At 41.7% G+C, this 117,058-nt stretch overlaps 7 protein-coding genes across 7 annotated transcripts in view; 6 read left to right on the top strand and 1 right to left on the bottom strand.

Annotated features, from left to right (window-relative positions):
• Nucleotides 1-6,911: 6,911 nt before the first annotated feature.
• LOC134655258 (enhancer of mRNA-decapping protein 3) lies at nucleotides 6,912-15,227 on the bottom strand. Its single transcript, XM_063510706.1, has 7 exons — nucleotides 14,944-15,227; nucleotides 14,045-14,271; nucleotides 13,418-13,572; nucleotides 12,055-12,383; nucleotides 11,017-11,153; nucleotides 8,692-8,833; nucleotides 6,912-7,241 (listed from the first exon to the last, which is right to left on the bottom strand). Exons 1-7 carry the CDS (start codon nucleotides 15,096-15,098, stop codon nucleotides 6,965-6,967), a joined length of 1,422 nt encoding a protein of 473 aa, XP_063366776.1. The 5' UTR covers nucleotides 15,099-15,227; the 3' UTR covers nucleotides 6,912-6,964.
• A 6,700-nt stretch (nucleotides 15,228-21,927) lies between these two features.
• On the top strand, nucleotides 21,928-74,270 carry LOC134655483 (uncharacterized). Its single transcript, XM_063510947.1, has 21 exons — nucleotides 21,928-22,156; nucleotides 22,899-23,046; nucleotides 23,688-23,822; nucleotides 35,981-36,108; nucleotides 40,148-40,279; nucleotides 45,427-45,547; nucleotides 47,628-47,747; nucleotides 53,292-53,477; nucleotides 55,076-55,252; nucleotides 59,203-59,356; nucleotides 61,413-61,615; nucleotides 61,663-61,835; nucleotides 61,887-62,048; nucleotides 62,100-62,261; nucleotides 62,313-62,474; nucleotides 62,526-62,687; nucleotides 66,556-66,722; nucleotides 68,303-68,430; nucleotides 69,957-70,171; nucleotides 71,764-71,934; nucleotides 74,091-74,270. Exons 1-21 carry the CDS (start codon nucleotides 21,944-21,946, stop codon nucleotides 74,268-74,270), a joined length of 3,399 nt encoding a protein of 1,132 aa, XP_063367017.1. The 5' UTR covers nucleotides 21,928-21,943.
• On the top strand, nucleotides 31,095-35,546 carry LOC134655310 (uncharacterized). The gene is made up of 3 exons (XM_063510761.1): nucleotides 31,095-32,185; nucleotides 33,377-33,663; nucleotides 35,038-35,546. Exons 1-3 carry the CDS (start codon nucleotides 31,200-31,202, stop codon nucleotides 35,544-35,546), a joined length of 1,782 nt encoding a protein of 593 aa, XP_063366831.1. The 5' UTR covers nucleotides 31,095-31,199.
• A 3,668-nt stretch (nucleotides 74,271-77,938) lies between the features above and the next one.
• LOC134655044 (protein canopy homolog 4) lies at nucleotides 77,939-78,862 on the top strand. Its single transcript, XM_063510501.1, has one exon. It carries the CDS (start codon nucleotides 78,167-78,169, stop codon nucleotides 78,812-78,814), a length of 648 nt encoding a protein of 215 aa, XP_063366571.1. The 5' UTR covers nucleotides 77,939-78,166; the 3' UTR covers nucleotides 78,815-78,862.
• A 3,692-nt stretch (nucleotides 78,863-82,554) lies between these two features.
• Nucleotides 82,555-88,147, top strand: LOC134655482 (guanine nucleotide-binding protein subunit beta-5). Its single transcript, XM_063510946.1, is given in 5 exon segments — nucleotides 82,555-82,988; nucleotides 83,708-83,844; nucleotides 84,292-84,410; nucleotides 84,734-84,941; nucleotides 87,791-88,147. Coding segments are annotated over 5 exon segments (972 nt in total). The 5' UTR covers nucleotides 82,555-82,837.
• A 5,500-nt stretch (nucleotides 88,148-93,647) lies between these two features.
• LOC134655481 (WD repeat-containing protein 38-like) lies at nucleotides 93,648-95,988 on the top strand. Its single transcript, XM_063510945.1, has 10 exons — nucleotides 93,648-93,755; nucleotides 94,211-94,491; nucleotides 94,568-94,669; nucleotides 94,747-94,848; nucleotides 94,926-95,027; nucleotides 95,105-95,206; nucleotides 95,284-95,385; nucleotides 95,463-95,564; nucleotides 95,642-95,743; nucleotides 95,821-95,988. The coding sequence occupies exons 1-10, from the start codon at nucleotides 93,662-93,664 to the stop codon at nucleotides 95,986-95,988; spliced, it is 1,257 nt and encodes a 418-aa protein (XP_063367015.1). The 5' UTR covers nucleotides 93,648-93,661.
• Nucleotides 95,989-104,489: 8,501 nt separating this feature from the next.
• Nucleotides 104,490-117,058, top strand: part of LOC134655480 (obscurin) — a 23,512-nt gene continuing 10,943 nt past the window's right edge. The window contains exons 1-5 of the mRNA XM_063510943.1: nucleotides 104,490-104,745; nucleotides 108,845-109,208; nucleotides 112,912-113,131; nucleotides 113,190-113,353; nucleotides 116,920-117,058. The exon at nucleotides 116,920-117,058 is cut by the window's right edge and continues 195 nt beyond it. Of these exons, the coding sequence (XP_063367013.1) occupies nucleotides 104,682-104,745; nucleotides 108,845-109,208; nucleotides 112,912-113,131; nucleotides 113,190-113,353; nucleotides 116,920-117,058 (951 nt within the window). The 5' untranslated portion in view covers nucleotides 104,490-104,681. The remainder of the gene's footprint in view (nucleotides 104,746-108,844; nucleotides 109,209-112,911; nucleotides 113,132-113,189; nucleotides 113,354-116,919) is intronic.

The following is a 117,058-nucleotide window of genomic DNA, read 5'->3' as shown; positions in this document are numbered from 1 at the left end:
GTACATTGCTGCTTTTTGTTCGTCTCCTAGGGATACTATACTTTAGTTTGCGTTACATTGCTACTGACATATCCAGCTTGACAGACTATACATTTTAGTACTTACTTACCCCAGTACTATGCGGTGTCTAATGATATGTATTGTGTATTACCAATAAAACATGGTAATTAATGTTACCTGTTTACTATTGATTCAAATTTGAAATCATGAATTTATTTTGCAATGGATTTAAAGTAGAAATATTCGTTGAACAAAACACGTTGATGGGTGGGCAAAGTTGGTCGTGAGCGGGCAAAGTTGTATTTTTACTATAATACTGGCGTTTAATAACATGCCAACTTAGTGATCATAATCTTTTCCAGGCATAGTACGATTTATCGACTACATACAAGCCAATAGAATTTCAAATTTAGTATTCCGATTTAAGGTTTAATTTAATTGGATCTTCTGGAAATGTGGCTTGTCTTCAAATGTGTCGTCAATGGATTAATTGGAATATATTTGGATTTTTTGGGAAAACCTTGTAGATTGGGAAAGGGGTTAAACCATTTGGAGGCTTAACTTTTTTGTATAATGCCATTACTGTATACATATCATTAAACGACCGTGCAACCGGAAACGATGCAATAGTAGACGTTATGTTAAGTATTATTAGGTAGGAAATCGCTCGGCACGGGCCGTGCGAAGGCGTCGGTGCTGTTGCGTGCTAACTACAGTCAGCAGCAGAAGTATAGTCAAAGACAAAGTAAAGGTGCGGGTAAAGTTGCCAAATATTAATGTCGCGACTTTGTTCAATATTTTGACATATCTAAAAGTACCTCCACTAAGGGTTTTACAAATTTGAAATGGACCTTATTCTTAAGGCAATAGAGTCGTGACTTGTTCCGCACATCACTTATGTTGCTGATGCTGACTGTATGATTGTTGTACGAATTCTGTTTAAGGCTATTTCTTATGTTATTTGTACTTGTTTTGCTTATCCGTGATGTGTAGGTCTCGCGCCGTGGAATCTTGTTACTTTGCTCCAAATGATTTTAGAAACCTGGGAACAAACTTCAGGGCATTTATCAAATAATTACTAATGAGTACATAATAATAAGTACAATCGTAAAAATTGCCAAATAAAGTTGATATTTTTTTATTTATATAAATCATGTTAATGAAAAGTAATCTGATTTATACCTGTTTCTATAGCCTTTTGCATAATTTTAGAATGATTTAATAGTGCAATAATATCTGATCATTCTAAGCGGGCATTAAATATATGACAATGGATTTGATTACCAATGAAATGAAATGAAAATAAGCAATGTTACCCCTTTGGGTAAAGTAAGCTGGGTAACAGTGGGCAAAGTTGCAAGTTTCCCGGCATCAGCGCCGACGCCGGTGTGTGTGCATGTGGCGTGTTGTGTCGTGATCGGTGTTACCCGTGTGACGTGTCGTAGCCGTTTACGGCTGCCGTTCTCTAGTGACTAGAGTCTAGTCTACACCAACGAAGTTACTGATTGCAATATTATCCCGTTTTGTGTTTTGTATGACATTGACTGGTCGGACCAAGTTAACTCTGTACTGACTATGCAATAAATAACACAGGTCATAGTCACCATAAACGTCAAATTACTATGAAAATATTACGTTTATAGTGACACTGTCACATTTTATCGCGTCAAGTCTGTGCAGAGTAAACTTAGCTAGCTAGACTTTATAAATGTCTTCGCAATAGAAGTGGGCAAAGTTGTATTCTAACTCTTTATTCTCGCCTTTTTCTGCTCTTTTCAATTGATTGTTTTTATTATATGAATACTCTTTTATAAGTACAATTATTTATTCAAATACTTTAGGTATTATTTATTGGTAGTACTATTGCTATCGATTATAATTTAAATGTCATACAAAACACCAACAGGAAACTGTTGGGAGTCTTTATAAAAATACTCTTCGTTTCTTTATATCTTTGCTAAAGGCAACAGTAACAAAGTAAAACGGCGGCCCATTTCAAGCGTAACATATTTTGTAAAACGTTTTTAAACTATTTTCTACAAAAGTTTACCCACATAGTGTAGATACACATATATCATGTGCAGTTACTGCGAAAATGTTGGATAATGCTGCCATAATGTAACCGAAAATGTATGAATATTTCTATAGTTCATGACATTTCATACACGGCATCGGCAGCTGACTTTAGGCGTCCAAAGGGCAAATCACCAGGTATTTTCCAACGTTTTCGTGGGTTGACTGTACTATCTGCCGCCATATTGAATGTCTGCACCAAAGACCTTTTTATAACCAATTATATCGAACCGTTTTAAATATGTATTCTACGACGTTTTTTCAAATTATTAAAAAATCATGTAAATAACGATTGATATGTTTGAATCTTATTTAAATTTTAGACGTAGGGCTTGACAGTCGAACGGCATTCCTATTTGAGAACACGAGTAATTGTATGCCTCGCGAGGCATTTTTAAACTCATAAAGCTCACATTTGTTAAGTCGCCTTGAGAACTTGTACCTCGCGAGGCAAACGATGTTCAGCTGCTATGAATTTGTATGCCTCTTTGATACATAATTTACTTCGTGAGGCATACTCAGCATACAAGTTCAAATATGGGTATGTTTGACCGCCTGCAAAGAAAGGCTAAGTCCCTATGTATTAGCACTAATTTAAGATTCTATGTTTTAATAGCGCTATTGGTTGTTGTTGTATTTTAAGTACATATTATATCAGTTAAATTAGTTTGCCATGGCGCGGCGAGGCCGATTGATGCTACAAGTTTTTATTCTGGCAAATTGGCGCCCTAACAACTACCTACGCTTTTTTGAACTTTGCTATACGTGATAAATATTGTGTATAATTATAATTACTCAATGTTCTTCAATGACTCGAAATTAATTTAGTCGTAATCGGATCAGTGGAAGGCAGGTCGGTACTGTAGATAAATATTTAAGTCTGCATCGCAGTACCGACCCATTATCCATATTTTTGCCCACTGTAATACTATGTGTAAAGTTGAGTTAATTCGCGACCAGTTTAGCAAAGTGGGCAAAGTTATGTTACAATATTAAATCAGACTAGAATTACTGATATTGTCAACTGTGGGCAAAGTTAAATTTGCGAGCGAAATTGCACTTAAGAATCATCAATGTTGCCAGAATACAAACGTTTAATACCGCCGCGCCTTGCTTCCTACGCCAACCAGTCTTCCGACCGCCGGCCCCGCGCCGGCGCGCACAACTTTAAGTTATATTATATAAGTGTAAGTGGTAGGCTGACAGAATACGCCCGCTGATATTGTGAAAAGCAGATGTAATAAAAAAAATAGTTTAATTGTATTTTGAAATTGTTTTTATTTATTGTTTTTTGTCATGTTTTTGTACCTTGAATAATTTTACGGTTTAGACTCACTTGTTTTAAGTCACTCGCCACACTCACTGTTTGTTGTTAAAACAAGTGAGTCTAAACCGTAAAATTATTCAATGTTAGCATGTCTCACAACAGTTTAAATTCGATTGTTTTTGTACCTTATATGTATATGAATAAAATCATCAAAAAAAAATTATGTCATAATTAATGTATGACATAATATATAATTGGCAGTTCAACTTTATGGTTGGAATAAACTTCAGTTCTTTCACACGTCAGTTCTTTATTAAGACGCACGTTAAACATATATTTGCATAATTGGGCAAAGTTACCTTCACAGGCAAAGTTAGCCGGTGTTATTTTTGTTGCCCTATTTGTTCTTGAAAGCTATTTAGCTTACCTTAAACAATGTTTTAATATGCACTACATAAATACTCGTAACTATACTACATACTATGGCCTAGGGGTTTTTTAAATTTCAAAATTGTCACGTCAATGTGGTTAATTCCGTCACAGGGACTATTCCGTTCACGAGCGTATATTTCTTTGATTTTCAATGGTAGGAAAAAAAACATCTGCTTTTGATTGCTGAAACTAAAAGCAATCGCTAATACTTTGTCGATCATTTTTGTTCGTTGTTCTAGAAAAACGCTAGTTAAGTAGACGGAATAGCCCTGCGACGGAATTAACCAAATTGACCTTTGCATCCTTTGTGATATTATTACATCTGCTTTTTTCCGTATTTCCTGTTATGCCGGATATGTCGCTAAATTGTGTACCTATTTGTGTAAGTAAAACAGTAAATTAGCGGGCGGCATGCGCCATACGGCTGAAATGGCACTTAGATTCATAGTGGCAATGGGGATATTACGCAAAACTCTTGAGTAGGGGGCGCCACTAGCACAAACGTCGTTATCTGCGCTGGAATACACAAGAGTGATAGAGAGACAGATAACGAACTTTCTGTTTTCGTGTTTCGCGGTAGGCCCTCTGTAAACCAATCGCCTTGATGCATCAATTTCATATTTATTCGTAACGAATTATCTGTGAAAACTTGTCAAAAAACTGTAGCGCATAGCGTGTATAAGTTACTATATGGTTTACGATAAGTGCTAGTGCTGCACTCTGGCGGCAGAACATTGCAGTAATACCCCCTATTGAAGAAAAATATCGTTCAGCCGAGGCGTGGGCGTCGCTATTCAATACGCTTTATACTCGTGTACTTTATTTCGAAAATAAAATTGATGGACTGGTGTATGATGTTTCTTTTCTACTCATTTAACTTCCAAAGACATCCACAGACGCGTTGTTTTAAAATGAACCTTCACGCATTCTATTAAGGCTTACTTTGGCGGGTTATATAAAATAGTTCTGGCGTTCAAAAGGCTAAATAGCAAGATAGTTCCCAATGAGTTGATTTACGGTAATTGCCGGCCTTTTTACAAGCTTTTACTTAACTTGCATTGTATGTATGTATGTAACGTAACTATGTATGTTTGTACAAATCTTGCAAGTTAAATTTGACCCACTTCCCGGTTTACAATGAAGCTGAACATTTGCATACGTGTGTAAGTCGGGTGACAATGCAATATTATGGTACCATCGAGCTGATCTGACGATGGAGACAGATGGCCATAGGACTCTGTGATAAAAACAACTCGGTGAGTATTAGTTGTCTGTGGAAAGAAAAGTACAGTCAGCGATAAAAGCTTGTACCAAAAATGACATTTTTGCATAAAACTTATCTAATACCTTTAAACGAGCAATTCTTGTTTATTTATTTATTTATATAAAAAAAAATTAAACTGTTTATTTATATACATATTATATATATATATATATAATTTGTTTATATACTGTTTGTTTATATATATATATTTCGGGGATCTCGGAAACCGCTCTAACGATTTCGATGAAATTTGGTATAAAGGGGTTTTCGGGGGCGAAAAATCCATCTAGCTAGGTCTTATCTCTGGGAAAACGCGCATTTCCGAGTTATTATATGTTTTCCGAGCGAAGCTCGGTCACCCAGATATTTAGACTTATAGATAGATTTTATGTTTACTCATAACTAGCTAGGGTAATATTAAAACATCATATCAGAGTCAAAATGTATTTAAAAAACAATATGGATGCGAGTTATACAAATAATACTAGTTTTAACAAATTACACATTATTTAGTCATACTATTATGCAATATAAATGCAGTCATAAACAGACAAGTATAGTTCGAAAGTTTTAGTGAAACAGAAGGTAGAAATTAAACGTAACGACAGTAAAATACAAGATATAAACAAAAAAGTAGGAAATAATTCATTCTTACTTTACTTTTTATAATCTCACTCAAAAGAGTTGTGTATTTGAACGTAGCACAAGAAAAGTCCAGATTTGTATTGTAACTAAAGTCTATTTTTTTATTCGGTAGACTGAAATGACATTTCATAGTATGAACATCATGTGTCATTTCATACTATGAAATGTCATTTTAGTCTACCGAATAAAAAAATAGACTTTAACCTTTTGCATGCCATATTATTAAAACATTTCACTCGCACGCCAACATTATGGGCGCTAGCGAGCCAATATAAACCTTATATGAAAGTGAGAAGGTTATATTGACAATGTACGTACACTTATTAAATCCGTCTAAGTTAACTGTGCACCGATTTTGACCGAAGTCTGAAAGTGCCATGTGATATGTATTTTCATAGGAATTAATGGGCCACACTCTGTCACGTCCTAAGTTGGTAGGTATATTGTCAGTTTGATCATTCTCTCGATTATTCGACTAACTACATTATGTCGACTCAATTCAAAACGACTTTAGGCATTTTTGGCATCAAAAGGGTTAATGATAGAATGTTTTCTACAACTATAGTTTTAAATTCGTACAGTAATGTTAAGGTAATTTGATGCACAACTCTTTTGAGAACACATTTGCGTTGTGGGAAAATAGAAATCTCTAGATTGAAAAAAACTTGGGTTCTCCTGTATTATTATGTATTATCACAATTTAAATTGTATTTAGTCAAGTTTTCTTTTCTATATGACGTTTATTTCAGTTTATAGTTTATATAGTAGGTAGTATTTCTACTTGAAATAAAACAAATTAAATAATTTCCATAAAAATAATTTAATCTGTTTTCTATCAGTGCATATAATGACCTAGTCAATGTCCCGTTCAGCCATAAGTCTGCCTTTTTATTGGGGGATCTATTGCACAGTAAAAGTACACTTTACCTATAGGTATTCGAGAGCAATTAAAATAGGTCACTTTGTATGAAAAATCTACACAAAACTACGCTTTCATGGATTTTACTTGTATTATAATTTCAAGGGCATTAATGTCAACTTTAAATACGACAGCGACCCGTTTTCGGTATTTTTTACTTTATAGTTTAAAGAATTGCTTTTTTAGGCGTATTCTATACTAAATGCCCCTTCGATATTAAACTTTCGTGAGACATATTTTAAACGACCTAAACTGACTAAAAATTCAAGTGAGTGAAACCGTTGTCGTATAAACAGTTTAAATGCCTCTTTCATTGCTAAAGAGTGTATTTCAAGACATCTTTCAGTATGTGTAGTTAAGTAGATCAATCATCATCATCAGCCAAATGCAGCGCAAGCACCGACGCAGCGCCAAAAGGCGATCTATAGGCCACGCCCACCGCGCCAAACAGCTGCGCAGGCGGCGCCACATTAGCCAATAGCAGCCGCGGCGCCACGGCAGAGAGGGACGGCGGCAGCAGTGCGACAAGGACGGCGCGAGCGGAGAGTAGCACGGAGTCCCAGAGGCCGGAATCGTGGCCGGGCTCCAGGATGACCAGGGCGCCGCGGGAGGTGGAGGCCCACTCGAGGATCTGGGGAGTACTGAAAAAAAAAAATGTCATATAGTGCAAAAATATTTTTCACCTCAGCAGCTCGAACAAGGGTACTTTGCTACTTCAAAAACAGTGAGCAAAATCGCATTTTTCTCACTGAGTGAGCAAAATTGCATTTTGCTCATTTTGTCTCAGTGAGCAAAATGCGATTTTGCTCACTGTTTTTAAGTAGCAAAGTACCCTTGTTCGAGCTGCTGAGGTGAAAATTTAATTGTTGGTATATCTTAAGAAAACATGAGTAAGTGATGAAGAAGGAATACATTTTTCGGGTTCTCTAATATGTTCTCACTGCTGAAGTGAAAAGTTTTGTGAACTACACGAGATCAAAGTTATTTACATCTCGTGCGCTTTTGAGTCCCTTACTACGCTCAAGATTCTAAATTATTCTAGTATAGAATCTTTCGCTTGCACGGGACTCAAAATAAGCACTCGAAGAAATATCAAACTTTAATCTCTTGTTGTACAAATAACTATATACGAGTATTATACCTATCCAATATTTTATTTGCCAGAAAAAAGACAGACGTATCAAACTATAAATAAATTCATATTATCATACAAAAAATACAAGAGTTTTTGTAATTTTAAACTTTGGAACGGTACAGATTTTTGTACATATTCTACAATCTATTTTGAACTTTGGTTGAATAACAAGGAGTTCCAAATCCAAAAACAAAACAACTGATTCTGGGTCTCAGGAGGATACAATACTAAGAGTAAGTAATAATAATAAAAGACGTTTATTCAAAAAGTTTGAACATAGGTACATAATAAAAGTACACAACACATAAAAGAAGGGTACATAATAGAAGGGATCCCGCAATGCCGGCTTCTGAATCCGTTAATATTCAGCAGTGTTGGCCGAAAGTTAATGCAAATTGAAAATGCTGGCCATTAACCATTATAAATTGAATCGTAAACTATAATCGTCCGATACGGTTTAAGGTTCAATTTATAATGGTTAATGGCCAACATTTTCAATTCGCATTAACTTTCGGCCAACACTGATATTCAGCCCCGCAAGTACAAAAATCAGTCCGCGAAAGTTAAAATCTATATGGGATTTTTTTTGAGCATACAAAGCATGTTTTTTATTTAGAATTTGTCTGTGACCCCACGATCAGGTCAATTAAAATATTATAAATTATAAATACCGTATCAAATCAACCACGGTCGTTGTAAAAATCCTTGGAGTCGTCTTCGGGTAATAGGTACTATTAATAATCCTATTAAATTAGTGAACCTAACTTTAACTTTTATACTAATTCTTAGTTATTTAAATGTCGGTAATATTTTCTGTAAATTTTTCTAATGTCAATTGCATTCTAGGAGTCCAAGTCACAGGCATAGCCTAGTTTGGGATCCACCTGTGTCCATGTGTCTGTAAGATCGTCTTCTTTTGTCAATAAAAAAATATTCTATTCTATTCTAATCCGTACCTCGGGTGCTGTACTGACGTCTCCGGGTCGTGTAGGGCTAGGAGGAGAAGATCCCCCGCGGGGCGGGGCTCCGTGGGCCCGAGCACGCGGCCCCCGCACAGGCGGTAGGCGGACAGCGCGCTTGCCAGTAATGGGCATGTGTCTGTGAATAGAAAAAAACCGGCCAAGTGCGAGTCGGACTCGCGCACGGAGGGTTCCGCACCATCAACAAAAAACAAGCAATAAGACGGTCACCCATCCAAGTACTGACCCCGCCCGACGTTGCTTAACTTCGGTCAAAAATTACGTTTGTTGTATGGGAGCCCCACTTAAATCTTTATTTTATTCTGTTTTTAGTATTTGTTGTTATAGCGGCAACAGAAATACATCATCTGTGAAAATTTCAACTGTCTAGCTATCACGGTTCGTGAGATACAGCTTGGTGACAGACGGACGGACGGACGGACGGACAGACGGACAGACGGACGGACGGACGGACAGCGGAGTCTTAGTAATAGGGTCCCGTTTTTACCCTTTGGGTACGGAACCCTAATACTGCAGTTAGAACAATACTATGGCAACTGCGGAATGTAGCAGTGGTATATGTATAACTCAACAGCTCACGGCTGCTTTGAACCATAGTTACCTAAGGCAGTTTGCACTGCAAAAATTATTTACTAAAGTCTAGCAATGTAAAGTAAACTAAAGCATGGTATCCCTAGGAAACGAACAAAAAGCAGCAATGTACATCGAACAACAATGAAATGTTAACAATACATACACAGATATGATATAAATGACATGCGATTTTCGAACAATTCAAACGTAGTGTTGCTAACCCGGGATTTTTCAAATTTGCCGCCTTTTTCTACTGACAAGATTTGCTTGACCAAGTATAGTTAAAAACAGTTTGGTTAGGCAGTGACAATTTTTTTGTAGTGGCTATTGTAGACGTCTATTCCGGGACTGAAGTTCGAGCCTGCCCCGGCACGGTCGCCATGTGACGCGACATACAAGTAGATGCTTTTATGTTTTTTTACTAACACCATATATTTCGGTTGGATAAACGATTCTGATATTGTTAACGGTAAAGTGTCATTCTATGAACTTGCTAACTATGTAAATAAACCGCCATATTGAAATTTAAAAAAAATATGAATTTACTAGTGAACATAGTTAGCAAGTTCGATAGAATGACACTTTAACTATACTGGGTCAAACAAATCTTGTCAGTAAATAGGAACAAAAAAAACTATACTCATCCTTTTCTTTTGGGTGCTAGTACTAGTGTTAGACAATGATAGTATGATTCTCTCTGTCTATGTTTGAAATCAAACATACCTTTGACACACTATATGTCGGCAGCAGCCGGCATCGTGGACTTTTACCCCTAATACTACAATGATTTATAACTCAAGATAGGTTATAGGCGTTCCAAAATTGAAGCGCTTACCTTGTGACAGATTGGACAAGTTGCCTTTAGTCGCGGCTGGACAAGCGTGAAATGTGCACGTGCTAACGAGCTCCCGCACACCGAAAGAGACAGAAGCGACCTTATGTTTAACAACGAGTGTGACAAAGATGGATGGAATGAGAAAATTAAACAAAAATAACAGATTTTTCGTAGGCACAGAAATAAATATGGAAGTATTTTTGATGCTCCTCAAGTATGAGTATAACCTATCTATGGTTATATAATATCATCGAACGAGCGAGCGAAGCGAAGTGAAGTTATTACATTCAACTTGGAGCACACGGCTGGCTAGGGGCACGTCCCGGCATTTCGATGTTTTTAAGCTGAACTATCAGAGGATAGTTTGATACACAATAACTTAAGTAAATTTGTTCTAATTTAAATTAAATTGGGTAAACGTGTAGTTGAGGACATTATATTTTAGTCATTAAATTATGAGCAGGCTCGATCAAGGGGTTATTGAGCTAGAAGAGCTTAGAAGGCTAAAAAGCTATTTGTGAGGGGTCTTGCTATTCTGGTCATCTTTTCTGCAAGAAAGTATGGTCGAATTTGGTATCAAATGAAAGTGCTCGGCTTACACATTTATAATAGGTACCTATAGTTTTTAAATTTACAATTTTAAAATAATGATCTAACATTTTATCGAACCGCGAGTTCTCAGTTCGGGGCGAACTACTAGTTGTAATACAAATAGATAGATAGATAAAAACTTTATTAGAAAACCATATCGTGACAAAAAAAATTGAACTTATGATAAGAATAAAACTAAAACTTATGTCTAAGTACTATACTAAACTAATTACTAACTAACTACATACTAGGTTTGTTGTATGCCGTACAAATGCCGAATTCCTCTACAGTATGGTACTCACCGTCGAGCGGCACCACGTATGTGTCGACGCCGTGCGCGCGCAGCAGGCGCGCCGCGCACACGGCCGCCGCGCCCGCCGCGCCGCCGCGCGCCACCAGCCCGGCCAGCGGCCGCTGGTGCGCGTTGCGCGGGTCCAGTCTGTGTCAAGCTTTATCTCAACATGCGCTCACAATCAGACCAAGTTAACTGTGCGTGGCATTGCAATGATGAAGTGTGGTAATGTAGTAGTAGTAGTAGTAGTAATCACTTTATTGTACACAACACGGGTTTACATAATGTTTACAGAAATAAAGGTACAAAGGCGAACTTATCCCTGTAAGGGATCTCTTCCAGCTAACCTTCGAGTAGATGAGGGGAGAATTCAAATTAGATAGACAAACTTACGGAATGTACAGTAACACTTTAAAAGTAAACTAACCTAAATGTCCAAAAGTAAATAAAATACATAAATATTATTATCAAAATAAAATACATGCTACATACATAAATACTAAACATATATTACATATAATATATTTAATGTCATAATTAATGACAAATATCTATACAAATTTGACTTTTTTTTTTTTATTAAAAATGGGCTTATTCATGGCCACAGACTGGCCGAGGCGAAGACGTGGCCTACGATGGAGCGAGTCTGCCCAGAAGGTGCCTGTTCACCCTTGATTTGAAGGTTGCCGGGTTATATGAGCTCGGAAATATAGACGCCGGCAAGGAATTCCATTCCTTGGCAGTGCGCATAAGGAAAGGAAGCAAAGCGCTTCGTGCGGATTCGTGGAATATCTACCAAGTAAGGATGGAAACCCGACTCCCCGTCGGTTTTGGAGGACTTTTCCCGGAGTCTGAGATGTAATTTCTAGCACCTTGTAAAACCGTACGGTGGTAAACCCGATATCGTACTTGTAGCTTCACGGGGCATTCTAGTCCCTTAAACAATGGGACACGCCCTGAGTCGGGATGGCCGAGTCGGCACACACTCGGCCATTCTGACTCAGTGCATGTCCCTGTCTTAATGTTACTTTAAAAAATGAGTTCTTACCTGCGAGTCCCGCCGACAAGTTTCAACGCCACATCAGCGGTCGCCCGCGCGAACAGCGCCCTCGCTGTATGCTGCGTCTCATCATCCGTCCTTCTCAATCCTGCCCACAATCTTCCTCTTAAAGCCGCCGACACACTGGGCAACCTCGTCCCGGAATCGGTGACGTAGTCCCTAGCGCCCCTTAACGCTGGTGGTACGGTGACCGGGGCGGTGTCCGGCGCGGTTGCTCGCAGCACGTTCTGGTCGTGTCGCAGTTTGCCGCCGGCGGCCATTTCGTCGCGGGCGGCAGCTACGCGAACGACGTCGGGGCGCATTTGTTGCCAGAGCGCCTAAAAAGGATAAAATTCAATAAAAATAAATAAATAAATATTGGGGGATATCTTACACAGATCAACCTAGCCCCAAACTAAGCAAAACTTGTACTATGGGTACTAGGCGACGATATACATACTTATATAGAAAAATACATACTTATATACATAGAAAACATCCATGACTCCGGAACAAATATTAGTGTTCATCACACAAATAAATGCCCTTACCGGGATTCGAACCCAGGACCATCGGCTTAGCAGGCAGGGTCACTACCCACTAGGCCAGACCGGTCGTCAACAGGTCGTCAATGTAGGTATGTTAACGCATTCACTGCCAGCAACCCGCCAGGCGGGTGCTCAGTCCGTAGTCGCTTTTCGCTACATACGGTTTTTCCCATGCTATCGGCAACGCTCGTAGCGCGTGGCATTGAATGTGTTAATGTCACTTTTGTCGTCTTAAGTGTCCAATTTTCGATATTGTAAGTCTCTCTGAGGTAGGACACGACGACCTGTTGTAAATTAGAATAACATATCTGTAACTCCTGACTAGCAATACATATTTTGAATTTTCTTATGGACTTGACCAAGCTTACTTTATGGCTTTTTATATTTCTATTTGTGAGAAAATTATTTTTAATTTAAATGTAAAATATTCTGTATATTTATGTCTGTCTTCATGTATTATTTGTGTTTCCATGTACATTTATTCTGAGGTTGTGCAATAAAGAGGATTAGTATTGTATTGTATTGTAATATTGATTCCCTTGAATGTACCTTTAGAAGTTAAATAAAAAGGGACACTTACCTCAGAAATTGGCTGGTAACAGATAAAAAGATAGTTTATTCAAGTAGGCTTAATTACAATGCGCTTATGAACGTCAAATAAACCTAACCGGCTCCAATCCAGTAGCAAGACTTAAGTCCAGTTTTTCTTCGCATTATAAGAATACGATACAAGAAACATGGAAACAGAAAAGTTTCCTTGTGTTCCTTCTGAACAATGTGTTTTTAAAATCAACCTAAGAAACCTCATTTGACATAAAAATTACCTCTTTATCAAAAAGTGCTAAGTTTCCCTCAAAGTCAAAATCATTGTCGACGGCCTCCAAGGCAGCAGAGCCGAAGCACGCTTCGTTTCTACGACGCGCCTTGTCTCCGCCTGCAACCCGAGTCTTCGGCGTTGAACCAGAGGCACCATAGCTCCCTGCAAACCCGATAAACCCATTTCATGATTATAATATTCCATCCCTTCAACACTGCGTTTATCGCAAAAACAAACGTGTGCTTTGTGGCTTCAGTGTTATCTCATTGATTGAACAAAAAACCGGCCAAGTGCGAGTCCGACTCACGTTCCAAGGTTTCCGTATATTAAGTCCAACTCACGTTTGACTGTACATCATTTATTTATTTATTTAATATAGTACCCCCCAAAAGTGGGCCATGTTTAAAATGCAACATTACATGTCCATCTTTGGGTCACCAATTTACATATGTGTACCAAATTTCAACTTAATTGGTCAAGTAGCTTCCGAAAAAATAGGCTGTGACAGACAGACAGACGCACAAGTGATCCTATAAGGGTTAAATTGTTTTCCTTTTATGGTACGGAACCCTAAAAAAGAATTCATTCCTACAAAAACTCTCCAATCATACAGAAAAGCTAAATTTTTACATACCAGCATGAGTATTGTTCCTATTCTTAGCCTGTATATCAATAGGCTTGCTCTTTGCCGGCTTCCCCTTATTAACAACCGGCGGTGGCGGCGCCGGAGCCTGTTCTTGTAAGCTCTCTCCAACCGTAGCACGTGGCACTCGCTTCTTGCCTACGACAGGGACTGTGCTGTGCGCTGTACCACCTGACGTCTTGCCGGAGATAATCTCTAGGGATTTGATGTCTGATGCTCTGTAAAGTTTAAATTTAATTAAAGTGTAAGACATTTTATAACAGCTTGAGGATTTTTGAATTATGATGATGATGATGTTTTATTTTTAGAGCAGTGAGCTCTAAAAATAAAACATCTTATATTAAACTTCATTGAACCTACCCTAGCTGCCTGAACCAACAGGCAGCTAGGGTAGGTGCGTTAGTTTTCGTCCTGCTCTAGTTTTCGTCCACTTGACGAAAGTTCAATATTTGGACTTATTGCAATCCTTAATGTCTAAACAATATATCTATCTACACAAAAATGATATTTTGCAAGTAGCAAATTCAATATCAAATATATTATTTGCTAATCTGTCAAGTGGACGAAAACTAGACCATGGACGGAAACTGGCGCAATAACCGGAGAATGAATCATGAGTATAGACTATAGATGATGTAATATAGTTATGCAAAACAAATACATTCTCCCAATGTATTATTTGTCATTTTAGTACAAAGTTGACAGAAAAACAGGATGACTGGGAAGGAAATAGCCAATCGGATTGTCATTTTAGTATCTAGGACATAAAAATACAGCTCTGTGTGTGTACCGCTGAAAAATCTCATTCTGTTCGACTGGGCAGTAGTAGCCACTAGCCATTTTATAAGTGAAGAATCCACCAAGCTTACAAGACTAGCTGAAGGACTTACTTTAGCGTAACCTGAGCCTTGGGATAAGGGAATCCGTTCCGAAACGGTTTGGTGAGCGTGATGGACGCTCCATCCGCCGCGAGGATCGTGCCCTGGTAGCAGCCTAGCGGCGACCCGCAGCGCACTGAGACGCTAAAACCTTCCCACTGAGCCATGTTAGTGATGTTTAGTCTACTAAACCATACAAGACACGATCACATAAACCGTTAATTACAAACAATATTATGGATCATAGCGTGAAAGGAATAAGTGACACACATCGCATAATGACATGCAGGCAATTTCCATGGCAAGTGACAACAATGCGTGATCAGGGGCAGGTTACAAAATGATAATTTTTTGATAACTCTAGTATCACGCGATGATGAAAATGGTAGTCGCTTATCCATGCTGATAAAAATTATTTGAAAAATTGTTTCATCATAAACAAATACTTATTTTAAGATATTATTCATTGAATATATGTAGTTATTTCAGGAAATTATTTTAAATGAAATTCATATGTTTTTGAACATACCTCTAATTCAACGCTGCGGTCAAGTTAACCTGATAAAATACAGCATTTTCGGTCGTTTTATTATGTAGCTGAAACGGCTTTGAATTACATAAGTAGTGACATGGTAGTGACAGCTGTCATTAATGTCAAATCTTCATTTATTTTGATTTTTATTCATTTGTTCTTCAGTCAGTCTGTGGTTGCCGTGCGATCCTATTGGACTGTGAAGTTTTGTGATTTATGCGGCAAAAAATAATGTGAGAAAAAGCTCCGTTAAATGCTAATATAACTGAAGCGAAAACTAAGAATTCCTGGGACGCAATCGCCACACGTTTGTGAGCTACGGGCACTGCAATACAGTTAAGGTAATGTAATGATTTGCACTGCGGCCTACTCTTAATAAGAATAGTTTTTATCACTTGCATCTTACATACATGTATGTAATATGTATATCTCTGAAATAATCATAGTTTAATACTGACACGAACTATTGACATCACAAGTTGCTCAGACGTATTAATTTATTTCATATATCATTTGTTTAGCTGTTCAATAGGTAAGGTGCAATAATAATACCTACTTTATTTTAGAAATATTCATTATTTCAACAACTTCTAGTTAATTAGAGAAAACTTTAGCACCTAAAGTACAACTTTTTATACAACATTTTTTTACAATGCCGTGTAAAAAAATGCAAGATAACCAAAAAAGAATTTGTTGTTTTAAAATATTTTGCTTAGCGCACTCAAGTTCGAATGATTACATACCTATGCAAATGACACAGGTACATACTCACATGGTGGCAGTAAAACTAGTTTTAGTTTTTTATAACTTTGTTGTCAACACTGTTTCAGTTTCAGTTTCTTTATTCATAACATATGTTACATCTTATGTCTAAAACAAGTTTTTGTCGATAATTCAATTTATGGTACAGTCGTGTGTAAAAATATGGATGTTGACTTACTCAAAAATATGTCCCATAGTTCTTAATTAGCTGACATAAGAGGTATGGGACATATTTTTGAGTATGATGTTTTTTTCGTCAATGTCTTTTTCTAAATAGAAATTAAAATAATAATATTTTATTGTTTCTTATAAATTATAATGAGATAAGACTGCATGTTGTTGCCTTCTACTCGTAATCATTTTCTACACATTGTGTTCTGTATTTATCGATATACATATGTCTAATAGGAAGTCGATAAACGAGAAGTCCCTATGACAGCTCAAAAATGCTACGAGAATTCCGGTTTTTGCTAATTACAGAGTACAATGAATACAGTCAAACAAATACCGCAATGTAACTAAAATCGCATGCAAATTCTGGAACCGTCCAAATGGGACTTAATGATTTGTTAGACCAGGGGGCCGATTTTCGACCGCTTGATTTCGTGTATTTCTTTCAGTAATATCTCCACTACTAGGCATGTAAATTCTACTAATAGAATGGAAAACGAGTGGTCAATACCAATAGATTCCCAATTTCTATCGCTCGTATTTCAAAAATCTGCATTTCGCCGTTTTCCACCGATTTTCGAGTGCCGAAATCGAGCGATCGAAATTCAAAAATCGGCCCCCTGTACCCCTCTATCTCTAAATCTAGTGACATCTTTTTCATTCAAGGTGAAATGCGATTCGGTGAATTACTACAACAATTTTATGCTTTTGGGGTACAGGTCTAACAAATCCTTAATTTTGCTGTTGTAGTTGTACAGTCATGCTCCGTGATTGTTACATCATTTAGGGTCCTAGCTAAATTGGTTGTTCTTACTTACGCTATGAATTGTCCAATTTAGCTAGAAACCCAAACGGCTCCACAATCACGGAGCGTGACTTTAATAACAACAACAACTTCACAGACCTTATCTTCATGAAATGAGATTTACAAATGTTCAGCTAACTATAAGATCCTCACAACTTTAAAAGTGCATACTCACTTTCATTCATGTATTGGGTATGTTCTCGATGTACAGTCACCACACGGGATTAAATTGTTACCTACGCCATTTAGGTTCCTAGCTAATTTGGTTGTTCCATACTTACACTATGGAATGTACAATTTAGCTAGAACCCTAAATGGCGTAACAATCACGGAGCGTGACTGTACGTCCTGCCTTATGGTATTAAGCCACACGTTACCATAGCCAATAGCCAGCCGCTGGATTTCTTTAGTTATACATAGATTAGGTACAAAGCATTATATCGTATGGGCGACGTTTTTTAATTATGTTCTCTATTTTGTTGGTGGTAAGTTAGAAAATTAAGTACCTACATTAAAACCATAAGTTTGAAACGGCTGCTACTCTCTCTCTCTCTTTCTCTTTCTTTGACCCTTTTCTACCTTTCGGGTTTGGGCCTCCTTCATTTTACGCCACTCGTCACGGTTCTATGCAACCTGGAGCCACTTCATCCCCGCAGTCATTTTGATGTCGTCGTCCCAACGCATATTGGGTCTACTTTAAGGACGTTCTTCCCCCCATGATCGCCACTCGAGTAGTCGTTTACTCCACGAAGCAGTCTTTCGTTCTATATGACCAGCCAGCAGATAAGTGGGATTCCACTTCAAACTGGCTACGCGCTTTACAACATCCGTGACCTTGCTCAGCTGTCTCAGCCACTCATTCGTTTTACGGTCTCTCAGTGTGATCCCCACCAGTTTTCTCTCTAGCCTGCGACTACAACTCAAAATGTGTATCGCGATAAAATATATAACTTATAACACGCTAATACGCTATACATAAATACTATCTGATCGTTCAATCTATTCATGTCATGACCGGACGTCACTCACGCAACGCTAGTGGTAGTGGAACTTTCAGTTTCATTCACGTTTGAATCGATATGTAGGTGGGGTCCTGCGGGTATTCCCTGTGGAGACCACCCCATAACCTAACCTTACGATACGCATAAACAACATGCCATTTTATAAAGCGTTTGCCACTTACCCGAGATACAAAATGAGTCGTATCAGTAGGCCTAGCACATGATTGGCGCGACAGTATCTCGCGGCGAGAGATGGCCGTCTTGTTCTATGTTAGTAAAAGAGGGACGGGTAGTCTGTCTCGCCGCGAGATATACTGTCGCACCAATCATGTGCTAGCCCGGCTGGATTCCCGGTGAAATCCAAGGAAATTTTCACATAATAGACGCACACTAAGTGAATTGCATTTTTATATTATTAACTCTTGTAGATCGTGTATCCTCTTTCATGAAGAGCATTATTTGGCGAATCGGAAGAGCTATTTACGCGTGATGCGTGTTGATTATTTTATATACAAGACCATAGAATGATTAAGGGAACTCCCTAATGCATCGGTTCCCCGAGTTGACTGGGTGCCGAAACCTGACAAGTCACCTGACAAAAACTGCCATTTTTGGGGCCCAACTCTTGGCCTTCTTAAAAGAGGACATGAAATGAAATATCACGCTCACGTTCAGATTTTCTACTTGTAGCAGTTTTAGGGCCCACTCTATATTCGCTTGGGACCCACCAATGGTTCGCGACCCATAGTTTGGGAAATGCTGCCCTAATGAAATATATCTAGGCTTTTTGTAATTATTTCGATAGTACCATCGCCCACACTGTTAACTGTCTATCGGTAAACCTTATTACAAAAGGCATAAGGTCCACCAATGGATAGTTAAGTGTTGCTGTTTGTACTTCAAACGGTTCTTAATCAGTTTTTTATGTGTGTTCTATAAATCATTATGAATCTAACGCAGCGTACTACGTAGGCGAATAACACGCGAACGCGAAGCGAAGCGATGCGGCGCGGGGTGAATCAATCCTTTGATACCTATAGAAGTGTCCGGGGGCGATCTCGTTGCGAACGCGGACGCCGTGGGCCCGCCGCGCCGCGCCGCTTCGCATCGCGTTCGCGAGTTGTTCGCTTAATGACTTAATGATGCAAATGGGACTTAATGATTTGTTAGACCAGGGGGCCGATTTTCGACCGCTTGATTTCGTGTATTTCTTTCAGTAATATCTCCACTACTAGGCATGTAAATTCTACTAATAGAATGGAAAACGAGTGGTCAATACCAATAGATTCCCAATTTCTATCGCTCGTATTTCAAAAATCTGCATTTCGCCGTTTTCCACCGATTTTCGAGTGCCGAAATCGAGCGATCGAAATTCAAAAATCGGCCCCCTGTACCCCTCTATCTCTAAATCTAGTGACATCTTTTTCATTCAAGGTGAAATGCGATTCGGTGAATTACTACAACAATTTTATGCTTTTGGGGTACAGGTCTAACAAATCCTTAATTTTGCTGTTGTAGTTGTACAGTCATGCTCCGTGATTGTTACATCATTTAGGGTCCTAGCTAAATTGGTTGTTCTTACTTACGCTATGAATTGTCCAATTTAGCTAGAAACCCAAACGGCTCCACAATCACGGAGCGTGACTTTAATAACAACAACAACTTCACAGACCTTATCTTCATGAAATGAGATTTACAAATGTTCAGCTAACTATAAGATCCTCACAACTTTAAAAGTGCATACTCACTTTCATTCATGTATTGGGTATGTTCTCGATGTACAGTCACCACACGGGATTAAATTGTTACCTACGCCATTTAGGTTCCTAGCTAATTTGGTTGTTCCATACTTACACTATGGAATGTACAATTTAGCTAGAACCCTAAATGGCGTAACAATCACGGAGCGTGACTGTACGTCCTGCCTTATGGTATTAAGCCACACGTTACCATAGCCAATAGCCAGCCGCTGGATTTCTTTAGTTATACATAGATTAGGTACAAAGCATTATATCGTATGGGCGACGTTTTTTAATTATGTTCTCTATTTTGTTGGTGGTAAGTTAGAAAATTAAGTACCTACATTAAAACCATAAGTTTGAAACGGCTGCTACTCTCTCTCTCTCTTTCTCTTTCTTTGACCCTTTTCTACCTTTCGGGTTTGGGCCTCCTTCATTTTACGCCACTCGTCACGGTTCTATGCAACCTGGAGCCACTTCATCCCCGCAGTCATTTTGATGTCGTCGTCCCAACGCATATTGGGTCTACTTTAAGGACGTTCTTCCCCCCATGATCGCCACTCGAGTAGTCGTTTACTCCACGAAGCAGTCTTTCGTTCTATATGACCAGCCAGCAGATAAGTGGGATTCCACTTCAAACTGGCTACGCGCTTTACAACATCCGTGACCTTGCTCAGCTGTCTCAGCCACTCATTCGTTTTACGGTCTCTCAGTGTGATCCCCACCAGTTTTCTCTCTAGCCTGCGACTACAACTCAAAATGTGTATCGCGATAAAATATATAACTTATAACACGCTAATACGCTATACATAAATACTATCTGATCGTTCAATCTATTCATGTCATGACCGGACGTCACTCACGCAACGCTAGTGGTAGTGGAACTTTCAGTTTCATTCACGTTTGAATCGATATGTAGGTGGGGTCCTGCGGGTATTCCCTGTGGAGACCACCCCATAACCTAACCTTACGATACGCATAAACAACATGCCATTTTATAAAGCGTTTGCCACTTACCCGAGATACAAAATGAGTCGTATCAGTAGGCCTAGCACATGATTGGCGCGACAGTATCTCGCGGCGAGAGATGGCCGTCTTGTTCTATGTTAGTAAAAGAGGGACGGGTAGTCTGTCTCGCCGCGAGATATACTGTCGCACCAATCATGTGCTAGCCCGGCTGGATTCCCGGTGAAATCCAAGGAAATTTTCACATAATAGACGCACACTAAGTGAATTGCATTTTTATATTATTAACTCTTGTAGATCGTGTATCCTCTTTCATGAAGAGCATTATTTGGCGAATCGGAAGAGCTATTTACGCGTGATGCGTGTTGATTATTTTATATACAAGACCATAGAATGATTAAGGGAACTCCCTAATGCATCGGTTCCCCGAGTTGACTGGGTGCCGAAACCTGACAAGTCACCTGACAAAAACTGCCATTTTTGGGGCCCAACTCTTGGCCTTCTTAAAAGAGGACATGAAATGAAATATCACGCTCACGTTCAGATTTTCTACTTGTAGCAGTTTTAGGGCCCACTCTATATTCGCTTGGGACCCACCAATGGTTCGCGACCCATAGTTTGGGAAATGCTGCCCTAATGAAATATATCTAGGCTTTTTGTAATTATTTCGATAGTACCATCGCCCACACTGTTAACTGTCTATCGGTAAACCTTATTACAAAAGGCATAAGGTCCACCAATGGATAGTTAAGTGTTGCTGTTTGTACTTCAAACGGTTCTTAATCAGTTTTTTATGTGTGTTCTATAAATCATTATGAATCTAACGCAGCGTACTACGTAGGCGAACAACACGCGAACGCGAAGCGAAGCGATGCGGCGCGGGGTGAATCAATCCTTTGATACCTATAGAAGTGTCCGGGGGCGATCTCGTTGCGAACGCGGACGCCGTGGGCCCGCCGCGCCGCGCCGCTTCGCATCGCGTTCGCGAGTTGTTCGCTTACGTAAGACGCAGCGTAAGTAACTTTATCTTCAACAGATGGAGAGAGTAAAAGAAAACATCCTGATACGCGAGCCCCTCTCGCTCCGCTGGCTCGTGCTGGGCGCGCTGAGCTGTGCACTAGCAGCGTTGGCTCTGCTGGCAGCGGGGGACCTACTGCCGGAACCACTCACGCGAGCCGCCGAACCCACCAGGTTTATTGCGGAGAACGCGCATGGACACCTTGTTAACCTAACTTCTATTGGCCCTAGGGTGAGTATAGGTGGTTCGGTATGGGGTGAGCTACATCCTAGTATTCCTATTCAGTCAAATTCTATTGGTCCTAGAGTATGCATGTATTAAAAGCTATACATCTTACCCTTGTCACTATAAGTACAGTGGAACCTCGATAGCACGAATTTCAAGGGAAACGCCCAAAACTTCGTGTTAACGAGGTTTCGGCTTAAAGAGGGCATCGACTTAGTGAGGTTTTTGTTCGTATTAAAGAGGTTTCGAGTTACAGAGGTAAAATGAATGAACATTCGTGTTAGAGAGGTAATAATACGAACGTTAGAGAGGTAATGGCATTTTATTTCGTGTTAACGAGGATTTCGCCTTGTCGAGGTTCCACTGTATTTTATTTTATTACTAGCGACCCGCCCCGGCTTCGCACGGGTTAACAAATTATACATAAACCTTCCTCTTGAATCACTCTATTAAAAAAACGCATCAAAATCCGTTGCGTAGTTTTAAGGATTTAAGCATACATACAGACAGACAGACAGCGGGAAGCGACTTTGTTTTATACTAAAGCTGGTCAACCAAATCTTGTCAGTAAAAAAAGGCGCGAAATTCAAATTTTCTATGGGACGATGTCCCTTCGCACCTACATTTTTCAAATTTGCCGCCTTTTTCTACTGACAAGATCTGGTTGACCAAGTATACCTATGTAGTGATATTGATATGTGAGTCTGAAACTGGGTCGACAGATTGTTCATAATATGCGCTTGCGCAGGTCGCGGGCAGCTACGGGAACGAAGTGCTAGCGGTGGGTGTGCTAGTGGGCGCACTGCGTGAGATCGCGGCCGGCGCTGCAGCGCATCACATCCTAGAGATAGACGTGCATACAGCTAGCGGCGCGTTTTCACTGTCCTTTCTGGATGGTTAGTAATTATCAAATTATCACAGCTGTCACTCGTATGAAACTAAAAGGTGTGGTTATGTGTGTATAACAGATTACATGTTGATATGTGTGTAATAGCAACATGTAATCTGTTGCTATAATTTGGATCTAATACTCGTACATTGAATTTTGAGGAAGAAACCGTGAAAATTTAGTATCAGTCAGAACCTACCGACTGCGCCATATAATACCTTGGATAAAACCTCGTAGTAGTAGTAAAACACTATATTGTATAAAAAGAAACATAAAACATGAAAAAAACACATCATTTGTACAAAGGCGAACTTATCCCTTTCAGGGATCTCTTCAAGTTAACCTCGTCTTTATCGTTTGTCTCGTCTCGTTACATAATATGAAGAGAGCTGAAGCAACCGCCGTACCCAAAAACTATCTAAAGATAAGATTCCAGTCTGGCCTCAAGCACATTGTACAGTCAAGTGTAAAAATTGGATACACTCATCATACTCAAAAATATTTCCTATAGCTCTTATGTCAGCGAGTTAAGAACTATGGGACATAATAAGTTGTATGCACCCATATTTTTACACTTGACTATACCCTATTTCTTGAGTATGATATATGATATCTATTTCAGCCTATAAAGATTGAACTGTTATGCAGGCATGAACAACGTCTACCGTGACGTCCAAAGCGTAGTGGCGCGACTGTCGGCGCGCGGAGGCCGCCCGCCGCCCGCGAGCCGAAGAAACGCACTTCTCATCAACTGTCACTTTGACACCGTGCCTGACAGTCCTGGTAAGTCTAGTGTTGCTATTGTTGTAGATGTGGACAAGACAGGATAGTTGTAGGTATGAACAATATACAGTGACGTGCAAAGCGTAGTGGCGCGACTGACGGCGCGCGGAGGCCGCCCGCCGCCTGCGAGCCGTAGAAACGCACAGCTCATCAACTGCCACTTTGACACCGTGCCTGACAGTCCTGGTAAGTCTAATGTTGCTATTGTTGTAGGTGTGAACAAGACAGGATAATTGTAGGTATGAACAATACACCGTGACTTCCAAAGTGTAGTGGCGCGACTGTCGGCGCGCGGAGGCCGACGGTCGCTTGCGAGCCGCAGAAACGCACTGGTCATCAACTGCCACTTTGACACCGTGCCTGACAGTCCTGGTAACTCTAATGTTGCTATTGTTGTAGATGTGGACAAGACAGGATAGTTGTAGGTATGAACAATACACCGTGACTTCCAAAGCGTAGTGGCGCGACTGTCGGCGCGCGGAGGCCGACGGTCGCTTGTGGGCGTAAGAAACGCACTTCTCTTCAACTGTCACTGACACCGTGCCTGATAACCCTGGTGACGGATGAGAGTTAATCTAATACCTTTAAACGAGCAATTCTTGTATATTTATTTATTTATATATTTCGGAGATCTCGGAAACGGCTCTAACGATTTCGATGAAATTTGCTATATGGGGGTTATCGTGGGCGAAAAATCGATCTCGCTAGGTCTTATCTCTGGGAAAACGCGCATTTTCGAGTTTTTATGTGTTTACCGAGCAAAGCTCGGTCACCCAGATATTAATACTAAATGAGTTTTTATGTTATAATAATACTGTATTGTTAATAAAGACTGACATGTTGTGTTCAATTCATTTTGACCAGCACCGCGCCCGCTTAGCAACATCTGCAGGTTGTACTTAATTAGCACACAGTGTGAATAATTCCCTAGAGAACCGTACTCTTCAATGCAGCTGCTTTTCCAATGCAATTTATTGATCGCTATATTGCTCGTCGTCCACAACATTTCGTCATCCTTATTGCATGATATACCCCGCAACGGAGCTAGCAAAATCGTAGCATATGACAGTTTTGTGTCAGGGTTGGCGATTATGATGAACCATTTTGCTTTAACTTTATTGTATGTAAGATTAATAAAATTGATCGTTGTTGACCCTCTTCCGATATAACCCGGTTTAATTTACTGTCAAGTAATATAAATTAACAGGTCAATGTCTATATTAGATGCGTTTCAATGTATCTGTTATTTTGTTTATAAAATCACGTTTTTTTCGCATTTCTTTCAAATATTAACATGGAATTTTCATTGCTTGAAAATATTGGTGTATTTGAAAACAAAGAATAGTTATTTTCGATACAAGTGCGAAAAAGAGGAAATTCGAAACGAGTGGCGATAAATTCGACACGAGTTGCGAATTACCTATTCGCACGTGTATCGAACAACGTTTTACAGTACATATGGCACAAGTTTCGACATCCGCACGAAAAGTGCTATTTTACGCACTAGTGCGAAAAAGTAGCCCCATATGTAGTGTAAAATATTTTTCGTACTTTAGTTTATGCGTAGTAGTGATAACCCTGACGTACAACTGCTACAGATTTGCTAGCTCGGTTGCGAGGTATGTGCATGATAAACATTTTTCACCACACCTGCTCGTAAAGGCTCTCTGTATGCTTCAAAAACTGATGTGAAAGTTGCATTTAAGTAATCACCTCACTGCGTTCGGGATTCTATTGTAGAATCCATCGCTTCATTCAGGATTCAATGTACGCCCTTGACGGAAAGATATCATTTTGATCCCTTGTAACACAAACTACTATTACTCCTCGTACCTAGAAGCCCTCGCAACGCTCAATGTTCCACTTTTCCAAACACTCGCTCGTTATACCTATAGAATATATCGTTTCACTTTGTTTTTTTTTCTTCATTTTGTGAGCCTCCGCGACTACATATATTGGGGCGAAACCTACAGGCTAAACACTGATATAGGTACTTAGTACTTAATGTAAAATAGAGATGAAATTTTAATATCATCATAACATACGTAACACACGTCGTATCGCCTAGCAACCATCGTGACCCTGTATCGATTGATAAATTCGTGCAATACCCTTAATAGATGAGCATATCGTTGATTATCGTATTGTCATAGACGGCCTACTTCACTTCATATTTAACGCATGTCGTTTTTTAAATCAATTCAATTTAATTTTGAAATTGGTCTAGGTCCAATAACCTTTTTAGTCAAAAAGTTATGTATGTACATACAGCAACACTCGTTACTGTACATCGGTGGACCTTATTTACAAAGAGCATAATAAGTTAAGGCTCACCGATGTACAGTTAACAGTGCGGGCGATGGTACATACGAGTACACTTAGATTTATGTTATAATTTTGAGCAGGAATCGATTTTCTTATTCGGAATCGTATTCTTATCGCCTATAACTAAAACCTACAGTCGAGTTCATAAATATGTATACATTTCTTCACCTTAATCCATTGCAATAAGGTGAAAAAATGTATACATATTTACCAATACGAACGAGTTCACAGTCTAACTAGTGTCATTATCCTCGTAAAGTCCGAAGTACAAAAACGTGCCTATAACCGTACGTTGACTTGACCTTATACAATTATACATTTATATTTTAATACTTATTTTTTAAAAGCGTTTTTCAATAAAAAGACACGTCAAGGTTGTTTACCGTTTTTAATGTAAAATAAGTTTTTGTCAAAAATTTCATTTTTGGTACAAGCCTTTATCGCTGACTGTACTTTTCTTATGACAGACAACTAATACTCATCGAGACAATTCTAAAAACCCCTAACACAATTAGGTTGCGTTGTTTCATCACAGAGTTCCTATGACCACCTCCTGTCTCCATCATCAGATCAGCTCGATGGTACCATAATATTGCAGTGTCACCCGACTTACATGTATATGCAAAATTTCAGCTCAATCGGAAACCGGGAAGTGGATCAAATTTAACATGCAAGATTCCATTACATGTTAGTTACATACAGGTCGACCTAATAAAAGCTTGTTAAGAGCCAACAGGAGTGGTCATATCTCCATACAAACGTACTCGACTGTTTCCTCCGTGGGTTTTGAAGCTAGAGCAATGATTTTTTCAACACAGATTAATATTGTCAATATCTGTGTCGGACCTTTTTGCTTTTTTTGATATTTTTGTTTTTTAAGGCGCTAGAGCCCTTCAAAAATGGCCAAAATGGCCTAATTGACTATGCCGCAATGAGAGGTGTGCTATTCAAAACTGACATCAATTAGTCAAAAAAGCAAAACGGTCCGACACAGATAATGTCATAATCATTTAGATTTCCAAATTTGGTTACGATTGGTTAAGTTTTGGAGGAGGAAACAGTCGAGTACGAAACCTCGATTTTTGATATTTTTACGCAGGATTTTTCGCCTTGTCCTTATCGCACTAGTTTTAGGAGCCGCTTCCGTTAGCGAGACGGGTATATTTACCTAAAATATTTAAATCTTAGCTCCTGTTGGCTCTTAAAAAACGAACTAAGTAAACGAGTAAGATCTGTAATAGTTTCAAGTTTGTGCCTATTGTTGATAATTACTTCTCATTTTTCCTCTAAAGAACCTTTAACGAAGACATTATTTTTTAATTGACATTTTTTTCTCGCAGTGCAGACGCGAAAATTGCGTAAGACCAAGGGCCTTATGAACGTAGGACCTTTTCATTTTATGGTAGAGAAAATACAGGTTATTTACTTCGGGTCGCGGTAACCGGTTGCTGGGTACCTTTTAAGACATGTATGACTGTGTTGTGTTACTTATATAATATCTGGGAGACCGAGCTTTGCCCGGAAAACATATAAAAACTCAAAAATGCATGTTTTCCCAGAGATAAGACCTCTTAGCTAGATCGATTTATCGCCCCCGAAAACCCCCATATAGCAAATTTCATCGCAATCGTTAGAGCCGTTTCCGAGATCCCCGAAAATATATATATAAATAAATAAATATACATATAAATAAATAAACAAGAATTGCTCGTTTAAAGGTATTAAATAGATTAGATAGATAGATTACTAGCGATCCGCAAGGATTCGCACGGGTAGTTCAACCAATTTACACAAAACCTTTACAAGTTATACACCTAAACCTTCCTCAAGAATCACTCTATTGATAGGTAAAAACCGCATGAAAATCCGTTCAGTAGTTTTTGACTTTATCGCGAACATACAGACAGACATACAGACGCGGCAAGGGACTTTGTTTTATAAGGTGTAGGATAGACAATCGTCCATACTGTACTGAGAAACACGAACCCGCGCCATTTTAAAACATGTTTAAAAATTATATGAAACTTGACATGAACATTAAATTTATGTAACATAATATACAAAGAAAATAGAACAAGTAGAAGTTTTGAATGTAAAACTTCTACAAATCTACATGCTTTAATTCCTTTGAAAATATTACAATTTCTAGCAACGAAAAGTAGTAGGTACAAATAGCAACACTCCTAACTGTACATCGGTGGACCCTATTACGAAAGGCATAAGGTCCACACATGTACAGTTAACAGTATGAGCGATGGTACCAGATTACCAGACATACATACATACATACTTGAATGTAATGTAACTTGCTTGTATGGCGGCCGCTAGGTTCGTATTATTCTAGGGTATTCTAGGAAATTATCCTTCATATGTTTCTTTCATCAGAGAAGGGTCCTTGTAAACATATATGCAGCATAAGGACCCTTTAGGCATGGAACGCCACATACTCGTATAATCGTTAAAATATCATTCGAAAGTATGAAGACACAGATTAGTCATATTCACACTTTTACTATCAGATACAAAAGTAAATAAACATATATTGGACTTCGACCTAGTTCTGATTAATTCTGATATAGATAAAAAATGTTTTTACCTCACTACGATAAAGCTAAAATAATAATAATGAAGTTTATGAGTACCAAATACCTAAGCAATGTATTCTGAGATGTCATACATAATGAATCTACTTCCTTTTAATGAGTTTTTGATAACTGAAACCGCAAAAAACGTGATTGCTCTTGTTTTTTCAGTGTATCTTTCTAAATTGGATTTCATTATCGCTGTGAAACAATTTGCATTTATGTATAGGTTATTCGAAATGATTATTTTACAGTACATATGGGGCTACTTTTCCGCACTAGTGCGTAAAATAGCACTTTTCGTGCGTATGTCGAAACATTAAAGTGCCATATGTACTGTAAAACGTTGTTCGATACACGTGCGAATAGGTAATTCGCAACTCGTGTCGATTTAAAACACTCCCTTCGGTCGTGTTTTAATTTATCGCCACTCGTTTCGAATTTCCTCTTTTTCGCACTTGTATCGAAAATAACTATTTTAGGTATATTTGATTAATGATGAGGAAATTGATATTCCGATGTACATACTTCTTTTGTGTTTTTTATTTATTTATTTGACATTTAGATTTTATTCTAGAGACATTCTAGACTAGTATTTTTTATACAATTTTTTTTTTCATGTTTGACGATCCTTTTGTGAAATTCTTAATTTAATTTAATTTGTGTTTAATTTGATTTGTATAATAATCCAATATTCTTATGGAATAATAACATCAATAAATTGCTCTGATAATTAGCTTAAGATAATTTATAAGTATGTTACGATTCATAAGTGCTTGTTGCTAGGCCTACATGAATAAAGTATATTTTGACTATTGACTATTAACTATAGGAAACAACCGGATTAACACTGATTTAAACTTTCACGATTTTTACACATTATTAAATTGTACATTGTCTGCTCCGAGACTACCGAACGCCGTCCTCGAAACGTCGGAGGTAAATCTTAAAACTTAGATACGCGATTAAGTCCCGTTGTACAATTTAATAACAACCTGATTTTTATTGCCGTCAGCACCTCAGCAGAGTTTTTTTTTAACTCCATAAACAATAAATTGGTCAAATATTTTTATCTTTTTTTTATACTACGTCGATGGCAAACAAGCATACTGCCCGCCTGATAGTAAGTAATCTCCGTAGCTTATGGACGCCTGCAACTCTTACGGTGTTACATGCGCGTTGCCGACCCTAACACTCCGCACGCTCGTTCAGCTCTGGCAACCTTACTCACCGGCAGGAACACAACACTATGAGTAGGGTCTAGTGTTTTTTGACTGCGGTTTTCTGTAAGGTGGAGGTAGTATTTTCCCAGTTGGGCTCTGCTCTAGATCTGGAATGACATCCGCTTTATAATTAAGGAAACTGTAGGTCTATAAGTCTGATAACCCTTCATTGTAATAATTTATTACTATAAGAGACTGTTTGTTAAAAAAAAATAAAGAAATAAAAGGAGGATGGGCAGATTTGGATACCATTGGAAAGGTTTTTTATATACTCCATTTGTATTGTATGACGAGATTTGTGTAATGTCTGTTTAAAAAAAATTATGACACAAAAAAACATAAGAAAACGAATAAAAAACTAAAATATCGTGACACCAAATCATCCACAACAACAAAACCTTAATGATCTGCGACATAGGAACTTAGTATCCAAAAAAACTATACAGTCACGTTTAAACTCACACTACTTTTTGCGATGATAACTTTTTTCACACAAAGATTTGGGACTATCTGCCATAGTAAAAGTTTTATAATTTAGAATAAGTTATTGAGTGACATATCGCTTGTCCTTATTGGTCAATGAGTGTATACTGTATGTTCCGAAAATCGTTATTTACTAATTGCAGTTAATACCATTCGCATTATTTCTCACTTTATATTTTTCTCGTAATCTTCCTTTCCCTATAACTTTAGTCATTCGCATATTTTTCCATTCTATTTTTTTTTGAAAAACTTATTTTCCCGGTATGTTTTGTAACCATTCGCATTATTTTCCAACTTAAATAGACGGAGCCCCGCTTCGCGGGGCTCCTATTTCTGGGCGGTTTGCCCTTCGGGCATCTGAAGCTACCTAACGAACCTAACCTACCTACGCTTTTTTCCCCAAAGTGTAATGTTTTCACGGACGTCTCACTAAATCAATAGCTAGGTAGGTTAGGTTCGTTAGGTAGCTTCAGATGCCCGAAGGGCAAACCGCTCAGAAATAGGAGCCCCGCGAAGCGGGGCTCCGTCTAGTTAAGTTGCAAAGGAAATGTTTTTTGAAAAGAAACAGTCCGACGAACTCCAGATTTGATGGACACCCCAGCGTTTTTCATAGTTTGTTGTTGTTATGTCAGGCAGAAAATAAGTGATATGTATTGACGCTGTACCTGCATGCTTCAGTAATAAACCAGTCATTGGTCCGAACGGTTGTTTTACTAGATACCTCACTGGCGACGACGCGAGAGTACCCACGTATTTAAAACAAAATGGCGCAGTCTTATCTCGGTTCTTTGCCTAATTTCGATTACAAATCCGGAGAGTGGTCTATTTTTAAGGGGAAATTAACTCAGTTTTTTAAAGTAAATGCTACTAGTATTACAGCCGATAAAAAATGTGCAGTGTTAATAACGCATCTTTCGGACGATTCGTATCGCTTGGCACGTAATCTCGTGTACCCTAGTGATTTAGAAGCGAAAACGTATGACGAACTTATTGCTGTTTTAGATAAACATTTTAAAATTAAAAAGTGTTCATTTGCTAATAAGGCGAAGTTCTACAGTGCGACGAAAAAGCCAGACGAGTCTTTAGGAGACTGGGCGGCGCGGCTACGCGGGTTGGCAAGTTTTTGCGACCTGGGCACCGCCCTGGAGACGGTGCTGACGGACCGTTTCGTTCTCGGTCTGGGTTCCGGTCCCGAGCGCGACAAGCTGTTTGAACAAGACGCGGCGACCCTTACGTTCTCCAAGGCGTTGGAGGTCGCAGAGCAAGCGGCTAGTGCTAGGCAAGCCCAGGCGATGGTAGGCGAAACTGGCAGTATCGGCAACGTGCCGATAAAGGAGGAGCCGGTGTTCCGTGCGGCGAGCGCGGCGAGCCCTGGGCGCGGCGGCGCCCGTGGCCGCGCCAGTCGCGGTGGCGGAGCTGGCGCCGGTCGTGCTACGGATGTCGCATCGGGTTCCAAATGGCATCAACGCGATGACTTCAATAGGTGTAATATTTGCGGCATGAAAAACCACAGTGCGGAAACGTGTCGTTACAAAGGTTATAAGTGCGGCAAGTGTGGTGTTAAGGGACACCTAAAGAAAGTATGCAAACTAAGATTTCACAATATCCAAGCACAGGGAGGAGAATCGGAAACTTCTTGCGAGGACTGTGAGGAGTGCGCGCTATACAATTTAAGGTATGAACATTACGATCCCATTATTTTAACTGTATTAATCAACGGTGACAAATTTTATATGGAACTTGACTCAGGGTCTGGAATAAGTGTGATTTCCGATAAATGTTATAAACAATATTTTTCTCATATTCAGTTACACGAGTGCAACATTAAATTATGTGTTTATAACGGGCATAAAATGACGCCAATGGGTGTATTGTTAGTAAATGCTGAGTACAATTCAATAAAAGACGTACTTAAGATATATGTGATACCTAAAGGAGGTCCGCCCTTAATTGGCCGTGATTTTATGGCTAAATTCGGCATTAAATTTACTACTGAGGAATATTATAATAATAATAGTATAGCCATTGACCATTACGCCGGGGAGGTTCGACAGTTATTAAATTCTTATGCCGATTTGTTTAGCGAGGGGTTGGGGAAATTTAATAAATTTAAAATATCACTTCGCCTTAAGGAAAATGTTGTACCAGGTTTTTTTAAACCCCGACCAGTCCCTTTTGCCCTTAAGCATAAAGTTGATGAGGAACTCGAACGTCTTGTTGGTTTAGGTATACTGGTACCAGTGAACTTTTCGAAGTACGCGACTCCAATTGTTCCGGTTTTGAAGGAGAACGGGAAAATTAAAATTGCAGGCGATTATTCGGTAACACTAAACAGAGATTTGATTATTGACAAATATCCTATGCCGCGCATAGAAGAAGTATTTGCGAAATTGGGGGGCGGCGAACGTTATACAAAGCTGGATTTGAGCAATGCGTATAACCAATTCGTATTGAGTGACGAGTCCCGGGAGCTCACTACCATCAGCACCACGCGGGGGTTATTTCAATATACCAGGCTCGTATATGGTCTGGCCAATGCGCCGGCTATATTTCAGAGAACAATGGAGACCCTGCTGGTAGGAATAGACGGAGTGAGCATCTGGCTGGATGATGTGTGTATCACAGGGCCGGATAAGGCGACTCATTTGGAAAGGTTGCGGGAAGTTCTGTTTCGAATTAAGGATGCCGGTTTAAAATTACAAAAAGATAAGTGCGAGTTCTTTAAATCGAGCGTCACATATTTAGGTTACGTTATTGACAAAAACGGCCTTCGAACATGCCCGAGAAAGATTGATGCAATAGTTAATGCCCCGCGTCCGAATAATGTTTTAGATGTAAAGCGGTTTTTAGGGTTTATAAATTATTATCGGAAGTTTATACCGCGCGCCTCAAGTGTACTTAATCCCTTGCACGAATTACTTAAGGTCGATGCTGTATGGAGATGGGGCCCCGAGCAGGAGGAGGCATTCACCGCTATTAAACGGGAAATGGCTTCAGGGCGAGTCCTTACTCATTTTGACCCGGAAGCGCGACTCGTTTTGAGTGTTGACGCTGGACCCGCCGGTCTGGGTGCCGTGATATCGCTTGGGCCGGAAGGTCACGAGCGACCCCTGGCTTTCGCCTCCCGGGCACTTACGCCCAGCGAGAAAAATTACAGCCAGGTCCACAAAGAAGCCGCAGCCATCGTATACGGAGTGAAACATTTCCACCAGTACCTATACGGGCGAAGTGAACCATTTGTACTCAAAACTGACCATCGACCCCTACTTGCCATATTTGGCAAGAAAAATGGCATATCTGTTATGGCTGCCTCGCGTTTGCAACGGTACGCTATTTACCTATCAGCCTACAACTACGTCATTAGTTACATTACTAGTGAAAAAAATGTTGTGGCTGACTATTTCTCTAGGGCACCGCCGAAAGTAGTGAATCCGTCTGAGTTAAACATTGACGAGGGTAGTTCATACTTAAACTTTTTAGACGAGAATACCTTGCCAATATCGTTTGAAGATATTAGGGAGGCGACGGCCTTAGACAAGACAATGAAAATTGTTATGAAGTACATTAAAAACGGGTGGCCGCGTAAAATTAAATGCAAGAATATTCAACCATATTTCAGATGTAAAACCGATTTAGAAGTCGAAAAGGGTTGTATTTTACGCGGTCATCGAATAGTTGTCCCTCCGGCTCATAGGGCACGCATGTTAGAGGAATTGCATAGGGGACACTTAGGAATCGTAAAAACTAAGAGTATTGCGCGCGGTAAGCTTTGGTGGCCAGGTTTGGACTCCGATATAGAACGCATTGTGCAGAATTGCACCGTATGCAGTAAACTGCGGACCGCCCCACCCCGCTCGCCCCTCCCGTGGCCTCGCGCGCGCGCATGCTGGGAACGTCTTCATATTGACTACGTGCAAGTTGGGCAAAGGATGTACTTGGTCGTGGTAGATGCATTCAGCAAATGGCTGGAGTGTTTACATATGAGTAAAGATGTCTCGTCAAGATCCCTAATTGTAAAATTAAAATACCTATTTTCAACATTCGGCTTGCCCAAAACCATAGTGTCAGATAATGACCCAAAAATAAATAGTGACTTATTTAGAAATTTTTGTGCAGTTAATGGGATAAAATATTTAAACTCACCGATTTACCACCCCTGCAGTAATGGCCAGGCCGAAATTTGTGCTAAGATTTCTAAGAAAATGATAAAATGTATTCAAAGTTGCGATAATAAAATGTCAACCGAGGGTATTAATGAGCGATTGTTGAGTTTTTTATTTGAATATCGCAACAGTGTCCATTGTAGCACTAACGAAACACCTGCAAAACTCATGTTCGGTAGGGATTTACGCAGTAAACTCGATTTAATTTTACCTAGCAAAGAACCCGATAGTAACAACGAGCAGGTTGGTTTAGCAGGTGCTCGTAAATTTGACGTAGGCCAAGTTGTTTTAGTTCGATGTTTTGTTGCCCAAAAGCCTGTATGGCGAGTGGGAACAATAATAAATAAAGTCGGAAATAGGATGTTTACTGTAGACGTTAGAGAGATCGGTAAATGTATACGTCACGTCGATCAGCTGTTGCGATATTCATGTGGGTTAGTTGCTGATAAGACAGATAGCGCTGTGCAAGCAAACCAGTCGCCGCCGCCGCCCGCGCCCGCTTCCGCGCCTTCCCCGCGCCCTTTGACCTTTTCGCCCGCTCCGGCTCCGGCGCCGACGGCACAGGCGTTGCAACCTTCATCCCCGTACTTACCTATGTCATTGTCGAGGCCGGACGCAATTGAAGATATTGATCAAGATATAAACGAGCCATTAGACATTGCATCCGACAACGACTTTTATGAGTGTGATGATAATAATGTAGAGGGAGAGGAAACGGATCGACAGGTACTAGAATCTGAAACGCTAAGCTCTGTGCCCCCGGGCCCCGCGCCCGCGTCGGCTCCCGCGAGCCCTGTACCGCCCGCGTCCCCCGCGGACTCGCATCGGCTGCGCCCGCGAGCGCAGCAGCAGCAGCTGGCTCAGAACGAGCAGACTGAAAACCAGTCGGATCCGGTTCCCCGCCGATGTAATTTAAGGCCTAGAACTAAAAGGGTTAACTATAAATGATTATTAGTATAATAAGTTTATTGTATTACTTATACCTAAAATATTGTCTGTTTTGTTGTCAGGTTCCCAGAATAATGTGGGAGGAGTGATATGTATTGACGCTGTACCTGCATGCTTCAGTAATAAACCAGTCATTGGTCCGAACGGTTGTTTTACTAGATACCTCAATAAGCTACTAATAAATACATAGAATGGGTAAATATGAAAACGGTTCAAAAACATATCGAGAAAATAAGCTACTAATAAATACATAGAATGGGTAAATATGAGAATGATTATAATTGCTATTGATAAATGAAGCTTACGAGAAAAATAAAAAGTGGAATAAAATGAGAATGGTATTAACTGCCATTTAGGAAACTACAGTATACACTCTGGTCAATAGGCCAATCTGCCCACCCTCCTTTATACGAACTTTGCTTATTTTTCCACAGGCGCCAGCGACGATGGCGCGGGGTGTGCCGTGGGGTTAGAAACATTGCGGGCGCTGGCCGCGGCCCCTGCGCCGCACCCGCACGATGTTATATTACTGCTGAACGGTGCTGAAGAAAACATCATGCAGGTGAGAATAAAGTTTATAGACCTTATCTCCTTGCCACAAGGTTGCTAATGGCGCGGGAGCTGTGGGTTTGTAAACATTGCGAGCGTTGGCAGCCGCGCCTGCCCCGCACCCTCACGATGTTATATTACTGCTGAACGGTGCTGAAGAAAACATCATGCAGGTGAGAATAAAGTTTATAGACCTTATCTCCTTGCCACAAGGTTCCTAATGGCGCTGGAGCTGTGGGTTTGTAAACATTGCGAGCGTTGGCAGCCGCGCCTGCCCCGCACCCTCACGATGTTATATTACTGCTGAACGGTGCTGAAGAAAACATCATGCAGGTGAGAATAAAGTTTAGACCTTATCTCCTTGCCACAAGGTTGCTAATGGCGCTGGAGCTGTGGGTTTGTAAACATTGCGAGCGTTGGCAGCCGCGCCTGCGCCGCACCCTCACGATGTTATATTACTGCTGAACGGTGCTGAAGAAAATATCATGCAGGTGAGAATAAAGTTTAGACCTTATCTCCTTGCCACAAGGTTGCTAATGGCGCGGGAGCTGTGGGTTTAAAAACGTTGCGAGCGCTGGCCGCCGCGCCTGTAAAAATGTATTACTTATATGTTACTTTTCTGAATATGTATGTCGCAGTCGGATCGTATAATCCGCCGTATTACATTACGGCTAGCCGTTTTACAAAACAGGGGCGTTTTGAAATGCGGCGGTTCGACGATTAGCCGGATTGAATGCGGCTGAATGAAAATCCGCCGGAATGTATTCGGCGCCATACATTCTTCAACACGGCTAGCCGTAATGTAATACAGTTATTAGTTCCCAATGTTCCCATTTTTAACACTCGTGGCGCTGCCTGACATAACAACAACAAACTATGAAAAACGCTGGGCTGTCCATCAAATCTGGAGTTCGTCGGACTGTTTCTTTTTTTTTTTTTTTTTTTTATTTATTTACAAACAAACAAACAAATCGTTTATTTACCAAACATTTTTACAAATCGACATAGCAGATTGAACTTATCATAAATTAGATTTTACAACTAAGCTAATATCCGTCGGCCCCAAACTAGGCGCAGCCTGTATCTCGGGAACCGGGAAAATAGATTTTACTAAAAGATTTTAACTAATCTGAATATGATGGCCGTTTTTTGAATGAGAAATCTCAAATATAAAATTAATTGAAGTTCAAAAAAGTGCATGCAGAAATTTTTTTTTAAAAGAATACAGACAAACAATACAATCAAAAATCAATAAGAAAACATACAGAAGAGACCTGCGTAAGTGTAATTAATATTTAAGGAGTGGAGTGTGTGCGTGAGTGTGTGTGTGTATGTGGGTGTGTGTGTATACGCTACTTAAGTATGAATGATTTCTTCTGTCTGATCGTAAGACTGGGAAAGAAGCCAATTCTTAATTTTCGATTTTAAGATAGAGCACGAGAAGTCATCGAAGTTACATAATTTGGAAACCCTATTGTAGACTGTAGGGTGTAGGAAGAATGGAAAGCGTTTGGCGAATGCAGTATTAACTCGAGGACAACAGACAGTCAGGTGATTAAGACGTTTTTGACGACGTCTGACGTGGTCTACCGAAGCTACAGCAGTTCGATGAGGTTCCGTAACGGCTTTTACTACGAAAAGTTGACGAACTCTAAGAACTGATGTTTCTGCGTACAACTCGTCGGTGGGATAACGGAAAGGTTTCCTCAGCATTACTTTCAGTACAGCTCGCTGCGCCCGTTCTACCTCTATCATTACGCTTTTGGCGGCGCCACCCCAGGCCGCAATACAGTACTGAATAATAGATTGGCAGAGTGCAAAATATACTAGCTTTAAAATAACTCGGGATGCCCCACCCCTTAGAAGCTTCATAACGTAAATAACTTTTCTAACCCTGCCAGACAGTGTTTTAATGTGTTGTCTAAAGGACAGCTTTTGGTCAATCAACACTCCGAGATACTTGACCGTCTCAGCACGATCAATGGAGTCGCATAAACCGTGACTGGAAGACAATGCCAAAGTGTTACAAGAGAGAGGTGCTGAAGAAAACGTTTTATAAAAAGTTAAAAATTTAGTTTTTTTGGTATTCAAGGTCAGTAAATTATTATCTAGCCAGTCCGCTACACATGACATACCAGTTTCTGCCATAGAGGTTACCTCAATCCACGAACGCCCACTGAAGAGGACCACAGTGTCATCTGCGTAACATATTAACTCTGCGTTCTGCAGCTGGATTGAGAGAATGTCATTCATATATATAAGAAAGAGCGTTGGCCCAAGGATGCTACCCTGTGGGACACCGAAATTGATGGGCAACTCGCTACTTATTGTATCGCTGACTCTGACGTGCTGCCTGCGATTTGTGAGATAGCTTTTGAACCATCCCAGCGCCGAACCTCTTATACCAATGTGTTCAAGTTTTTTAAGAAGAATCGGCGCTGAGACGGTATCGAAGGCTTTGGCTAGATCAAGAAAGACTCCAATACAGTGTCTTCCCTGATCGAGCTGCTTTGCAATTAGGTCCGACAATAGTGTAACGGCATTTTCGGTAGACCTACCCCGTCTAAACCCAAATTGTCTGTCAGATAGAAGGTTATATTTTTCCAAGAACTTTGTAAGGCGTTTGTTGACTACTTTTTCCAACAATTTTGAAAAAATGCAGAGAAGGGATATCGGACGGTAGTGGTCGGGATTATTTTTCTGGCCAGATTTGAAGATAGGGGACACCGCCGACCTCTTCCAAGCCTCAGGGAATGAGCCAGAGCCTAAACTTAAATTGAAAATATGTGCGAGGGGAGCACAAACGAATTCACTGATACCTTTTATCAAGGCAGGCTTATATCCGTCTGGCCCAGGCGCACTCTCGTATTTTAAGTCTTTTATGAGACAACTTACTTCATGAGGATCAGTTGGGGCAATAAAAAAGGATTGAACGGGGATTTTACTTTGCGTACAAGATGACGCGAGACTTTGCTGAGTAGTGTTGAGCCTCTTCAAGATTCGATCAGCTAAATTTTCACCTATCGATGCAAAATGACTATTACACAAGTTGAGAGATTCCTGAGTAGTTGTGGAGATTTTAGTAAGTTCGCTGGCATCGGAGTTGCGGTTTGGGTATTCAGAAATTCTTTTAATAGAGTTCCAAAGCTTTTTTGGATTATTACTATTGCGTGTTAGCTCTCTGTTGTCATATTCATTTTTAATATTACGAAGCAGTTGGGCGTAAAAGTTCCTGTAACGAATATATTTAGCTTTCAGAATTTGGTTGTCGGGACTCCTTCTTACCTGTAAGTGGAGACTATCACGATGTCTCATACATCTTATTAAGCCAGCGGTAATCCACGGTTTCTTTTCAAAAAACATTTCCTTCGTATCTTCACTAGACGGAGCCCCGCTTTGCGGGGCTCCTATTTCTGAGCGGTTTGCCCTTCGGGCATCTGAAGCTACCTAACGAACCTAACCTATCTACCTATTAATTTAGTGAGACGTCCGTGAAAACATTACACTTTGGGGAAAAAAGCGTAAGTAGGTAAGTAGGTTAGGTTCGTTAGGTAGCTTCAGATGCCCGAAGGGCAAACCGTCCAGAAATAGGAGCCCCGCTGCGGGGCTCCGCCGTCTATTTAAGTTGTGAAGCAAATGTTTTGGAAAAGAAACACATGTGGTGCTTTGGGACCATGGTAAAAATAAATTAAATTGCAAACATTGTCAAACTCCGGTTACGTAGGCGACCGAAAGAACGGTCACTCTACAATCTAAATAGATACGATGCGGCTAAACGTAGGCCGCCTTATTGAAGAACGTATCGCAATGACAATCCGGCTAACCGTCGAACCGCCGCATTTCAAAACGCCCCTGTTTTGTAAAACGGCTAGCCGTAATGTAATACGGCGGATTATACGATCTGACTACGACATGTACATTAATTTGCTTAGCTGTCAAAAAAATTCTAAATATAGGTACATTTTACGTGACAGCTACTCCATACATGTATTTGATAATTGTGATTAATGCCTTTCTTTAACTTTGCCAATCAATAACATAACATTTTGCAGGCTTCCCACGCCTTCATAACCACCCACAAATGGGCGCCCTCCGTCCGAGCGTTCATCAACGTGGAGGCGTGCGGTGCCGGCGGGCGGGAGGTGCTGTTCCAGGCCGGGCCCCACGACCCCTGGATCATGGAGGTACTGTGGATTGTTAGGGTCCACGCCTTCATAACCACCCACAGATGGGCGCCCTCCGTCCGAGCGTTCATCAACGTGGAGGCGTGCGGTGCCGGCGGGCGGGAGGTGCTGTTCCAGGCCGGGCCCCACGACCCCTGGATCATGGAGGTACTGTGGATTGTTAGGGTCCACGCCTTCATAACCACCCACAGATGGGCGCCCTCCGTCCGAGCGTTCATCAACGTGGAGGCGTGCGGTGCCGGCGGGCGGGAGGTGCTGTTCCAGGCCGGGCCCCACGACCCCTGGATCATGGAGGTACTGTGGATTGTTAGGGTCCACGCCTTCATAACCACCCACAGATGGGCGCCCTCCGTCCGAGCGTTCATCAACGTGGAGGCGTGCGGTGCCGGCGGGCGGGAGGTGCTGTTCCAGGCCGGGCCCCACGACCCCTGGATCATGGAGGTACTGTGGATTGTTAGGGTCCACGCCTTCATAACCACCCACAGATGGGCGCCCTCCGTCCGAGCGTTCATCAACGTGGAGGCGTGCGGTGCCGGCGGGCGGGAGGTGCTGTTCCAGGCCGGGCCCCACGACCCCTGGATCATGGAGGTACTGTGGATTGTTAGGGTCCACGCCTTCATAACCACCCACAGATGGGCGCCCTCCGTCCGAGCGTTCATCAACGTGGAGGCGTGCGGTGCCGGCGGGCGGGAGGTGCTGTTCCAGGCCGGGCCCCACGACCCCTGGATCATGGAGGTACTGTGGATTGTTAGTTAGGGTCCACGCCTTCATAACCACCCACAGATGGGCGCCGTCCGTCCGAGCGTTCATCAACGTGGAGGCGTGCGGTGCCGGCGGGCGGGAGGTGCTGTTCCAGGCCGGGCCCCACGACCCCTGGATCATGGAGGTACTGTGGATTGTTAGTTAGGGTCCACGCCTTCATAACCAACCACAAATGGGGCCCTCCGTCCGAGCGTTCATCAACGTGGAGGCGGGCGGGAGGTGCTGTTCCAGGCCGGGCCCCACGACCCCTGGATCATGGAGGTACTGTGGATTGTTAGTTAGGGTCCACGCCTTCATAACCACCCACTGATGGGCGCCCTCCGTCCGAGCGTTCATCAACGTGGAGGCGTGCGGTGCCGGCGGGCGGGAGGTGCTGTTCCAGGCCGGGCCCCACGACCCCTGGATCATGGAGGTACTGTGGATTGTTAGGGTCCACGCCTTCATAACCACCCACAAATGGGCGCCCTCCGTCCGAGCGTTCATCAACGTGGAGGCGTGCGGGAGGTGCTGTTCCAGGCCGGGCCCCACGACCCCTGGATCATGGAGGTACTGTGGATTGTTAGGGTCCACGCCTTCATAACCACCCACAGATGGGCGCCCTCCGTCCGAGCGTTCATCAACGTGGAGGCGTGCGGTGCCGGCGGGCGGGAGGTGCTGTTCCAGGCCGGGCCCCACGACCCCTGGATCATGGAGGTACTGTGGATTGTTAGTTAGGGCACAAAACAGATACAGTACAGAAATCAATCTACATACAAAGTGCGCTCGAGCAACGCACACATAGACACTGCTCACAGACACGATATCTCGAACCGGTTGGGACCAGCACGGCTAGCACATGATGGGCGCGACAGTCGACAGGCGAGAAAATGCCGCGACATAGAGCTCTCTCGCGAATCGGTAGCATAAGAGCCGCGCGACAACCCGCTGTCTCGCGGACAAATGTCAAAGCGACATAATTTTGTCGTTTGACAGTTCCACGCGGGATACTCTCGAAAATCGTAGCACGAGTGTACTATGGGAGACAAAATGTCCCGCGTTTGAACGTCAAAATGAGAGAAATTGTCTTCGAGGCTAGAGGGTCGCGACTAGGGTTTGCTCCCGGTACTGAGTTTGGCGACAAGCGCATTTGGTCGAAGTTTTGTTGACTTTTGTTCTAAAAGAAAGATAATTTTCCACATTTTATATTTATTTCATACTACAACACTTTTTTGTTTAAGTATAATTTGAATCTTGAGTTTCATGATCATGCCATTAATATCAAAATTGTTATATTTTTTCACAATGACTTGTTTGTTCTCTTAAGTTAAACGAAAATCCGACAGAAAAAAATCTAAGCCTAAGATTGTACGATCACGACCACATCAACAAAGCAAACCTTTGGTGGCGAATTGACTGGGGGATAATTAATAGAAACATAAATAATTGATACAAAAATATTACATTGCTAATCCGGGAAACAATTACGTGCTATCAATCAGTGCTAACCCGTTATATTTACACGCGTATTTTTACATGCAATTATTGTTGACAACCTATATTATGTCGCTCCTTAGGTGTTTCCATTCATTGTGGGATATAAACAACACAATCCCGACCTGAATATTGCGATCAACCTCACTTATAATAAGTAAATGCAAAAGTAAATCTGAACCTATGTACAGTCAGCAGCAATAGTTGCTAAGCGGGCGAGGTGTTCAAAATGATCTTGACGCGACTTTATTGTTAAGAGAATAAGAGCGCGTCAAGGTAATTTTGAACACCTCGCCCGCTTAGCAACTATTGCTGCTGACTATATGTTACCTCTTGACGCTTAATCCGCCGAACCGATTTAGACGAAATTTTGTGAAACAACATTCCACAAAGAATGCAAATAATGAATCTGGCAGCTCAACTCAAACTCCACCTCACAGAAGACCACAGCCGTAATACTTACTTTGTAGTGTACGAGTTGGTACTAGCCTAATCCTTAAGTTACGATTCCCACCGACCGGCTGGAGTTGGGCCGCGCCGGAATGCTTTTTCAGTGTACCTATTTACATAATGTGTGGCAGAAGCGATAGAATCCGTCCGGAGCCATCCGATCCGCAAGCAGCCGACCGGCTTTGGGCATACAAATGTGAAATGCGCTCCGACTCCGACGAATCGTACTTAAATCTGAGTACCTATCTCAAAAAGGTCAAAGTAAATAAAATCATTTAAAGTTTTTGGTAGTATTTATTTAAAAGTCACATTATTTGAGAAGTGTTATCAACACTCGACTGTCCTTGCACGGAGTAGGTTCCCAACTTGAGCCCTTCTATGTCCTCCGTGATGGCAGGAGGGCTGCGGTTAGCAGCAGCATGCTTAGGTGTAGAGAATACCTCCGTGTTTGATGATAGGCTTGTGCATGATTGTCATTCAATCTATCTTCGAAGCCAGCAATGCAGCGGCTAGCCAGCCATAAGGGAGATATGTCGGGGATTAGCATAAGATATTTAGTCTGTAAATAAGATTTAAAAGGAATGTAATTTTTTTGCAAAAGACAACGGAAAAGAGCTTTATGAAGATTGAATTGTGTACGTAAGTACTTACAACTTGACTTCTTCGTAAAGATGGTATTTTGTTAGCCAAAACTTTTAACAAAACGCCAATTATTCGTAAGGAGTTGTATTTTAATGATTAGGTAGGTAATCTTTAGATAATTATAATAATATATTCCAACTTGTAACGACAAAGCGAATCAAATTTTGATTGACAGTATTGACACTGACATTTTCGACTTAAAAATAATATTTGCTATTTCTTATTCTTCATACTGCGAGAAAGAGACAAAGTTATCGTGACTAGGGACGCTCCGTTTCTAAGGCTGACTATTCATTACTTATCCGATTATTATTTTACCGATTCAGTGTTGCCAACTTGCCACGAATGAAAAGTTTGTTCCATGTATAAATGGCCACATTGGCTAAGTCGCGCGCGGGATGGCTCTCTCTCGTGGAACTCTTTTCTCGATGTGCGAACTCATGCTGCCAAAATCGAGGAATTGACAGATAGAGATAGAAATTTGTGACGGGCGACTGCCGTCTCTCGCGGCGCGAGCTATCCCGCGGGTAATCATGTGCTAGCCGTGCAGTGCGAACGCGAGTGCCACCCGCTTGAGACACGCGTCTGTGAACTTTTTTGTGCAATTATGGAGAAACAAAAAATAGTTATTATAACTGTTCAGTGGACGGTTTTTTAAATTCAACATTAAACGGTGAATTGTCGTTTTTTAAGCTACCAGTGGTTTCAGAGAGGTAAGTAGGTATCTGCTTGTACTTCAATGGTTCGTTTTAACGTTAAACAGAACAGTTAGGTAGGTAGGTAAGCACCCCGCCCCGGCCACTACTAGATACGAGTGCCACTACCAAGATAGTTTTTTGTGCATAAGTCATAGTTGACAACCCTAGAGCGACCGCCGAGCGTAGGTATGAAAAGTGAAGTACATACATGTGATTGACTTCTGTACTGTATCTGTTTTGTGGTTAGGGTCCACGCCTTCATAACCACCCACAAATGGGCGCTTTCCGTCCGAGCGTTCATCAACGTGGAGGCGGGCGGGAGGTGCTGTTCCAGGCCGGGCCCCACGACCCCTGGATCATGGAGGTACTGTCCTGCCAGGAAACTAGAGCGTTCGGACATTCTCGGCTCCGTTCGGCTCAGCATTGCTCCGAGCAATTATTAAGGTTGACACAACTTGATGTCCCTTTGTCGTGCACGTCCACAGATAATTACTTGAATTTTGACAACCCTAAATAGCCGAAAGGGTTAGTGACAGAAAGGGACAGCATGACTCGTCCCTGAATCGCTGTCAAACTTCTGTTTTGTAGGAACATAAAACACATGTTTGAAGTTCTGTTTGTGGGAAATATATACCCCTTAGCCTGGTAAAGGGTTAATAAAATCTTTTTTCACCACACCAGCTCGGAAAGGCTCACTTTGCACTTCAAAAACTGATAGCAAAGTTTCATTTTATTCACATGTGAGGCAAAGTAATCAAATGCTAATTTTGAGTTGTTTTCTTGTTTGCTGGTAGAATTGACTTTTAAATGATGATTTTGGATGATAAATATTTAATAACATTCATTTGGATTTGATTTGGTTTGATTTTGTTTGATATATTACATTTAATATTTGCTTCGGGTTGGTGTGGTGAAAAATTTTGTGTTTCACTCGGGCGCAAACTTTGTTTAACCGCTCGTGCTTTGAAACCCTCGCAACGCTCAAGATTCCATTTATCGAACACCTCGCTACGCTCGTGGTTCAATTTTGGAATCTTTCGCTTGCTCGGGTTTCAATATTAGCACGAGCGGTTAAACAACTACTTTGCCTTCTTGTAAAACAAATAACTATTAACTTGTTTGTAGGTGTACGCATCATCGGTGCCGCATCCGTTCGCATCGTCTCTGGCGCAGGAGATATTCGAGAGCGGCCTTATCCCCGCCGATACCGACTTTAGGGTGTTCCGGGACTTTGGGAACTTGTCCGGTAAGCGCTTACATTACAATACAATACACAATACACTTTATTGCACACCTCATTACAGAAAACAGTACAACTTATACAGAAAAGAACAACTTATCTGCTTTGCCTAAAGGTTGACTGGTAGAGAATGCCTTATGGCATTAAGTTCGCCTTTTGTACAGTGTGTTCTCTTATGTGCAATAAAGATTAAATAAATAAATAAATAAAAGAAGAGAGTTCCAGAGGCCGTGAGTTCAAGTCTCAACCAAGACAGTAATTTTTCCACTTTTAAATTTATTCTAAGGTTAATACCATCGGTCGCAGACGTTTCTGCTAGTTAAAAATTAAATTAGAAAAGAAGACGTTAAACAAGAGGCGCTTATAGTAAATCGGCACCAATTAATTTTATGACGAATAGAGGTTTATTATAATTCCAAAATTCTTTAGTCGGGCATGGGCAGCCAGTGGCCCACATGTCGTTGTGAGTATCAGGGCGCTTATGTGTATTATTATCAGAGATCGGACAAATTTGCGACATTGCTCGCAATAATGTGGACATGACTCCAAAATTGATGAAATAATTAATGATTTAATTAATTTCTTACCTGAGGTTTAATTTTGATTCCTAATCAATAAAAAACACAAAGATTTCTTATAATGTAAATTTGTTAAAGAAATTAATCAGTATGTTTTCCAAATTTTCTGTAGGTACTTACTCATTTTTTTATATCATAATATATTTAAGTGCTATTTATTGACGAGGGAACAAAATTAAATCTCAAGTAAAAAAATTATTAAAATAATTAAATGATTAATTATTTAATCCATTTCGGAGTCTTGTCCACATTACTGCGAGCAATGACGCCCATCTGTCCGATCTCTGATTATTATAATATGGGGTTTGACATCAATTGACCGTCAGTATTGTTGATTGCTAACCGACCGTTAATAGTACACAGTTCAGTGATTACAAGTTACCTAAACGCTAAACGGTGCTGAAAATATTTAAAAAACCGGGCAAGTGCGACTGGCAGGGTCGCCATGTAAGGATGGGACCCAAGGACAGTATTTACTCGACAGGGCTGTGTTTTACTACTATCCTTACAGTTATAGCGGCAACAGAAATACATCATCTGTGATAATTTCAAATGTATAGCTATCACGGTTCATTAGATACAGCCTGGTGACGGACAGACAGACGGACGGTGGAGTCTATTATAGGGTCCCGTTTTTACCCTTTGGGTACGGAACCTTATAATGAAGCGTGACATAGTAAGTAAGTAAGTAATCATTAATTGTCAGATTGTGCATGTCAGTTTACAGATATTACAATATTATTAGATTGGTGAGTGTCACAATCAACCGGTGTACGGTATACAATTTCCTTATACCTAAAATACATACAGTACAATTCAAAATACACTAAAAATTAAATAAATGGCAAAAATACAAAATTCAAATAAACTAAGAGTCAATTAAATATTATTATAATTTACATTGCTATTAAGGTCAGTATTCATTAGGTAGGTATCATTCACATGTCAAGCGTTCGATTTTGTTCTGTCTTGAGAAAAAAATCATTGATATTGTAAAAGCATTCAGCTATCAGAAAGGTTCTTATACTGGATCAACCAAATCATGTCAGTAGTAAAAGGCGGCAAATTTGAAAAATCGCGGGTTAACAACACTGGGTTCGAATAATTCCAAAATCGCGTGTCATCTGTGTGTTATCTGTGGAATGTGGATCGTGAGTGACAGCCATCATCTTATTGTTTACATTCTGAATCGTTTCTATTTCAAGAGAAATTTCTGCTGTCACCATTAAATACCAAGATTATGCATGACCTCAAGCAAAGCTAAGGTGCCTACAATGTACAATCATGCTCGTTGACGGTAAACATTACTAAAATTTGAGGTTATGATAATTCACTCGAACTGACGTATGAAGGGCGGAAAAATAAACACGTTTTGGTTCGATGTACATTGCTGCTTTTCTTAGCGCAATTCTGCTCTTTGAGTGTTACATACCCTACTTTAATTTGCAGTACATTGCTACTGACAAGATTTGCTTGACGCACTATAACTCATGACTGATTGTTGACAGGTGTGGACTTGGCTTGGAGCGCGAACGGCTATGTGTACCACACCAGTCTGGACACAGCCGACCGAGCACCACCCTCCACACTGCAGCGCACTGGAGACAATGTGCAGGCCCTCGCTAAAGGTGCGTACCTATAATATAAACACATTCATGCAGTTTTTATACGCAAAGGTCTAAAACTGAGTTTTCTATCCTCCTGAGATCCCTTTAATGTGCACAAAAGATTTTATTCTAGTGTGAATTGGGGGTAAATTCAAGCTCCCCAATAGGTTTCAGCATAGAGAAAAAAATACATAGAGTGCTCACTCCATACATCAGTTCAGACTATTAATTTCAGTGTCTACATCTAGCATCGAGTAGCGGAACTATCAGTACTGCTACTTGACAATAGATGTAGCACCGACCGGAAAGTCTTATCTCAACAGCATAAGACTTTCCGGTCGGTGCTACATCTATTGTCAAGTAGCCGTACTGATAGTTCCGCTACTCGATGCTAGATGCTAATAGTCTTTTTGATACTAAAACTGATGTATGGAGTGAGCACTCTATGTATTTTTTTCTCTATAGTTTCAGGGATAACAATATAGAAAAGATTTGTCACTAGGAAAAGGCAAGAAAGGGTATAGCCGGGTAAGCATGGCCAAACTGCCCTTAGCGAAAAAAACAATTTCCTTTTACTGGATTATTAACCTATGTATATGTAGTGCTTTCACCAAATATTAAGCCTGAAATGCTTCAGATTTAAAAAAAAATGCATAAAAAGAAAAATCATTTTTATTTTATTACAGCCAAAGTACTAATCCGATTTCTTTGTAATTTGGGTATGTTGTATATACAATTAAGGTCGCTTTCTGAAAAAAATAATATTGAATTATCTCTTAAAATAATAGTAAAAAATTGAGATGAAAATTTTCAGAAAAATAAAAAAAATACGTGCGAGATAGCGACAGTTACCAAATTTACATATTTTATGTAGAATTTAATACTGTTTAACATATATTTTTTTCAAAAATTAAAATCGGGATTAACAGTGTGAAAAACTCGAATTTGTAACATCCCATAATACTCTCTCTTCATACAAGCAAAGCTAAGTAGTCATAAACGAATGAAGTATATTGTGAACGCAGTCTTTACGAATTTGAATTTAGAATGTGACGTATTTTATTCATCAAAGGAACAGACATTTTTCAATCGTTAACGCTCTGTATAAAATTCGTGCCTATTTTCCTGTTCCCGCGCTTTTTTTAGGGTTCCGTAGCCAAATGGCAAAAAACGGAACCCTTATAGATTCGTCATGTCTGTCTGTCTGTCCGTCTGTCTGTCCGTCCGTATGTCACAGCCACTATTCTCCGAAACTATAAGAACTATACTGTTGAAACTTGGTAAGTAGATGTATTCTGTGAACCGCATTAAGATTTTCACACAAAAATAGAAAAAAAAACAATAAAGTTTTGGGGTTCCCCATACTTCGAACTGAAACTCAAACATTTTTTTTTCATCAAACCCATTCGTGTGGATGGATAGGTCTTCAAAAATGATATTGAGGTTTCTAATATCATTTTTTTCTAAACTGTATAGTTTGCGCGAGAGACACTTCCAAAGTGGTAAAATGTGTGTGGCCCCCTGTAACTTCTAAAATAAGAGAATGATAAAACTATAAAAATATATGATGTACATTACCATGTGAACTTCCACCGAAAATTGGTTTGAACGAGATCTAGTAAGTAGTTTTTTTTTATACGTCATAAATCGCCTAAATACGGAACCCTTCATGGGCGAGTCCGACTCGCACTTGGCCGCTTTTAATCTCTGAATGCCGTTCGCCCTAGCCGCATACAGCATGCCCTAGCTGCATACATATACAGGAGTTTAAGGTCCGCGCTCAGCGAAATAAGTCGCGTTCTAAATTCAAATTGCGTTGGGAATATAACTTTCTAGTATAACGTACAAGTTATTTTGTATGAAGAGAAGGTATTATGGGATGTTACAAATTCGAGTTTTTAACACTGTTAATCCCGATTTTAATTTTTGAAAAAAATATATGTTAAACATTATTAAATTCTACATGAAATATGTAAATTTGATAACTGTCGCTATCTCGCATGTATTTTTTTTATTTTTCTGAAAATTTTCATCTAAATTTTTTACTATTATTTTAAGAGATAATTCAATATTATTTTTTTCAGAAAGCGGCCTTAATTGTATATACAACATACCCAAATTACAAAGAAATCGAATTAGTACTTTGGCTGTAATAAAATAAAAATGATTTTTCTTTTTTTGCATTTTTTTTTTAAATCTGAAGCATTTGAGGCTTAATATTTGGTGAAAGCACTACATATACATAGGTTAATAATCCAGTAAAAGGAAATTGTTTTTTTCGCTAAGGGCAGTTTGGCCATGCTTACCCGGCTATACCCTTTATGAATCCTATGGGAGCTCGAACCTTGGCGTCAATATTTGTATACATTTTCCACTTTTTTCACTTACGAATTGGTTTTCCTGACTATAGTTTAAAATCACTACACCTTATGAAACAAAGTCCCCCGCCGCGTATGTCTGTTTGTGTGTTTGTATGTTTGTTCGCGATAAACTCAAAAACTACTGAACGGATTTTCATGCGGTTTTCACCTATCAATAGTGATTCTTGACGAAGGTTTAGGTGTATAATTTGTTAACCCGTGCGAAGCCGGGGCCGGTCGCTAGTTATAATATATACTGTATTATGCTGAGGCGAGCCCATTTCGTAGTAAACAATATGTAATTACAAACCTTTCATGTTACTTTTGTATGTACTAAGTTTATCACGAAAAATAAGTGATTTATGATTTATTTTAGTGTAAGGCCTGAGTGGACGCTCGAGTTGGGCGTGCAGCGGGGCGGGGCGTGCGGCGTGCATGTCAAACAAATGCAAGCGTATAGGAGCGGCCTTAGTGCACGCTGCTCACATCACGCGTGAGCCCACAGCCACGCTGCACGCCCCGCCGAACGCTCCGCTCCGAGCGTCCACTCAGGCCTTACACTAAGGATTTGAGCAGCGTGCACTAAGGCCGCTCCTATACGCTTGCATTTGTTTAACATACACGCCGCACGCCCCGCCCCGCTTCACGCCCAACTCGAGCGTCCACTCAGGCCATACACTTACATTTATTTATTATTTATTTTTACATTTATTTTATTTATTATTATTATTTATAGGTGAACCAGGATCTATTGAGGGTGCGCCATGTTGCGGAATTTCACCGGAACTAATTTTTTCATACTACACTGAATTGTCACCCTATACATGATAATAACAGCGCCCTCTTGACAATTATCATATATTACTGGTCAGGCTATATTTTTATTTATTTATGTATTTATTAGAACAAATTAAATTATTTTCAGAAAATATTTTAATTTGTTTTTATTTCAAGTAGACACAGTACTATAAATTATAAACTTTGAATAAATGTCATATACTAAGAAAAAGTGACCAAGGCCTCCAGTGCCCCAGGCTGGAATCGAACCAGCGTCCTCTGCTATCGCGGCAGGTGCCTGAGCCATTCGGCCACCGGGCCACAGCGGCATAGATCGAATTTTTCCAAGTATATGCACTTCTTACTGAAGGCTTATGGCGCCCCCTATGGATCTATGCCGCGGTGGCCGAATGGCTCAGGCACCTGCCGCGATAGCAGATGGTTCGATTCCAGCCTGGGGCACTGGAGGCCTTGGTCACTTTTTCTTAGTCATCATCATCATCATCCTGGCGTCAATCCCAGCTGTGCCCCCGCGCGGGGCGCGAGGACCCGGAGTCCGCCTTCCGACTCCTTCGTGTCCACTTTGCCCGATCTTCGGCGTCCCTGGTGGTGAGTCCGTTGGCACGCATGTCCTCCTTAACGACATCAAGCCATCGCTTCCTGGGCCGGCCTTTTCTTCCCGTACCGGGAGGAGGCGGCATGGCCAGGCATTTGTTACCCACGTAACTTGCCGGTCTGCGCGAGACGTGGCCATACCGACGAAGGCGGCACTCTTGCAGTTTGTCAGCGATGTCACGGACGCCAAGACTACCCCGGATGTGGGCGTTTCGGACGCGATCCTTGCGTGAAACTCCGCACATCCACCGCAGCATCTTCATTTCCGTGACACGCAGTTCCTGCTTGTGCCGCTCTAGTAAAGGCCAAGTCTCGCTGCCGTACAGAAGGGCAGGTCTAATGATGGTCTTATAGACCTGTCCCTTCAATTTAATCGGCATTTTGGGGTCACAAATAACCCCAGTCATCTCCCGCCATTTGACCCAGGCAGCGGATATTCGGGCTTTGACGTCGCTGTCGATGTCCCCGGTAGTGCTAAGTACAGATCCTAGGTACTTAACTTGATCCGTGCGCTTGACCATGTCCCCGCCTATGCGGACGGGTAGAGGATCTGTACTATTGCAGGCCATGTACTCTGTCTTCGCCACATTTAGTTTAAGACCGCCGTACTCTAGCGACCCCCTCCATTTCACCCGCTGGACAAGTCGGCCCTTATCAGAGTCTGTCAGCGCGATATCATCAGCATACATGAATAGCCACGGTGGCTGCTCATGGTAGTCTCGGATGCTGGCTGACAGGGCGTCTAATATCACGCTAAACAGAAACGGGCTGAGCACAGAGCCCTGATGTACTCCAACGGTGACAGAGAAGGGGTTGGTGTCACCAACAGCGGTCCTGACTATTGAATCGGAATCGCGGTACATGTCCCGGATAGTGTCAATATAGGTCTCAGGTACAGCCTTAGACCGCAGCGCCCACCAGATCATCTCACGAGGGACACAGTCAAAGGCCTTTTCCATATCCAGAAACAGGAAATGTAGAGGCGTGTTCTTTGCTCTGTATCCCTCCATGAGGATCCTCAGAGCAAATACAGGGTCCATCGTTCCGCACCCTGGCCGAAACCCATACTGACACCCCGAGACTGTACACTCCTGTCGGAGCCGAGCATCGATTATGCGCTCAAAGAGCTTCATGGTGTGAGACATAACCTTTATACCGCGATACTTGCTACACTCCCGCACCGAGCCCTTACCTTTGAAAACTGGAGTAATGATACTCAGCCTCCACTGGTTGGGTATCTTCCCGGTGAGGAGTATGCGGTTATAAATATCCGTGAGTATGCTCACACCCCGAGAGCCCATCGACTTCCACGCCTCTATAGCGATTCCGTCGGCTCCGACAGCTTTCCGATTCTTCATGCGGCGAAGGGCCGCCTCGACTTCCTCTGGCGTTATCAGTGGCACTAGTCCTTGATTCGGAGGGAGATCCGGAGGTTGCACCTCTTTGTGCTGGTTATTCAGCAGGTTGTGGAAGTAAGAGCGCCATCTCTCCTTTACCGCGCGATCCTCGCATAGCAGGTTACCGTGAGGGTCACTTTTTCTTAGTATATGACATTTATTCAAAGTTTATTTATGTATTACCTATAGGGCTACTCCAAAGCGGTCGGCTCTCCCGGAAAGTGGAACGCACGGCCGGCCAGCCGGTATTCTTCGACGCTCTGGGCATAGGGCTCGTGTTGCTGCGGTCCCACGCCGCGGTCGCTGTCGCCATGGCGGCCGTCGCCGCCGCCGTGCTGAGGGTCAAGCTCCATGCCGGCTTGGCGAGGGATGAATGTGAGTTGACTGACTTTTACTAGACTTACACATAAACATAGGGCTACTCCAAAGCGGTCGCCTCTCCCGGAAAGTGGAACGCACGGCCGGGCAGCCGGTATTCTTCGACGCTCTCGGCATAGGTCTCGTGTTGCTGCGGTCCCACGCCGCGGTCGCTGTCGCCATGGCGGCCGTCGCCGCCGCCGTGCTGAGGGTCAAGCTCCATGCCGGCTTGGCGAGGGATGAATGTGAGTTGATTGACTTTTTGAAGTGAAAACTTCTTTAGCGGCGCTGGGCACTTTTTGAGGTGGGGAAAAAATGATAAACTCGAGACAGCGTAAGGCGATCACGTGACCGTAAGGGGCGTAAGGCGATCACGTGACCGTAAGCCCCGTAATGTGGCCACTCATAATTTAAATGGCATTTAAATCAATAAAGAAAAACTCAATGTTATTTGACATTTATGTTGCGGACTCCTTTTCAAGACTTTAACTATGTTCAAATAATTTGACGTTGTCATGGCAGTACGTAAATAAACATGTCAATGAAAAAGTGTGATCTTATTTGAGAATGATAATAATATACATAAATAGAATAATATAATGTATAATAAATAAATAAAATACTTCCGCTAAACGTGTGTATCGTGTTACCGGGCGTCGGTAACATAGTGAGGTGAGTTCTTACTTCTATCGGCACTCCCGGAGTGCAACCGTTGTTGCTTGTTTTTTCGAATTTAAACTGTTGTGAGACATACTAACAATGAATAATTTTTACACCTCTCTATTTTACTGCTCGCACTGTTAGTGCTTGAGAAAGGAGACCAAGGCTCTCCAAAACATGTCGCGCCAGTGACTTAAAACTGGTGACTTTTTTTTATCGTTTTATTTATTCATTCACTTATAATTTTAGTACATTTTTTTACAAATTTGCCACTATTGGAAACATCTAAGGTGTATGTAATAGTTTTACTTGTCTTATTATCAGTGATCGGCACGACCCGTGACGCACCGCGGGATTGCGAGCAGAAATCATAATATGGACATGATTAGATTATAACATAACTCCGTGATTTTGTTAAATAGAATAATTTTATTGTATGATATATATTTGTAAATATACGATAAAGTGTTAAATAAGCTTATAAAATTTATAATTAATTATTAAATAAAAAATTGATATATTACTATGTGATTATATACCTATTTTGAACTTGATGTCGTTTTATTTAATGGTAAAAATCATTCATCTTCCTGTGTGGAATACCTTTATGTACCACAATCGGAAATACTGACTTCCTAAAAAGACCGAAATCTCGGGCCATATCCATGTTAACATAATGATTGAGGTCATTGACACCGTGCGACACGGGTCGTGCCGATCACTGCTTATTATCATACCCCGCAACGGAGTTAGCAAAACCGTAGCATATGACAGTTTTGTGTCAGGGTTGGCGATTATGATGAACCATTTTGCTTTAACTTTATGGTATGTAAGATTTAGTAAAATTGATCGAGAAGCTTGTTGACCCTCTTCCGATATAACCCGGTTTAATTTACTGTCAAATAAAATAAATTAACAGGTCAATATCAATATTAGATGCGCTGCAATTCAATGTATCTGTTATTTTGTTTATAACATTACGTTTTTTTTCGCATTTCTTTCAAATATTAACATGGAATGTTCATTGCTTGAAAATATTGGTGTGTTTGAAAACAAAGAAAAATTTTTTTTTTACTTTAGTTTATACGTAGTAGTGATAACCCTGACGTACAACTGCTACAGATTTGCTATCTCGGTTGCGAGGTATGCTTATTATACATAAATTATTATTTTTTGTCCCCAGTATACATGAAGCCAGGGCAATGGCTGCGTCTGGTGGTGACCACCCTCGGGCTGGGCCTGGCGGGCGCGCTGTGCGGGCTGGGCTGGGCCGCGGTCTCCGGGGCGGTGTTGCACGCCGCGGCCGCTCTGGCCTTCTACAGCGACCCCTGGTTGTTAGCCCCGCTCTACGCCGGCCCTGGTAAGTTTTATTGCGAAATACACTTAAATGATTTAGATTTAGATTTAGATATTTATTCTCATAATATGAAATTACATTATAAATTATGCTAAACTAATCTACATGAATTTATATTATGATCGTCATTAACATTAACATGATATTATTTATTAGATACAAATTAAAAATGTCTTAAAAATAATCAATCTTCTGTCAACAATTTTATCAATTCATGTCAAAACAAAATACGGGAATAACTAAGGAAAAACTAATGGATTAATCAATAGATTATAGTTTTTGTATCTTTGTGGTTTTTTTTTTAAATACTATTGTTATTGCGTTTTTTGTAATTCGACATTTAGAGGCTTTATACATCTCTATGTTAGTTTGATTTGATATTTACGGCTTAGTTGTATTTTATAATTATTGATGTGTTTTTTTTTGCTGTATGTCAGTGAACGCATATAAACCATGGAAGTATTCTGTCCGCTCAATTATGACCCAACGTAAAGTATTCGATTGTAGGCGGTGCTTACACACTGTTCGATTGGCAACTTCAGTGCGGCCGAGATGACAGTCAGTGACGGATGGCTAAATTGGTTTAAAAAAACTACGTTTTTTTGTAATTAAAAATGTCTTCATGTGTCGTGAAGTGGTGCAGAAGTTGTTTTAGTTCATATCAAGGACAGTGGAATCACTTTTCACTTGTAGTAAACAGATAACTTCAGTAAAATTTGGAATAAACATGACGACATTTTTTCAATACTACCGTGCTAAGCTAAACTGCATACGACTTTCATAACAACATACGACTTTTTAAATTGCGAGGATAATAGGGATGGTTTTATGCCAAATGAAGTAGACTATTTTATTAACTTATGATTAGTTTAGGTATTTTCTATATACAGTAGAATCAGCTTATAATGACATTGAAGGGAAGTAACAAACATGTCATACTAAGCGGATGTCATATAAAGCATAGTTGATAAACTTTTTATTTTATTTTTTCCAAATTAATCTCAAACTATTTTGTGAGAGATGAGTTTTATTAACCTTATGCCAATTATCAACTTTCACCGAGAGTAAAAACTAAAACAATTTAAACGCCACAGACATCCTCGCAGGGAAAGATGTGGGGCCGGCCACGAAAACCAGCGAATTTGTCAGTATAACCGGACATAATTCCATAAAAATAGTATTTATAGGTCGAAGTTATCTTATCTGACTTTGTCACAAAGAATTTCATATGAAAACCAAACTTCGCACAGCAAGATATCTAATGTTCTATTCATGAGATAAGCCGTGAGATAATCATACCCGGTCTCCTATATGTAGATACATTTTTTTCTATCACGCTTTCTCTGAATTAATTTAACAAATACACACATTATCTCAAAATGTTGATCATTTTAATCCACCCTCTACTGTCACATATATGTAGGTTCTCACTCAAGCCATTTCCGTCAGTAGAAAAGAGCGGCGAATTTAGAAAATGTAAGCGCGCGAACGGTTATGGTCCCATACAAAATTGTAATTATACGCCTTTTTCTACTGACAAACTTGCTTGACCGGCTATATACATATAAAATATTTCCATTGGAACTGAAAGTGGGGATTTATTGTGACTCCGCCTGTTCAAATGTTTTTGACCCGATTCGTGTACCTACCCATGTAAATTTTGCAGGCTGTATAGCCTGTCCGATTTCTAAGATCAAGTTCGCTATACATTTACTATGGCGTACTTGATCTTAGAAAAACGGATAGACTATACCAGTACGGCTACCATCAGTTTGGCACTGACAAACGCCGTCGAGAACGTAATTTACTTTCTATACATCTCGCTCGTACTCGCATATTAGTGCAAACTACATGTATAGAAAGTAAATTACGTTCTCGATAACGTAAATGTCAGTTTTGACACTGTCAGTGACTCATGGTACGGGCTCTGAACGTGACTTCGCACTGCCATACAGATTGATAATAAAATATACAAAATACTTATTATAGCGGAATACATTTATACCTACAACAATGAATATTTAATTATGTTGAGTTAGTCTGTCATTTAATTTCATAACAACATTTTAACTAGTTATCTTTTAATCTGCATTAAATTATTATACGTGAATTATTTGACTGGTTCTTCAATGTATGGCATAAACCTATCCCTGTCCAAGTCATATTCTAATCAAATATGAACCGCGAACTCTCAGCGGCCAGTACGTACAGCAAGAAGGTTATTAGCGGATTAATGTCGCTGATTGGTAGTTATTGACATTATATGCATTTCATCTACACTTAGCTGTGTACGTTAGTGTAATAGAGACAGGCTCTGTAAACGTATCGTCTTATTTAAATGTAGGCGTAATTGTGTATGTGTGCTAATTTGGCCCGAGAATTTGAACGGTAATGTTCCCAAAGGCGGTTTCCAGTTATATGCTTTCACTGCTGTATGTAAATTCCATATTGACGTGTAAAGGTGCCCTTGTGGCCTATTTGCTGAATAAATGTTGATATTTGATATTAATAGGTTCCTTATAAATGGGAGCGGTGTTAGAAATATGATGTACCGACATTTTTGAAGTGAAAAATTCTTTAGCGGCGCTGTGCACTTTTTGTGATGGGGAATAAATGTTAAACTGGCGAGAGGTAAGATTCGTAAGACATAAGACGGACACGTGACCTGTTACAATGTCATTGAGTTTTTCTTTATTGATTTAAATGCCATCTAGTGAGTTTCCCTCTAACTGGTACTAATTGTAACTCGAGTACTAACAGTGATGTGCTTAGGGGTTTCAAGTAATGCGACGAAATAACGCTAGATGGCGTTAACCTCAATTATACATAGTGCTGCAGACATTTTGCACTAGTCATTGAGTTTTCACTTCTGCCGGCACTCCCGGAGTGCAACCCGTTGTTTTTTTGTATTTTACACACTTTATACGCAGGATTTAATGAGGTTCAAATAAGCTTAACATATAGTGGCTTTCTGCGTTCAAGTACATGCGGCCCGTCGAGTTTTGGTGCTAAAGTTGCTAATAAGTTAGTGACTCTTTGGAGGGATTTGGAGTCCACAAAACGCTGAGAGTGTAGGTTTCTTTTTTACGAAGGTAAGGCTTAGCACGCACTGCGGTTTTTAAAAAGCGGTTCCGCTACCGCAAAAAATGTAACGTACGGCATTCTTTATAAGCGCACGCACTTGCGATTTAAGAATGCCGTACGTTACATTTTTTGCGGTAGCGGAACCGCTTTTTAAAAACCGCAGTGCGTGCTAAGCCTAAAAGCAGGGAGCGGGTGGATTAGGACACACATGCTTTCGTACGTCATGGTCGTTTGAACCGGATACCAATTTAATATTAACTTTTACTTTACATTTTAAGTGGTGTTTAACCCTTTACCAGGCTAAGCGATATATATTTCCCACATACGGCATTTCACACATGTGTTCTATTTACGATCAGTAAGTGCCAGTTGCACCATCCACACTTAACAGATTGACCAACCTGGCGCGTTGCAGTGGTTTACTACGAAACTTTCCATATAATAACATTTAGCGAACTCTTTAACGATGACAAACAGTTTGGTGCAACCGACTCTAAAGCTTTGGTTTCCTCCGATAGCGGTGTCGTCATATAGCGGCCGTCTCCATACAAATAGTACGGCATCCATATTTAGCCGTATTATTTAGTATGGAGACGGCCGCTATCTCTCGCGTCTGTCAAGTGCGGATGGTGCAACTGGCACTTAAGGTCGGTTGCGCCAAACAGTTTGTCTTCGTTAAAGCATTCGCTAAATTATATTGTAGGGAAAGTTTCATAGTAAACCGCAGCGGCGCGCCGGGTGTCGTTGTCTTTCAAGTGTCCGTATGTGGGAAATATATACACTGCGGATTGACGTTGGTCAGTCCGCTAAATGTGGTTGGTGCAACTCGCCCTAAGGTTGAAAAAAGTAAAGGGTGTATGAATGTCCAGCGGTGGCGGTGTGGTGGCTGGCCACGCTGCGGTTAACCCGGCACTTGGCGCCGGCGCTGCGCGGCTGGGCGCGCGCGCGGCTCGCGGGCGACGCGCTGTGCGTGGCGTGGGCCGCGCTGCTACTGTTGTGCACGCTACGGGCACTGCGCTCGGGGTCAGTAATCATTTTTAGGGTTCCGTACCCAAAGGGTAAAAACGGGACCCTATTACTAAGACTCCGTTGTCCGTCCGTCTGTCACCAGGCTGTATCTCACGAACCGTGATAGCTAGACAGTTGAAATTTTCACAGATGATGTATTTCTGTTGCCGCTATAACAACAAATACTAAAAACAGAATAAAATAAAGATTTAAGTGGGGCTCCCATACAACAAACGTGATTTTTGACCGAAGTTAAGCAACGTCGGGCGGGGTCAGTACTTGGATGGGTGACCGTTTTTTTGCTTGTTTTGCTCTATTTTTTGTTGATGGTGCGGAACCCTCCGTGCGCGAGTCCGACTCGCACTTGGCCGGTTTTTTTTTTTTCATTTGTCATGCTCTGAAAGAGGGTAATTGTCGTTCTAAAAAGTGTGCAGAAAGTGATACGTTTCTGCACTAGAGCATTTAACTTTCCAAGTACGATTTTTAGATTTTTTTAAAGATAATTGAAATTTGGTTTTAAATGGATATATTATACAATTTCTATTCTGATTGACAACTCCCCATTCAAATAACGATTATTTTACCTAAATTGTTAATTGAAAGTACCCTCCAGTAACAGTATACATATAAATTTATACTCAATCATGTTTTTTTTTAATCACATGCATTTTTCTTTCCTCATACTCGAAATGAAAAGTAAGTGTTTAACTCGGGTGAAAGGCATCATTTCAGCCTCGGACTATTGGCGCACTCGCTACGTTCGAGCGCCAAACTACTAGGCCTACTGTCCACGGAAGCGTAGCTGCATAGACGCGTATTCGTCATTGTAGCGGCTGACGCGACGTTGCCGCTCCGTGGAGAGAGTTGTGCGGTTTTGTATGTAGGCTGCAAGCAAGCGTACACCAAGCGTACAATGACTAGACATGGGAGAAATGTGTCAGTAGAGGGAAAAGATTGATATACAATGTATCTTTTTATCATTGGGATATGTATCACTCTTTTATATCTTTATATCCGTGTGTAACAGTCGTCCCGCTCGCAACATCGGCACTTGCTGACTTTGAGTCATGAGAGAGAGAGAGAGAGAGTAGTTAATTATAATGACGCGTCCGAATCCGTCCGAACGACCGCTGTCGCTCGTTCGTGTTACTTCGGTCGATGCGCGACCGAGACTTCGCTTATCGCTTTCATAAATCGTCGCCGAGGGAGTGAGACGTACGGATATACTGATACATTCGGATTCGTAAAGACAAGAAGAGTGATTCATGAAACGAGAAAGATATATATCTTTTTTATCTATCACTCCGGAGTTACCCATGTCTAACAATGACGAATACGCGTCTATGCAGCTACGCTTCCGTGGACAGTAGGCCGTCAGAAAGGACCGCCTTTCATCCCTTGGTTTACAATCTACCAGGGATGTTGCGGATGCAGATTTTTTGACATCCGCGGATGCGGATATTTAAAGGCTCACATCCGCGGATGCGGATGTCAAGATTAGGTACTTAGAAAACGTCAAATATTACATTTTTAGTATTTTTATTATTAAAAAAAACGAAGCGTTTAGTATTTGAGCAAGAATATAGGTGCGTTATATTTAATAAACAGTAACTTAGCCGACTTTTCTGGATCTAGACCAGCGGTTCTCAATCTTTTTTTTTGACGGAACCCTTTTGGAAAGCGAAATACTTGATGGAACCCTACAATAAAACAATAGTTTTTAGAAATGTATTTTTTTATTAATAAGCATAATAATTATGCTTATTTTATTATTCTAAATTCTTGCGGAACCCCTGCAGGGGTGTCGCGGAACCCTAGGGTTCCGCGGAACACACTTTGAGAATGGCTGATCTAGACGATTTCGTTATAGGTAATGACGAAATTACCTAGCACTTACGCCGCCGCTAAGACGTTCCTGTACCGACTTGTTCGACATCCGCATCCGCATAAGCTCCGCATCGATTTTATGCGGATGCGGATGCAGATGCGGATGTTGAAAATAATGCGGAAGTTCCGCGGTTGCGGATGCGGATGTTCGCAACATCCCTGCAATTTACTATTGCTTTCTCAGGTTCATCCCAGCCCTATGGACGGTAGGGCTGTCCACTTGCGGCCTCGTGGCGTACTCGCTGCGCCTGCGCGGCGGCGCCGCCCTGCTCTGCTGGAGTGTGGGCGCTGCGCTGCCCGCGCTGCAGACCGGATACGTGGCGCTCGACGCCTTGACCATGTTCGTGCCCATCATGGGCCGCGCTGGACCAGTGCCGCACGACGTCAGTACACAACACTTCCAGCTAGGTTCATCCCAGCCCTATGGGCAGTAGGGCTGTCCACTTGCGGCCTCGTGGCGTACTCGCTGCGCCTGCGCGGCGGCGCCGCGCTGCTCTGCTGGAGTGTGGGCGCTGCGCTGCCCGCGCTGCAGACCGGATACGTGGCGCTCGACGCGCTCGCCATGTTCGTGCCCATCATGGGCCGCGCTGGACCAGTGCCGCACGACGTCAGTACACAACACTTCCAGCTAGGTTCATCCCGGCCCTATGGACAGTAGGGCTGTCCACTTGCGGCCTCGTGGCGTACTCGCTGCGGCACCGCCCTGCTCTGCTGGAGTGTGGGCGCTGCGCTGCCCGCGCTGCAGACCGGATACGTGGCGCTCGACGCGCTCGCCATGTTCGTGCCCATCATGGGCCGCGCTGGACCAGTGCCGCACGACGTCAGTACACAACACTTCCAGCTAGGTTCATCCCGGCCCTATGGACAGTAGGGCTGTCCACTTGCGGCCTCGTGGCGTACTCGCTGCGGCACCGCCCTGCTCTGCTGGAGTGTGGGCGCTGCGCTGCCCGCGCTGCAGACCGGATACGTGGCGCTCGACGCCTTGACCATGTTCGTGCCCATCATGGGCCGCGCTGGACCAGTGCCGCACGACGTCAGTACACAATACTTCCAGCTAGGTTCATCCCAGCCCTATAGACAGTAGGGCTGTCCACTTGCGGCCTCGTGGCGTACTCGCTGCGGCGCCGCCCTGCTCTGCTGGAGTGTGGGCGCTGCGCTGCCCGCGCTGCAGACCGGATACGTGGCGCTCGACGCCTTGACCATGTTCGTGCCCATCATGGGCCGCGCTGGACCAGTGCCGCACGACGTCAGTACACAATACTTCCAGCTAGGTTCATCCCAGCCCTATAGACAGTAGGGCTGTCCACTTGCGGCCTCGTGGCGTACTCGCTGCGGCGCCGCCCTGCTCTGCTGGAGTGTGGGCGCTGCGCTGCCCGCGCTGCAGACCGGATACGTGGCGCTCGACGCCTTGACCATGTTCGTGCCCATCATGGGCCGCGCTGGACCAGTGCCGCACGACGTCAGTACACAACACGTTAGGGTTCCGTACCCAAAGGGTCAAAACGGGACCCTATTACTAACAAGGAAGGATACCCAATGGGTCCGGTCCGGTAGTCCGGCTCCGATTTGATTTATTTTTATATATGTTATAGAGTAGTCTAAAATATTAGACACGTAATTTTTTTTAGTTGCCCATACTCAACCTACTGGGAGAAATTGGCCGCCAAAGTACTGAAAAGTGATTAAACGCTCTAACTTCTATTAAAGGTCTCTGCCCACTTCACCGTATCATACCATGACCGTGCTATGAACGTACCAGGCACGAAATGTAACGCGACACGGACTACTATGCCCACTACACCGTGTCCACATTGTTTCATATCCGTATATAACGGGTTTAGTGCCCGTAGTAACCGTGTATCATCCCCATACTCGGAATAATAAACCAATAGGAACCGCCATTAACAGGCGTTCCCCTCTGCCAATAGTCGGCGGCCGCCGGTCAAGGAGGTTATATAAAACTAGTTGCCATACGTCATACGCCATTCAGCAAACGTCAGTCTAAGCGGAATGTTAGGAGCAGAAAATGCCGAATTGTAGCGTTTTCTTCTGTAAAAACCGATCGGACACATCTAGCGTACTTACGTAAAGAACACGTTTCTTTTCATATGTAAGTACTATTATGTAAATATTATCAAATAGTGCACTAATTTAGGAAAAAACTAAAAAACATTGTCAATCTGAAAGTGATACCACTTTATGGTACTAGATCTAATTTAGGGTAATATTTAAAGAAGACTTTCTAAATATTCATTAGGTATACCTAACTTCTAATTTGCGTTGCTTATTATTATATAATTTATATAACACATTATTTTTATATAACACCTTATTTTTATATCAACATAATCCATTCAATGAAATAAATAGTATAAATCATAAATAACGTGATATTACCGATATAGGGTCATTGTGCTAGTTTCCGTCCATGCTCTAGTCTCTAGTTTTCGTCCACATGACAGATTAGCAAATAACATATTTGATATTTAATTTGCTACTTGCCAAATACATTTTTTATGTAGATAGATATATTGTCTCGACATTAAGGATTGCATTAAGTCCAAATTTGTGCAGCAATGTACAAATTTCAATCTTCAATCTCAATCTTAATTTTGTATATTCAATTTCGTCAAGTGGACGAAAACTAGAGCTGGGCGAAAACTAACGCACCTACCCTACTACTGTTTGAAAATTCATTTTTCTCAGTTTCTATCGTATATTTTTTATTTGACATGTCCAATATTTGTATTGTATTTTATTTATTTTAAGGTATTTACTGGCGTCATTTTCCATAAATAGGCACTTTTAATTTATTACTCTGGTATCACTCTACCATAGTTAGCGATGGGACACCATAAAAACCAATATCGATAAAATCTATATGAACATTAAATATATTGTTATTTTGATTAATTTTTTTAGATTTCCAAAAGATGCAATAAATTTTAAACATAAGTAGTTTTCAGCTTATCAAGCCATCGAAAACCTAAAAATATTGCAATATCAGTCACGTTTTAAAGATCTAAGAACTGCATAAGTAAGTTTGTAATTCCATATAAATATATGCTATTACAAAGTTACTGTTGCAGTTCCTACAAATAGTAGGTAAAGGTAAGTACACCACGATGTATGTACGATGTGAGTATGAATAAAGATGTGTTTAGTTATGATATGTGTATACATAGTATGGGTATGAGTACCCGAAAAGAAACGACTGTCTACAAAAAGAGATGAGATCCCATCAAAAACATTACATGTAAAAAGGTGCAAGTCTCGCAACGCTTTTATTACAAAAAGTTCTGAGATGTTCCGTGAAACCAAGTCGGTTATTTTAATCAGTGTCAGGGGGTGTTAAAACCGTATCAATAAGATATCTTTAATTTGTAATACATATAATGACTTGGCAATCGCACATAATGCTTTACTCGTACCGTACTCGTAAATATGTGTAATGCTCAAACTGCAATTAGTGCTAGCGTTATGTTCAATTAGAATTATTTTTAATAGGTGTCGATGATCCTTATGTCATTATGCGGCCGTGCGATGGCAAAGTCATTATACGTATTACAAATTAAAGATATCTTATTGATACGGTTTTAACACCCCCTGGCACTGATTAAAATAACCGACTTGTTTTCACATTAGCATTACATCTCAAAACTTTTTTGTAGTAGAAGCGTTGCGAGACTTGCACCTTTTTATTATTACATGTAATGTTTTGATGGTTAGAATTGACTAAAACAGACAGTTAAAATTCAGTCAATAAAACATCGACAATATTATCGACAAGGCCCTCGCACTTCTACGTTTACTTAGAACTGACATCATGTCGTTCACGGACAGTGTTGTCTGTGTTTGTTCTTGTATTTGTGTAAATATAGTTTATGCTAGTGTTTGATAATTTTGTTGTGTGCGTGTGTAGCGACGCATGCAAAAAATGCATTAGTGTTTACATTATTTGTGTGCGTTCCTCGCCCCCCGCGCCGAAAACGGCAGAATTTTTCACATAGAAATTAGTGCGTGTCACCACTCCATATGATTATTCCTCCGAGTCCCCATAGCATCCGCCTATAATCCCCGTGGCATCCGCGTTTCATCCCCTTAGTACCCGCGTTTTAATCTCGAGAGCCAGACTCGTCAGAAAGAGCCAGCGAATGGTATGATACGGTGTAGTTATATAATTACTGGTTTCAATATACATATGTTGGGAACATGAAAAAATAATGGCCACGTGTTTTGTTATTTTGTGTCAAACTTATATTATGTTGGGAACATGAAAAAATAATGGCCACGTGTTTTGTTATTTTGTGTCAAACTTATATTTTACACACTTCAAAGTTTCATACTTCTCATCAGGGATCGGATACCGGTATTTTTTGTATGGGAACGGAAACGGTATTTTTTCGTTCTTTGCTAATTACTTCATTTCTAATCGGGCAATCTAATAATACGAAGTCGTAACCTAAATACACAACTGAGTCCTACATTTCGAGTATAAAATAATTCGAAAAATATGGTTATTTCTAAGTTTTTGCAAAAAACCGGTTCCGATCCCTGCTTCTCATCGTTAACATAGGGACAGGCAGACAGCGGGAAGCGACTTTGTTTTATACTATGTAGTGATGAACAACTTGATTCCTGACCCACTGTGAAAACTTTTCATGTCATTCGATTTAAAAAGTAAAATTATTATGACTGACTGTCAAAACGCTATTTGGTGGGTCACGAATCAGTTTGTTCGATGCAGTCATCTGCAGAGATAGTTGACCGCCTGCAAATTTCTTTACAAGGGGGCTAGTTATGTCTGCAGCTGGCTACATGTCCTTAAGAGCCAACAGGAGCTAAGATTTAAATATTTTAGGTAAATATACCCGTCTCGCTAACGAAAGCGGCTCCTAAAACTAGTGCGATAAGGACAAGGCGAAAAATCCTGCGTAAAAATCTCAAAAATCGAGGTTTCGTACTCGACTGTTTCCTCCTCCAAAACTTAACCAATCGTAACCAAATTTGGAAATCTAAATGATTATGACATTATCTGTGTCGGACCGTTTTGCTTTTTCGACTAATTGATGTCAGTTTTGAATAGCACGCCTCTCATTGCGGCATAGTCAATTAGGCCATTTTGGCCATTTTTGAAAGGCTCTAGCGCCTTAAAAAACAAAAATATCAAAAAAATCAAAACGGTCCGACACAGATATTGACAATATTAATCTGTGTTGAAAAAATCATTGCTCTAGCTTCAAAACCCACGGAGGAAACAGTCGAGTACGTTTGTATGGAGAAATGACCACTCCTGTTGGCTCTTAATACGCGCCTTGGTCTCGCAGATAGTGATGGCCGTGGTATCGGCGTCGCTGGCAATGGCAGGTTGCTCCTGGCTGCTACCGCTGGTGGTGGTCGCTCGGAGACCACATCGGCTAGTTGCAGCAATTCTGGTGCTACAAGCAGTCACGTTGGCTGCAGTACTGTTGACGCCGTTGGGTAACCCTTACAGGTAAGATAAGATAAGATATGCGCTGAACGTCAAATAAAGCTACACCAGGGTTAGAGACACCTCTGCCTCGATAAGATTTAAATCCCATACATAGAAGTATTTTAACACACAGCGCCATATGGGTCGCTGGTGGCCCAAACGGCCTGACAGTAAAGTTATTGTATTTTTCACATAGCTTGGGTACGGTGATAGATGTCATCTCGATACAATTTGCAACCTTAAAACGCAAAATATATATTGAGTTAACAGCTGTCATAGGGGCTGTTCATAAATTACGTCATCTATTTTTGACGATTTTTGACCCCCCCCTAAAATCATCCAAAAGTCACGCTTCAAATGACCCCGTTTCCTCCTACGTCGTGCTACCATCATCCTGTGTCCAGATCCCCCCCCCCATTTGAAATGACGTAATTTATGAATAGCCCCATAGTACTCTAGCTATGTCGAAATGTCTAGCTATGTTTAGTGGCCCGCTGCACTCAATTCCATGTGGCCCGTCAGCAGCCCACATTGCGACTTTGCGAGCCGCTACAATTATTCTGGTTGTTCAATGACTTCAATGCCGCTAACTGTCCATTACTAAATTTACTAACTAAGGGCCACTTGCACCATCCCACTAACCCGGGGTCAAGTGGTTTAACCATTAACCCAGTGTCAAATTGTATTGGTTACCATGGTAGCTCGAGGTTTAACCGGTTAACCCTGGGTTAGTGAATGGTGCAAGTGGTCCTAAGCCTTATTAACAATATATGTGACGTCCCACGGGTAAAGGTACCTTATGGGCGTTGGCACTTACGCTATTATTAACGCCGCTCCGCCGCCGCGCGCTATTATTATTGCGGCGCTATGCGACGTAAGCGCCAAGTGCCATAAGGTACCTTTTGCCGTGGAACGTCACATATTGTCTATCAAGTCAATAGTCAGTTGAGCGTTTTCCAAAAAAAGTGTACATTTCATTCATGTCTTCAAAATATTGACTTCTTGGGCTCATTTTACTCAGAATCATTTGTACATTCACGCCTCATACATGAAAAAATGTGTCCCAAAATTTTGTATGAAAAAATTTTTTTCCAGTGCGTCACGTTCATACAAATAAAAAAAAAATCATACAAGAATGTGACGATCAGGAAAGGAAATTTTTGGACACATTTTATTATGTATGAGGCGTTAATGTACAAATGATTCCGAGTAAAATGAGCCCAAGAAGTCAATATTTTGAAGACATGAAGCAAATGTACACTTTTTTTGGAAAACGCTCAGTTGAGTGCGTTGTTAAATAAATAAATATATAAATAAATAAATATTATAGGACATTATTTACACAAATTGACTAAGCCCCACGGTAAGCTCAAGAAAGCTTGTGTTGTGGGTACTCAGACAACGATATATATAATATACAAATACTTAAATACATAGAAAACAACCATGACTCAGGAACAAATATCTGTGCTCGTCACACAAATAAATGCCCTTACTGGGATTCGAACCCAGGACCGCGGCTTCACAGGCAGGGTCACTATCCACTAGGCCAGACTGGTCGTTGTTGTATTTAAACAATTATTTAAACTTCCCTTATATAGTCCCACACGGCCGCAGCGACTAATGGTGTTCCACACGCGTCGCACCGACCACGTGACGGGGAGCCAGGAGCATCTATTCTGGCTGCCCGACCTGGACACCAACTCGCCGCACTCGCTCGACCCGTACGGTGCGTATTATGTGACGTTCCCTTATACAGGGTGGCGCATTCAGATCGGTCAGTATGGGAAAATCTGAAACTATAAGACATACGACGATCTCTTCTTAGGAACCATGTCATCGATTTTAGTAACAAGAAAAACTGCATTCATACATTTAAAAAAAATGTGTACTCAGCTCGGGAATCGAACCCGGACGTTTTGAAAAAAAAAAATCTAAAATTATTTCTATTTAGATATCGATTGTGTAGGTCTTAAGCAGTAAATGTTACTATGAAACATGATGTCTGAAATGAATAAAATGCATTGTTTTCATATCCTTTAATTTATTTTAGTATGTTTTCGAAATGGCCACTATTTTTTTCAATACATTTTACATAAAAAAAATTTAAATGTATGAATGCAGTTTTTCTTGTTACTAAAATCGATGACATGGTTCCTAAGAAGAGATCGTCGTATGTCTTATAGTTTCAGATTTTCCCATACTGACCGATCTAAATGCGCCACCCTGTATTCTGGATGCCCGACCTGGACACCAACTCGCCGCACTCGCTCGACCCGTACGGTGCGTATTATGTGACGTTCCCTTGTATAGTCCCACACGGCCGCAGCGATTAAGACGAAACAGGAGCTGAGATTTAAATATTTTAGGTAAATATACCCGTCTCGCTAACGGAAGCGGCTCCTAAAACTAGTGCGATAAGGACAAGGCGAAAAATCCCGTGTAAAAATCTCCAAAATCGAGGTTTCGTACTCTACTGTTTCCTCCTCCAAAACTTAACCAATCGTAACCAAAGAATATCAGTTTTGAATACCACGCCTCTTATTGCGGCATAATCAGTTAGGCCATTTTGGCCATTTTTGAAGGGCTCTAGCACCTTAAAAACAAATATATCAAAAAAAGCAAAACGGTCCGCAACAGATATTGCCAATATTAAGTATTATGGCTACGGGATGCTAGTTTTAGTCGAACTGTTTTTCGTATTGTAAGGGCGTCCGCTAGCTGGCGCGGGTACAAAGCGGGCGCACGCACGCGGTTTTTTTTAAAAACCGGTCGGAACCGGTTTTTTTTTTAAACCCGAAATATCACAATACCTTTAATTATTTTATGCTCTTTACGTAGGATTGGATCATGTTTTAGGTAACTACTTCGTATTATTATATTGTCCCATTAAAAATGACATGATAAACCAAAGAACGTAATAATACCGGTATTTTTAGTATGAAGAAAAAACCGATTCCGAGCCTCGCGCACGCATTGTAGGTAAAATCCCTTCAAGTCTTCCTTTTCCATTTATCCCTCATATTTTTAAACTAGCTTTTGCCCGCAGCTTCGCACGCGCAGGAGAGTTTTTTAAAATTTCACCCCTTTAGGGGATGAATTTTGAAAAATCCTTTCTTAGTGGACCCCTAGACCTTATAAGGAACCTACTTGCCAATTTTGGACTTTCTAGTCCCAGTGCTGCGCGTTGATTTAAGTCAGTCAGGTCTTTCACGTTTATATATATAGATGTAATGTAGGAGAGTTATTTCCCAGTGGCCGCATTCAAGTCAGCCGTCCCGACCTCCGATACGGAGTGTACGCGCTGGGTGTACTGCGGCGCGCCCTACTACCTGCCGGCGCGCGCCGTCGTGCCCCGAGGACACGCCGCGTCTGCGCCGTCACCACCACTCACTAAAATAGATGTACAGTTGAAGCTGGAAAGGAACCCCGATGTGTTCCGGATGAATGTTACGGGGCCTTCGCATGTGGTAAGTGTTTTAAACGCGTGTTATATAATTCGAGGCTCGGAAACCGGTTAAATTTCCAAATCGTTATCATGTACTTGACGCGAAACCTTTTAATTTCGGTTTCGTTCGTAAAACCATTATTTGGAAACCGGTTTTTAGGAGAACAATTTCCTTAAAGTTCTTGTCATATTAACGGGAACGAACGGGAACAAAAAATAGTGTATTACTATTTTAATTGTTTTACTTTTATTTTGTTTAAGTTTAAGTTTCTATTTAAATATTCCTTTTGGCTTTGCAACTTTAAAATGGTGTTCTGATATGGGTGTACAACTATACGTGTTGCCTGAAATAAAACTTTTTTTTTATTTTTATTAACCAGTTTAGAACAATAAAAACCGGTCTCTTCCTATGTCGTCTCGTCGAATAAACCGGTTTATTTCGGTCACGATAAAGTTTTTAAAACGTTCGCGTTCTTCTGAAAATTCGGATTAAATCCGAAATAAACCGGTATTATACCGCTATTTTAAAAACCGGTTCCGAGCCTTGCTATAATTACCAAATAATTACCATGTTTAATGTAATGCATGTATGCTATACTATGTGCAATAAAATATTTCTATTCCAAAGCAGTTGTCTTAAATTGTATAATAAGCTGCCTAAATTAATAAGAGAATCCGAAATGTCTTTATTTAAGAAATATTTGTTGGACTTTTTGGTACAAAATGCTTTTTACTCATTGAAAGAATTTTTAGACTATATGCCGCAGGTTTTATAGTATAATGTAGTATTTAAATATCGTGACTGTATTACTTTTGCATGCTGCATGGTAGGTCATAAGAATCTAGTCATAGTTATAGGTAGTAGGTATTCAATATTTCTATGCCTATTCAGGCAGGATGTGCTGTTCAAAAATTGTTTCTTTTTTTACATCTTTATTGTACCACATTAAAAAAAAAGCGCTGGTGGCCTAGCGGTATGAGCGTGCGACTTGCAATCCGGAGGTCGCGGGTTCAAACCCCGGCTCGTACCAATGAGTTTTTCGGAACTTATGTACGAAATATCATTTGATATTTACCAGTCGCTTTTCGGTGAAGGAAAACATCGTGAGGAAACCGGACTAATCCCAATACGGGCCTAGTTTACCCTCCGGGTTGGAAGGTCAGATGGCAGTCGCTTTCGTAAAAACTAGTGCCCACGCCAATTCCTGGGATTAGTTGCCAAGCGGACCCCAGGCTCTCATGAGCCGTGGCAAAATGCCGGGACAACGCGAGGAAGATGATGATGATTGTACCACATTCAAGAAATAAATAAATGATAATGAGAAAAAAATACATAGAGTGCTCACTCCATACATCAGTTTTAGTACCAAAAAGACTATTAGCATCTAGCATCGAGTAGCGGAACTATCAGTACTGCTACTTGACAATAGATGTCGCCACCGACCGGAAAGTCGTTATCTCAACAGCATAAGACTTTCCGGTCGGTGGCGACATCTATTGTCAAGTAGCAGTACTGATAGTTCCGCTACTCGATGCTAGATGTAGACACTGAAATTAATAGTCTGAACTGATGTATGGAGTGAGCGCTCTATGTATTTTTTTCTCTATGGCCAGGTGGTAATCCTGTCCCCCGTGGAAGGCGTGAAAGTGTCCCGCTACACGGCTAGCGGGGCCGGGGGCGGAGTCCCTCGTCCGGCGCAGCCCTGGGGCTCCCGGGAGACTTACTTCCTGGCGCTGCACGACGCGCGCAAACCGGCGGTCTGGCATCTCGCCTTCCATTTAGAGGTATAGGTAAACCCATGGTATAATAATATACTCCGCCTGGTACTCTCTTCCGAGATTCGCGAATGACCTAACTGTCACTTGACTACGTCATCATGCTGTTTACAGGTTCTCAAACTTTAAAATGTGGGAGAATTTTAACCAACGGTGAAAATTATTTTAACGGCATTAATTTTAAGTTATTCATGTAGAAACATAGTAAAATAAAACAAATCTATACTGCACTTTTCACTCCTACTCTTACAGTTCCGAATAGAGCAGCCAACCATTTTCGTAACAAAACATTAATTACCAAGCTTACGACGTGAAAAGTTTGGAAAACACTGCGACTGCTGACACTGAGCGAGAAGGAAATAACAATTAACACGCGTTCGACAAGGATGACGGTCAGGGACAAAATGGCGGATTGTCAAATGTGACAGCGCTATCCTGTGTTGCCAGTAGTGTAAACAGAATTACCCGAACGTCTGAAATTTCTTTCGTGAATCGGAAGATATTGCTAACGAATAATTAAAAATGACGTGTTATTGTAAAATTTAAGATAAAATACATATAAATGGAAATTATAAAATTATAAAGAAATATTTTAACTTATTAACCATAGATATAATGTACCCATGTAACATGTTATGTTGAAATAAAGTGGCAATGTTATTGTGACGTAGGCAAGTGACACTCTGGGAAGAGAAGACCATGTTTTATTAGACCATGGGTAAACCAGAACTTTGGGAGTATTGTCAAGAGGGCGCTCGTTTTGAATTTTATATAGCAACAATTTGTATAGTGGGGACAATGGAAATTGGCAGATGATTTTTGTTTTATTCCGACAACTTTAATAAGTGCGAAGTTTGATGTTTGGATATTTCTTCGGTTTTTACGCTTAAATGGCTGACTCGACTTAGATAAAATAAATAGCGTAAAGTCAATAAGTAACGCAAGTGTTATAAGTAAGAATGGGTGAAGTTGATAATTTTTCTTTTTTTTGTTTTCTTTTTTTTTAGGTTTGGTCGTTTAATTACGCCCTTCGCTAGCAATCCGTGATACCGATGCACGCGATACACCTAATACACAAATCAAATTATTACAAGACATCAACCAAATCGTGACGACCTGACTATAGTGACATTTGTCCATAAGTTTGAAACTTACCCGTCAATTCAGATGCTAATTTCGTTATGTTTTCTAATGGAAGAAATTTCTCTCCCGCTAATTTTTTTCAATAAATAACTATATACACTATTTACAACTTTTTTCTCTGTAAAAACTAAAACTTTCGGCATGATTATTGCAGTCTAATAATAGTTCACACGATGTTCACATGAAACTAGACACAGCAATGTTTACATTGTCAATATTGACAACTATCATAGAGGGTAGATGTTGTCTATTATTAAAATTGTTGCCATTGCTAGAAATTAGTACCAACAAATTTCCGTAACATGGCGCACCCTCAATAGATCCTGGTTCACCTATAATCACATAATATATATATATTTTTTTTTTTTTTTCAAAAAGTATGGTACATTTAACACTTATAAAATTATATCTCGCGTTTATCAGTAGTAAACTGTAGTTAGTTTTTACACTACTAGACGGATACTACAATTATTTAGATTTTAGAATATCTCCACCTTTATTTTCAAATATTTCACCTATTTTTTTTCTATTTAAATAATAATTCTAACTAAAAACCCAGTCTAAAATAAATCGATATACAGAAGATGTTATAACAAGGCCTTTTGAAAAAAATCTATGAACTTCTTTTGAGTTTCTTTTCAATCGCAAAGTATTTCTATTTAAAATCGGAAGCAGTTTTGGTTAAAATATAGAAAACGTCTTCATTTATATCACTCTTTTGTATGAATCGAACAAATAACAAATTGAAAATAAAATAAGAAATTTTCATGATCCCGATAAGAATTCTTCCTTTTCAGACACGTTTCTCTAAAATTTCTTATAATTTCGGATACTGTAACATATAATTTATTCTATTATTAAATTATACAACGGGACTTAATCGCGTATCTAAGTTTTAAGATTTACCTCCGACGTTTCGAGGACGGCGTTGTCCCCGTGGTCTCGGAGAAGACCGATCCCGTTGTATAATGTAATAATGTGTAAAAATCGTGAAAGTTTAAATCAGTGTTAATTTATTCTAGTTGGAAGATGGCGCCTCACCGCCCAAAGGCGCCTGGGTGGACATATCAGTGGCGGGTCACAGCCTGTCCGGGCCGACCAAGGAAGCGCCCGCGCTGAAGGAACTACTGGCCTCCCTACCGCCGCATACGGCGCCAGCCGCCACTGGGTGGGGCGTTGATTTACACTTGTATAGAGTGTAGTTAGTTGTAAGCAGGGGTCGGACAAAAAGTGCGGATAACGTCAAACCACTTATAGGATGATTTCAAATAGTATTTTTGATTTTCATAAACAATTATCACTTATCATTTATCAACCTCTTTATTAAACGATATCGCCACTTGAAATGAGTAAGTACGTTTTTGACTGACACATTGTCAATCAGATGAACAATAAATTGACTTCGTTATTGTTTAGCTATTGTATCTTCACGATTATATTTACGTAGCTAAAATTTATATTTACTAATGTATATGAAAACGCTCTAAAATGTCATCTTTACTCGAATATTGTGGCAAGTTTCGTGAAATTTATTGTATTCACTACATCACCCTACCACCTGTATTATTAATTCCATGGATTTATTTACGATTATTTTGTTACTTCATTAATACTACTTTGTTACTACATGTCACACGGAAGTTTAAATACAAACTCAAACATCATCCTGTGTGCAAGATTACGTCATTTTTACGTCATCCGCACTTTTTGTCCGACCCCTGGTTGTAAGACATGATTGTGACTTATAGCATAGAGAAATATAGTAAGACAAGAGTGCTTACTCCATACATCAGTTAGACTATTAATTTCAGTGTCTACATCTACCATCGAGTAGCGGAACTATCAGTACTGCTACATCTATTGTCAAGTAGCAGTACTGATAGTTCCGCTACTCGATGCTAGATGCTAATAGTCTTTTTTTAAAATTAAAAAACCGGCCTAGTGCGAGTCGGACTCGCGCACGGAGGGTTCCGCACCATCAACAAAAAATAGAGCAAAACAAGCAAAAAAACGGTCACCCATCCAAGTACTGACCCCGCCCGACGTTGCTTAACTTCGGTCAAAAATCACGTTTGTTGTATGGGAGCCCCACTTAAATGTTTATTTTATTCTGTTTTTAGTATTTGTTGTTATAGCGGCAACAGAAATACATCATCTGTGAAAATTTCAACTGTCTAGCTATCACGGTTCGTGAGATACAGCCTGGTGACAGACGGACGGACGGACGGACGGACAGCGGAGTCTTAGTAATAGGGTCCCGTTTTTACCCTTTGGGTACGGAACCCTAAAAAGTGGCAATACTGTAGTGTCGTCCCTTTCAAAACAATTGAGAAACATGGGACGACACTGCAGTGTTGCCACTTTTTAATTTCTACTCTTTTTTGCCAGGCTGAATGGTGGGCACGACCATAGTGTAAAAAGTAACAGTGGACCGACGGCCTTGATGCGTAAATGCTTGGAGGATACAACTAAACGGAGTAGCCATTAACAGGCTTTCCCCTCTGTCGAAAATAGGCGGCCAACGGTCATACACAATGTATGGACTGACGTTTATCTGACATGGCTATTTTTACGTTACGCATACATTCGACGTTCCTCTCCCCCGCAAAAATCGGCAGACGGTTTTGTACAGAAAATTACAGACATGGCGTCTCCGTTTGATTATATCCTCCAAGCGTAAATGCCGACACCGCTCAAGAACACAGTAGGGTTGTCACAGACTTTTACACAACTGCCCAAATAACAGTAACATTTCAAATAAGACGTACCCTGTAAGTAGTACCGAGTTACTAACAATGGCGATGTATGCAGCTCGGGTGCGCGCGACCCACCCTGCACGATTGCCCTGTCTAGACGCTTCGTCGAATGACTGTATTGTTTTATAGACTGACACGACCATCAAAGTTCATGAGTTCGACATAGCAGATGTGATTCAGACAATAGTGAGTGACGTCACTCGCTATCAGATATATGGGAGCGGATAAGGCTCTTACAAATATCTGAACACGTCTCTATTGTCAGGGCGTTAGAGCGCGTGTTCAGATATTGTGAACGCCTTGCCTGCTCCGATATATCTGATGGCCTGTACAACTAGGGCATGCAGTACCGGTCCCGGTACCAAGAATTTCATTTCCCGGTTCTGGGCATGGCCGGAACCGGGATTCCCGGTTCTTCCCGGTTCTCAAGGCACCTTTTGATTACTTTTAAGAAATTGTTTGTGTTAGCGTACAATCTTTATGAATGACTTATTTTCATATAACTAATTGCATAAGAATTAATAAATGACTTATTTTATTATAAACAAACACTTAATTGGCGTTACAACCTATTTTACGAAATTAACCGGCATACTTTGCCTCCGCCTGGGCCGAGCCACACGGCCGTAGTGTAGTCGATGCACTCAGCACTATGACGGCACCGCCTGCCTGCACGAATGTCTACTTTACTAGGTTACTTTGTCGGGTTATTTGGGTCCCCCGTTTCATAGCACCATTATTAAATGTTATATAATGTCTCGAGCTAAAGTACTAAAACATTACTACTATTGAAATGGGAATAAATAGTCATATCATGAGAACCGGGAAGTACCGGTACCGGGTCTTCAGTACCGGTTCTTTTGACACTATAAAATACCCGGGAATTCCCGGGAATATGAGAACCAGGAATTCCCGGGAGCATGCCCTATGTACAACTTTACCAGGTTGACATTTCAAAAATGACAATCGAATGTCAGTCTTATCGAAAATAGAACATGTTTGAAGTGCCGTATGTGGGTAATATAAATCCCTAAAGCTTTGGATTCCTCCGAAAACGGTGCCGTCATATTACGGCCGCTATATAGCGTTGACTGACGTCACTAGAACGTTGTCTATGTAAACAAGATGGCGCGGTTTCCTAGACGGGGTTACGTTACGTTGATTGTCAACGTAACGTAAGATGACGGCCGTCATGACCTTGTCGATAGTTTCGTGAACGTTTTATTAGATAGCGGTGACGCCATTTTGAATAAATGACACGAGATTTGAATAAATGATTCCGTACTACGATTATTTTCCTCTTCTGATGATATTTCATCCTCCAAGTAAACTATAGATGATCAAGCAAATCTTGTCAGTAGGAAAAGGCGCGAAATTCAAATTTTCTATGGGACGTTATCCCATCGCGCCTACATTTTTCAAATTTGCCGCTTTGACCTTGGTGGATGACGGTGTGTTATGACGCCGTGGTACTTGCCACATGTCGCCACCGTAAAGACGGCCGTCTTTTGCTGCCGCTATATGACGGCCGTCATATGACGGCACCGTTTTCGGAGGAATCCAAAGCTTTAGCCTGGCGGCAAAGGGTTGACATAGAGGACTGTGATAGATAAATAATATCATGATTATAGTGCGTATACAAAATAAGTTGTTGACGAAAATGTTAACGTGAAGGTTGTAATTATTTAAAAAAAAATTAAAAGACAAAATGTAACTTATATTTTAGTGCTTAATAGTTTATGATTCTGACAAATGTTTAAGTAAAAAAAGCTAGGTATTTAGGTGATATTGTAAGTGCTATACTGCTATAGTTGCTCAAACCAATTTGTCAGTAAATAAGGACAAAGAAAACTATACTCGTCCTTTTTTTTGGGTGTTAGTACTAGTGAAAGACAAAGATAGTATGATTTTCTTCCTTTGACAAACTATAGTTTTCTTTGTTCTTACTTACTGACAAGTTGTGTTTGCCAGACTATATTATATAGCTGGTCAACCAAATCTTGTCAGGAAAAAAAGGCGCGAAATTCAAATTTTCTATGGGACGACAGCGTGCCTTCATTTTTCAAATTTGCCGCCTTTTTCCACTGACAAGATTTGGTTGACCCAGTATACATCCGCAATTTGTTTATATTTATCGGCCTATCACATACCACCACGCCCTTATCTTGTTTTGTAGCTTTAATTTCGCGATAAGAGAATATTTACTATGGCAACATTCGCGTACAAAGCTCCAATGACAGTTCGTGTTTGACAGTTTTGACACTTCGCACCTGTCAGTTGGGCGGTTTCCTACCGTGCTTTGTGTAGCTTTTACGGTGTAAAGTGTAAATAAAACTATTAAAATGATTGTTAGAATATCGTCCCTCTTTCTATTAGTATTACTATCGTCTACAAACTGTGATAGAGAAGTTGAAGTCCGTTCAGAAGAAGATGTCGGCGTGAAATACGCAAACCGTTGCGAAGTTTGCAAGATTTTAACCACCGAATTGCAGGCGAGACTCGAGGAAACCGGCAAAATTCACGATGTCCTCGAAATTGGATACTCTCTCGACGACGTTCAGCCGAAGAAGAGAACTAAATATGAAAAGTCAGAGTTAAGATTGATCGAATCACTTGAAGGTGTCTGTGACAGGATTTTAGAATACAACATGCATAAAGAACGCGAAGACAGCACCAGGTTCGCTAAAGGTATGAGCCAGACGTTCAAAACTCTTCATGGATTAGTAGATAAAGGCGTCAAAGTAGATCTTGGTATCCCTCTAGAGTTGTGGGACAAGCCATCTGCAGAAATCACCCACATGAAGTCCCAATGTGAAAGCTTGTTGGAGGAAAATGAAAGCGTTGTGGAAGACTGGTACTGGAACCATCAAGGAACTGTCGATCTAATGAACTATTTGTGTACTAAAAATGCGTTGCGGGGAACGGATGATTCCTGCCTCTACGAGAAGGTGCCGGAGAATAATACTAAGGGAGACAAATCTGAACTTTGATTGTAATCATTTTTAGGGAAATTGATCAAATATTCTTTTGTAATAATATTAATAATAAACAAAATGTGATTTGATTCGAGTGTTTATTTTGCCTGAGTTTATTATAAAGGTCTGTAAGTCAGCTCCCTAATATAAGTTCCACTTTTCTATACAGCTAGCAGGGATGTTACAGAGCTCCGTTTCCGTTAAGTCGGAACTTCCGTTTGGTATTACACATCCGTTTCTGTTCCGGTTCCGTTACTTTTGAAACGGAAGTTATATCGGATGTCAATGCTTAGCGCGGCAGCGGGACATGAGCGGTGTACATCAAAAACAAACAGGTTTATACCAGTAATTCCCTCATAGCCCCGCTTGCCACGTGCTGCAGTAATTTAGATGTTCTGGTTTATCTGTGTTTTCGAATTTGAAGTACCTATTCGTATGTGTTGTGTTGTGTAATGTATACCTACTGATAGTACTGACTCAGGTTCGGGTTCTGGTTCCGGTTCCGATTCCGGTTCCGATTCCGTTTCTGGTTCCGATAAACTAAATTTGAAACATCTGGTTCCGCTTTCGGTTCCAATAAAACCACATCCGTTACATCCCTGACAGCTAGTATGGCGATGTGGAAGTTAAAGTTTGGCCAAAAATCTCTCCGCTCCCAATATTTGGACAAATTGAGAACCTACTCCTTTTCAGGATTTTTTGTTGTATGCAGTTTATGGACACTAAGGACATAATAATATGACCATGAAATATTCCTTTATATTATAAAGGAAGAAAAGTTTATATCAATGCTGAATTTTGAAGGCCTAATTTGCTGCATAATATATACTTTATTTAACATTTACTATGTTACTCTTTAACACTCTGTAGTTGGAATAGTTAGTGTTAAACTGCGCTATCAGTTCAGATATGAATGGCGTGTGATGAATATATATATATAGAATAAATTATATTTCCTCTGCCACATACACATGACGAGAACATGCATGATAAAAATATTTGCTTTGTGTTGGACCTTTAGATTGAGATAAAGTGACTATAGGTAATGACTTGTTACCAATGTGTGTAATGTATGTTTTAAGTGAGAGCTTAATTTATGAGTTTTATGACTCCCAGATCTTATTTTTATTTATGGTAATTAAATAATTCGTCCCTAATTCGACGGATTCTGATTGTGACGTAAGTACCTACTAAAGTAAATTCGGCGAAACAGGAATCCGACAACTGAGGAACAAATAGTTAAATAGCAGTAGCAATTGTGCAATAGTAACCTATGAAATATTAAATTAAAAACGGGTCACTCATTTTAAGTCGAAAATGCTCGACATGTTTCACTCCCTGCCGAGGAGTGTCATCAGGAGCTTGCGTTGACGGCGACGGACCCGTGACGGGTGAGTGACCCGTTTTTAATTTATAATAATAATAATAATAATAAAATGCTTTATTGCACACTACAAAAAAAATAGTACAAAAGTATGAACAGGTACAAAAATGTAGGTAACAACAGGCGGTCTTATCGCTAAATAGCGATCTCTTCCAGACAACCTTCAGATAGTGAGACGGCGAAACAGATTCAAGTTAACGGGTGGCGCGAAAATAAAACAAATAATAAAAATAAAATAAAATACATACACTACAAATATAAGATATAAAAATATACTACATTTATTACTATATAAACATTATATAAATAACAAATAAATATGTAAATGACAAAGGAGGCTAAAGGACAACGGCGAGGAGTTATAAGAAAACTTTTGAAAAAATTATGAAAGAGATAAATAATGATTTTTTAATATGTCAGTAAAGTTTTGTTATTAAAAAGCTATGAAATGTTTTTTTGTTTTATACATATTAAGATTTTATGTCATGTTTTTTTGAAGTGAAATCATCTTTAGCGGCGCTGTGCACTTTTTGTGATGGGGAAAAAATGTTAAACTCGTAACAGGTGTCACGTCACCGTAAGACGGACACGACGTGACCTGATCGAAAAACTGTTACTTCAATGTAATTGAGTTTTTCTTTATTGATTTAAATGCCATCTAGTGAGTTTCGCTCTAACTTGTATTAATATAACTCGAGTACTAATAGTGATTTGCTTAGGGGTTTCAAGTAATGCGAAGAAATAACGCTAGATGGCGTTAACCTCAATTATACATAGTGCTGCAGACATTTTGCAATAGTGATTGAGTTAATTTCACTTCTGCCGGCACTCCCTGAGTGCAACCCGTTGTTTTTTTTTTTCCTTAAATAAGTAGCAATGTTATGTCATGATTCGTAACTCATTGAATATTAAATTATAGCATACTGGGTGTAGTAATAGAGGTTTAAGGTGGTTATGTTAATGTGAAGACAGCCTTAGTTTAAAGTTTAAATCTTTAGGTACTCATAAGTTAGGTAATGGAAAAAATTGGTAGGTAGACTAGGTAGCTTAAAAAAGTTTTGTTGCTGTTTGTGTTTGTATAGGATGTAATTTATTTACAATTCAATTCACTTAGGAGTTATTTGATGTAGATAGGTAGTTAAGGTAGGGAAAAATATATCAGTACCTACATGACAAATTGCATAATGACATTAATGACACTAGGATACCTATTGGAAACACTTTGCAGTCAAAAGTGGTAACAGTAATTTTTTAGACTTAAAACCAGTTTTTCACTAGCAATCAAAATAACTGTCATTAGGTAGGTACTTATACACATAGGTTCCTTGAGATATCACAAGTTTTTTTTGGTTTTAACACAGGCATACAGGGAATAGCCTATATGACTCCCAAGGGAGTTACATGTTTTATTTATAAGTAATGTACATATAAATACGTAATAATTTTCATTATTTCAGTACTGGAGGTATTAAAACTGTTGTCTGTTGTCTTTGTTAAATAACTTAACAAAGTTAACAATGTATTGTTCAGGTTAACACTGTATACTTTGTTAACTATTTTTTATTTAATAAAATTAATAAAATAAAACAAAAATACTGCCTTGTAGCATTGTATCACTTAATATTCAGGATACCGAATAGGTATATAGGTACCTACATAATTTTAAACAGTTTCAATTGTTTTAATTTAACTTATTTTGTTTTATGAAAATAATTATATTTGTCAATACTTGTGCCTACACTGTATACTTATTATGTATTTGAGCCCATTGAATCAGCCTATTACCAATACATATATAATGTTATTGAATATAAAGTTCAATATTAGCATAATTTTGTTTTATTTGTCTAAGTACATAGTTAAATGCTAGGAGTCTGTGCGGAAAGAGAAGAGTCGTTGAATGTATTGGAGCCAATGGATCCCATACATTTCACACGACTCCATTACTTACTATAATTGTCATTTTTTATAAGCTGACTGTTTAGAACTTGAGAGATTATCTTTGTGAACAATCACATTCTTCTCTAATGTTTAAGGCTGCCGCTAATAACAAATAATAGCAAGTAACCTACAATGCATACCAAATACCTACCATCTTGTTCATCTGCCTCATCTTACCTTACCCTTTGGGATAGATATTGAAAATAAAATTAACTCAAACCCAATGGCCTTATTACCTTTTCAGTAGAAATTATAGAAGCAGCAAATGCAGCAATACATTTTTTTCGCAAATTATAATTTTTACCGCGTTTTCGTTCCTCTCTACTCGGACGTAGACAGAGACAGGAGAACATTCAGTATTGGTATGTTTGAGGCTCAGTTTTAAATTCCGGTCTGTCAGTTCTGAGCAATCAGCTGTCTCCGAAAAACGTGTACAATCTGTGGCGCGACCTCGTTTCCGGCTTTTGACATTTGTCGAATCGAAGTTGAGTGAAAACCTTTATTGATTGCGCTGAAAAGTAATTTATGATACAAAACGAGCAGAGTTGGCGCGGGAGTGTGGTGATGTTCGATTAGTGTTAAGTGGAACGCCTGAAGCGGGGTGTGAACCGCGCAGGCAGGCGCCGTGGTGCGGTTGTTAATTTGTAGAGTTCGTGTTACTCAGGCGGGATGTGCCAGTGAGCCCTCGGGGCTTCGGGGGCAGGCTGTCGGGGATGGCGGCGGACACGGGCGGCGCGGCGCCGCAGGCGGGCGCGGGCGCGGGCGGCGCCAGCCCCGAGGAGACCCTGGAGTCGCTGCTGCGAGAGGCAGAGGCGCTCAAGCAGAAGTTAGAAGAGGAGCGACAGAAGCTCAACGATGTCACGCGTGAGTGAACTTTCCGGACTGCTTCCTGTTATCTCTTACCTCTGTGGTTCAACTTTTTTAGGACCTAGCTTAGACCTAAATAATATATTTTCATAGTGATAGTATACAGGTGACATACTGTAATACACATGTAACTGTATTTAAATATTCGTTGCATGTAAATAAACAGTGATTAATAATCTCTTAATTAGCTTTAGATTTTTTGTGATCTATAAGTTGTTATACAAAACAACAGCAAAATGTATTCAATTTAATTTTGCATTGAGCAGAAACGTCTGCAAACAATACCATAAAAGCTTAGAAATAAATGAGAAGTGGGAAATTCACTGTCGCAGGCAACTCGCAACCGGCATCATGGGCTGGACAGTAATATAATTATGCACATGCAATAGAGATAGCAACAGGCGGGTTAATATATGAGAGTCTATGTGCAATGCGTCTGTTTTATAACAACAAGGTTTTAAATAATAACTGTACATATAGTTATTTCAGCATCTAAATCCTCAATGGTATGGTCATCAACCCCATACCTATTGCCCGATACCTATTGTTTTTGTAGGACAGGACTTCATTTGTGTTGGTTAACTTCTAACTCGGGTAAATCCATTTGACTCTCAGCAAATATTACCTTTTCTAAGTAACAAAATCGCATAATCTGACTGATGGATTTACCCGAGTCTGAAGTTGAGCGACTCATTTAATACCCACTTTGTTTACAGTGGCAAGTGTGGCTGAGCGCCTGGAGGCCATCAATTTCCCCAACCTGAAGCCACGGCGGGTCCTCAAGGGCCACCAGGCCAAGGTGCTCTGCTCCGACTGGTCGCAGGACAAACGCCATATTGTCTCCTCCTCACAGGTACTTAGTTGCAGCCTTTAAGTGTTTTCTTTATGCAAGAATCTGCAAATGTATCGTTTTAGATAAAAACTTTTATTGTGAACTGTATGAACTTTTTTATCATCAGTTGTCTACTACTTCTCAAGCAATTTAACAAATTAAGGGCTCATTTAGACAGTGCGAGAACTCGCATGCGAGTTTCATTACATTGCGTTATTTGATCAGTCAGCTGAATTGTTGTAACCTCACTGGTCCGCAGTGTAACTAAAATCGCATGCGAGTTCGCACCCTGTCTAAATGAGCCCTAACTCTCAATGATGTTTATCACAGAATTCTTATAGCCTTTGGTCTCCATCATCATTATGTCAAAAATATATTACATTTTGTCACTGGTCTTTTCAACTTTCATAAGTATCCCTAATTTCAGCTCAATTTGATATTTAATAAGTTTACAAATATGTGTTGTAGGATGGCAAGGTGATCATCTGGGATGCATTCTCAGCCACCAAGGAGCTGACCATTGCTATGCCCAGCACTTGGGTCATGGCCTGCGCTTATGCACCCTCAGGAAACATGGTGGCTGCGGGGTGAGGGCTCAATTAAATTGTCGATACGAAACTAAGACATTTTTGCAAATAAATTATTATATTATTATATTATATGTTTCAAAACTTGTTGGAGAAGCTAGGATTATGATTGCTGATGCTGGCTATAATAATTATTTCTTGAAATCATTGTCAATTAGTAGTGTGTATAAATAAATAAAATATAAATAAATAAAGAAGCTTTCTTACCTAGCAGAATTTCTCAAAATTTTAACCATACTCTAGTGTATTATTAGCAATAGATTCGTCTGTCCCAAATATTCTATCGTGAAAACAATACCAATAATGACTAACCTTGTCCACAGTGGCCTCGATAACAAAGTGACAGTGTTTCCTCTCGGAGAAGAGAACAAGGAAGAGGGCGCCACCCGCAAGCGCACCGTCGCGACGCACACCTCCTACGTCTCATCTGTTCTGTTTCCACGCACTGACAGACAGTTACTAACCGGATCTGGGGACGGATCTGCTGCGCTGTGGGATGTGGAATCTGGACAATTACTGCAGACTTTCCAGGTACATCATAGGTTTAATAGGTCCAAAGAAGAGGGCGCCACCAGCAAGCGCACCGTCGCAACGCACACGTCCTACGTCTGATCTGTTCTGTTCCCGCGCACGGATCGACAGCTGTTGACTGGATCTGGGGATGGTTCTGCTGCGCTGTGGGACGTGGAATCTGGACAGTTACTGCAGACTTTCCAGGTACATCATAGGTTTAATAGGTCCAAAGAAGAGGGCGCCACCAGCAAGCGCACCGTCGCAACGCACACGTCCTACGTCTGATCTGTTCTGTTCCCGCGCACGGATCGACAGCTGTTGACTGGATCTGGGGATGGTTCTGCTGCGCTGTGGGACGTGGAATCTGGACAGTTACTGCAGACTTTCCAGGTACATCATAAGTTGAATAGGTCCAAAGAAGAGGGCGCCACCAGCAAGCGCACCGTCGCGACGCACACGTCCTACGTCTCATCTGTTCTGTTCCCGCGCACGGATCGACAGCTGTTGACGGGTTCTGGGGATGGTTCTGCTGCGCTGTGGGATGTGGAATCTGGACAATTACTGCAGACTTTCCAGGTACATAATAGGTTTAATAGGTCCAAAGAAGAGGGCGCCACCCGCAAGCGCACCGTCGCGACGCACACATCCTATGTCTCGTATGTTCTGTTCCTGCACGCGGATCGACAGCTGTTGACTGGGTCTGGAGATGGTTCTGCTGCGCTGTGGGACGTGGAATCTGGACAGTTACTGCAGACTTTCCAGGTACATCATAGGTTTTAAAGTAGGTGGTATTAGGTCATGTTAGCTTTCGTAGTAGTATAAGAAAATAATAATTGATCATTTTCATTTCTCATGCATGCATGCATGCTCATGCGTAGACGACATAAAATCGGTTTTTAAGCTCTAGTGCATAAAGTAAAGTCATCTATTACGACCTTTATTGACTTAGCAATAAAGTCCAAAATCTGCCATACAAACTGCCAGCCCTCCCGGCGTCCGACCGGCCCAAGCACAATTTTCTTTATTCTAGAATAAATACGGTAAAATAACCTAAAATATTGCATATTTTTGTGTATTTTACTCACAATCGAAGTGAAAAGCAGAGTGTATAACTCAGGCATAAATGTCCATTTTTATCCTCGACTATAATATCGGTATTAGCTGTGCTCGGACCAATAAAGGCTTCGTCACACAGGCACGTTTTGCGAGCGCGGCGTGAGCGGGGCGCCAGCGCCGCGCTCACAACCCAAACCGTTCGCAACGCGCGCTGTGTTGTGTTGTGTGCATAGAATTAGAATAGACAAGAACAACTGTCAATCTTCAAAAGTGCGACCAAAAATGAAATGCAAGTGTGTGCGTAAATTGTCTATGTGAGATCAAAAATAGTGATGTCATGTTACAACATATTAATAATCTGTCGGTGTTTGATTGCTTTATCGACTACTTTTTCAAATGTGTTATTTTAAACGTTAAAACTCTACGACATTATGATGTATAAAATAACACCTGCACTGCGTGTGCTATCAAAATCGTTACAGCCTTATCTTAGTCTAACTCTTACCACAGAATAAATAATAGTACTAAGTACAGAATACTCATTCTCTAACAAAACGCGTCTGTTACGATCAGCACAGATATGGCCGCTAGGTGGAGACAGCGCCACGCGCGGCTTATGGCTTTCCCCAAAATTGGGGCCGTACGGATGTACTTTTAGCTACCTGTAGCAAAGCGATGAAATCGCGGAGTGATACACGCCTGCTCTTACTGTGTTGGAAAGTGAAGTTTAAATTTATTCCTAAACATCTGCACCTTCAAAAAGGGTATAACAATCGTTATTATTTGAAGTCGGTTATAAAGGTTAATATCTTAATTATGTCTTGTGAAGAAATGATTACATAGCTATTAATATACCGACAAGTTATCGATACTGTCATCTGAACATTTTGTCAAGCCCTAGCGTAAAGTAACAGTTTATGTTTTTACACAAAATATTTTAAATTATCGAGTAATATGATAAAATATTAGCACACAAAGGAAGAAAAACTTATAATCAACTGTATAAACCGGCTTCTTACACTTTTTATGCTGTTAATTTGACAAAATATCGTTAAGAAAATTTCGCTCGGAATATCATTATTCCTCTGAAATGAGTATTTGCTAGGTTTATTTGGCCCTGTGACACTGAAATCCGGTACACTACAAGACACTATCTTCATTGTATTACTTTATCAAATTGTTTTCTGTCGAATTTGTGTATATTTTTCAAATTGAAAATTACCGTGATACGCTCTTGGCCGTCCGCGGCCGTCGTCAAACTCAAAAATGGTCACGTTTTCTCATTTGTAGTCTGACTCTTTCGCACTCATGCGATGTTCATATACGTGATGGCTTCCCTTTCGCACACTTCAGCTGTCTGTCAAGCGCGAGCGCGAGAATGACAAGTCTGTGGTTGTGTGTGACTGCGCGGGCGCGATCAAAGCGGGGGAAGCGCGCTGCGGCCACGCGCAGATCGCGCGCGCGAGGCGTGAGCGTCGCGCCCCGCTCACACCCCGCCAGCAAAACGCGCCTGTGTGACGGAGTCTTAAATTGCCGCGGATTAAAATGGCTCACTTTATGCACTTTTATTTTTTTTTATTTTCTTTGTTGGGGAAAAAAACAGATACAGGCCAATAATATTTACAGGTAGAATTACAAAATGGTAGATATAGCCTACATCCTAAGACAATTCCCACTAGGAGGTGTGACAATAGTTTTAGGATAGCATTGTGATCGGAACTAAATAAACAGACTTATACTATACAAACTTACACTAAGATTTAACAATGCGTACAATCGTCACCTGTTGTACAATCTAGTATTGTCTCCAGGGTCACGCGGCGGACGTGCTGGCGCTGGACCTGGCGCCGTCGGACACGGGCGACACGTTCGCGTCGGGCGGCGCCGACCGCGCCGTGCTCGTGTGGGACATGCGCTCCGGCGCCGCCGTGCAGGCCTTCGACACGCACCGCTCCGACGTCACCAGCGTGCGCTTCCATCCCGGCGGGGACGCTATAGCCACCGGTGAGTGAGATACAAACACTAACAGAGAGAGATATATATATGGCGCCGTGCTCGTGTGGGACATGCGCTCCGGCGCCGCCGTGCAGGCCTTCGACACGCACCGCTCCGACGTCACCAGCGTGCGCTTCCATCCCGGCGGGGACGCTATAGCCACCGGTGAGTGAGATACAAACACTAACAGAGAGAGATATATATATGGCGCCGTGCTCGTGTGGGACATGCGCTCCGGCGCCGCCGTGCAGGCCTTCGACACGCACCGCTCCGACGTCACCAGCGTGCGCTTCCATCCCGGCGGGGACGCTATAGCCACCGGTGAGTGAGATACAAACACTAACAGAGAGAGATATATATATGGCGCCGTGCTCGTGTGGGACATGCGCTCCGGCGCCGCCGTGCAGGCCTTCGACACGCACCGCTCCGACGTCACCAGCGTGCGCTTCCATCCCGGCGGGGACGCTATAGCCACCGGTGAGTGAGATACAAACACTAACAGAGAGAGATATATATATGGCGCCGTGCTCGTGTGGGACATGCGCTCCGGCGCCGCCGTGCAGGCCTTCGACACGCACCGCTCCGACGTCACCAGCGTGCGCTTCCATCCCGGCGGGGACGCTATAGCCACCGGTGAGTGAGATACAAACACTAACAGAGAGAGATATATATATGGCGCCGTGCTCGTGTGGGACATGCGCTCCGGCGCCGCCGTGCAGGCCTTCGACACGCACCGCTCCGACGTCACCAGCGTGCGCTTCCATCCCGGCGGGGACGCTATAGCCACCGGTGAGTGAGATACAAACACTAACAGAGAGAGATATATATATGGCGCCGTGCTCGTGTGGGACATGCGCTCCGGCGCCGCCGTGCAGGCCTTCGACACGCACCGCTCCGACGTCACCAGCGTGCGCTTCCATCCCGGCGGGGACGCTATAGCCACCGGTGAGTGAGATACAAACACTAACAGAGAGAGATATATATATGGCGCCGTGCTCGTGTGGGACATGCGCTCCGGCGCCGCCGTGCAGGCCTTCGACACGCACCGCTCCGACGTCACCAGCGTGCGCTTCCATCCCGGCGGGGACGCTATAGCCACCGGTGAGTGAGATACAAACACTAACAGAGAGAGATATATATATGGCGCCGTGCTCGTGTGGGACATGCGCTCCGGCGCCGCCGTGCAGGCCTTCGACACGCACCGCTCCGACGTCACCAGCGTGCGCTTCCATCCCGGCGGGGACGCTATAGCCACCGGTGAGTGAGATACAAACACTAACAGAGAGAGATATATATATGGCGCCGTGCTCGTGTGGGACATGCGCTCCGGCGCCGCCGTGCAGGCCTTCGACACGCACCGCTCCGACGTCACCAGCGTGCGCTTCCATCCCGGCGGGGACGCTATAGCCACCGGTGAGTGAGATACAAACACTAACAGAGAGAGATATATATATGGCGCCGTGCTCGTGTGGGACATGCGCTCCGGCGCCGCCGTGCAGGCCTTCGACACGCACCGCTCCGACGTCACCAGCGTGCGCTTCCATCCCGGCGGGGACGCTATAGCCACCGGTGAGTGAGATACAAACACTAACAGAGAGAGATATATATATGGCGCCGTGCTCGTGTGGGACATGCGCTCCGGCGCCGCCGTGCAGGCCTTCGACACGCACCGCTCCGACGTCACCAGCGTGCGCTTCCATCCCGGCGGGGACGCTATAGCCACCGGTGAGTGAGATACAAACACTAACAGAGAGAGATATATATATGGCGCCGTGCTCGTGTGGGACATGCGCTCCGGCGCCGCCGTGCAGGCCTTCGACACGCACCGCTCCGACGTCACCAGCGTGCGCTTCCATCCCGGCGGGGACGCTATAGCCACCGGTGAGTGAGATACAAACACTAACAGAGAGAGATATATATATGGCGCCGTGCTCGTGTGGGACATGCGCTCCGGCGCCGCCGTGCAGGCCTTCGACACGCACCGCTCCGACGTCACCAGCGTGCGCTTCCATCCCGGCGGGGACGCTATAGCCACCGGTGAGTGAGATACAAACACTAACAGAGAGAGATATATATATGGCGCCGTGCTCGTGTGGGACATGCGCTCCGGCGCCGCCGTGCAGGCCTTCGACACGCACCGCTCCGACGTCACCAGCGTGCGCTTCCATCCCGGCGGGGACGCTATAGCCACCGGTGAGTGAGATACAAACACTAACAGAGAGAGATATATATATGGCGCCGTGCTCGTGTGGGACATGCGCTCCGGCGCCGCCGTGCAGGCCTTCGACACGCACCGCTCCGACGTCACCAGCGTGCGCTTCCATCCCGGCGGGGACGCTATAGCCACCGGTGAGTGAGATACAAACACTAACAGAGAGAGATATATATATGGCGCCGTGCTCGTGTGGGACATGCGCTCCGGCGCCGCCGTGCAGGCCTTCGACACGCACCGCTCCGACGTCACCAGCGTGCGCTTCCATCCCGGCGGGGACGCTATAGCCACCGGTGAGTGAGATACAAACACTAACAGAGAGAGATATATATATGGCGCCGTGCTCGTGTGGGACATGCGCTCCGGCGCCGCCGTGCAGGCCTTCGACACGCACCGCTCCGACGTCACCAGCGTGCGCTTCCATCCCGGCGGGGACGCTATAGCCACCGGTGAGTGAGATACAAACACTAACAGAGAGAGATATATATATGGCGCCGTGCTCGTGTGGGACATGCGCTCCGGCGCCGCCGTGCAGGCCTTCGACACGCACCGCTCCGACGTCACCAGCGTGCGCTTCCATCCCGGCGGGGACGCTATAGCCACCGGTGAGTGAGATACAAACACTAACAGAGAGAGATATATATATGGCGCCGTGCTCGTGTGGGACATGCGCTCCGGCGCCGCCGTGCAGGCCTTCGACACGCACCGCTCCGACGTCACCAGCGTGCGCTTCCATCCCGGCGGGGACGCTATAGCCACCGGTGAGTGAGATACAAACACTAACAGAGAGAGATATATATATGGCGCCGTGCTCGTGTGGGACATGCGCTCCGGCGCCGCCGTGCAGGCCTTCGACACGCACCGCTCCGACGTCACCAGCGTGCGCTTCCATCCCGGCGGGGACGCTATAGCCACCGGTGAGTGAGATACAAACACTAACAGAGAGAGATATATATATGGCGCCGTGCTCGTGTGGGACATGCGCTCCGGCGCCGCCGTGCAGGCCTTCGACACGCACCGCTCCGACGTCACCAGCGTGCGCTTCCATCCCGGCGGGGACGCTATAGCCACCGGTGAGTGAGATACAAACACTAACAGAGAGAGATATATATATGGCGCCGTGCTCGTGTGGGACATGCGCTCCGGCGCCGCCGTGCAGGCCTTCGACACGCACCGCTCCGACGTCACCAGCGTGCGCTTCCATCCCGGCGGGGACGCTATAGCCACCGGTGAGTGAGATACAAACACTAACAGAGAGAGATATATATATGGCGCCGTGCTCGTGTGGGACATGCGCTCCGGCGCCGCCGTGCAGGCCTTCGACACGCACCGCTCCGACGTCACCAGCGTGCGCTTCCATCCCGGCGGGGACGCTATAGCCACCGGTGAGTGAGATACAAACACTAACAGAGAGAGATATATATATGGCGCCGTGCTCGTGTGGGACATGCGCTCCGGCGCCGCCGTGCAGGCCTTCGACACGCACCGCTCCGACGTCACCAGCGTGCGCTTCCATCCCGGCGGGGACGCTATAGCCACCGGTGAGTGAGATACAAACACTAACAGAGAGAGATATATATATGGCGCCGTGCTCGTGTGGGACATGCGCTCCGGCGCCGCCGTGCAGGCCTTCGACACGCACCGCTCCGACGTCACCAGCGTGCGCTTCCATCCCGGCGGGGACGCTATAGCCACCGGTGAGTGAGATACAAACACTAACAGAGAGAGATATATATATGGCGCCGTGCTCGTGTGGGACATGCGCTCCGGCGCCGCCGTGCAGGCCTTCGACACGCACCGCTCCGACGTCACCAGCGTGCGCTTCCATCCCGGCGGGGACGCTATAGCCACCGGTGAGTGAGATACAAACACTAACAGAGAGAGATATATATATGGCGCCGTGCTCGTGTGGGACATGCGCTCCGGCGCCGCCGTGCAGGCCTTCGACACGCACCGCTCCGACGTCACCAGCGTGCGCTTCCATCCCGGCGGGGACGCTATAGCCACCGGTGAGTGAGATACAAACACTAACAGAGAGAGATATATATATGGCGCCGTGCTCGTGTGGGACATGCGCTCCGGCGCCGCCGTGCAGGCCTTCGACACGCACCGCTCCGACGTCACCAGCGTGCGCTTCCATCCCGGCGGGGACGCTATAGCCACCGGTGAGTGAGATACAAACACTAACAGAGAGAGATATATATATGGCGCCGTGCTCGTGTGGGACATGCGCTCCGGCGCCGCCGTGCAGGCCTTCGACACGCACCGCTCCGACGTCACCAGCGTGCGCTTCCATCCCGGCGGGGACGCTATAGCCACCGGTGAGTGAGATACAAACACTAACAGAGAGAGATATATATATGGCGCCGTGCTCGTGTGGGACATGCGCTCCGGCGCCGCCGTGCAGGCCTTCGACACGCACCGCTCCGACGTCACCAGCGTGCGCTTCCATCCCGGCGGGGACGCTATAGCCACCGGTGAGTGAGATACAAACACTAACAGAGAGAGATATATATATGGCGCCGTGCTCGTGTGGGACATGCGCTCCGGCGCCGCCGTGCAGGCCTTCGACACGCACCGCTCCGACGTCACCAGCGTGCGCTTCCATCCCGGCGGGGACGCTATAGCCACCGGTGAGTGAGATACAAACACTAACAGAGAGAGATATATATATGGCGCCGTGCTCGTGTGGGACATGCGCTCCGGCGCCGCCGTGCAGGCCTTCGACACGCACCGCTCCGACGTCACCAGCGTGCGCTTCCATCCCGGCGGGGACGCTATAGCCACCGGTGAGTGAGATACAAACACTAACAGAGAGAGATATATATATGGCGCCGTGCTCGTGTGGGACATGCGCTCCGGCGCCGCCGTGCAGGCCTTCGACACGCACCGCTCCGACGTCACCAGCGTGCGCTTCCATCCCGGCGGGGACGCTATAGCCACCGGTGAGTGAGATACAAACACTAACAGAGAGAGATATATATATGGCGCCGTGCTCGTGTGGGACATGCGCTCCGGCGCCGCCGTGCAGGCCTTCGACACGCACCGCTCCGACGTCACCAGCGTGCGCTTCCATCCCGGCGGGGACGCTATAGCCACCGGTGAGTGAGATACAAACACTAACAGAGAGAGATATATATATGGCGCCGTGCTCGTGTGGGACATGCGCTCCGGCGCCGCCGTGCAGGCCTTCGACACGCACCGCTCCGACGTCACCAGCGTGCGCTTCCATCCCGGCGGGGACGCTATAGCCACCGGTGAGTGAGATACAAACACTAACAGAGAGAGATATATATATGGCGCCGTGCTCGTGTGGGACATGCGCTCCGGCGCCGCCGTGCAGGCCTTCGACACGCACCGCTCCGACGTCACCAGCGTGCGCTTCCATCCCGGCGGGGACGCTATAGCCACCGGTGAGTGAGATACAAACACTAACAGAGAGAGATATATATATGGCGCCGTGCTCGTGTGGGACATGCGCTCCGGCGCCGCCGTGCAGGCCTTCGACACGCACCGCTCCGACGTCACCAGCGTGCGCTTCCATCCCGGCGGGGACGCTATAGCCACCGGTGAGTGAGATACAAACACTAACAGAGAGAGATATATATATATATGTCGTAGTCAGATTGTATAATCCGTCGTATTACATTACGGCTAGCCGTTTTACAAAACAGGGGCGTTTTGAAATGCGGCGGTTCGACGATTAGCCGGATTGAATGCGGCTGAATGAAAATCCGCCGGAATGTAATGTATGTACAAGTTTCGTGGTTTTCGAGATAATCGAACTTTTCTGTCTTTTTCAATTGGAGCTAGCCATTAAAAAAGACAGAAAAGTTCGATTATCTCGAAAACCACGAAACTTTTACTAGACCTATAAGTGCATTTTCTGGACCAGCCTAAGGTGCTCTGTCGGTGGTTAGAAGGCTATCCACTAATTACCGGGCACCCTGTATATATTTATATCTCTCTCTGTTTGTGTTGAAAGTTGCCTGAAAATAAAGATTTTTCATTTTATTGCTTACAGGCGCGGACGACGCGGCGTGCCGCCTGTTCGACCTGCGCGCCGACCGCGAGGTGGCGCGCTACGCCAAGGACTCCATCATCTTCGGCGTCAACAGCGTCGACTGGTCGCTTTCCGGCCGACTGCTCTTCGCTGGCTACAGCGACTACACAGCGAGCGCCTGGGACGCTCTGCGGGCACAGCGAGTGTGTGTGCTGTGCGGGCACGAGCATAGAGTGTCGCGCGTGCAGCTGGCCCCAGATGGCGCCGCGTTAGCGACCGCCTCGTGGGACTCCACGCTGAGGGTGTGTCAAGTATAGCTCCATTTATATAGTGTCGACTAGTCTCTGTCACTCTTCGCTGGCTATAGCGACTACACAGCGAGTGTGTGTGCTGTGCGGGCACGAGCATAGAGTGTCGCGCGTGCAGCTGGCCCCAGATGGCGCCGCGTTAGCGACCGCCTCGTGGGACTCCACGCTGAGGGTAAGTGTCAAGTATAGCTCCATTTACTTAGTGTCGACTAGTCTTGTCACTCTTCGCTGGCTATAGCGACTACACAGCGAGTGTGTGTGCTGTGCGGGCACGAGCATAGAGTGTCGCGCGTGCAGCTGGCCCCAGATGGCGCCGCGTTAGCGACCGCCTCGTGGGACTCCACGCTGAGGGTAAGTGTCAAGTATAGCTCCATTTACTTAGTGTCGACTAGTCTTGTCACTCTTCGCTGGCTATAGCGACTACACAGCGAGTGTGTGTGCTGTGCGGGCACGAGCATAGAGTGTCGCGCGTGCAGCTGGCCCCAGATGGCGCCGCGTTAGCGACCGCCTCGTGGGACTCCACGCTGAGGGTAAGTGTCAAGTATAGCTCCATTTACTTAGTGTCGACTAGTCTTGTCACTCTTCGCTGGCTATAGCGACTACACAGCGAGTGTGTGTGCTGTGCGGGCACGAGCATAGAGTGTCGCGCGTGCAGCTGGCCCCAGATGGCGCCGCGTTAGCGACCGCCTCGTGGGACTCCACGCTGAGGGTAAGTGTCAAGTATAGCTCCATTTACTTAGTGTCGACTAGTCTTGTCACTCTTCGCTGGCTATAGCGACTACACAGCGAGTGTGTGTGCTGTGCGGGCACGAGCATAGAGTGTCGCGCGTGCAGCTGGCCCCAGATGGCGCCGCGTTAGCGACCGCCTCGTGGGACTCCACGCTGAGGGTAAGTGTCAAGTATAGCTCCATTTACTTAGTGTCGACTAGTCTTGTCACTCTTCGCTGGCTATAGCGACTACACAGCGAGTGTGTGTGCTGTGCGGGCACGAGCATAGAGTGTCGCGCGTGCAGCTGGCCCCAGATGGCGCCGCGTTAGCGACCGCCTCGTGGGACTCCACGCTGAGGGTAAGTGTCAAGTATAGCTCCATTTACTTAGTGTCGACTAGTCTTGTCACTCTTCGCTGGCTATAGCGACTACACAGCGAGTGTGTGTGCTGTGCGGGCACGAGCATAGAGTGTCGCGCGTGCAGCTGGCCCCAGATGGCGCCGCGTTAGCGACCGCCTCGTGGGACTCCACGCTGAGGGTAAGTGTCAAGTATAGCTCCATTTACTTAGTGTCGACTAGTCTTGTCACTCTTCGCTGGCTATAGCGACTACACAGCGAGTGTGTGTGCTGTGCGGGCACGAGCATAGAGTGTCGCGCGTGCAGCTGGCCCCAGATGGCGCCGCGTTAGCGACCGCCTCGTGGGACTCCACGCTGAGGGTAAGTGTCAAGTATAGCTCCATTTACTTAGTGTCGACTAGTCTTGTCACTCTTCGCTGGCTATAGCGACTACACAGCGAGTGTGTGTGCTGTGCGGGCACGAGCATAGAGTGTCGCGCGTGCAGCTGGCCCCAGATGGCGCTGCGTTAGCGACCGCCTCGTGGGACTCCACGCTGAGGGTAAGATAACCTCTTAGGAATTTATGCGCTCCTGGTACATTCATTTGCATCTAAAGCCTGACCAGTAATATATAAAAATTAAATTTAATTAAATTTATTTAAGACCAACAAAGGATCAATTTCGTTAGTGACACATTTAATCTTACAACTAATGTTAGTAGGTACATATGATCACGCGCCATGTTGCGGAATTTCACGGGAACTAATTTTTTCATACTATAGTGAACTGTCGCCCTATACATGCAAATAACAGCGCTCTCTTGACAATGATCATATATTACTGGTCAGGCTTTAACTGTCTTTTAAATTGACTGTTAAACTAAGGGTTATATCGACTATTCAGGCAACGCGTGGGACGCTCTGCGGGTGCAAGTTTGTGTACTCAGTGTACCACATACCTAGTATGAAGATGTTGCCCCACGAAAGTTCATATGCATATCATACATATAATATTCGTTGGCGTCACTTGTATTTCTCCTACCACCAACTTCGGATCGGACATAGCATTAACCCTTAAATACATGATTTTTTCGTTTTGCCCGAAATTAATATATATATCACATAATTGTTTGCCGTTTCTAGGAAAAATAGTAAAAAAAAATATATCATCGATTTTCACTGGGAAATCAGTGTTAAAAGTTGCATAGTCTAAATCATATTTTTGGAAATATATAGCTATTAGTAAGGGGTATAGGAAAAATCTTAACTGCCAACAGAAAGGTACACTATTTGTGATGTTCCTATGATAAAATTTGTAAATATAAAATAATTACAAACCCCGAAAAATCTGCCCAAAATCACATACTAAAAATCATCAACTTCCAGGTTTTTCCAAGTTTTCCGACATTTCGTCTATAAACAAATGTAACTTTTATAAATTAAAATACTGCGTAAATTTATGTAATAATTCGGAAAATTTATTAGTTTTACTATTGAAATAATATACAAGAACAAATAGAATTTGTTTAATAATGCATAACATTTGATGTTTATGTTGTGTGTATAGATGCATCACTATGCATTTAAGGGTTAAGCATTTGTCAATATTTAACCGTTTTTTTTCAGATCTGGGCGTAAGCAGCATTATTCTCTTCCCGGCATTGATATTTATTCCAGTACGTAGCTAGAGTAAGCGGCCTCGGCCGATCGTGCAATGTAACAATATATTATCATGCCGCAATCAGAAAGGGATTAGAAATAACAGATTTCCATACACTTACGTCAAAATCAATATGGATTGACAGCTATCTCAATCCCTTTCTAATCGCGATTCAGTAATACGTGTGTAGGGCGGTCGGCGGTTACTGCCCGTTAATAACTCAAGTGGAAATTAATACTTAACAATAAAGAGTATTTGAAATAGAGGCGGATTGTCAAAGTAAATTATGTAGCCACAAGGGACTGCCATCTTTTGACATGTAACGTAAAACGACGTAACGTAATGTGACGTAGCTGCTGGCAACCAAAAAGAAAAAAACGTTTTACACAAAAAAAATAAAAAAACCACATCTACCCGAGAGTAGGCCAAAGGAATGGTGTAATCTGTTCGAGCGATGGCGCCATAACCTGCGTTTTTTCCATTTTTGCATTTTTCCTTCACCATTTTGAAAATTTAAAACCTAGAAGTTGAACAATCCAAGATATTTGTATTTCTTTTGCATTAATGTTTCACTTGACTGTTATTTGGACAATCAGCAGCAGAAGTTGCTAAGCGGGCGAGGTGTTCAAAATTACCTTGACGCGCTCTTATTCTCTTAACAATAAAGTCGCGTCAAGATCATTTTGAACACCTCGCCCGCTTAGCAACTGTACAGTATGTATAAGTTTCTCTATGGTTTACTAAAGGCTAGTGCAGCACTCTGGCGGCAAAATATTGCAGTAATACTCCCTATTTGTATTAACGTTTCACTTGACTGTTATTCGGGCATTACCACCGACCCTATCGAATGTAATTTCCTTTATGAATACATGCGGTGATCTCGTCACGTGCAACTGGCAACAAATTGTCGTACACGAACGAAGACGACGAAAATAACCAAGGTCAATGTGGCTAATTCCGTCATGGGGGCTATTCCGTCCACGAGCGTAATCGTAGGAAACAAAACCATCTGCTTTTAATTGCTGAAACTAAAAGAAATCGCTGCTTTGTCGGTGAAATTATCGATTTTGTTCGTTGTTCGAGAAAAACGCTAGTAGACGGAATAGTCCCTATGACGGAATTAGCCACATAGACCTTACACAAATTCATGGTCTAATGAAAATATAAATTGAGTATCTTTGAACAATTTGCCTGTAGATATATTTGTTGCTGGCTGTACAGGTGGTATAAAAAGGGTGCGTACAACACATACAGTCAGCAGCAGAAGTTGCTACGCGGGCGAGGTGTTCAAAATTACCTTGACACGCTCTTATTCTCGTAACAATAAAGTCGCGTCAAGATCATTTTGAACACCTCGCCCGCTTAGCAACTGTACAGTATGTATAAGTTTCTCTATGGTTTACTAAAGGCGCTAGTGCAGCACTCTGGCGGCAAAATATTGCAGTAATACTCCCTATTTGTATTAACGTTTCACTTGACTGTTATTCGGGCATTACCACCGACCCTATCGAATGTAATTTCCTTTATGAATACATGCGGTGATCTCGTCACGTGCAACTGGCAACAAATTGTCGTACACGAACGAAGACGACGAAAATAACCAAGGTCAATGTGGCTAATTCCGTCATGGGGGCTATTCCGTCCACGAGCGTAATCGTAGGAAACAAAACCATCTGCTTTTAATTGCTGAAACTAAAAGAAATCGCTGCTTTGTCGGTGAAATTATCGATTTTGTTCGTTGTTCGAGAAAAACGCTAGTAGACGGAATAGTCCCTATGACGGAATTAGCCACATAGACCTTACACAAATTCATGGTCTAATGAAAATATAAATTGAGTATCTTTGAACAATTTGCCTGTAGATATATTTGTTGCTGGCTGTACAGGTGGTATAAAAAGGGTGCGTACAACACATACAGTCAGCAGCAGAAGTTGCTACGCGGGCGAGGTGTTCAAAATTACCTTGACACGCTCTTATTCTCGTAACAATAAAGTCGCGTCAAGATCATTTTGAACACCTCGCCCGCTTAGCAACTTCGGCTGCTGACTGTACAACACATACCAAAAATAACAAAAGTGTACCGTAAGCAAAATAGACAAAATATTATTATAAGCAATCATCGCCATTGTATTATCGATTTCTGAATATAGAATATAGATATGGCATAACCTAATATTATTGCTCTTAAGTGTAATAAGTACCCAGGACGAGACACCGCCGTATGATCTGAGATACGGATGCTACCGTATGTATGTCAGTATATTAGCAATATTAGTTAGAGCAGTGCGACTTAAGACTGTACATGCGTTAAAAGGGATATTACATGTACGTTTTTTAAAACAGTCTCTGCTGAGAGGCAGGGAAAGGTGGTATGTTATTCCCCTGTCTCGCAGCAGAAACTGACATGCGAAAAGGTAGACGTAACAAGCTCTATAAGTCAGCATCGGGTTTTACAAGCAAAGCAAAATAACCAAATATGTATTGAAGGGTTCCGTATGAAGGGTTCCGTACCATTACGCAAAAAAACGGCAGAAAAATCACGTTTGTTGTGTTGGGAGCCCCACTTAAATATTTGTTTTAGTGTTTGTTGTTATAGCGGCAACAGAAATACCTACTCATCTGTGAAAATTTCAACTGTCTACCTATCACGGTTCTTGAGTTACAGCCTGGTGACAGACAGACGGACGGACAGCGGAGTCTTAGTAAAAGGGTCCTGTTTTTACCCTTTGGGTACGGAACCCTAAAAGTCATCACATTCCATAGAGTCAGTAACATTTCTCACAATAGGTACTTTATGAATAATAAGGCATCTAAATGAACCTAAAATTGGATAAGGTCAATGTGGCTAATTCCTTCATGGATGATCAATGGGGCTATTCCGTCCACGAGCGTATATTTCTTTGATTTTAAATCGTAGAAAAGACATTAGCTTTTGATTGCTGGAAATAAAAGCTATCGCTGTTTTGACGATGAAATTATAGATTGTCAAAGGACTGTCTCATTTCAATCATTGACAGAGATAATCATACTATCTTTGTCTTACACTATTACTAGCATCCAAAAGAAAAGGATGAATATAGTTTTTTTGGTTCTTATTTACTGACAAATTGGTTTGACCAATTATATCAATTTTGTTCGTTCTTCGAGAAAAGCGCTAATCGACGGAATAGTCCCTATGACGGAATTAGCCACATTTACCTTATAGGTTACTCTATGGTTTAGGATGTGCACTAGTGCTGCACTCTGGCGGCAGAACATTGCAGTAATACCCTGCTTATTGGAAAATCCGATGCTAGCTGTAGTAATAAACCAAAGAGCGTTTTGAGAGTGATGCCAAAGGGAGCCGTGTATGGTCATGGGTTGTAGCAAAGCATTATTGACTGTAGAATACTTGTAAAGTTTAAGAAAAAAACAAGCTTTTATATCAGATATATCGGAGAGGCCGAGGTGGTCGAAAATTCAAAATATCTGAACATGCACTCTAACGCCTTGACAATAAAGGTGTGTTTAGATACTTCAGACGTTTGTGGGCGCCTTGGACGGTCCAATATATGGAGACTGTACAGTCAGCAGCAGAAGTTGCTAAGAGGGCGAGGTGTTCAAAATTACCTTGACGCGCTCTTATTCTATTAAGAATAAAGTCGCGTCAAGATCATTAAGAACACATCGTCCGCTTTGCAACTATTGCTGCTGACTGTACATGGCGATATGTGTCTTGAAAAGTCCCAGTGGCCACAAAATGAGCTAAACTCGAGGTGATGCTTTCTTAATTGCAAGTATTGTAGAATCAATAATTTTTTGTGTTGTAGTTTAAAAACGTTCCTGATACTGTTGCCGTTGGGAACCATCTATAGAATGTGATTAAAACACTTGTTAAATTTTTATTTCGTAAATAAGTCATACATAAATTAACACATTCATTGCCACCCAGCCAAACAGGACATCCGCGTCAGGCCACAATAATTTAGTCATATAAAGCTGTAGTACCACGATCCCGCCTATCGGGTCGTCCGGCCTGGGAACGAAATCATAAAATACCCGATAGTCGGGTTTTCGGCAGTGAATGTGTTAATAATAACTTAGTATAATCAAAAATTTAAAAGATTATTTAAGATTAAGTGGAAAGAATGAGAAGGCGAGTGCTTAATAGCGAGAAAGATAATGTGGCTTATGTTGTGGACGGATAATTTGATTTGCAATAGCGACTTTGTCAGTGATAATTCTGTACGTAGATTGCGTCTAACTAAGCTATGGAACTTGCTAACTATGTAAACAAACCGCCATATTAAAATTGTCTCTGAATGTCAATTTACTAGTGACTTTTGTTTACATAGTTAGCAAGTTCCATAAAATGACACTTTAACAATGCATTCACAGAAAAATGTGTGCATATGCAACTAAAGTTAGACCAAGATAAGTCTGCAACGATTTTGATAGCACAAGCAGTGCAATTAGTGTTATTTCTACGTCATAATTTCATATAAATTTGACGTTTAAAATAACACTTTCACTAGTGGCTATCAAAATCGTTGCAGACTTGTCTTGGTCTAACTCTATTAGGCCAATCAAATTAGATTTTTTCTAATACTGAACTCCCAGAGAGTGGAAATCGTTTTAATACCTTCATTTGATCCTAAATGCGTTGTTTTTAACCCGTGGTTAACCGTTAATCCAGAGTCAAATTGTACTAGTAACCATGGTAAGTCCAGGTTTAACCGATTAACCCCGGGTTAGTGAATGGTGCAAGTGGCCCTTAGGGGCTTATTCTTTATTTATTCACGTTCCTAAAAATGGTCCCCACGGCTATATTCGACCCGCACCTTCGACATCCGTAATTTTATTGTAATTGTTGAGAATGAGTTGTAGAATCTAAATCGTCTGAGAGATTTAAATGTAAATATATAATAGTTAGTGATACCTTGTTGAATGAGCGGCGCCGGTGGCCTACATACCATAGACAAAAAAACAACGGGTTGCACTCAGGGAGTGCCGGCAATCACTATTGCAAAATGTCTGCAGCACTATGTATAATTGAGGTTAACGCCATCTAGCGTTATTTTGTCGCATTACTTGACACCCCTAAGCACTGTTAGTACTCGAGTTATATTAATACCAGTTAGAGCGAAACTCGCTAGATGGCATTTAAATCAATAAAGAAAAACTCAATGACATTGAAGTAACAGTTTTTCGATCAGGTCACGTGTCCGTCTTACGTCTTACGGTCACGTGACACCTGTTACGAGTTTAACAATTTTTCCCCATCACAAAAAGTGCACAGCGCCGCTAAAGAAGTTTTCACTTCAAAAACCGGACAAGTGCGAGTCGGACTCGCCTACCGACGGTTCCGTACTTTTTAGTATTTGTTATAGCGGCAACATATATACTTACATCACCTGTGAAAATTTCAACTGTGAGTCAACAGACAGACAGACAGACGGACAGAGGAGTCTCAGTAATAGGGTCCCGATTTTACCCTTTGGGTACGGAACCCTAAAAAACATGATGAAACAGTAGTGAATCCGATCCCAGCGTTTTCCCGCTTTTTAGAGGAAAGCGATTATGAACAGAGAACGGTATTACTCATTGTGTTAAAAAATAATACGTAATAAAAATCTTTCACTTTAGAAAAGCAATAATAACACTATAACTATTTAATATTTTTTGACGACTGGCCTGGCCTAGTGGGTAGTGACCCTGCCTGTGAAGCCGCGGTCCTGGGTTCGAATCCCAGTAAGGGCATTTATTTGTGTGATGAGCACAGATATTTGTTCCTGAGTCTTGGTTGTTTTCTATGTATTTATGTATTTGTATATTATATATATCGTTGTCTGAGTACCCACAACACAAGCCTTATGAGCTTACTGTGGGACTTAGTCAATCTGTGTATAAATGTCCTATAATATTTATTTAATATTTTATGTATGCTTGTAGTGTTGTCCCGACAAGAGATTCCGAGGATACACTATAAATGACAACATTGTTGTTAAAAAACTTATTACACCTTTCTGGATTTAGTAACTGCCAAGAGGGACGCCGCAATACACGAGACACGATAAGAGATATGTCCTATCGTTTCTCACGTAATGCGGCGTCCCTCTTGTCAGTTACTAAATTTAGGAAGGCGTAATAATAAGCACTTAACGCAGCAAAATCTCATCCCACACGATCATTAATTAATTTAATTATAGGTAAATACAGTATGTAACTGAACGAAAAGCAATTACTCAAACCCGTTAATGTTTAGGTCATACTAAGCAACTTTTACTATGGGACCAACCCCGAAATCGCGAATAAAAATTGACTCGACATCAGACCAGCAAAATGTATGAAACATCCAATTTTTTTTCCGCGTTTTCGGGGTTGGTCTGATGAGCAGGATGTAGGCGCAGGGCTCGGCGTAGGAGTGCGGCGAAGGATTGATGTCGTCGGAAATAAAATATGTCTTGTACTCAACAAAATAGTAGATTTTACATTTTGTTCATGTCAATGGACGATGAAATAAGATTAAAAACCAGTCACATGATTATAATTAAAATGAAATTAGGATTAACTTATTATGCACAGCTTACATATTCAAAGGGAGGAAATCAAAGACAAATCGGACGGTTATAGAGCGGTAGCATAGAGTATAGGTGTTGCCGGTTTATATTAAGTCTATACATGTAAAGGGTACATCACACGATTTCCAACATGGTCCCATAGTAAAAGTTGCTCAGTATGACCTAAACATTAACGGGTTTGAATAATTGCTTTTCGTTCAGTTACATACTGTATCTTTGGTTAGGTGAAACAGTACAGTGTACAGTGAAAATTATAAAAATGGCGCCGGCGCCGCTGTCGCGGTAGTGGTCCGTCGGCCTCGGCCGCCCTCGGTGTTAGTTGCAGCCTCGTGTCACCATAACAATCAATAAACAAACTTACATGTTTACTTGTTTTTTATTTCACTTCCATGTCTGTATAGCCCTAATAAAGACGATTGAAAGTTGAAAGCGACAAAATTAATACAGGGCCATCTAGTGAGTTGAACTATACGCCACCTAACTATGAGCCAGGGTAAGTGCATCACAAATCGTTTAAACATTTTGGATATTGTGAAAGTTAAGAAGTGAAGTCATTTATGATATTGCCCTTAAAATATTATTCTTTTAAAGTAAAAATACAATATAATACATTTACCCGTAAACTAAAAACTACTCCATGTGTGTAACACCTTAACCGATTTATTATCATAGACAAATTCAGTTGGCACCACTGTATAAATGTCGAGTCCATCCCTAATGACATTGACAAATCACTCGCAGCAAACTTCACGCTGCGCGCCATCTTGTTCCCAACCATTGTTCGTCTGTCACCCGACAGTGATGTACTATCGTTAGCTCGTGCCCATTCCGCCCTGAACAGTGCACATAATCATCGATTGACCGAGATCCTTCGCCGCGAGGTCGTCTGAACTCCACATAGGACACACAGACGGCTCTAACATGCGTCCTCTGCTCGCCTGCCTGCCTCTGGCATTGCTATTTATAGTTCCTACAAATGCAGACAGTAAGTGAATCTAGCGAATATTTCGTATAATTAGTTTTATTTATATCAATGATTGGCCTCGGGTATTCGTGTCGTGTTCCTATCGTGCGCTCAGACAGAATGTTACAGTTTTCGTGCTTAATTGTTATCTGAGCACTACGCCTCGGCTGCTCATTAGTTAATACTAATAGTTCGTTGTCGCCCTCAGCGGCCTAGGGATGATGTCACTTTGCTTCCTTTACGTTTAATTACTTTATGATTCATTATTCTGCATATATTTTTTTATTCTATAGACAATTTTTTTGTTTCTTGATTTTATTACAATCCAATGAGTTAGTGTTATTATTGGTTCTCATGCAAGTCAGGGTAGCACACCACTATTGTGAACTAACTGAAAAATTATCTAAAAGAGATAGAAGTAGCTTTGTCTCATTCATAGCTTCTTGTTATTTTCCCAGACTCATTTGATAATGTTTTTGTTATCTTAGCAAATAACTAAATGCTTCACTAAGTTCTTTGTTAGTTTTCTGTGATAATACATTTCCCAAAAGATAATATTGTCTTGTAAAGTGTCATTCAATAGAACTTGCTAACTATGTAAACAAAAGTTACTAGTAAATTGACATTCAGTTTAGTATGGCGGTTTGTTTACATAGTTAGCAAATTCTATTGAATGACACTTTAACAGATAATTAGTTCTAGATGTGAATTGCCAAGGCAATTAGTAAATGGAAATGATTTTTTTTCAACTTCATTTCTTATATCAACATATTATTAAATGAAGTTATCATACTGTTTACCATCTGTTTACATAAAATATTGTTTTTACTTTTCCTATTATACAAACAGGTGACCTGACGAGTTGGTTCCTGTTACAAAAGTTTCTACTGCTGTAAATGGCCTAATTTGATTTTTGAGCAAAGGAGAGATCTAAGGAAGGAATTTGTTCGAATTTTATTAATGTCCTTCAAATGTAGAGTAGGAATTATCAAAAGATATTTCAGTGTACATTATGTTTTATCATGATTAAAATCTTAGTAGATAATATCATTCTGTATTTCACATAAAATAACATTTTATGTTGCCTTAATTTAGTACTTAATATTTTATTTTGTGGAAATATAACCTCATTAATACTGTAGTAAGTCAATTATAATTATAGTTAGATACATTATAAATAATTGTTTACATATTTTGCACATAATAATCTCATTTCTTATCTATGATGTAAGGAGCACAACAATGGAACAATTGTAATGTTGGTAATATATTGCTGAGCACTGATAATTCATTTCAAGATTGGCACATAGATGTTATTTATTTTACGGTGACAGATATATTGGAGCAGCCAACGCTTGCTTATAAATATCGAAACACTCCTATATTAGTCAAGGTGTTATGGTGAATGTTATATACACAACACAATAGGGTCCTGTTAAAGTAAATAATAAATAATGTGTGAAAATCATAAAGTGTACTTCAATAGAACTTGCTAACTATGTAAACAAAAGTTACTAGTAAATTGACATTCAGTGTCAATTTTAGTATGGCGGTTTGTTTACATAGTTAGCAAATTCTATTGAATGACACTTTAAAAGTTAAAATCAGTGTTATATACTTACCTAATATAGACTAGTTTATTCATCTTATCATCACTTATAGTACATTATTGTCGAGGTTCGGAAGTAGCTACTTGCAGGCTGAGGATTCGTTTTAAACGGACGACCTTGGGAGTCCGTTTAATTGAATCCGAAGCCAGCTAGTAGCCTTCCAGCCGAGTCATATATAGTGCTTTCCTCAAAAATGGTGCAAGAAATAGAAATATTTTACAGAACTTACAGAAGCAACGTTCTAATTTTCCATTAATTTTCACAGAAAAAAATACAACCATTAAAAAAATTAGCTTGCCGCCTTTAAAAAAAAAGCGGCCAAGTGCGAGTCGGACTCGCCCATGAAGGGTTCCGTATTTAGGCGATTTATGACGTATAAAAAAAAACTACTTACTAGATCTCGTTCAAACCAATTTTCGGTGGAAGTTTACATGGTAATGTACATCATATATTTTTTTTAGTTTTATCATTCTCTTATTTTAGAAGTTACGGGGGGGGGGACACACATTTTACCACTTTGGAAGTGTCTCTCGCGCAAACTATTCAGTTTAGAAAAAAATGATATTAGAAACCTCAATATCATTTTTGAAGACCTATCCATAGATACCCCACACGTATGGGTTTGATGAAAAAAAAAATTTGAGTTTCAGTTCGAAGTATGGGGAACCCCAAAAATTTATTGTTTTTTTTCTATTTTTGTGTGAAAATCTTAATGCGGTTCACAGAATACATCTACTTACCAAGTTTCAACAGTATAGTTCTTATAGTTTCGGAGAAAAGTGGCTGTGACATACGGACGGACAGACGGACAGACGGACAGACAGACAGACATGACGAATCTATAAGGGTTCCGTTTTTTGCCATTTGGCTACGGAACCCTAAAAAAGAAGTGTATTTTTCTGCTGAAAATACGCCAACCTATTTGAGACACCTAAATAGTCGCGGTATTAAGCCTGTAACAGACTATCGCACCGCACCGCGACCTTGGAGCGTCGCACCCATAAGTGAGAGCGAGAAAGAGATATCTGTTTCTCGCTCTCACTTATGGGTGCGACGCTCCAAGGTCGCGGTGCGGTGCGATAGTCTGTTATAGGCTTTATAATAATAAGTGCTGATCATCTGTTTGGCTGTTTAAGGGACCTATGCCTTCATTTGATATGGCCATTTGAAGTTTTAAAAAGTTTGGAACTCGTTAAATAATGGAATTTGTATGCGACATTGCAGTCCCAATAATTTTTCTCAAAAATGGACTGCAAAGTCGACGTTGCCGGTTAAAAAATAGGTCGCGAAGTGCGTAGTTTATGGTCATTCAAAAAATTAAAAAGTTAAAAACATTGCAGTCTCGATTTCGGGACTGCAATGTCGCATACAAATTCCATTATTTAACGAGTTCCAAACTTTTTAAAACTTCAAATGGCCATATCAAATGAAGGCATAGGTCCCTTAAACAGCCAAACAGATGATCAGCACTTGTAACAGACTATCGCACCGCACCGCGACCTTGGAGCGTCGCACCCATAAGTGAGAGCGAGAAACAGATATCTCTTTCTCGCTCTCACTTATGGGTGCGACGCTCCAAGGTCGCGGTGCGGTGCGATAGTCTGTTACAGGCTTAATGTTGGTACCGCGACTATTTAGGTGTCTCAAATAGGTTGGCGTATTTTCAGCAGAAAAATACACTTCTTTTTTTTTTAAAGGCGGCAAGCTAATTTTTTTAATGGTTGAATTTTTTTCTGTGAAAATTAATGGAAAATTAGAACGTTGCTTCTGTAAGTTCTGTAAAATATTTCTATTTCTTGCACCATTTTTGAGAAAAGCACTATATATGACTCGGCTGGAAGGCTACTTGCTGGCTTCGGATTCAATTAAACGGACTCCCAAGGTCGTCCGTTTAAAACGAATCCTCAGCCTGCAAGTAGCTACTTCCGAACCTCGACAATAATGTACTATTATCAAATCAGTAGATACCTACAGATGTGGAAATTTATTTCAGTGCCACTGTACCTTGTCACAGTGGCAATCAATACAAATTAGTGTTCAAATTCCTTGACTACTAATACTGATCTAAATTCAGTTCTATTCTGAACTCTAGTTTTTATAAATAAGGTTCTATTTACTTATTGTGCCCTTTAAAGAATTATTGCTTTGATATTAAATTAGAGCATAATAGTAAATTTTGCAGAGGCCGGGAAATGGCACTTTGGGAGCATATTGGAGACAATAGTACAATGGGGTGTTATACTTTATTTAAAATAAATGATTTCACACCATGCATTAAATGAAGCACCAGATAATTATTAGAAAAACACAGATAGGAGTTATTTTTAAACACAAGTTCTATTTAATATATAAAAAGTAGGCGAGTTGACCGTGACGTCACGATGTAATTCTTCATATTAATTCCATATAAGCAAATCGTTTTGACAGTTCTAAAAAAGTAACTCATTTGACTAGTAGGTGAATACCCTATTAGTACCGGTACGCGTCCTACACGCGTTGTGTGATGGTAGAGACGGGGCCGTCCGAAGCAGAGATCGTGGTGGTGGTGCCAGAAGGGGCTCCGCTCGAGCTCGCCTGCGTCCTGCGGGTGGAGCAGCGGGCGGAGTGGAAACGGGAGGGGAGCCCTAAGCTCCCAGACGAGCTGAAGGTCGCCGGAGAGAGCACCGGTGCTGGAGGCCTGACTGCGAGGCTCCGGGCTCAGTATGCCCGGCCGGACCTCGCCGGGGTGTACTCCTGTGCGCGCGGGCCGCAAGCGCAGCGCCTGCGGGTGGTCGTCGAGCCCCGGCCCGCTACGATAGCCGCCGGTACAGCATTCGGCTTCGCTTCGCTCGTTGTCGTAGTTCGAGTAGTTTATTTTGTCGGAGCACTTTTTTCGTCTTTTATTTCATCATGAAAATTAGATGTTAAACCACTTATAAAAAGCGAGTGGCCTGCTCGCGGGTTCGTAAGTGACCGGATTAAGTTCACGGGTCACTCATGTTTCAAAGTGGATGGTTGCTTCTATTGTTTTGGCTCATTATGGAGCAAAAAAAACGTATCGAGTGAAACATGAGCAATTTTCGGGTTTAAAAACTTGAGTGACCAGTTTAAAAATGACATTAGAGTATCACTGAAGGTTTTACGGGTTTAATTAATCCGTGGATAGTAAATGAGTAGATCTGCTAGTTGCTTTGCGCTATAATCGCGCTTCCTACTAATGGGAGTTTTTTTTATCCTATTCTAATAATTATGCTGAAATTTTAATAAAATGCTGAAATCTAAAAAGCATGTTTTTTTTGTCATGTTGGATTGTAGAAAAGTAACTTCGATTGATTACGCTTTTACGTACAAGTAATTTTAGTACTCTAGGATCTACGTATGTTGCAAAATTGTTTTAATTATTGTATTTTCAGTTACTGTATTGCTTAAATTTTCATAGAAAATTCGATATAATTTCCATTTGATGATATAATTTGGACAATTTAAATGTTACAATGCAATATAAGTTATTAATGGTGTTGAACGACGTTTTGCACCGTTTATAAGCAATTTCTTTTTTCTTTTTATTAATTTTAACATCAGGAGTTTCCAACCTGTGTGGCGTGCCTCCCGAATCTAAACGACTTTTTTTAGTTTTTAGATAAAAAAGAATGATTAAATAAAAGGTTCAAAACCCCTGGTATACAACGATATTTATTCATATTTTTTCGATAAAACGAATGGTTCAATAAAGGGTTCGGAACCCCTGATTATATGCGTCAATATTCCTTTATATTATATTTGCGTTTGTTTTATACAACGATATTTATATTCTGATGTCCAACCCCACATTTTGGCATCCCATTCGTGATAACCTACCCCTTTTAATTTATTAGTTATTCCACTGAATTCCATTTTAAGCCTAACGGCTATTTCCTGGATTAACTACTACCTTGACGCCGCCATCTTGAATACAGTGGTGAACAACCTTTTTCAATCGAGGATGAAATAACTTTCCGTGCTACTCTGACGAGTGTCGAGGCTCATTATGATTATTATTTATTTAATGCACTACGTTCGTTAGGATTGCTAATTTATTAATTGATTGATATTTAGAGTATTTATTGTAGAATGTATCTAGTATTTTTAATAGGTACTTAGGTAGCTAGTATTTTTTTTCTACAGTAGCTTAGTTCAGTCGGCAACCCGGCATAAGGAAAACACACTTAAGCTTTATGAAGTTAAGTGTATCTGTGTGTACGTCATGGTGCGTTAAAGCATATATCACACCGCATGCGTAATTCAGCAGGTCGCCTCTATGAATTTCTTAAGAGTATCTACGTAACGCTTTATTCTACATAGGCAGTTTTAGCTTTTACGCATGTGGTGTAGTCTGGCCTTTGGAGCCCGTACTTACCATGAGTCACTGACAGTGTCAAAACTGACATTTACGCCATCGAGAACGTAATTTACTTTCTATACATCTCGTTCGCACTAATATGCGAGTACGAGCGAGATGTATAGAAAGTAAATTACGTTCTCGATGGCGTTTAATGTCAGTGCCAAACTGATGGTAGCCGTATAGATAAAAAAGAACTAGTATATTCTTGAATCTTAGTTGTTTTGGTGTAAAAGTAGTCTTAAATATGCTCTTTCTGCGTTTGTTGTATGAATGTACCTGTAGCTACCATAATTTTGTATTTTAAGGGCTAAAAAGTAGTCTAAATTCGACATACAGTGTAATACAATACTGACAAAAGTATGTAGGGTGACCAGGCAAGTTCAACGTACTCAATTTTGAGCTACGTTCCCTTGATATAGGGTCCAAATTAGACAATTTAGGTACAACCACTCTCTTACTGCAGCGTGTGTATGGTTTCCTTTCTGGATAATATTTCATTCGATACTTTCCTTTCTCTTAAACACTTATGCTAACCACCCCAGTAATGGACATAGTACCAATAGTGGGACTAATATTTCAAATTTATTCTTAAACTGTCCATAATTGGGGTTACGGTGATAACTAATTCTCAAATAGGAGGCAAACTTGAAGGCGTATTCTGATTGTTATAACAGGTTATGAGATTTATTAGCTATATGATCAGTCTCAAAAGTGACGTTTCTGGTTGAGGAGATGTCACTTTTGACATTGACAGATCATAATTATGTATATAACAAATCAAGAATAAATTTAAAACCTCTTTTTATAATCAGAATACGCCTATTGCCCCTTACTTCTTTTTGACTATCTAAGTGTAATTTTAGATCTTTTAACTTATTTTAATTCTGTTTATATTTAATGCACTTTCTGTCCTTCTCTTTCAATGTGTATTTCAAGGGCGGATCGGGCTTCAGTCAGGGACTATAAAAGTGATAACACACTATCGCACCGCACCGTGACCTTGGAGCATCGCACTCATAAGTGAGAGCGAGCAAGAGATATCTGTTTCTCGATCTCACTTATGGGTGCGACGCATCAAGGTCGCGGTGCTGTGCGCTAGTGTGTTACCACTATAAAGTCGGGCGGGTCGCCAGTTTAGAAAAATATCTACTGCCCTAGGTCCAGCCCAGGGCCCAGGGTCAGGGTCATGACCCTCCCCTGTATCCGCGCTTGATGTATTTAGTTTATGCATAGTGGGTAATGCCATATGAGTTTAGATTTGTGTACCTACCTCCAGCGCTCGTAGCTGGCAGGCTAATTATGGAGCACAATTAACCATGTCCTGGTCATACGTGTAGTTATGTTGTTATAATAGATGAAGCTGATTATAAAAAAAGGTTTTTTTTTATAAAACGATTTATAAAATCGCAACCAACATGAAAGTGACCAAAGTTAGGGAGTGCCGTTATTAACGTCATATTTTCATAGAAATTTGACATTAATGATAATATTACGAAACGCTGTCATAGCAAATGCCATGCAGAGTCACCTTGGCCCGACTCTAATTGTTTTTAGAGTATATGTAAAGTCTATTTTTTTATTCCGTAGACTGAAATGACAGTTAATAGTATGAACATGAAATGTCATTTCATACTATTAACTGTCATTTCAGTCTACCGAATAAAAAAATAGACTTTAGCTTTTTGTGTAGTGGCATTTGGCAGTAAACTTGCTCCACAACCATATAGCCTAGGCTTAGGTATTATCTAGTTTATAACTTCGAAAAGGACATACTTAGGGTACTTTTTATTCCTGAAATCATCTCGTAAGGTTCAATGCCCATTTAAATTTAGTACATGAGTCCTGTACGCTTGAAGGTCACTTTTTATGTTGATGTTAAAATTAAAATAAATATAGTCTGTCTGTTAAAATGTGATGTCAGAGAAATTTTAAATTTATGGTGACACATAGCAAAGTCTGTGCAGAATTAGCTTGGTTCGACTCTTCACAATAATCAAAATGAAGTTAATAAATAATCAAATGAAATTCTAACTCCAAATTTAAGGATAACCGACTTATACAATCCAAACATAAAAAAAATGGTAAAAGAACATATTAATTTACTTACCCCCTTATTCATAAACGCGCTACAAACCTCAAGCTAATAATCGTTTGTCCTTATCTGTCATTTTGACTTATGTATTTGCAAGAAAGGGAAACATAATTTAACTAAATCAGGCCCGTGAAGTTTTATCAGTCTCTAACAGAGTATAACGTTGCAGCGACCGAACCTGCGACAACCGTAGCGACGCCGACCGTCCCACTGATGAAGCAGAGCGACGTGCTGCCCGTGCAGCCGGTGAGCGGCGGCCCGCCGCCCGGCTCCGTGCAGTACTACGACATCAACCGGAACGTGTCCATGACGTGCGCGATACCGGTCGTCAACGGGCAGCAGATCGTCTGGTAACCTTTATACAGCTCCCGACACAGTTATCTCTGTCACTCTATACTATAAGGATAGAGTAGCAACCCCCGTCCCGCTGATGAAGCAGAGCGACGTGCTGCCCGTGCAGCCGGTGAGCGGCGGCCCGCCGCCCGGCTCCGTGCAGTACTACGACATCAACCGGAACGTGTCCATGACGTGCGCGATACCGGTCGTCAACGGGCAGCAGATCCTCTGGTAACTAACCTTTATACAGCTATCTTTGTCACTCTTTACTATAAGGATAGAGTAGCAACGCCCGGCACCGTACAGTACTACGACATCAACCGGAACGTGTCCATGACGTGCGCGATACCGGTCGTCAACGGGCAGCAGATCCTCTGGTAACTAACCTTTATACAGCTATCTTTGTCACTCTTTACTATAAGGATAGAGTAGCAACGCCCGGCTCCGTGCAGTACTACGACATCAACCGGAACGTGTCCATGACGTGCGCGATACCGGTCGTCAACGGGCAGCAGATCCTCTGGTAACTAACCTTTATACAGCTATCTTTGTCACTCTTTACTATAAGGATAGAGTAGCAACGCCCGGCACCGTACAGTACTACGACATCAACCGGAACGTGTCCATGACGTGCGCGATACCGGTCGTCAACGGGCAGCAGATCCTCTGGTAACTAACCTTTATACAGCTATCTTTGTCACTCTTTACTATAAGGATAGAGTAGCAACGCCCGGCACCGTACAGTACTACGACATCAACCGGAACGTGTCCATGACGTGCGCGATACCGGTCGTCAACGGGCAGCAGATCCTCTGGTAACTAACCTTTATACAGCTATCTTTGTCACTCTTTACTATAAGGATAAAGTAGCAACGCCCGGCTCCGTGCAGTACTACGACATCAACCGGAACGTGTCCATGACGTGCGCGATACCGGTCGTCAACGGGCAGCAGATCCTCTGGTAACTAACCTTTATACAGCTATCTTTGTCACTCTTTACTATAAGGATAGAGTAGCAACGCCCGGCACCGTACAGTACTACGACATCAACCGGAACGTGTCCATGACGTGCTCTATACCGGTCGTCAACGGACAGCAGATCGTCTGGTAACTAACCTTTATACAGCTATCTTTGTCACTCTTTACTATAAGGATAGAGTAGCAACGCCCGGCACCGTGCAGTACTATGACATCAACCGGAACGTGTCCATGACGTGCGCGATACCGGTCGTCAACGGGCAGCAGATCGTCTGGTAACCTTTATACAGCTCCCAACAGCTATCTCTGTCACTCTTTACTATATGATGTAAGGATAGAGTAGCAACGCTGAGACTGACAGAGCGAGGTGCTGGCCGTAAACTGGTAAGGCGGTTTTCCACTGCGGTGGGTGTATTCCCATTTGTCCACGCCCGAGATGGGAATAGGTTGGGAATAATTTCTCCGTCCCCACCTCATGTTGGCGGCGGTCACGTGGGCCGGGGACAAATGGAAATGAGAAACCTTCGAGAAATTGGGAATGATGAAACAAAACTTTTGAAGTTGATTAAAAAGATGCGGTAGCTGTTACATTTATTGGATCTATATCTGAATCCCTAAAGTCTTTTCTCCTATCTTTGCATTCCCTAATATTGATTGTCATAATGATCAGTTGTCCTAGCACTAAAAACCCTAATTTTGGTTTCCCTAATTGTTGATTACTTATCCTAATGTTATTAAGCATATTTTATTTTTACGAGGGTCGCAGTTCTAACCCTAACCTAACCCACTTTTGTGACAGCAAGTTCTAAAACCTAACCATTTTTCAGAACCTTACATTATGGAAAATAATCGCTATGACAATTGATCGTTAGGGGATGTGCCCATTAGGACAAACCAGTTAGGGCAAGTGACTGTAGAAAAAAAGTTGTTAGGGATTCAGAATGACACCCATAAATTTCCTTAATTAAAGACGAAAAATCATAAGAGTGAAGACATCTTCATTAATAAGAGTAAAGACTTAGCAGACGACAATATCTAAATGGATTTCCTTATCATGGCCTCTGCTTTGTAATCAACCGTTTGTACATGATAAATTAAACAGATACATTTCCTCTATCCCTTTACAGATAAAACTAGATAAAAAAGACAAGACAAAAATGAGAGATGACTAAAACTCCTAGTGAAAATTTCATTCGATAGCGTGACGTGACTTACGCGTTTACGTTAAGTATCATTTTGTACGGGATTTTGAGTTTCCAAAACGTTCCGCTAGGGGCGCTGTTCAAAATAGACATAACGCGCGAACGCACGTCACGATATCGAATGAAATTTACACTAGGGTTTCGGGTCTAATAAAGTGCGTCATTATTCTTATCAACTCTATCCACCGTTGACATGCTATTTGATACTAATGAAAGTAATAAAACAATTAGAGCCGTTTTCTTTTATTGTCCAATTACTAGTAATTCAAGTTTAACGATTCCTTTCGATTAAATTCCTGGCTAAATGCTGTGTTAAGCTCCGTTTTCCTAGGATAGCGGTGTCATATAGCGGCCGTCTCCATACAAAATAATACGGCTAAATATGGATGGAATAGTATTTTGTATGGAGACGGCAACATACAATATCAGGTCATTTCAGAATGTCTTTTAAAAATGAGAGTCTGACTTTCGATTGTATTCGTATTTGTCATGCTATTTCAGTCAACCTCAGTACTTTTTGTAGCGAGACTGACTGAAATAGCAAGACACGTTCGTACGTTTCCGTGAAAATGCGATGGAAAATAATTATGCACTACATCTGTTGACGTTTTCATAGAAATTTCTTGCGTGACAACAGTCTACAAAGCCGACCTATTAAATAAAATCAGCACTGCATTGCTATCATATCTACGTAAATAGAATCTTTATTTAATTACAGATAAAAGATACCGCGTATCGCTAATCCATCTGTAGGACTGACGTTATTTGCCTGTTTAAAGTTAACTGCCGTAAATGTAATTTATGTGCGTTTGACGTAAATTTATCGATGTTATCTTTGTTTCTTATTGGAATCTATTTTGATTTCTAATAAAGCGTTAATTCCTAATGAGTCTCTTCTTCTTCCACGATTCCTCATGTCTGAGGGTCGCGACCACATGAGTTCGTGATATAATGAGTATAATATAGTGAGTAGTTAATTCCTAATGAGTAGTAGGTTAAACAATCATTGGCCCATATTTTTCTAAGAAACCAACTGGTCTTTAAATAAGTTAGAATATGCAGAAGACGATTCATTTTCAGCCTTGCGGGCCCAGCATGGTTCCATTTTTATTGCCTGTCACTTTCGCACTTACATGCTTGTTAGAACGTGACAGGCATGGTGATAAGCGATAAAAATGCGACCGTGCTACCGCCGCAGGGCACTGGAGGCTTGATGGTTACTTTTTCTTTCGTACAGTCGCCATCAGATATATCGGAGCTGCCAAGGTGCTCACAAATATCTGAACACGCTTCTATTGTCAAGGCGCTAGAGTGCGTGTTCAGATATTTTTGAGCACCTCAACCGCTCCGATATATCTGATGGCTACTGTACATTATCACTATCACTACACCTTATAAAATAAAACAAAGTCCCCCGCGTCTGTCTTTTTGTGTGTTGTATGTTCGCGATAAACTCAAAAACTACTCAACGGATTTTCATGCGGTTTTCACCTATCGATAGAGTGATTCTTGAGGAAGTTTAACGTATAATTTGTTAACCCGTGCGAAGCCTGGGCGGGTCGCTAGTATATATAAAATTATTTTTCTAAACCTAATGACGCTAAACTTCCATCGCAGGGAGAAAAACAACACCGATCTCTCGAAAGTCAAAGAAATCACAAACCGTTACAAGCTCGAGAGCGACAACGCCAGACTCGTGATCGCGCGCCCTAACGAGGAGGACTACGGCAACTACTCGTGCAAGTCCGGGGGCGAG

The sequence above is a fragment of the Cydia amplana genome, chromosome 16 (genome assembly GCF_948474715.1).
Source record: "Cydia amplana chromosome 16, ilCydAmpl1.1, whole genome shotgun sequence".
Lineage (NCBI taxonomy): Eukaryota > Metazoa > Arthropoda > Insecta > Lepidoptera > Tortricidae > Cydia > Cydia amplana.
The sequence above is the reverse complement of the archived record's forward strand: the minus strand, read 5'-3'. Positions and strand labels throughout refer to the sequence as shown.

Bases quoted from the DNA above. Each gene is read 5' to 3' on its own strand.
- LOC134655258 (XM_063510706.1), bottom strand. From the start codon at position 15,098: ATGGCTCAGTGGGAAGGTTTTAGCGTCTCAGTGCGCTGCGGGTCGCCG. The intron at 8,834-11,016 runs GTGAGTACCATA...TTCTATTCACAG, and splicing joins ATACGTGGTGCCGCTCGACG to ACACATGCCCATTACTGGCA. The intron at 7,242-8,691 runs GTACGGATTAGA...TTTTTTTTTCAG, and splicing joins ACGTCAGTACAGCACCCGAG to TACTCCCCAGATCCTCGAGT.
- LOC134655483 (XM_063510947.1), top strand. From the start codon at position 21,944: ATGGAGAGAGTAAAAGAAAACATCCTGATACGCGAGCCCCTCTCGCTC. The intron at 62,049-62,099 runs GTCAGTACACAA...TATGGACAGTAG, and splicing joins CTGGACCAGTGCCGCACGAC to GGCTGTCCACTTGCGGCCTC. The intron at 66,723-68,302 runs GTAAGATAAGAT...TCCCTTATATAG, and splicing joins CCGTTGGGTAACCCTTACAG to TCCCACACGGCCGCAGCGAC.
- LOC134655310 (XM_063510761.1), top strand. From the start codon at position 31,200: ATGGCGCAGTCTTATCTCGGTTCTTTGCCTAATTTCGATTACAAATCC. The intron at 32,186-33,376 runs GTCTGGAATAAG...TGCTGTATGGAG, and splicing joins TATATGGAACTTGACTCAGG to ATGGGGCCCCGAGCAGGAGG. The intron at 33,664-35,037 runs GTGAACCATTTG...CATGTGGGTTAG, and splicing joins CCAGTACCTATACGGGCGAA to TTGCTGATAAGACAGATAGC.
- LOC134655044 (XM_063510501.1), top strand. From the start codon at position 78,167: ATGATTGTTAGAATATCGTCCCTCTTTCTATTAGTATTACTATCGTCT.
- LOC134655481 (XM_063510945.1), top strand. From the start codon at position 93,662: ATGCGCTCCGGCGCCGCCGTGCAGGCCTTCGACACGCACCGCTCCGAC. The intron at 94,849-94,925 runs GTAAGTGTCAAG...GCGACTACACAG, and splicing joins CGTGGGACTCCACGCTGAGG to CGAGTGTGTGTGCTGTGCGG. The intron at 95,744-95,820 runs GTAAGTGTCAAG...GCGACTACACAG, and splicing joins CGTGGGACTCCACGCTGAGG to CGAGTGTGTGTGCTGTGCGG.